A 144,179-nucleotide genomic window follows, 5' to 3' on the forward strand; every position below is an offset into this window, starting at 1 on the left:
AAGGGAGGGTCAAAAAATTTTACATAGATTTTCCAGATTTGCGGGGGCACTAATCCTAACCTGCATGATGTAGAAGAGTTAACTGTACCTAGTACAGAGTAGGCATTTAATAAGAGCTCATTGACTCGTTGATAGATTGCTATAATAGCCAGTTTCTGAGTCTCAGGCTCTAGCTCTGATTCCATTCCCCAGACTCTAATCCTGCTCTTCCCACTGAGAAGCAATATACTCATAATGGAAAAAAAAATCTATCCACAGCATCGAAAGACTTGAGTTTGGGTCGACTCAGAAACTTGCTATTTGTCTGACCTTAAGCAAGTCATTTTATTAACCTCTCTGAGCTTGCATTCCCTATGGACCTCACATGATTGTTTTGAAGAAATATCTTTGCAAACCTCATGGCACTATATAAATGAGAACTAGTATAATTATTAGATGCTAGCCCTCCACAGTTAGCAGCCTGATCTGCCCTCTGCATTGTACTCTGCTGAACCCTCAGCTTCCACATGCCCCATGAGCATTCCTTTGGGGTTTTATATGGTAGCAACAAGCTGTGTAGTTGCTAGATCAAGGTGAATGTGGCTGTATCTCTCTATTCCTTAAAATCTCAGACTGAACTAACACACTGGCAGCTTCATCTTTGCTCTTATCATGTTCAATTTCCACATTGTAGATGTTTACGTATCTTTTCCCCTCACTACATAGTATGCTCCACGAAAAAGAGACTTTGTCTTATTTATTTTTATTTCTTCCTCCATGCCTCCAAATCAGTCTCTACCTAATGGGCAGTTAATAAATGTTTGCTGAATTAAACTGACTGAATTCAACAAGCTCAATCATGCCTGTAAGATCAGTGTGATGTTGGATACTTGTTCAAATTAGGTTGGGTAGAGGTCCACCATTAGGGAAGTGTATGGGTTGGAAGTTGTGGGGCACATTTGGTGTCCAGATCTTTGAGGAGGGGAAATGAGGAATTTGGGTAATTTAATAATGATCTTCAAGAAGATGAAGGGATCATGTTGGGTTGCTAAACAGATGTTGCTCATTTCCATAGGGGGAAGCATCAGAAGGCCCAGGCTCACTTCGTAGCAGAAGCTACTTGATGAGTCTGGTCCAGTAACCTCGACCCAAATCCCAGTTTCCACACGTCTCACAGAGTTTATGGCTTCATTGATCTTCAAGTGCATTGCTTCTCACTTTTCTGTCTTTCCTGCTGGCAAGGGTGGATGAGAGGATGAGGGGCATCCAAAACTGAAGAAATGTCAAGGAGAAATCTGTAATTTTCATATGGACAATCCCAGAGCTCAGGAGAAGCTGTCGTCTGGATTCAATAAGCCAGTCACCAGCATCAATCATTCCTCATTTGGAGGTGCCAGGGACCTAATGGGCAGATTGTTCATCTCAACAGACCCTCCAGCTTAGCCCAACAGGGCACTAGGCTCTTTGTATGCTTTGTGCTCCAGCTCAGCTCCACTAGCGGACTCTATGTTCATGCATTAATAACCAGCTGTCATATTTGGGTTTTGTACTGGTTATAAATTAATCTGTTTTAATTGGCCTTATTTCTAGTCAAATGTGGAGAATGGAGCAAGGGATGGCTCCCAATAGAATTTCGAAAAAGCATTTTATTTTACTTTACCACATCATCTAGAAGAGTTACAGTAAAATAATATGCAACTACCTCCCTCCCTCTGAACCCGCCTGTGTCTCAGAGTGATAAACTTTCCATTTCAGTGGGGAATGAAGCTATTTGTCAGTTTCGATGTCAAGATTGAATGCAATCCTAACTCTCCTGCCATTTATTTCAACAATTCTCCCTTCTACAGCTGAAATAACTTAACATAAGAAATGGCTGTTCACTCAATGTAAAACTTGGAAACCCTGCTCCACAAGGCATATTTCTAAAAAATAACGAATCTGGAGAGAATGTTGGCTAAGAAGCTTCGTCTATCTTTGAGGCTGTCACAAAGCCCAAGTCCATTTGAGTGCTTACCTCTGTCCTCTGAGTTTCTGGAAGAGTCATCCCAATGGAACCATCCTCTCCATTTCTCTATTCATTATCCTCATCATAATTACTGCCATTTCCTCATAAACATTGACAATTCATCATCTTTCCTCTTTAAACCTGAGAATTCGAAGACACCCAAATGGCCTAGAATTTGGATCCTTCACTGACTGAGGCATCAAAAAAAAAAACATAGGAATGATAACCAAAAGTTTTCATTTCAGCCACTGAAAAATTCAAATCCAGGCTGGAGACAACTGAAGATGACAAATCTGTGCAGCAGCCTGAAGCTGGTTAATGGTTCTTCTTGGAGCAACAGAGCACAATAGGGGAAACTTCCCTGTAATAATAAAGGACTTTTAAGGCTCATTCACTACTTTTGTTTGTAGATTGAATATTCAACCTGTATGTTTAGCTTTTCTCTTCTTTATGGAAAAAGGCAATATTGCTCTATCCCCTGAATACAAGGAAGAGGTTCTGAATGTTGGGATCAAGCAACAGAAAAAATGACAGCAGAAAGTACTTTCCCAACAGGTCTTTTTTGCTTTGCACAAAAATGTCTGGTGGGAAGTAACTCTAGAACTGTGTTCTCTAGGAATTTTTTTGAGAACATGTTTCTAAGTAAGGCATGATCTAAGTAAAGGTCCACTTGGAAGCACAGGTCTAGACTAAATACTTTCTCAAGGCTTCTGGATTGAAGATACCAAGGCATGTAAAAAAACATTCTTTTTCACAAATATAACAGCCCTACCAGTACCCCTGATAACTTCATGTGAATTTTACTTTCCTGATTCATAGTCGGGGTAGTTAGCAAACAAAAAGAGGGAACAGAAGACAACAAGACAACAGAGGGACTTTTAAAAGGTAAATTAGAGGAAGGAGTGGCATGGCAGTAGTATTGAAGCCAACCCAGTTGTCCTCTCTGGCCATTCATTTGTGCCAGTACTTTAAAAGCTAGTAATTATCCTTTGGGGAAACTTTACTTAGCTCATGCCTTACTTAGAAACATGCATAGAGTGCTGGGCCCCTCATCTCCCTGAGTTCAAATCTGACCACATCTCTATGACTGTGGGCAAATCACTTAATCCTGTTTGCCTCAGTTTCCTCATCTGTAAAATGAGCTGAAGAAGGAAATGGTAAAGCACTTCAGTATCTTTGCCAAGAAAATGGACATGACTGAAAAGTGACAGAACTGACCTGAAGTACCCTTTGAGTATCAGTAAGATCCAGGCATTGATAATGAATGAAATGCAGAAAGATGAGCCAAGTGGTTAGTCAAAGAAAGAAAGAAAGAAATGACAGAGAAAGGGATGGATCCAGCCTAAAAGTATTTTACTTGTAGAATCACCTAGGTCCAGGGATCAAATGAACTGCATGGTCTAAGTGCTTTTCCTTTGTTGTTGCTGTGTTCAACTCTCCATGTCCCCATTTTAAGGTTTTCTTGACATAGATATTGGAGTGATTTCCTTCTTCAGCTTATTTTACTGATGAGGAAACTGAGGAAAACAGGGTTAAGTGACTTGCTCAGAGTCACATAGCTAATAAGTGTCTGAGGCCAGATTTGAACTCATGAAGATTGAATCTTCCTGCTTCCAAGCCCAGTACTCCTTCCGCTGCACCACCTAGGCAATGGACTTGCCACATTGTTCGAATGCCAACCGTATTTGAACGGCTATTTTATGAAGAACTCATACAAGGTAAGCACTGACATAGAGGTCAGAGGAAGGAAACTCTCAAGGTCCCTCTGAAGAACTTTGGAATTGATTGTGAGATGTGGAAGACACTGGTACAGGATCACCCAGCATGGTGTACCTGCATCAAAGAAGGGGCTATGCTCTATGAGCAAAGCAGAATGGTAATAGCTCAAAAGAAATGTGAGATGTGTAAATTTAGAGACTTCTCCACTCCAAATGTTCATATGGACTCTTTATGACTGACCTGCAGTAGAATCTTCCAAGCTCATATTGGTCTGATCAGCCACTGTCAGACACACTCTACCTTGACCCTGATATCATGATATCATTTTGGTCCTCTTCAAGCACAAAAGATAACCTATTAATTCTGATATATATAGAACTCTCTGTTTTAAGTCTGAAGGAAGAATGCTCATTGTTTAGATTATGTTCGATGGTAAAATGCACAACCAATAGAAGTCATCAGTCTATTGGTACATATATCTTGAACACACACTGTGGAGAGACAATAAACATAATTAAGTAGTAGAACAGATAGGATTTCCTTTGGAAATTTTACAGTGTTCTTCAGGATTTCTAAATTTCTCCCTGAAACAAACATCTTTTTAACATCAGTATTATTATGGGGTTACCATACAGCTGCTCATCATAAAATGCCATACTCTGTCCCTGAATAATCAAAGACATGAATCACTGCACCGAACATATCCAAAGTGGGACTCACTGAAAAAAGACCCCTCCTTACTTCCCTGTTTTTGTAGAGGAATCACTATCCTTCTGATCTCCAAAACTCATCTTGGAGTCACCTATATATTTCCTTACCAGTTCATCCAACTAATTGCTGGGTCTTGTCAGTTCCACCTTCAAAACCTCCCACGATTCTGTTCCCCCCTCTTCACTAACACAGCTACTACCTAGTTCATGCTCTCATCACTGCTCACCTGAGTATTAAAGTAGCCTTCTAATTGGTATCCCTGCCTCATCTCTCCCTCTTTCCAATCCATCCTTCACAAAGCTGCAAAATTAATATTCCTAAAGCACACTTATGATCATGTCATCTTCCCTCAAGAAGCTTCAGTAGCTCCCTATTTCTTCTATAATAAAAATATAGACTTCTCCATTCGTCATTTATAATCTGGCTCCAGTCTATCTTTCTAGGCTCATATCCTATTACTCCCTCACATTCAGTGCTAAAGAATGTTTTCTTCCTCTTTTTTTTTAATCTTTGAGATAATAAGAAGCATGTTTAGAATGAAGTAGAAGGCCTAGGAGGATATAAGGTTGGTGGGAAAATGCAAAGTTGGGGCCCAATTGTGAATGAAGGGCAGAGAGGAGCACAGGTATACAATTTTATTTGGTTTCATTTACCTAGATTTCTAAAAATAACCTCCCAGAAGCCCATTCCTTTCTCTCTTGAAGGCTTTTCTTCTGTTCTCAACAGTCATTTCCTATGCCCCATTGTTCCCAATCCTAAAGCCTAGGATTGCTCATCTAAAAAGTCTTCTCATAGGTAGGCTCTTCAGTTGTTCCATTTTTTTTTTGATTGTTCAGTTGTTTCAGATATGTGCTACTTTTTGCGACCCCATTTGAGGTTTTCTTGGCAGAGATATTGGAGTGGTTTGCCATTTCCTTCTCCAGGTCATTTTACAGATGAACAACTGAAGTAAATAGAGTTAAGTGACTTGCCCAGGATCACTTAGCTAGTAGATGTCTGAAGTTGGATTTGAACTCATGAAGATGAGTCTTCCTGATTCCAAGCCCAATGCTCTATCCACTTCTCCACCAGATGCTAAATTAAGCCCATATCAAAGGCTTCTGCTCTCAGGGCACCTAAAGCGATCCCATCTGTATCTCATAATTGGCCCCAGTCTCCAAGGATCCATCAAATTATGATCCCAGTACACAGCTATAGGTTTCTACTTGAAACAAAAAGGCATCTTCAATCATTTTTCTGATTAATAAACAGACCATGAATCACTCTCAGGATAACATGAGAGTTTAATTGTGCCTCTCATCAAGCTTTCTGTGCACTTTTTTTCCTTGATAACTTTTTCCTGTTTTATGGTTTATACTCTTCTACCATTTTCTTTTAAAAGGTTTTACAAATGACTTGATATTATAGACTATTATTGCTCTCAGCTACCATATTTTCCATTTATAAAGAAATCAACAATTTTCTGGTTTCTGGGTGCTTTTGGTCTCATTGTAGCAATTGATTTACATTGGTTTAAATTTTTGTATAACATGGAGATAATCTATGTGGTGTGGAAAGGTAGGAGAAAGAAGTATCACTTTGAGAGCAGTCTCCCAGTGGAAGTTGGTGGTGATTGCCAAATGTGAACGTAATTAAAGAGAGGAAGTTCAAGTGAGGAGTCCTGGCATGAGTGCTACACTAGTGGAAAGGGACATGAAGATACCAGGTTTGAGTTCTACTCATCTCTAAGCCAAATGATTAATTTTTCTTGCCCATAACCTACTTTCAACTTGATGAGTTTCATTAACATACAGATTAATTATTTGCTTATTGGCTGACCAGGATGACTCAACTTCTACCTGCTGCTGTGCTCACTTGATCTTCAGCCTCGTGTGAAGAGGGGAGATGGTTCATGACCTTCCATTTGACCACTGCCCTGAGGGAAGAGGAAAAGAAAAGTTGTCAGGGAGCTAGATATCCATCTCCTGACTGATCTCCAGGCTTCAGAGCGAAGAGGAGAACAACGAGGGCTTTCCATACTGTCCATGTCTCTTGCCTGATCTCCAGTTTAATAATCAACAGACTTATACCTGGTCAAGCCCTACATATACCAGTGATACTGAACCCCTGTAGGTCATCATATAAATTCCATTCCCCAGCCCTCACCACCCAATTGCTTATTCCTATTCCCCTCAACCCTTCCACGCCAAAGTCCCAACAAAACACTACCCATCTCTTTCACTGTGACTTCTAGAATGCCTGTTCCATAGGTAACAAACTTGCCTTTATCTTAAATCTTTTCCTCTTTTCCTTCTTCCATCTTTTGACAATCACTGAGACCTGGCTCCCCACCCTGGCCACTCTTTCCAGTGCTGGTTGTGTTTTCACTCATTCTCAGCTTACTTGTTGGGTTGGGGGAGTAGAAATGCTCTTTGTTCCCCATTGCCACTTTCAATTTCTCTCCCTATATCCATCACTCAGTACTACTCCTTTGAGGTTCATACAATCCACATCTTCCAATCAATTCAATTTCTGGTAACTATTGTCCACAAACCTCCAGGATATTCCCCCTCCTTCTTCAATGAGTTCAATATCTGATTCACAATATTTTTGTTTCCCTCAATTACATGTAAAAATATATTTTTTTTAAATTTTGAGTTCCAAATTTCCTCTCTCCTTCTTTCCCTCCTCGTTCCTTGAGAAGGCAAGCAATTTGATATAGAGTATACATGTGCTGTCACACAAAACATTTTTCCATATAAGAAAACACAGACCAAAAACCAACAACAACAAAGAGAAATAAAGAAAGTAAAGTGTGTTTCAATATGCATTCAAACTCCATCAGTTCTTTCTCTGGAGGTGGATAGCATTTTTCATCACAAATCCTTAAGGAATTGTCTTTGATCGCTGTATTGCTGAGAATAGTTATCATTAGCAATCAATCATCATGCAATATAGCTGTTACTGCATACAATGTTATTTTGGTTCTGCTTACTTTACTTTGCATCAGTTCATATGAGTCTTCCCGGGTTTTTCTGAAGCATACTACTCATCATTTCTTATAGCACAATAGTATTCCATCATAATCATATACCACAACTTGTTCAGCCATTCCCCAATTGATAAGTATGCACTCAATTTTCAATTCTATGCCACCATGAAAAAGAGCTGCTATAAGTGTTTTTGTACATATAGATTCTTTTCCCTTTTCTTTTATCTCTTTGAGACACAGACCTAGTAGTAGTATTGCTGGGTCAAAGGGTATGCACAGTTTTATAGCCCTTTGGACATATTTCCAAACTGTTCTCCAAAATGGTTAGATCAATTTACAACTCCATCAAGAATGCATTAGTGTCCCCATTTTTTCCATAATCCCTCCGACACTTGTTGTTTTCCTTTTCTGTCATACTATCCTGGCTTACAATCTTTCTCTTATCCCCAACTCCTGCCTTCATAATAAGGGACTTCAACATACATACTGATATTCTCTCAAATACTCTAACCAGCTATGCCCTGAATGCCTCAAATGCTTTGCTGCCAAGACCTGCTCTTTCATGCCACCTCAACCACTAACAGAGATGTGCATATCTTTGATCTTGCCATCACTCACAAATCTACCACCACCACATTGAAGAACTCTGAAATTCTCTTACCTGACCATAATCTATTTATACTCTCCCTCTCCCCCTGCCTTCCCATGCCAAAGCCTACTCTTTGTCCACACCATGACTTCCGATCTTTCTACCTCTCAGTTCTCTCCCAAACCATCACCCCAAACTAGTCAGTCTCTCCTCTTTTCCTCATCTTGACCCTTTGGTGAACTACATTGTCCTACATTGTCCTCTTCTCTTAAGTTCTTGGCCCACTTACATCAACAATTGCATACTACCAGGACTCAGTCTGGGATCACTCTCACCATCTATTGCCTCCACTTCTTCTTTTATTAATTTATTTATTTTTAGTTTTCAATATGCACTTCTACAAGATTTTGAGTTCCACATTTTCTCCTCATCTCTCCCCTCCCCCCACCACAAGACAGCATGCATTCAGAATACCTTTTCCCCCCCATCCCCAGATCCTCCCTTCTATCATCCGCCCCTTCTATTAATCCCCTCCCCTTCTATTTTCCTGTAGGGCAGGATAGATTTCTATACCCCATTGCCTGTATATCCTATTTCTCAATTGCATGTGAAAATAATTTTTTTAACATTTGTTTTTAAAATTTTGAATTCTAAATTCTCTCCCTTTCTCCCTCCCCACCCATCCTCATTGAGAAGGCAAGCAATTCGATATAGGTTATACATGTGCAGTCATGCAAAACATAATAGTCACATTGTGAAATACTTAACTATATTTCCCTCCATCCTATCCCGCCCCCAGTTTACTCTGTTCTCTCATTTGACCCTGTCCATCTTCAAAAGTGTTTGCTTCTGATTACCCCTCCCCCAATCTGCCCTCTCTTCTATCATCCCCCCCCCTTTTATCCTCTTCTCCCCTATTTTCCTGAGGGGTAAGATAGATTTCCATACCCAAATGAGTGTGTATGTTATTCCCTCCTTAAGCCAAATCAGATGAAAGTAAAATTCACTCATTCCCTCTCATCTTCCCCCTTTACTGTAAGTTTTTTCTTGCATCTTTTACGTGAGGTAATTTACCCCATTCTGCCTCTCCTTTCTTCTTCTCTCAGTACAATCCTCTCTCACCTCTTGATTTTATTTTTTAGATCTCCCTTCATAAGCAACTCACCTTGTGCCCTCTATCTATCTACCTATATCTATATTTATCTATCTCTATATCTGTGTGTGTGTGTGTGTATTTTCCCTCCAACTACCCTAATACTGAGAAAGGTCTCATGAGTTATAAATACCTTTCCGTGTAGTAATGTAAACAGTTCAACTTTAATAACTTATGATTTCTCTTTCCTTTTTACCTTTTCATGCTTCTCTTGAGTCTTATATTTGAAAGTCAAATTTTCTGTTCAGCTCTGGTCTTTTCATCAAGAATACTTGAAAGTCCTCAATTTCACTGAATGTCCATTTCCCTCCCCACCCCCGATTATACTCAGTTTTGCTGGGTAGGTGATTCTTGGTTTTAATCCTAGCTCCTTTGACCTCCAGAATATTATATTCCAGGCCCTCCAGGCCCTTAATGTAGAAGCTGATAAATCTTGTGCTATTCTGATTGTGTTTCCACAATACTTAAATTGTTTCTTTCTGGCTGCTTGCAATATTTTCTCCTTGACCTGAGAGCTCTGGAATTTGGCTATAATATTCCTGGGAATTTTCTTTTGGGGATCTCTTTCAGGAGGTTATAGGTAGATTCTTTCAATTTCTATTTTACCCTCTGGTTTTAGAATATCAGGGCAGTTTGCCTTGATAATTTCTTGAAAGATGATGTCTAGGCTCTTTTTTGATCATGGCTTTCAGGTAATCCAATAACTTTTAAGTTATCTCTCCTGTATCTATTTTCCAGGTCAGTTGTTTTTCCAATGAGATATTTCACATTGTTTTCTAACTTTTCATTCTTTTGGATTTGTTTTACAGCATCTTTATTTCTCATAAAGTCACTGGCTTCCAGTTGCTCCATTCTAATTTTTAAGGAAGTATTTTCTTCAGTGAGCTTTTGGACTTCCTTTTCCATTTGGCCAATTCTGCTTTTTAGGGCATTCTTCTCCTCATTGGCTTTTTGGACCTCTTTTGCCATTTGGGCTAGTCTATTTTTAAGGTGTTATTTTCTTCAGTATTTTGGGGGTCTCCTTTAGCAAGCTGTTGACTTGTTTTTCATGATTTTTTTGCATCACTCTCATTTCTTTTCCCAATTTTTCCTCTACTTCTCTAACTTGCTTTTCAAAATCCTTTTTCAGCTCCTCCATGGCCTGAGATCAATTTTATATTTTTCTTGGAGGCTTTGGATGTGGGAGTTTTGACTTTGTTGTCTTATTCTGGTCGCATATTTTTATCTTCTTTGTCACCAAAGTAAGATTCTATGGGGTGAGTTTTTTCCTCTGTTCATGTTCCCATTAATTACTTGACTTTTAACTCTTTGTTAAGGTAGGGCTCTGATTCCAGTGTGAAAGGTATGTTGTCCCAAGCTTCAGGGGTTTTGTGAAGGTGTTTTCAGAGATACTTCTAGAGACCTGTAAATTATCAGTTCTTCCAAGGTGGTATGATTAAAGGAAAAGTGTTTGCTCTTTTCCTGGACTGTGCTCTGGTCTATGAGTGACCACAAGCACCCTCTTCTGTCTTGGAACTGTGAGGAGGATTCGCTCTTTATTGCCACCACAAGTTCTGCCATGCCAGCACTCTTCCTCGCCCCAGGACCACCACCCAGGACTGGGACCCAGATCCAAACATGGGCAAAGCAAGAAAATCCTGCCTCAGTGCCAGAAAAGAGATCCCTGCAATCCCCCTCTGATCAGCCACTCAATACCCCCACCGCCTGTGGGCCGAGAGATCCAGAAGCATGCGCCACCACCGTCTTGGGGCCTGCAGCAGGGCCGGGACCAGACCATGCTCCTCTCTCACCCAGGTCCTTCAGACCTTTCCTACTGACCTTCTAAATTGTCTTTGGTGTTTGTGGGTTGAGAAGTCTGGAAACCGCCACAGCTACCAGTGATTCAGTCACCTGAGGCCTGCTCCAGGTTCTCTGAGGCCCAGTCTTTGCCTGCATGGCCCAAGCTGAACTGGGCTCCTCTCCCAACCTGGTGCAACAGACCTTTCCCATAAACCATCCAGGTTGTCTTGGGCTGGAAATGTGTTTAGCTCTGTCTTTTTGTGGGTTCTACTGCTCTAGAATTTGTTTAGAGTCATTTTTTACTGGTATTTACAGAGATTTGGGGGAGAGCTCAAGCAAGTCACTGCTTTTACTCTGCTCTGCCCCAACTGCCTCCACTTCTATACACATTCTGCTTAACAAAGGCAGTTACAAATTGGACACCTGTTCTGACTGGGTCCACTACAAATTAATGTTACACAACCTCAGCTCAGCCCTCATTGCTACCAGGCAATCCCTCTATACCTCCTTTATCAACTCATGATCCCACTCTCCACAGTATCTCTTCCAAACCTTTTTGCCCATCCTCAAACTTCCCATGGGTCCCCTTTCCCCCTCACCCTCTCAGTAAAAACTCTGCCTCATACTTTACTGGAAAAAAAATGAGACCATTCATTGAGAACTCCCTCTTTTCCTCACTTCCATATCTCCTATCACTCTGTTGCCTTCTGCCATTGTCACTTCCTTCCTCTACCATGTGCCTCCTCCAGCTCTTCAGCTTCCTTTTATGTGCTCCATTATCACTTTAGAAGATAAACTTCTTGAGGGCAGGGATGCTCTTTCTACTTGCATTTGCAATTCCAGAATTTGATACAGTATTGAGTTCTTAATAAATGCTACTTGACTGACTTTAAAGGGATTATATCCAGTTTAAAAATTGGATTATTTCTAAACAGACTGCTAATTCACAGACAATAGAGATGGAGGGGGGTGGGTCAGGTAAAGAGGAAATGAAAATGTAAAGATCTCAGAGTAATGCCAAAGTAGATAGAGCCCTAGACTTGTATGTAGTCTGGAAGACCTGAATTCAAGTTCTGCCTCAAATATTTATTTGCTAACCTGTGCAAGACACTTAAATTTCTCTATGGCATCTGCCACACAGAGTTGTTGTGAGGATCAATGGATACAATATAATAAAGCACTCTGCAAACCATGAAGTGCTATATGAAGTGCTTATTGTTATTTAATATGTTAATTTACTTTTAATAATTATTATTTAATTCTTGGTCTTATGACTATTAGTCCAATGGTCTTTCCCCTATATCATGCTGCCAAACATATATTTGAGGATTATTTGTTTAGTATTACTGGCATTAGTGAAGAAGTGCATGAATTGAAATGCAGGCAGGGGCATGATCACTTAGCCTGTTCCAGCAAGATGACAGGAATGTTTCAAAATACGTTTTCTCCCATACCTGCCGTCCCTAGTACTCACTGTAACCTCAAGGACTCTGCTCCCTCTTGAAGTTGTCTCCAGACATCTTATCCATTCCATCTGTTTGAAATTCTCCCTTTACAGGGGTCGATGCCAGTCCCAGTCCCTTAGCCAGAAGCCAACACTAGCCAAAAGGACAGGTGCACTGGCACGTCCAGCTGGGAATCCTGCCCTCACCAAACCCACTTAATGCTCATACAGGAGCTCTTGGCTACCTCCATGATCTAGCCCATCTGGTAAGGTGGCACAGTGCCCATGTACAAGGTCAATTTCTTACAGTCCTGGGCATGCCACAGAATGGTACAGAGTAGATTTTTTCTATGCACAGATCCTGGGAGGTCTTGAAACTCATTCACACCAGTATCCTTATTCCTCTAACTGGGAGGGAAATGGCAGGCTGTGTGTGGCCTCTGAGAATTAGAGATGTTTTCAGAACAGGCGAATAGAAGACAGAGAACATCTTGGGCATTTTCTGGGTGGCCTGGGGGTAACCCACTGTCCTTAAACTTTTCTAGAACAGGGAGGGAAGCAACAATGAATGGCCTCAGTCATAGGAAATACTTCTGTGAATCCTGACAACATAGCTTAGCCCGTTTAGCTAAAGCTATCTTGCAGAAAGAAGGAAGGAAGGAAGGAAGGAAGGAAGGAAGGAAGGAAGGAAGGAAGGAAGGAAGGAAGGAAGGAAGGAAGGAAGGAAGGAAGGAAGGAAGGAGGGAAGGAGGGAAGGAAGGAGGGAAGGAGGGAAGGAAGGAAGGAAGGAAGGAAGGAAGGAAGGGGGGAAGGAAGGAAGGAAGGAGGGAGGAGGGAAGGAAGGAAGGAAGGAAGGAAGGAAGGGGGGAAGGAAGGAAGGAAGGAAGGAAGGAAGGAAGGAAGGAAGGAAGGAAGGAAGGAAGGGAGGGAGGGAGGGAGGGAGGGAGGGAGGGAGGGAGGGAGGAAGGAAAGATTTGGCCATTAAATAAAAGTCTGGGGCAATCTGAGCTTAAAGGTGTGGTCAAATAGGCAAGTAGGCCCATTTAAAACACACTGGGCTGATCCTAAGCCCATTACAGAAGAAAAAATTGTCTCAACTTTTAGGAGAAAAAAATCTAGCCCCTCGAAACTATATCTTGCAAAAATAAGTGACCAAAAATCATATTCCTATGGATATAGCAGCCAAGTGTAAGTATATGGAACATGGAGGACCCCATGTATAGAGGACCCCACACATGTAGTAAGGCCTACCTGTGACAAGGTCTTCAATGTGCATGCTCAGAGGGAGTCAGAATAGACATAATAAAGATCACCACATGTAAAAAGAGGGGTCCCATGTGTGGCAAGGCCTGTTTTTCCATGGTTCAAAGGGAGGCAGAATAGATAACTCTCCTCCCCTGACCCTTCTCCAAGGAAGACTTTTATTTCTGCCAGGAAAAACCAGAAGTTGGGACCAGAGGCCACTACTCTGCTCTCCTCGGAGAGAAGTAGTACCAGGCTAGAATTAAATTTATCTCCTCTCTTAAATATTCATAGTCTAGGGGATTTGATCAGATTCCATCTAACTTTTGATTGCTTTGTCATTGACAGGAGGGTGGGTGTGAGGGGAATCCTGAGTTTCATATCCAAGGCTTAATCCCTTTCCCACCTAATGCCAGTTCCACAATGAATACACATAGCAAATAACAAAGAAGCCCACTTATCCAAATTGTAGCAAAACAGATATCAGAGAAACTATACATGGAAGAATATATACCAGAAAATACAGCATGAAGAAGTTTTCTCATTGGGTGTGAGATAACTCTAACTCTGCTCAACCAAGAGAAAGCATCCTGGATTTTACCCAAAGGGAAACTTTCTGAAGTCTCTAGTGTAGCAAGCTGGGGATAGCGACATGATGGAGACTGCCAGTCATTTCATGTCTTTCCTGAGTCTTTTCTTTCAGAAACCTGAAATGGGGCTGGCCTCTTCTATCTTCTCTCTTGAAGCAGGGAGCCAAACCTAGGCTATGCTCACTGCAGTATGCTCAAAGAAGCCTCTTACTTGGAAAATCCCAAAAGTGGACTCTCATTTCAACAGTTTCCAAAAGGGGATTGACTGAGAACTGAACCTCTCACCTTTCACCAGCTCTATGCCTGCCCTTCACCCAGGGCAGGGCTTTCACCTCTACCAATAAGGAGAGAGTTCCATATCAATGGGCTGTGGGACAGGGGGGACCTAGATTTGAATCTCAATTCTATACTTGTGTGATCCTAAGCAAGTCCCTTAACCACTCAGAGCCTCATTTTCTCATTTATGTAATGGGAATAATGCTAGAATAAATGTGAGGTTCAAATGTAAAAATGCCTATGAAGTGTCTGGCAAACTGTAAATCACTACTCTATCAATATCAGCTAATATGAATATTAATTCTGATATACACATCTCAGCATATGGACTCTGGAATATCCAAAGCTCAGCATAAGGCATTCCATGTAACTTCTTCTGCCTCCATTCCCTGAAACTCCCCCTTTGCAATGCGATCCCCCTGTTCCCTACAATGCTGACAGTATTTCCCAGATATCATCTTTCTCCCTTTTTCACTTGAAGTGTTAGGGGGAAACTGCCTGGGGGGGGGGAAGAATGACCAGAACCCACAATGGTCCTTTCTTACTAGCACACTGAATAGCTACTGATTCATTCTTTTCTGCTAGCCTCAGTGAGCCTAAATAGGAAGAGATTCTCCTGGTTTATGCCAGGGCCTCTCTGCCAAGCAAACCCCAAAATGACTGATTCCTTCTTATAGAATTTGCACCTCCAGGTGCAAAAGGCCACTCTAGATATACCCTCTGCCTTCTTGGTAAGTTCAGAATTTTTCTAAATTCTGCTGGCTCCCATACTTTTTGCTCTTCTTTGATTTCCTCACCCTCAGTAGAAGCCTGTATAGAAAAGTCTGTGTTCGTCCACAATTCTGTTGTTTAATAAATAGTCATTCTTTCAACAGGCTCTATTATTCCAGACTTGCCCCCTTAACCTTCCTTCTTCCTTTTCTGAAATCATCTGTCACTGGATATTTCTAAGCTAAAAACTTCTAATTTTCTAGATAATTGAGAAAGATTTGCCTTCCCTTCTTAAATCCCTAGACTTTTTCTGTATGTTTGAGCTTCTTTGATGTATGGAAGGATGACAGATCCAGAAGTTACAAAAGGTTGGTACTGTTGATGATGCACCATGTCCAGGGTGGACAGCTTCTCATAAAACTATCTTAGATTTCCCCTCTCTTACTTTAGCTTAAAAGCCTATCTTTTTAATCCAAAATTCTGTTGTTATGTTTGGTTGTGTGACCATTTTGGCAGTGTTAGCGGCTGCCCCAGTTTGGGCAGTGCCCTTCCCTTGTTGTTTCTGCCTTCCCTCCATGTTTCTAGACATATAGCCTTTTCTTAAATGTGCTGATGAAAGGTCTATTGCTCCCAGCATGGAACTGCTAGTCTAATTCTTCTTTACAGTCCCTTTTAATTTCTAAATGAATTGAAATCAGGTCCTACCCATTGAGAGTATTTTATTTATCTTCCATATGCAAGTCAAGTCAGAAAAAAACTTTCAAACTCTTACTATATGCAAGGCACTGTGCTAAACTCTGAGGAGACAAAGAAAGGCAAAAATAGTTCCTATTCTCAAGGAGCTCACAATCTAGCGAGAGAGAAAACATAAAAATAACTATACAAAAATAAGATCTATATAGGATAAATTGGAAAATAATCTTAGAGAGAAGGCATTGGCATTAAAGGGGATCAAAAAATGATTCTTGGGGCAGCTAGGTGGCACAATGGATAAAGCACCAGCCCTGAAGTCGGGAGGACCTGAGTTCAAATCTGGCCTCAGACCAAACAATTGACACTTACTAGCTGTGTGACCCTGGGCAAGTCATTTAACCCCAATTGCCAAATAAATAAATAGATAGATAGATAGATAGATAGATAGATAGATGAATGGATGAATGAATAAATAAATAAATAAGTAGGTAAATAAATGAATGAATAAATAAATAAATAAATAAATGAGTGAGCGGATAAATAAATAAATAAATGGATTAATGAGTGAGTGAGTGAATGAATGAATGAATGAATAAATGAATGAATGAATAAACAACCAAACAAACAAATAAATAGTGATTCTTACAGAAGGTGAAATTTTAGCTGGGACCTCACGAAAGCCAGGGAAGCCAGGAGGTGAAGATGAGGAGGGAGAGAGTTCCAGTAATGGGACAAAGGTAGTGAAAATGCCTGGAGTAGGTAGACAAAATGTCTTGTGCAAGGAACAGCAAGTAAGTCAGTGCCACCGTACATCATGTTGGGGAGACGGCATAGTGAGCAAGGCACAAGAAGACTAGATAGATAGGAGGGGATCAGTTATGAAAGGCTTTGAATGCCAAAGAAGGGGTTTTATTTGATCCTAGAGATGATATGGAACCACTGGAGTTATTGAATGGGGTAGGTGTGGATGTGGGTGTGACATGGTTATATCTGTACTTTAGAAAAATTAATTTGACACCTGAGTGGAGGACAGACCACAGTGGGAAGAAATTTGAGGCAGAGAGATCTACCAACGTGCTACTGCAATAGTATGAGGTGATAAAGGCATATACCAGTGTGGTGACAGTGCAGAGAAAAGAAAGGGGCATATGTCAGAGATGTTTTGAAGGTAGAATCGACAGACCTTGGCAACAAATTGGATATTGGGTGGGGTGGTGAGGGATGGTAGTGATACTTAGGCTGTGAAACTGGGTGATCAGGAGGATGGTGGTGCCCTCAGTTGTAATAAGGAAATTAGGAAGAGAGGAAGGTCTAGGTTTAGGGAAAAGATGATGTTCAGTTTTGGACATGTTGAGTTTAAGATGTCTACAGGATATCAGTTGCAAATGTCCAATAAGCAGTTAGGGCTGGGTAAAATGATCTGAGAGTCATCTTCTTAGAAATGATCATTGAATCCATTGGAGCTAATGCAATCACCCAAATGATACAGGATAGATGGACGAGAAGAGAACCTAAGACAGAGCCTCATGGGATACCCAATGGGATTTGCAAGCTTATCCTAGAGGATATTAAGGAGAAGAAGGGTGTAGACATTATTAAAGGCTGCAGAGAGGTCAAGAAGTATGAGGATTGAGAAAAGGACATTAGATCTGACAATTAAGAGATCATTACTAATTTTGTAGAGAGATGGTTTAGTTGATTGATTAAGTCAGAAGTCAGACGGTTAAGAAGCAAGACAGAGGAGAGGAAGTGAAGGCACTTATTGTAGAAAGCCTTCTCAAGGAGGTTAAAGACAAAAGGGAGAACAAAAATGGGACAATAATTAGCAGGGATGGATGGATCAAGTATTTTTTGAGGGCAGGGAGACATGACTATGCTTGTCAGTAGTAGGCATAACAGTAACAACAACAATAAGTAATAATGATAGCTAGCATTTTATATAGTGCTTTAAGGTTTGTAAAACACTTGAAAATATTATCTCATTTTATCCTCACAACAACCCTGGGAGAAAAGTGTTTTTTTGTTTTTTGGGGGGGCTAGACAATGGGGTTAAGTGACTTGCCCAAGGTCACACAGCTAGTAAGTGTTACGTGACTGAGGCAGGATTTGAACTCAGGTCCTCCTGAATCCAGGGCTAGTGCGTATACACTGTGCCACCTAGCTGTCTCGAGAAAAGTGTTTTTATTAAATCCACATTTTGTGAGAAAACTGAGGCAGACAAAGGTAAATGAGTTGATCAGGGTCATACAGCTGGTAATGGTATGAGACTAGATTGGTACTCAGGTACAATGGAACTATGAGAGAGATCATGGATGTACCTCTCAGCATGACATGGAGAAGGTGCATCGCCTTGGTCTCCCTGGAAGGAAGATACAGGGCAAAAAGACCTAAGTGCTGGGGGTGGAGGGTGGGGCAAGGAGGTGTACAAAATCAAAGCAAGAAGAAAAAATCAGTCTATCGACTCAGAGAACTTACATTCTAGTAGAACATAATGCATGACCAAGGCTAACATAATAAAAACATAAATGCCATTATCTCATCCTTTCTAACTTAGCTTTCCTGCCTTTCCAAGGATTCTATTTCCTTTCCTGACCTTGGGACAAACCATATTCTGGTCCAATGAGCTGGATATTTGTATCTGAGAAATATCATGGCATGCCTAGGATCAACACTGGAGAAGTCTGCAATTCTTAGCCAGCCCTTAGATGTATGAGCTTTTGCAAAACTATTAATATTCTCCATATACAAGGATGCCCATCAGATTTACCAGAGGTGTTTTGCTGAACGGTCCTGAAGTTTCCCATTTAAACCTTTTTGAAGGCATATATTAACACTGATTTTTCCTAGTCCAGACTAGCTCTCAGCAGATGGAATTTACTTGTGTATGTAAACAACATCTTCTTTCCCTGACATACATCACAGCTATGCAGCAACATCTGGTTTCATAAGCAATTCAGAATGCTTCTCATATTCCTCAAAATGCAGGAACTGTCAGAATAATACTCAGAACGTGTTAAAATGAGCAAAATGGCGGGGGGGGGAAGATGCGTTAGCTCTGTTTGGCAAAGAGAAAGGTCAACATTCAAATAGGATGAAACACCACTTGGGGTGGAGAAAAAGACCATAGTGGATGATGGAGAGAAGGCAGAACTACTCAACTCTTATTTTACTTCTTTTTTTCCTACCAAGAAAAATAATCATTGCACTGAGAAAAATAGAGCAAAAATGGTTATAAGAAAGGTACGGAGTAGCCTCCTGACCCTTTGCAAAAGCAAAGAAGCCCTAGGGAAGCTCAAAAGTTTCTAACATGAAATTTGAGTTATCCTATCAGAACAAGACCACCATTAAATGGCCTAAAGTCCCTTGCTCCACTTTTAGGAAGTTTGAATATCAATTAGCTGTCAGTTTCACAGCAGTCCTCCCTTCCCTGTCTAGTCTGACTCAGCACCAGTCCTCAGGTCCAGGCCCTTGCTCCCTTCTCCCAATATTTGGTCCTGCTAGATCTATATAAGAACCCTATAAAAACCCATCAGACTTTACTTGGTTGGGGAGAATATGGCCCATTTTCTCTAGGGTCCCAAAGAGTACCCAGTTCCTTCTTGGGCCCCAGTAGGCCTGTTTCCATCATTCTCCCTAACTGCCCTTTATTTTGTGAGCATCTCCTTTCAATAAAGCTGTCTTGCTTTACTATATTGTAAGCATGATGTTTCCTTGTACAAGACTATTGGAATTCTAATTCTCCCTGAGTCTGGGTTCAAACACTGGTTAATGGGGAACTGAAGCTAGATAAATAGGGAGATAGAAAGTGATCACCTAGCTGCCTTAAATATATTCAAGTCACCATATTAAGATTTTTTTTTTGTTCAGTCATTTTTCAGTCATGTCTGACTCTTTGTGACCCCATTTGGGGTTTTCTTGTCAAAGATACCGGAGTGGCCTGCCATTTCCTTGTCCAGCTCATTTTAAAGATGACAAAACTAAGGCAAACAGGACTAAGTGACTTTCCCAGGGTCACATAGCTAGCATCTGAGGTTGGATTTGAACTCAGGATGATGAGTCTTCCTGATTCTAGGCCCAGCATTCTATCTACTATGCCACCTAGCTACCCCATATACCAGGGTGCTAAAAAACAAACAAACCTGAAGTTATAATTACTGAGCCATTGTCATTGACCTTTGAAAGACTAAAGAATTAGAGAAAGTGCTACAGGACTGGAGAAGATAACAAATGTTTCAATTTTCAAAAAAGAGGGAAGAAAATAGAATCTGTAACCTAAAACCAAGTGAACTTGATTTCAACTCCTGACAAAATTCTAGAATATATTATTTAAAGTGATAGTTGATAAATGTCTAGAAAAGGACAGGCTGATGACAAAAAAAAAAACAGCATAGCTTCCTCAATAACAAGTCATGCATGATTAGCCTTTTTTTTTCTCTTTTTTACAATGTTAGTGATTAGACTAATAGATTAGAGGAATGTTATATACAGAATATGGTTGACTTTAGCAAAGTCTCTGATTCTATCTTTGTGCACAAATAGAGAAGCAGATATGGGCTAGTCAGGTAGATTTGCAACCAGTTGAATAATCAGTCAACTAATTGGTCGATGTCAACTTCTAGTTACTCTCCAGTGGAGTATCTCAGGGATCTGTGTTTAGCTCATGCTATTTGACATTTTTAATCAATTAGATATAGATATAGACATAGATGAAATGATTATCTAAAGTGCATGTGACACATAGCTAGGAGGGATGACAGTTCCAATCCAAAAAGATTTTGTCATGCTAGAATGATAAACCTAGCTTAATAAGATGGAATTTAATAGGGATAAATGTGAACTCTTATAGTTCAGCTAAAAAAATCAAATTTATAAGCATAAGATGAAGAAGACTACAGTTGTTATGAAACCAGTTCTAGGAGGTTTTAGCAGACTACGTACTCATTCTGTATCAACAGTGTGAATATGACAAGCAAGAATAGTTAATATAATCTTGGACTGTATCAAGAGGCCTGACGTCCTGAAGTAGATGGTGCCAGTCCTGCTGAACTCCGTCCTGGTCAGAGAACTATGTTCAGTTCTAGGCACCACATGTTAGGAAGGGCATTGTGTGTGTACTGGGGTACACTCAGAGAAGAACAAGAGGAATGAGAAGGGGCCTCAAAACCATAATGCTGGAGGCCTGTTTGAAGGAGCTGATGATGTCTGGCCTCAAGTGGAGGAGACTTAGGGGAGACAAGAGAACTGTTTTGAAGTATTTTAAGGACTGCCATGTAAAGGAGTAATAGGTAGAAATTTCAGAGAGGTAAGTTTAGAGTTCTCGTAAGAAAAAGCTTCCCAACAATTAGAGCTCTCCCAAAGCAGCAAAGAATGACTCGGGTTGTAGGGACAGCCCTCTCACTGAAGGACTTCGAGTGAAAGCTGGGTAATCATTTGCGGGAGCTGTTACAGAAGGGACTCCTGTACAGATGATAAGCACAGATGAGAGTCTCTTTCAAAGCTGAAATTCTGTGATTCTGTGACTTTCCAAGAGTGTGCTGGAACCAATTCCTACCAGAATAGAAAGACTGGGTACTAAATTAATATCTTGGAAATCATCAAACACAACAAATCAGGATTTGACTTATTGTTTTGTTGATTTTCTAGGTGTAACAAAATGATAGAGAAGATGTTGATAATGAAGATTGAACTTAAAAGTATGTCTTGAGTAAAACCCCGACCCCCCCCCAGAGGCAGTTGTTAAACATTTACCAGCACTTCCTGGCTTCTCTCCTACACGAATAAAATTGGCTAAAATAATGTAGTTCTTTCCAATTTTTCAAAAACAAATCTGCCTTGTCAATAGCAAAGGTGTAAGGTTGGATCTTGCAAATAGCCCACATCATTTGAGAAAGGCTAGTGGATCTTCCCACCACCCTTGAAAAATGCATGGAGAAACACTCAAAGGTTCCTGTTGATCCATGGCCACAGAATGCATGAATGGAATTATCAATAGAATCTGCCCTGGACTTTAGTTCTTACATACTTGCTATACCCACTACCCCATGCACCTGCACAGTCCCTACTAATACAGAGAATGGAGAGATGACCCTCTCCATCCTAGGATTGGTCTATTCATTATGTATCTGATGCCTGATGCCAAGTATGACCTTCCTCTGGGAATAGTTCAGACAGGAAGTTCTAGGATGGATATGGTCACAACCTTCAATAACATCTCTGCTAATTTTCTTGTATGTATCATGTATGTACATTGGAATAGCATGGTCAGGAGCCAGGACCTCAGGATAATATAGATGCCTGTATTAAGCCCCGTGAATCTTATCAATGACATGAGGGAAGAAGACGTAGGTTCCAACATCATAGGCATAGAAGTTATACTATGGATCCAAAGTTTGTACCTGTCTCTCTCTTGTAATCATACTACTTTATCTTGTCTCCATTCATAGTTACTGTGGGCCAGTTTGATTCCAGATACATCAGCTTCATTCCCATTATCTGATTCTCTGGAATACCCTCTTTGAAAGTGTTAATGTAGTCTGCTGACACTGACTTCAGCTGTTCGTGACAAGCCCAGCCCACTGGAAGTATTTCAGAGGAATGTCCCAAATAGGACAAGTCAAGATGGCCACCTCTACTGCCCCTATATCTCATTCCCTCTATGATATTGACACTACCAAGAAGAAAACAAATTCTCAAAAATAAACTATCAAAGAAAACATCTAGAGAGAAATAGGAAAGATTTGATCAGCTATTATTTGGAATCATCCATTCCATTGCCCTCCCCCACCCCGATAGGTAAATAGATAGATAAATGATGGAGAGAAAGAGAAGAGAGAAATGAAAGACAAATAGATAAATAGATATATACATAAATAGACAGATATAGATACAGACTGGTTCAGAGACAAGAAGAAAAAGAATAGTGGCAAAGAAACCAACAAATATATATTGAATATTCCACTATGTGTTAAGAGAGTTTAAGACATGACCCCTCTCTTCGAGGTACTTACAAAAGATTGATAAAACGTGCACAGAAATAGCCATGTAGATAAGAGGAACAAAAAATATTACAAGATTAAAGAGGAAATGTTTTCAATTAAATTTTTAAGGTAGGGAAATCAAGGAAAGTTCCCATAAGAGGTACCTAGCACATTGCCTTGCATACATTAGGTACTTACACATAGTAGATATACATTTTGTTACAAGGAAGAGCTTCTTCTTGGGCAGAAGAAGAGAGAGTGATGGGTTACTGAGTAGTGATAGATACAAACAAAAAGAAAGAGAACATCAATAAAACATTGTTTAGTGCACAGAAAACAAAATTATTTTGAAGCAAACACAAATTGAGAATTCATTAAATGTAATATATAATATTTTTAAAGCAAGTTTTTAAAAGTTCATAGCTTCTCATAAGCCTTGTTCTGGTTCTTTTTTTGTGCATTGGAATGTTTGTTGATAAGTTCACAAGAAAAAAAAAGATTTTTTAAAAAGTAAAAACATTTTAACTGCTCGTTGAATGATGGGTACACAGAGATGGGGAAATGGCATTTCACTTGCAGTCAACAGTGTGAGTTGCATAACAAAATTATGGAACTTATTTGGAAAAGATTTCAAATGCCATCTAGTGAAGCTCATGCTGGAAAAAGTCTCCCCTTTACAATATACATGACTAGTGATCTCCCAGTCTTTGTGGAAGACTTCCAATGAGAGAGAGCTCCCTACAGCCCAAGGCACCACATTCCACTGTGGATGTCCTTACTTGTTAAGAAATCTTTCTATAAATTAAATCCAAATTTGTCTCTTTGCAGAGAGGAAGAATGAGATGAGATATGTTCAAAGATCAGTAAGTAGAACAATGTGGTCAAGGCATAACAACTTTGAGGCAGGGGCATGTGTGATAGCACTGGAAAGGCAGATTGGAGTTAGATTGTGGAAGGCCTTAAATTCAGTTCAATTAAATACAATAAACATTTATCGACATTAGATTTCATGTGAGGAAGTTTGAACTTTATTAATAATCAATGGGGAGTTATTAAAAGTTTTTGATTGGTAGAATAATGTGATTAGAGCCGTGCATTAGGAAGCTTTACCTGGCAGTGAAAAGTAGGATTGATTGGCAGAGAGGAGAAACTGGAGGAGGGGAGAACACTCAGCAGCTTCTTTCAAAAGTCTAGGCAAACAGATAAAGAGACCCTGAGCTGGGGTGGTAGATGGCAGTGCGAACCGTGAGAAAGGATTGGACATTAGAGAAAAAATTAAATAGGACTTTGATTTCTTTTTCTCTCCCTTCTCTGGTCTATCATCCCAGCCCATGGTGCACTTCCCCCCTCCCATTACCATCCCCCAAATCATAAAACACTTATGTAATAATATCCATTGGCTATTTACATTATATTTGCTTGAATTGTCCATTATTGTCTTTTCTTGAATATACGTTTTTTCGCTACATAGAGATTATATAGCTCATTCCCCCACAGTGCCTAGCACGAGGAAAGTCATTAAAAATTTTGTTGATTTCACAAGCAAATGGATAGTTCCAAACAATCTTATGTTATTGGTTTATGATACATTATATTATTTTAAATGGAAGATTTACCTTCCTAATTATATTTTGCTTAAGCTAATATTCAAATTATTTTTCATTTCCTAATAAACTAGGTAAATGGAAGAAGAGGTAGTTTGGGAATTTGAGCATGGAATTAAAAATTAGTGAGGTCATAAAAAAGATAATTCACATATCATCACAAGTTGGCTATCCATATGAAGTGAAAGATATTTTAAAACTCCAATGAAATCCTCCCCTTCCTCAGATATCTCTTCCATTGACTCCTTCCCCTAGTTTCTCTGTCAGGATTATCACTTCCCACTTGGATCTTGAGGCAGCTAAGTGGCACAATGGACTGGACACAATGAACTCCAGGCCTGGAGTCAGGAAGACTCACCTTCCTGAGTTCAAATCTGACCTGAGACACTGTAAAAATCTGACACATAGGCAAGTCACTTAACCCTGTTTGCCTCAGTTTCCTCATCTGTAAAATGAGCTGGAGAAGGAAATGGTGAACCACTCCAGGATCTTTGTCAAGAAAACCCCAAGTGGGGTCAAGAAGATATGAACACATCTGAATAGCAATAAGAAGAAAAAGAATGATTTGTATCTCTACTCTGTACTTAATGAATTGTTTTGTGTTATAATTATTTCCAACCCTGTTTTCTTTCTCCTAAGGAGGTACATCCCCAGCAGCCTGTGAGAATCCTGGATAGATGTCCTGGATCAAACACTAGGTAGCTTGATGTGTGTTCTGCCACATATTAGCTCTGCAACCATGGCAAATCACTTAAACTCCCAGTGCCTCAGCAATTCTCGGAATCTGTAAGTTAAAGACAAGTTGCTCATTTGCACAGGGGAAGAAAATGTACATATCAGGAGCTTTCCTACCCAAAAGAAATTACAACCAGACAAATTCAGACCTTTTTTTAAAAAATTCTCAATATCAAACACCTCTCTGAGCGTTTTTTCTTTTTTAATTTTTTTTCAAATGAAAAATCTGCCTTCTCTCCCTCCCATTTCCCATTAGGAAAGCAAAAATAACAAAACCACCCATGCAAACATATATACTTAAAACAAATTACTGCAGTGTCCATGTCATATGAACATATATATATATATATACATATATATGTATATGTTACAGACATATAGATCTGGATATATACATGATATAGACATATAGATCTGGATATAGACATAATATATCTACATGTATATAAATATATAGATAGATCTATAGATATCTTTCTAGCTAGCTATATGTAGATAGACAGATTAGACAGACAGATAAATAGATAGATAGATAGATAGATAGATAGATAGATAGATAGATAGATAGATAGATATAGATAGATAGATATGTCTTGATCTGGATTCTGAGTCCATAAACTCTCCCTCAGGATGTGGGTAGCCTGTTTCATCATGAGTCCTCCAGAATTGTGATTGGTCATTAGCTTTTTGTCTTCCAAAGTAGATTGACTTTAAAATATTGCTGTTATTGTATAAATCAGTCTCTGGTTCTGCTCACCTCACTCTGTATCAGTTCATACAAGTCTTACCAGGTTTCTCTGAAATCATCCCCTTCATCATTTCTTGTAGCATAATAGTATTTTCCATCATATTCACATACCATAACTTGTTCAGCCATTCCACAATTGATGGGTTTCCTGGTTTCCAGTTCTTTGCTACCACAAACAAAGCAGCTATACATTTTTTTTATACATATAGGTCCTTTTCCTCTTTCTTGATCTCTTTCTTATATAAACCAAGTAATGGAATTCCTGAGTCAAAAGTTATGTGCAGATTAATAGCTTTTCGGAGCATAGTTCCAAATTGCTTTCCAGAATGACTGAAACAGTTCACAGCTCTTCTTTTTTAAAAAATTTTATTTTATTCTGAACTTAAGAAATAAAACAATCATTTCTATAACATCATAGAATAGGAAAAAAATAATTGTACATGAAACTGCAAATCTTATGTACAGCTTGCTATTCCTTTCAAATACATAATACAGTTATCATGTAACTTACTTTTTTTTCTTTTTCCACCTGTTTTTCTTCCTTCCCTCCCTAGAGATGGCTACCATTAGACACAAATATGTATATATGTAAAACCATTCTATACATACTTCTATTTATCAGATTTTCTCTGGATGCATATAGTGTCTTCCTTCATGTGTCCTTTGTAGTTAATTTAAGTATTTATAATAGCCAAAATGATTTGGTCACTCAAATTTCCTCTTGAAACAATCTTGTTGTTACTGTATATAATGTTCTTTTGGTTCTGCTCGTTCCACTCTTCATTATTTTGTGCAAGTTAATATCCCTGTTTTCCCACAGGCTATCCAACATTTGCCATTTTCCTTTTTTGTCAATTTTACCAAAATAATGGTTAGTAGGTAGGACTGTGAAGGCAGCTACTTGGCTCAGTGAATGGAGCATTGGCCTGGAGTCAGGAAGACTTGTGCTCACATCCAGCCTCAGACACTTTACTATCTGCATGATCCTGGGCAAATCACTTAACCTCTATTTGCTTTAATCCACTGGAAGAGGAAATGGCAAACCATTCCAATATCCTTGCCAAGAAAACCCCATGGGCAGTATTGGCGTGACACTATCCACAAGGTCATGAAGAATCAGACACAACTGAGTGACAGCCGTATGTGGAGCTTCAGAATTTTTTTATCTAGTTATTAGTTATTTAGAGCATTTTTCATTCATGTTCATATACTTTTTGACCATTTATCGATTGGAAATTGGCCTAAGTCTACTTTCTCATCTGTAAAATGACTACTCCCTCAGACTAATTGAAGAGCAGCTGTTAGTCTGCCATTGGTCGAGACTTTGCTCACTGAGAGTTCTCTACATCACTAAAATCACAAGCCTGACCCACTCCTGGGGGGAAAAAATGGGACTGATAATATTTGTACAAACTACCTTGCAGGACTGTTAGGAGAAAGACTTTATGTAAATCTAAAACACCCTCAAATATTGACTATTATTACTGTAAATAGTAGGTACTTAAGAAATGTTGGTTGATTGGTTGAATGAAATAAGCAATCACAAGCATTTGTCAAGGGTCTAGACTTTAGTGCCAGATACTGTGCTGGGTTCTGGGAATTCAAAGGCAAAAAAATGAAACAATCCTTGCTGTTTCAGGGAAGTTCCTGTGAAGAATGAATGACTGCAAAGTGCTTTGGTAAATAACTTCCTCTTTCCAGCCCTTGTTGTTTGAAATTGTCAAAAAGAGCAAGTTTGAGGAGATGGTCTCTTCCGGCTTGAAAATTCTGTGGTCAGCGATCCCCTCACCCCAGTGATTTAAGGCATTGCAGACCCCTGCTTTTGGAGAGACTCACATGAGTTCAGGTGGGCTGTGGGGTTTCCCAGCAGGGCCTCAGCAATTTCCCAAGCTTTTCAGCTCCCTTATGGAGCTCCTGCTTCTAGGCAGGCACGGGGCGTGTCCACAGAAGGGCCGGGGAAGCTGCGGTCACTGCTGAACGCTAGATGGCACTGGAAAGAAAGCAGCCTCTCTGCTCTGCCCTGCTCTCTGCTGTCTGCTGGCGTACCTTCCTCTCCCAGCCTGCACCTCTCGCCACCACAGCTGATGTTGTCCAGGAAGCCGGAGCCTCTCAGAGAGCGAGCTGACTCGGAAGCTGACTGCGTCAGATGTTTCTGGGAGAGAGACCCCAGGCAGAGGGCCCTGACCACTGAGCAAGCACTCTCTCTCGTGGCTATCCCCTGCCTTTCCCCTTGCCGATGCCCGAGCCCATCCTGATCAGGGGTGAGCCAGTGGGGATTTGGAGCTGGGAGGAGATGGTTGGGTCATTGCCCTGCTTTCTAGCTTCCCTGATTGGCAAGTCCTCCTGGAAATGAATAGGGCAGAGGCTTTCCCTGATGGAGTCTCACTGCCCTGGGGATCTCCTTTAAGAGACTTCTTGGGTAATGATTTCAGCAAAGGAGATGTTAAAAGCCAGCCCCCTGGCCTTTTGCATCAATCTGGACCAATTCAAGGCTGTGAGAGCTTAATTCCTCTTCCTCTTTCCCTGGTTCAGACCCTCCCCCCTAACCCTGGCCAATTAAGATCCTGAATTCACTTTCCTTCCTGAAACCCTAACTCTGCTACCTGTGGAAACATCTCCAGGGTTCATGAGCCCTTGGGAGAACCTGGTAGCTTCAGGGGAGCAGAAAGAGGGAGAAGGAGCCCCTGTGTCCTTTAAACAATAAAAACAGAAAAGATGCACTCATCCCAGGGGACCCAGGCTGGGTCAAGCCTGAATCACCTATTGGGGAACCGGAAGCTGATGGCCATGGGAGCTATGCTGGGATGGCTGCTGATGGTGCACCTACTGGTCAACGTGTGGCTGCTGTGTCTCCTCTCAGTATTGCTGGTGGCGCTGGGGGGCTGGATGGGCTCACAGGCTATGATGGGGGTGACTGGCCGACTGCATTTAGAGCGCTTCATCACACTGTCAAGCTGCCCTACCAGCCCTGAGGCCGAGAGCCAGCTGGACCAAGAGATCGACCACACCATTCAGAAGATCATCCGGGACTTTGTGTCTTCATGGTACTCTACAGTAAGCAATGAGCCAGCGTTTGAGGAGGAAGTACGGACAGCAATGTTGGGTATGGCCCAGGAGCTCAGGAGAAGGATGGGAATGGTGGACAGGCAAGCCCTAACCCAAAGGCTTCTGACACTCTGTGGCTGCCACCTGCAGAGCTACATGAAGGCAAAGGAGGCCACAGGGAGGCTAGGTGTCCAAGCTGAGCCATCTCAACTTTGGGAAGCATACTGCCAAGCCACTGCCTCTCACCCTGCTGTGCAGAGCCCCAGTGCAGAAGTGAACTACGCCAGGGGCATTGTGGACCTGATGCTCCAGGGGCTGACACCCAAGCCCCATCTGGAGACCAGGACAGGGCGCTATGTGGTGGTAGAGCTCATCACATGCAATGTGCTCCTGCCATTGATTAGCAAGATGTCTGATCCCGATTGGATCCACCTTGTACTAGTTGGCATCTTTTCCAAGGCCAAAGCAGGCACAACTGAAGAGGCTGACTCAGCCTGCCCAGCAAAGCAACCCAACCAGCCCCTGGTGCCCAGGTCCTTGCCACTTACTATTCCCGTGGAAAAGCTACCCGAGGTGAGAAGTCCTTCTCCAGCAGGAGCTTTGACACTCCCAAACTACAGCGGGCCAGAGGGGCCAGGAGGGCACTCCCCAGAGGTGGAAGAAGGCCGAGAGGCTCTAGAAGGAGACCCGAGTATGGAGTCAGAGGGCAAAAAGTCAGGAAATAGTGCATCCCACTTTCTGCAGCCAGATTCCCGGGGGCCCCTGTTCTTGTGTGAGGACTCAGAACTGGACTCACCTCTTTCTGACTTGGGCAAAGACACAGATTCTATCATGCTCATGACTCCCAGCGACTTCCTCACTGACAGGCTTCAGGATGCCCTCACTGCCCTGGAGGGTGGCACAGAGGCTCTGGAGCCAGAGGAAGGAGAGGGACCTGAAGGTACAGAAACCGAGGAAGGTCCAGAGGCAGACACAGGCTTGTTGGCCTCCATGCTCAAGCCCTGCCCAGAAATCCAGATCAACTCGGCAGAGAAAGAAGATGCAAGAAGACCTTACCTCGCTAACAGCTTTGCTGGAAGGGCCAGAGAGAACCTGTCTCCCTCGGCCTTCGTGCCTAGACAAGGATCTAACCAATGATGTTAGTCCCCTGGACCCCAGCCTGCCCCAAGTTTTGCTCTCCTCCTCCCCAACAGGTCCCCTAGGCTCAGCCACCTTCAGCTTTGAGCCCCTCAGCAGCCCCGATGGCCCGGTTGTCATTCAAAATCTGCGGATCACGGGAACCATCACAGCTCGGGAGCACAGCGGAACCAGTTTCCACCCTTATACTCTCTACACAGTAAAGGTAATGGGGTCATGGGTTGTGGCTGTGGCTTATTCACTGTGAGCTTTGTGAAATAGTAGGGAAAAGAAGACAATCTAGTTAACATTCAATTATTCATATTCAATTCAATAGCTTTACATATGTGAAGGGTTCGAAGACAAATTTTAGTCCAGGCCAAGTCTTTGACACACTTCTCATCCAGTTTTATATATCATATAATCTCATCATATATATATATAATTTCATATTAATATAAAAACAGATTTATGAAGGCAAATCTGCTTCCCCCCACCAAATTCATATAATACATTGCAAAGCAAAATTTTTTTAAAATCAGCTATTCTTTTAAAATTATATCTTCCCCTATTCTATTATTACAGATAATCAAGAATTGACTATAATTACAAAACAACATTACACTGTGCTCTAAAAACCACCCCATTCTTTGAGAAGGAAGAGGCCATTGTAATTTTGCACAGATGAAATGCTTCTCATTTTGGTCACTATACATTATGGATTTGAAAAGTGGGTACATATTTAGCACGTATGTGCTATGTCTAAATACAAATGGTCTTGACTTAGCAAATGTGGGTACCTCCTACAAGTACAGTCTACAACCCAATGCAATAGTTATGTGGTGATACTTCAGCTCCCTTGGGTTGAAATATCATGTCTATGTAATTGACTCCCGAATCTGTACATCCAGCTCTCACCTCTCTACTGAGCAGTCCTGCATCAGTCAGTCAACAAGCATTTATTAAGCCCTTAATTTTGTGCTAAGCACTAGGAATATAAAGAAAGGCAAAAACATAGTCCTTACCCTCAAGAAGCTTACATTCCAATGGGGAAGAAAACAAGCAAACAGCTGTAAAGGAGGATGCTGAAAAGAAAGTGAGGCTACCTGTAGAAAGCAGGATGTGAGCTAAGTCTTGAAGGAAGCCAGGAGGCAACGGTGAGGAGAGAGAGCATTTCAGGCACATGGGACAGCCAGGCCTCAAGTTGGGAGATGGAATTGTTTGAGGCCAACGTCCCTGCATCTTAGAGGTGGAGGAGAAGGTGGAGAGGAAGGGATGAGAAAAATGGAAAGATAGGAAGACTAGAAAGGCATCACCAACTGTATGCTGGATGCATCCACCTAGATGTTTCATTGGCAGTTCAAAGTCAGTATATCTAAAATAGAATTCATTATTTTTTTTCCCTAAACTGACCCTTCATGTAATTTTTCTATTTCAGTTGAGGACATCACCACTTTTCTAGTCACTAAGTTTCAACACCTTAGAGTCATTTCTGACTCTGCACTCTCCCTCAAACCTGTGTTAAATCACTTGCCAAGTTCCATTGATTCTATCTCCACATCTCTCCGTCTTCTCTCCCCTCTTAAAGCCGCCGCTCTAGTTCATTTTTTCCATCTTCACCTCTGACTAGATTATTGAAATTGCCTCCTAACTGATCTCCTCATTTTCAGGTTCTCTCCCTCCTCAAACCAGCCTTCACAAAGCTGCCAAAATAATCTTAAAATACAGGTCGAGCCACGTCCCTCCCCTGCTCAAACAGCTTCAATGGCTCCCTACTGCTTTTAGCATAAACTACAAACTTCCCCACCACTTAAAGAACTTCCTAATGTGACCCTAGCCTATCTTTTCAGACAGTTCCTAGTCTTTCTCCTGCACTCTGTGTTACAACCCGAGTGGCCAGTTTGGTGTTCTCTGCACACCATGTTCCATTCCCCACCTCAGTGCCTTTCTATAGGAAATGCCCATGTCTGGACTGTTCGACCTCGACTTCTAGAAACCCTAGTACCCTTCAAAGCTCAACACCTGGGCTACCTCCCACACCAGGCCTTCCCTGATTTTTCCCAGATATTAGTGTTCTTTCTCTCCCTAAAATTACTTTGTATTCACTTATCTGCATATGTGTTGTCTCTCCCAGTAGAATGCAAGCTTTTTGGAGGCCAAAACTTTTGTTTTTGTCTCTGGCTCTCCAGGACCAATGAATCAAGAGCTCACCTAGGAGCCACGAGGAGATGGGTTCAAATCTTGGCAAACCACTTGATCTGTCAGTATTCTAGGCAACATTCAGAGAAGATACTGACCTGCATTGGTAGAGGAAATGTCCTTTATCTGGGAATCCCCTCGACTAAGAAAATCACAGATCCAGCCCTTTTCCCTTTCCCCAGTACCTCATATATAGTAGGTCCTTACTAAATGTTTGTTAAATTTAATTTAATTAAAGGTCGTGGACAGAGTAAAGCAACCTGTTGCCACGCCACCCACAATCCAGGACTGTGTATCCAAGAACTAAGTAATCAATAAGGCCAAAATCACATGGCGTAGATGTTTAGGAAAGCTCGTTTCATTAATTCAAGTCATTCATTTATTCAACAGTATGAGACAGCTCTTGACAGTGAGAACAGCAGTGGCCTTCAGCAGGTGGCCTACCATACTGTGAACCGTCGTTATCGGGAGTTCCTGAACCTGCAGACCAGACTGGAGGAGAAGCCAGACTTACGGAAGTTCATCAAAAGTCAGGAGCTCCAACCCCCTTCCATATTTCCCACCCTTGTATTTCCTGTAATTTCTCCATATCCACCATGATGCCCTGGAGATAGAAAGTACCCCATCACTGATTGCTAGAGGACCTGTGAACAGCCAAGGATGTTCACGTTCCATTTCCCAGAGTCCCTGAGTGGGCTTCAGGAGATCTGAAATTTTCCCCAGAAAAGAAGGAATGACTTTTACTCTTAACTGGGTTCTCATTCCTTAACTTCCTCATCCAGAGGCCATTAAGTTTACTTTCTGATGTCATGGTCCTCTTCAAGAACGAAGGACAAACCACACACACAAGAAACTTAACTTTCAAATTTGTACCCAAGCTCAGAAAGTTAAGTAGAGCTTGGGGGAGGGGGGAGGTGTGAGGAGAGGACTACCCCAACTTTTACAAATTCAGGGACTGAGTATCTAGTCAGTATGTTATCCAGGTACCATTGGTTTCTTTGGGCACTTTGTTCGCTCTCTCTGGCCATGGGCAAATCACTTGGTCTGTCCAAGTTTCCATGTCTATAAATGCAATACCTATCTCAGGGGGCTGTACCAAGCCTCAAGTGAGATAATATCTCTAAAGCCCTCAGTAAACAGAAAAGAACTCCATTACCACCATGGTGCTGTGCAAAGAATGCTGGATTTGTGGTAAGGGCTAGAATCCTGACTCTGACTCTTAACTCACCACCTATGTGACCTTGGGCAAGTCACCTCTCCCTAGAGTGAGTTTCCTCATCTGTGAAAAAGAAAGGGTCAGATGGATGATCACCAAGGTGCTTCCTGCCTCTAAATCCATGACTCTGGATTAGTTATTAGTGTCTTCTTCCTCAACCTCCCTTTCAGCTTTTATATTGCTACTACATGGAGGGTAGGAGGGAGTAGTGAAAATAAACTGGCTATTTCTGTGACCCAGAGCCCAAAGCCCAAGGTCAGCTAAAGAAGTGGTAAGTAAGGAAGAATCCACCTGAAAGGCAGGATGATATAGTTGATAGAGAGCCAGCCTTGAAGTTAGGAAGATCATGGTTCAAGGCCAGCCTTTAACACATACTGCCTTGTGTGACTCTAGTCAAAACACTTAACTTTTGAACGGTCTATGCAACTTTCTAAGAAAAGGGTTCTTAACCTAGGGCCCGTGATTTTTTTTTATGAATATTTTTTAACTATGTTAGTATAATTGGTACCTTTTAATCTTATATATTTTATTTTATGCATTTAAAAACATTATTCTGAGAAGAGGTCCATAGGCTTCACAGGCCTTCAAAGGGGATCCATGACACAAAAAAAGGTAAAGAATTCCTGTAGTAAGACAGTAAGTAGCAGATTCACATTAATAGAGGAAGTTCCAATCCCTAGGAGTTCCTTTTACCAATGAGATCAGTTCCTAATCTCTGAGGCAAGGCTAAAATAGCACTTCAATGCGTTTTAGATTTGTCTCTAAATTTCAGTTATGTATGATTGTCTTTACCCATAAATACCAGAGGTAAGCTCTGTGCTATGCTCAGTACTGTATCCAAATTTCTTTATTCCTCTCTACTATGTGCATAAAAGTCCCAGGGGAGAAATACTCTTGTTTCTTCTGAGATTGTGGCAATATATTTGTATGTAACATTTATGAACAAAGGGAGCTCTTAATAAATATTTGTTTTAATAAATGTACAACACAAATTATTATTGTTTTCTTAGACGTGAAGGGTCCCAAGAAGCTCTTTCCCGATCTTCCATTTGGAAACATGGACAGTGACAGGGTAGAAGCCCGTAAGAGTCTTCTGGAATCATTCCTGAAGGTTGGTAACTTTTCTCCATTGACCCCAAAAGCAAGCAGATCACAGCTGTTCTCCCAAGATGGGCAATAATGAGAGGAAGAGTCTGATCCCCATCTTCTCTTGTTTTTGCAGCAACTGTGTGCCATCCCTGAGATTGCCAACAGTGAAGAAGTGCAAGAGTTCCTGGCTCTCAACACAGACGCTCGAATTGCCTTTGTCAAGAAACCTTTCATGGTCTCGAGAATAGACAAGGTACCGATGGGGAGAAGGTGCCCAGTCTCAGTCTCAGTCTGTCAATATAGAGCCTGGAGAGCCAATGGTCAAGAGAACAGTGCAGAGACCTGGGTCTTCATTGCTGTGGTATAGTAGATAGAATACTGGGCTTGGAGTGAGGAAGACCTGGGTTCAAATCCTACCTCATATACTTACTAGTGTATGCCTCTCAGCAAGTCATTTAACATCTCTGTACCTCAGTTTCCTCATCTGTTAAGTGAGAGGGTTGATTGTGATTGCCATTCTTCTTCTAGATCTAGAACTATGATCCTTTGATCTTGGTTGTATCATTCTCCTGCACTATTGTGTGAATGAGTCACCATTCTTCAAAGGATCCTAGCATTCTAGATTCAGACCTAGAAGAGATCTCAGGGTCAGCTACCCTAGAGGTGTCCAACACGTGGTCCACAACATTCCTGAGTGCTGCTCGAACTAGATTACAATGCAAATGGGAAATATCTAATAAAAATGCAATAAAACATAGATAATATTAATATAGGGACAGCTAGGTGGTGCAATGGATAGAGCACCAGGTCTAGAGTCAGGAAGGTTCATCTTCCTGAATTCAAATTTGGCCTCAGACACTTACCTGCTGTGTGACACTGAACAAGTCACTTAACCATGTTTGCCTCAGTTTCCTTTTCTGTAAAATGAGCTGAAGAAGGAAATGGCAAAACAAACCACTATCTTTGTCAAAAAAAACTTCAAATGGGGTCATGAATAGTTGGACATAACTGAACAACAATATTAATATGTAGTTTTCTGAGTCAAAAGGTGGCCCACAAGGATCTTTAAGTATGGTTTAGTGGCCTCCATTTCTATTTGAGTTTAACAACAGTCATGTTGTCCAATCCCCTCATTCTAGAAATAAAGAAACTGAAGGTCGCAGAGATTCAGCAACTCATCCAAGGTCACGCAGATGGTAAATGGCCGAGCCATGATTCAAACAAGAGCTTCCGATTTCAAGCCTAGCACGCTGTTCATTGAACCAAGGATGAGGGTCATAATTCTTGTCCCTTTACATATAGAATATGAATTGGAGTGGGGTGTTGCATTCATGCTGGTACAGGGGAAAACCTACTGATTCTTGAACCAGAAGACCTGGGATCAAATTCTGCCTTTGACACTTACCTGTGTGACCTTGGGGCAAGTCATTTAATCTTCTTTGCCTCAGTTTTTCACATCTGTAAAAGGAGGGAATTGAGCAAGAAGACTTCTAAGGTCCTTTATAGCTCTGGATCTATATTCCCATGATCCTGTATTCAAAGCGTTTTGCCTCATACAAAGAGCCATGCTATCCCATTCCAGAGACCTTCTTTGTGGCCAGAGGAATTTTAATCATTATTTAGCTCTAGGGAAAAGCAAACTGTTTCATGGAAATGAAACACAGAAATGTGGCTTTCTGACCAGAAAGACCCGATTGTGCAAATTGTGATTGTATTTCACTTTGAGAGTATTTAGAAGTATTTAGAGATATTTTCATCTCAGCTCTCTCTTCTGGACTATTCCCATATTCCTGAATCATTTCCTCTTGCCACACACTTTCACTGGCATAATTTCTAAAGTGGTCTTACCATCCTAAACTCAGCAAGGTATTTTCAAAATAAAACTTTTTTTCCATTAAAAAAAATGAAGAAGGAAAATGGAAATTTCTAGAGGGTGAGAGGCTGGACTTTCAGTCAGGAAGACCTACATTCAAATCCTGCCTTAAGCACCTGCCGTGTGACCATGGATGGACAAATCCATTCATCTCTCTGAACTTCAGTTTCCTTATCTGTAAAATGAAGGCTATAGCACCTACAATGTTTATATTACACAGCAGTTTCAAAGATCAAACAAGATAATGTAAGTGAAGTGCTTTGTAAACTTTAAAGTAATATGTATGTACACATATATATTATATATACATATGTGTGTGTGTAGATAGATAGATAGATGATAGATAGATAGATAGATAGATAGATAGATAGATAGATAGATAATCTCACAGTGGGCAAATGATAGGGAATGAAAACTGGGGAGGGTGGCCCACCAAGAAAATGTTCTCATTAATAATAAGAGTAATAACTTATATGTTTATATCTATATACATGTCACTAATGGGGCAGCTAGGTGGTACAGTAGATAGAATTCTGGGCCTGGAGTTAGGCAGACTTATCTTCCTGAGTTCAAATTTGGCCTCAGACACTTACCAGCTATGTGATCCTGGGCTAGTCACATAACCCTGTTTGGCTCAGTTTCCTCATTTGTAAAATGAGCTGGAGAAGGAAATGGCAAACCATTCCAGTATTTTTGCCAAGAAGACCCCAAATGGTGTCACAAAAAGTCAGACACAACTGAAACAACTGAACAACAACAAAATATCATTAATAATAAAAGTAATGACTGATATATATATTTATAGCTATATAATTAATAGTAATAACTGATATATATTAACATCATGTTGTGTATTAATATATCATATAAACTGATATATATATCAGTTTAGATATATAAATCACATATGTAAGTTTATATATAAATCATATATCTGTATCAGTTTATATATAAATCACATATATCAGTTTACATATAAATCATAACATATGCATATATGTATATTTGTGTTGTGTGTATGTATATGTGCATATGCATCTACATACATGCACGCATACATACATGACACAGCTTTCCTGGGAGGCCATCCTCCCCGGTTTTCATGCCTTGCCCACTGTTTGACTTTTCAGAAGCACAAGGCTCTGACATAGATCCTCTGTTCCTATTTGCATTAAGCTTTATGTGTCATGGGATGGCTGCACCTTCAAATGCTGCTCTCTGTATATCAACCGGTCAATCAACAGCAATGAATTAACAACTTTTACGTGGCAAGCATTTTGTTAGGCCTGAGTATACAAAGACAAAGACAGAGCAGTCTCTGTCCTTAAGGAGTGCATAGAGCAGAGATTCTTGACCCAGGGTTCATTGATCCCTACGGGGCCCATGGTCTGTCAACTTGGAAGGGGGAAAAAATCACACTAACTAAATCATATGCTAACTAAAATTTTCACTAACCCCTAATATTTAACCTTTTCTGTGTCATTGACTCCTTTGGCAGTCTGGTGACACCTATGCCTTCTCAAAATAATGCTTTTAAATGTTTAAGATAAAATACATAGCATCACTAAGGAAACTAATTACATTGAATTGCAGTTATCTTAAAAAAAAATTTGTGGACCTAGGTTAAGAACCCCCTGATCTAACTGAAATTTAACATTTCCTTCAAAAGTGATTAAAAAACAAAACAAAACAAAATATTATTCTCAGAAGAGATCTATAGGCTTCACTAGACTGTCAAAAGAGTCCATGACCCAGGAAAAGTTAAGAACCTCTGTGATAAAGGGAAAGTAATAATATATAGGAGAGAAAGAGACTGAGGAATTATTAAGTAACTATTAAGTGCCAGGCACTGTGCTAAGTAAGTACTTTACAAATATCTCTTTTGATCCTCACAATAACCCTGGGAGGTAGATACTATTATTATCTCCATTTTACAGTTGAAAGAACTGAGCCAGACAGAAGTTAAATGACTTGCCCAGGGCCACACAGCTAGAATTTGTATGAGGTCACATTCAAATGAGGGCTTCCTGATTTCAGGCCCAGCTATCTATCTATTACACCAGCTAGTTGCCTCCATGTACAAAACAGGTACAAGGTATTGTTTTGAGGAAGAGAAGAACTAACTCCTGGGAAGATTAGGAAACCCTTTGGGTAGGAGATACCATTACAGCTGAGTCTTCAAGGAGACTAGGGATTCTAAGAATGTATGTAAATGATGATACTAACCTCAGCTCCTTCATCCCATACAGATGGTAGTGAGTGCCATAGTAGATACCTTAAAGACTGCATTTCCTCGCTCAGAACCCCAGAGCCCTACAGAAGATCTGAGTGAAGCAGAGACAGATGGCAAGCCTCAGTCAGAGGGCAAGAAGGCCAATAAGTAAGACATCTCTTGGTTCCTTGGGACTCTGTCTCAGGACACTGGCCTCACAGTTGAGCTGCCCCCTTGATACTAACTCAGATCCTAACCATCCTTGATCCTCGAGGCCAAGAAGGGAGGAAAATTCACACATTAGTCTCTGTAGAGTTAATCTCGAAACATGCTAAGTGATGTTAGTGGTCCACCCACTGGGGCCTCAAAGAGTGGTGGGTGGGCAGCACTACTTAATGTATGTTATTGACACAGGAACCCATGGTAGTTTGGGATGCTTGGCAGGAATGAAAACGCTAAAATCTGGAGATTTTCCCCTGTCGCATTTTCCTAGGAAAGTGACATGATTCCCTTCATTTATTTGCTATCATTTCTGCAAATCTTTGGGCAGCCAGGTGGCACAGTGGATAGAGTCTAGGCCTGGAGTCAGGAAGATTTGAGTTCAAATTTGGCCCCAGACGCTTACTAGCAATGTGACCCTGGGCAAGTCACGTAACCCTATTTGCTTCAGTTTCCTCCTACTCCTGTAAAATGAGCTGGAGAAGAAAATGGCAAACCACTCCAGTATCTTTGCTAAGAAAGTCTCAAATGGGATCACGAAGAGTCAGACACAATTGAACAACTGCAAATTTTGAGGGGGCCATGTATTAGTAGTCAAGACTTCATTAGAAGGCCAAAATAAAAGTCTGCAGAGCCTATTTTAATCATTGGGTTTCAGACTGAGGACAATTCATCTTGCCAACCCAAGAGTCATCAGGCATTGCCCTAAGGTATTTGAAATCAACATCAGCAGAAACACAGGAACTTCCCATTCCCAGGACTCTTGTTTGCTTCACAGACCATGCAAGGGCTCTCTCTATAAACATGATATCTTTAATAACCTTAATGTATTTAGTCATTCATTCAACATACTCCTTTGTCACCATAAAGGGATCAATGTCCTTACCTTGTTATCACCCACACCTATATTTTATGGGTCCCTAGTGATGCCTGGACCAATGAGTATTCCATGTTTCACCGTAGCAGGATACCAGCTCCCTCCCTGGTGACTTCAGGGCAGAGCCTCTGAGCCAAGGAGGCTAATATAGTTTCAGAAATGGCACGAGCAAATAAGGACAGTTGTTTTCATGTATTTATCTTGTGTCACCTGTCCAATGTCAAATACTACTGTCAAATTCAAAGGCATAGGGAAAACCACAGCTCAGTTCAAATGTTCTATTTAGCTCCCAGAATGCACAACCTTTTCAGAGTCTTACTACATAGTGCCTAGCTATGATGGGACCAGTAGAGAGAAGTGCTGAAGTTTTTCTGTGTTGAGATCTGTGAACAAATCAGACGATGGTTGGAGACCAAGATCCATATCATTTCCTACTCTGTGATCCTTCTTCTTACAGGTCTAGGCTAAGGTTCCCATCTAGCAAAATTGCTCCTGTATTAAATGTGGCTGAATCGCATGAGAAGGTCTTATATTGCCTCCGGGAAAGTAATGTGGTAAGAACAGAACTCCCAGAGAGTTTTAAGGGTCAGTTGCCAGTGTGTTTGATCATGATATTACAAGTGATTGGGAAATTCCTAAATTCCAGGTTGGGGCTGCGTCTCTGAAGCTGAGCATATCTAACATCAGAATCTATTGTCTTGATAAAAGTTGTGGTTCTGCATATTTGGAGTGTTTCTTTTTCTTCTGTTTCTCCAAATTGGCTGGTTGGCTTTTATAAGTTGCATAGGCTTATGATAGAAGGAAAGGCATAAATAAGGAGGGAAAGCAGTCGTAAGAAGGGGCAGACTACTCTAAGATAAAATACCTGCAGCCTAAGTGTATAGTGAGTGTTAATTAAATGAGATGTCATTTCAGTTGCAAGCTAACTAGTAAATAGAAGCTTTCCTCTCCAGGATGAAGGCAGACTGTTATCAGGGTACACTATGACTTCCATGTAAGTGGACACTAAGAGAGGGATTGATATAGCTGCATTTGATCTTTGGGCCTTCTCTTGCTGCTATGATTCTCTCTACCCATCCATGCCAATTGATTTCTCCAGGAGTCAGACATCCTGTCAATCTCTGGGATGGAGTCATTCATTGAGAAACAGAGCAAGTTCCTGGAAATACAGGCAGAAGAAGCCTTGGAAAAGGATTCTGAGCAGACCCCCAGAGAATGTACAGATGACTGCAGTGAGAGCCCCTCAGCTAATGCTGCTTCACCTCTGGATGAGAGCAACAGTGACCAAAGTAAGTCACCATGCCCCTGCCTCATAGGAAAGTAGGAGCCAAATTCCTGTCTCATCTGCGGGTCACTAGAGTTGGACTTTGTGGTCTCAAGGCTTCTCCAGAGTGTCTTAAGCTCAGAGGAGAGATGCTCACCTGACTAGCATCACAGGCTTAAAAGGGAACTTAGAGGTCATCTGTGCCACCCTCCCCACCTGATTTTGCAAATGAAGTAGTCAACAGGGTGCTTACTTTTGGACCATTTGAAAGCTTGCATATTTCCTCAAGCTTCTGAGACTAGAATGGGTTCATCAAAATTCAATTTCCCTTGTACAAAGTGATCCAGGCTCATTCACATATGCCAACCTCACACCAAGTGTCCTGCTTGGTACAAGAACAGCTTTATATCTTGATGATGCTATGAGCCATGGAAAAAGCTGGTGGGAAAACAGATCTCCAAGACCCAGTCTCATCAGGGGCAGAGGCTTGCAGGGCTACCTGTGAAAATTATAGGTTATATCTTATGAAAGTCTTAGCCACTAAGGCAGCTAGGTGGGGTGGGGCATTGGTATCAAACTTAAATGAAAATGAGTCCTTGCAGCCCATGAATTGACTTAGAAAACCACAAATTGGCATTATCGGTATGTATGGCATTTTTATGTATTTCGTTAAACATTTCCCAGTTGCATTGTACTCTGCTTCAGCTTGGGCCACAAGTTTGACACCTTGGATTACAGTGGACAGTATCTTGGACTAGACCTACCTCAGACACTTGCTAGCTATGTGACACTGGCCAAATTATTTAACTTCTCTTCGCCTAGGTTTTCTCACAAATGGGGATAATGCCAGCCCCTACCTGAAAGAGTGCTGTGGGGCTCAGTTGAGATAATGTATGCAAAGTACTTTGTAAACCTTAAAACATTACAGAAATATTAGCTAGTATTATAGATACTAGCTGCACTGTGTTAGGCACTGGGGATATCAGGACAAAAGATGGTACAGTCCCTGAGTCTCCCACTCTCTTTCGGGAGAGGGAAGTGCTGACATTTACCCAGACGGTACAATGCTCATGGTGCCGGGTAAAAGAGTTCTGGATCTGCAACTTGAGAATCTCTCATCCTGGCTTTCCATCTGTGTGACTTACTTAGCCTGTCTAAGACTTAGGTTCCTCACCTTAAAATATAAGGGTCAGGGACAGCTTTGTGATACAGTGGATACAGCAGCAGCCCTGGAGTCAGGAGGACCTAAACTCAAATCCGGCCTCAGACACATAATACTCACTAGCTGTGTGACTCTGGGCAAGTCACTTAACCCCAGTTGCCTCACACAAAAAAAGTAAGGGTTGGACTCGATGAGCTCTAAAATCTCTTCCAATTTTAGATCTAGAATCCTGTGACCTTGCCTCTGACACATGCTAGCTGTGTGGCTATGAGTTAACTTCTCAGGACCTTCTCCCTGCTCCCCAAAACGCTCTGAGGTTAGAAGTTTCAAATAAGTTCTTAACATCTAACAGTGGAAGCTCTTTCCTAGGGGTTTTCTACATGGATGAAATCATAGGCCCAGACTAAAACAAACAAGCAAAAATCACAAAAAACTAAAATTTTATTGCTCACTTAGAGATACCCCTGCTCCCTGTAATCCTATAACTCCTTTGAGGATAGTTAAGTAGTTTCTGTATTTCTTTAGTTTATACAAATACACACACACATACACACACATACACATGTATGTGGGTAGATGTATATCTATATCTATCTATATGTATATGTATATCTATATCTATAACATAGAGGCAGCTAGGAGATACAGCAGATAGAGTGCCAGACCTGGAGTGAGGAAGACTCATCTTCCTGAGTTCAAATCTGACCTCAGACATTCACTAGCTATATGATCCTGGGCAATCCACTTAACCCTCTTTGCCTTGGTTTCCTCTTCTGTGAAATGAGCTGGAGAAGGAAATGGCAAACCAAGAAAACGCCAAGTAGGACCATAAGAGTCAGACACAACTGAACAACCATGACAAAAACATAAGACTTTCACAATGTATCCATGCCACCAGGAAAGCTGAGTGTGTATACCACTGTGACAGAAAAAAGGAGTCTTTGGTCCTGAGATTCTCTGAGACAGGGCATTTCTGAGCTTATCACATGAACTTTGCTCTTTCTCTAATTGGAAACAATAACAGTATAATCTTCTGAGTTTAGAAAGGGATGGGGGGGGATGGGAAGAGAGACCTGGTTCCTGGTAGTGTTTTTATCACTGACTCACTGGGACTCTAAATTTTGAGGCTTCAGTTTTCCCATCTGGAAAACGGTTTTGTAACTTCTGTGCCTTCTTACCTCACTGGGTAACAGTGACGGCAAGTAGATGCAATGTTGTGGTAGTAAAGTACCATAGAAAGAGAAGAGCCTCTCAAACGGGAACTGGATATAGTATTGAATTCTTCCCACAAATACTAGTACGTAAATGGTGGGCCTTTAGTTTCTAATGTTCATATTTTGTGTGTGAGCCCGTCATCGGGCACATCAAATGAGATATTTGTAAAGGAAGCACTTAGCATGGTGCCTGGCACACAGTAAGTGCTTATTTCCTGCCATCTCCGTCTGTGCCTTGACAGGTCTAGGGGCAGAGGGGCGTGAGATTCCCATTTTTCTTCCTAAGGTACCTTCTCCCTTTCCCCTTTTGGCTCCACTAAGCAGTAAGCAGTTTGGGCCACAAGGTGGCAGCTCCAGATATCAGCTTTAAAAACTGCCTAGATTGAATTATGTTGTAAAAGATGAATGAGGCTCAGAAAGGCACTGCCTATCTTGGAATTTAATGTCCTACCCCTGGAGAAATGACTAGATGCCAGTTATCTAATTAGTCCCACCCTTCCTTGGAATCCAGCCCAAAACCAAGAAATCTAGACTTGGGCAGGTTGGAGCAGGTTGGGGCAGGTATATCCAGGTCTAAGTTGCTACTGAACAGTAGAAGAAACACTAGACGAGAGTGGTACAGGAAAAGACCAATCCCAGCTTTGCTGCTGACTACCTTTGTGACCTGAGAATTATTGCACCTTCCTGGGCTCCAATTTCCTCATTTGTAAAGTGAGGACATTGACCTACATCAGAGCTATGAAATACGTAGCCCACCTACAACACTCCTGAGTGCCCAAGCAGACTGGATTAAAATGGATTTGAAAATCATGTAACAAAATAAAACATAGGTAACATTACATTTTAAAACAGTCAATATGTTTTCTGTGTCTGTTGTGTACCAATTGTATACCAATATCTTTATTATGGAATTATTGTTGTTTAGTCATTTTAGTAGTGTCCAACTCTTCATAACCCCGTTTGGGGTTTTCTTGGCAAAGATATTTGAGGGGTTTGCCATTTCCTTCTCTACCTCATTTTACAGGTGAGGAAACTGAGGCAAACAGGTTTAAGTGACTTGCCCAAGGTCACACAGCACTGAGGCTGGATTTAAACTCAGGTCTTCCTGACTCCAAGCCTGGCACTCTACCCACTGGGCCACCCAGCTGCCCATGTATGGGATACTACCCTCCATTTCTGTTTAAATTTGATACCACTGTCCTAAATGACCTCTAGGGTCCCTTCCAGCTATAGATCTATGATCTTGTAATCTTTTCCAGATTTAAAATTCCATGGTTCTAGTTCTAATTATGCCAAACCAATTGTGGAATCATCAATAGGCCAGGAAACCCTATAGAAATCAGACCGATTCTGGGACCAACCCATAGGAGCAAGACTTCATGATATTCAAGATACGCCCATGGAAGTTTAGACCAAAGGGGATATATACCCTCTCCCTAGAGGATATTTGAAGTCCTAGTTATTCAGACGCTCTTGCCAGGCTAATTTGAGAGGATTTGATCCCATTTTGAAGCCTGCTTACTGTTGACTGTGCAACCAGTCCACCCATGACACTGGGAGGGATCAGGAATTATAATTTCTATTTTACTGAAAGGGAAAAAAGAAAAGGTATCAGAATGAGCTGTGCCCTCCCTAATTATAGATAGTACCTTGAAATCCTACATCCCAAGATGGTGGATCCACAAACCAGTGGTTCCCCTGCTATTACATTTTCAAATCTCTCTAGTTGGGTCTTCCTCCAAAGGCACCATGGTACAATGGAAAGAGCCTTAGAGTCAGAGAGCCTGGGTTCAAATTCTCTCCCTGCCACCTACTAACTTTGGACTTGTGCAAGGGGCTCAAACCCCCAGTGGTTTTCCTTCTGTGAAATGAGGGGTTTGGACTACATGGCCTCTGAGGCCCCTTCCAGAGTTAGAGTTATGATCCTATCATGATGTTCCATGAGATGGGGTGAGGACGAGTAGGATGGGAGATGGAGGATTTCACAGGCCCTATTCAAGTTGTGGTCATTCTATAGCAAAGAGAGAACTTCTTAACAATCAGAGCTGTCCAGAGGTGGAATGGGCTTTCTTAACAAGTGGTGAGCTTCTACTCATCGGGAGTCTTCAAGTAGAGGTAGGACAACCTCTAGGGAATGCTACAGCAGGGGATTCACACGTTCAGACTCAAGTCTAAGATTCTTCAATTCCGGGACACAATTCCTTTACCCACAGAGATGTCTGGGCAGATAGAACATACACCCTAAAAATACGTCATCATAACAATAGCTAGTGTATATCAATACAAGTCTATTATGTTACATATAATATACAACATAACGTATGTTGTATTTTTGTCTAAAATTAAATATAATATATAAAAACTATATTACAAAGCACTACATATTAAAATATAATTGAGAACTATATAACAAAATAAACAAAAATTAAATAAAACATAGATAACATTACATTTTAAAACTAAGTCAATGGATAGAGCACTGGCCCTGGAGTCAGGAGGACCTGAGTTCAAACTGGGCCTCAGACACTTAGTAGCTGTGTGACCCTGGGCAAGCCACTTAACCCCAACTGCCTCAAAAAAAAATTGAGTCACTATGCAACCCACAGATAGCTTTATGTATGAAGTTGTTATTGTTTAGTCATTTCAGCTGTGTCCAACTCTGTAGGGGGGTGGGAGGGACAGAGAGGCAGAGAGAGAGAGAGAAGAGAGAGAGAGAGAGAGAGAGAAGAGAGAGAGAACATGTATTAAGGATTGCAAAGTACTTTACAAACGTTGTCTTGTTTTATCCTTATGAAGGCCCAAGGAAGTAAGTGTTATTATTGTCTCCATTTTGATAGAGGAGGAAACTGAGGCAGACAAAGGTTAAACAACTTTTCTAGGATCACACAGCTCACACAGCTAGTAAGCATCTGAGGTAGAATTTGAACTCTGGTCTTCCTTATTCCAAGTCCAATGCTCTATCCACTGCATGACCTAGCCACTTCTATTTACCAAGTGACATGGAGTATATAAAGTATAAATATACATCCCAACTTGCACAAACTAGTCACTAAGTATTTGCCAGCTTACTTTGAATTAGAGGAATTCTCTAAATATGGAGGGGTTGATTTGAAAATGGAGGAGATCCATGGTTCTGCTTTGCTTAATGAACTCCCTGAGCATAAGGCCTTTTCCTGTCTCCAGAGTCAGAACGGCGTTAGCTGACACAGCCCTGGACCTCCTCCTCTTGCTGATGATGGAGCAATGGAGATGGCTATGTACTGAGAACATGCAGAAAGCCCTTCATCTTCTCTTTGGGACCCTGATTCAGAGGTAAGATCATTGGCTTCTTCCTGACCTTTAAGAGGCCCTGATGGGACCTCTAAAGGGTCCCACTAACCCCAGAGTTAACCTCTGTTAGAAAACAAGGCTAACTTTTGGAGTCTAGGAACCATCGTGGCCAGAAAAGATGTCCCTGACACCATGACGGAGCCTACCTAAGGATCATCACTGTCATGAAAAAACTCATGGAAAGAGTGCTGGAATTTGCATCAGAATGCCTGAGTCCCATTCCTGGCTAAGGTACTTATTAGTTGGATAATCTTGGGCAAGCTCCTTAACCCTTCTGAACCAGTTGCGTCTTCTAGAAAAAGGGAATAATAATGATGGGAACAATAGTACAGGCCCTAAACAGAGCATTAGGTTTTTGTGAGGCTCAAATAAGAGAATATCTAAAATGCTATAGAAATATGAATATTCATCATCTTTATGATAGTCATTCATATAAATAATAATAATAACAATAGTAGTAATAAGAGATTGATCACCCAGGTCTCCATGGTACTGTTTCAGGTGCTGAACAAAAAGGAATAAAGACACACTTCCTCTCCCATGAGCTTATAATCTGAAACAGACAATTATGTCTAAATAAACATATTCTTAGTAATAACCTAATCATTTATTCTCAATAAACCTAAACATATTGAAATACTGCATATAGATAATAGAATAAAAGTATTGTACTGATCTTTAAGTGCTTCACCAATGTCTCACTTTTAAAAAAAAAAGCTATCCTCCAAAAAAATTATAATTTTTTCCACAGAAATTTTTTTTAATTTCTGTAAATCAAATATTTTCCTAATAATATCCCATATTTTTAAAAAGAAGCATGATCCCACTGGGGGAAAATTTTTTCCAAAAGTTTAAATCAAAAACTTTTGATGTGGGATTTGGTCAGCTCTCTGGCACTTTCAGAGTCCTGTGTGATGGCCTGTGCCTTGTACTTCGAAGCCCTTAGGAGCAGCATTCCCTTTCTTCTGAGATAGGCTTGCCACCAACCCTTCTTGGTCATTTCCTCTACTGAATCATTGGCATTTCTCTTATGTGGCAGCATGTTCTTCTCGTTCTACCCCCACACCCTGTACCCCTTTCTTGCCTGTGTAACTAGAAAACATTTCACTCAGCAAAGGCTTTCACAAAGATAAAGGCTCAGGGTTGTAGATTTTAAAAAACTCTCCTCTGAATGTGTGTGTATACTTAGCAGTGAGGAAGAACCTGCCAAGACTGATAATGAATGAAAGCGCACTTGGGTTTGCAACTTGGGACTTTGTGACCACAGCTTCCTATATCCAGCACCCCTCCAGCTTCTCAGAACCATGCCAAGAGCTATTAGGAAAAGCTTATAGAGAAAAAGAATGTTTCTAGCAGGCTGCCTTCTGAAGAGACGGAGAACCAACACACACCGTGCTGAGCTAAAGGAAGCTGGGGAGTGTAGTCTGGAGAAATACATTTACTCAACCTGAGATACACATGTGGTTTCTCATTCTGGAATTCTGTGGTTTGGCCTCATCTTCTCTTGTTCTGATCTCTGTCTTCTAAAGACACGGTTTGGCATAGACTGAGCAGAAGCAGCAGCCTGTTCTGATCCCAGAATAAGAAGGGGCCAAATCGTGACTTCATTTAAGAACATGTGTTTGACATTGAAGTCAGATGGCGTCAGGTGGTTGATGGAAAGCTCTGGTCCAGCAGTCAGAAGACCGCTCGTCCCCGTTTTGATGCCGACAAACTGTTCTGTCTATATTATCTCACTTGATCCTCATAACAACCATGGGAGTTAGATACTATCATCCCCTTAAGATGAAGAAACTGAGGCAGACAAAGATTCAGTGACTTGTTCAAGGTTACATCGCTAGTGTCTGAGGCAGGATATGAAGTCAGGCTCATAAGCCCTATACACTATCCACTATGCCATCTCATTACTCTTTTTTTTTAGCTTATTTTATTTTTAACCTATAGAATAAAGCAAGCTTTTCTCTGCAACTTGCACTCATAATTCTGCTCTCCAGGACCAAGGAAAGGAAATATAATCTCTCTTCTACATGTCAGGCTGTCAAATCCTTGAAAACAATTATCATGTTACCCCTATGTTTTCTCATTTTTCCATGCTAAACATCCCCATTTGTGTTAGCTGATTCTGATGTGGTATGGTCTCAAGCAAATCCATCCATACCTTTAACCAAATGACTGGTAAAAATGCTAAGAAGAATGGGGCCAAGAACAGATCCCTGGAGCCCTCTACTAAAGACTTCCCTCCTGGTTAACTTTGAGCTATTTTTGATTACTCTTCAGTAATTTAGACTTAGATTACTCATTTTTATTTAGATTACTCATTACTCATTTAGATTACTTTAGATTACTCATTCAGTCAGGTCCAAGACCATCTAATTATTATACTGTTTCGTACCTCACATCTGTCATCCAAGAGATGACAGACTGTCAAATGCTTTGCTAAAATCTAAATATCTATAGCATATCTATAGCATCTCTCTCATCTACCAATCTAGTAGCCCCAACAACAAAAATAAACCAATGAGGTTAGTCTAGCATGACCTATTCATAATGAGACCATTCAGGCCCTGTGTGATCATCTCTACCCTTTCAACATGCTTACCAACCATTCCTTTGGTAATAAATTCTACAATTTTCCAGGACTCAAAGCCACCAGAACTCAAAGTTCACCAGAGTATAGCTTGCACAGTCTGTTCCAGGGGTGGGAAACCTGTGGCCTCAAGGCCATGTGTGGCCCTCTAGGTCCTCAAGTGCAGCCCTGAAGTTTGGATTCCATCAAAGGGCCACACTTGGGGACCTGGAGGGTGGATTCCATCAAAGGAACCCTGCTATTTTCTTCTTTTCCTTGAAAATTGGGACATTTGCCCTTCCGTGCTGCTTTGATGCCTCTTCTCTTTTCCATGATCTTTCAGAGATTGTTGATACTGATTCAGTAATCACATCTGCCAATCCTTTCTATTCCCTCGATCAAATGTTATCCACATGCCTCTTTATACTTCTCCAGGACTTCAAAGGAATGTTAATTTCATCAATGTGGGTATTCCCATAACTAATAAAAATTGCAGCCTCCTCCATGCCTTAGTAGACATTTTTCATGAATTGCTCTGACCAAAAATAATGGCCAACCTTCTGAAGATGATCCTACCTAAGCTATATATCTCTTCATAGGCTCATAGACCACCCATTCAAGACCATTCTAGCTTGGTAGGACCTGTGAGATCTTGCACTTTCCTTACATAAAACTTTGCAATTCCAGGATCACCTCCATGCCCTACATGATAAGACACCAGGATAGAACACTAGTATATATCTATGCATTAGTCATCAGCAGAGAGTGGGATAATTTCTCTGTTGAATCACTTTATCTTCTCCAATACGGCAGAAAGAACAAATAGCAGTGTCCTTGCAGAATGGCTGCTGAACAAGATATGAATTCAAAGCACGTGCTCGATCATTCTCCCTTCTCTAGACTTTTACCATTGCTCACCTGTGTCTTCTTCATAGGAGTAGAGACATAATGGATTTCATCCACTCACTTGAGAGGTCCACCAAACCTTTGATTGAATTCTTCTGTGCCTTGCTCCTCTTTTCTATTTCTCTCTGTTGGTTCTTCCATAATGTTAGGAACAAGAGGGAGACTCAAAAGGTTCAAGAGGGCATTGTAGCTAGCCAATGATAGTTGATTGGGAAACCATTTCTTCTTCTGCTTTCTGGGACATGACAAGAAGAGCATATTTCAAAGCACAACAAGAGGAAGAGAAAGGACAGTGCAGTGGAAAGAACACCGGGTTTAGAGTCAGAGGACATTGGTTCAAGTCCCAGCCCTGCCAGTGTAACTGACCTTAGGCAAATCATGTGACCTCTGTGGGCCTCAGTTTCCACATCTGAAAAATGAAGCAATTGGTTTAGATGACCTTAAAGGTCCCTTCCAGCTCTGAATCCTTCATCTTTAGAAACATGTAGAAGGGTGAGTGGGAATTCAGAGGAGAACAGTAAACCAGTATGGAAAGTACAGAAAGGATAATTTCCGTGATTTACCTAAAACTCCATTTACCATGTCATTGTGAGACAAACCAAGTTCTTAGGGTGCATCAAGAGTTTATAGCCCCTCTGAATCTTTCCCTAATCATCTTTGGAGTATCATGTTCAGTTCTGGCAGCTATATTTTGGGAAAGATATTGATAAGTTAGAGCTAATCACCTACAGAAAGGGAGCCAGGTTGCTAAAGGGACTCAAGGTCATGCCGTATACAATAACTAACATGTATTAGCACTTCAGAATGATTTATAGACATTTTCTCATTTGAACTTCATGCCATACCAACCCTATGAGGTCACTATATAAGTAACAGTTTACAGAGAGGGAAACTGAGGCTGGTCGCACAGTTTTTATTCAGTGTCAAAGCTTAGATCTGATTACAGACATTCCTAATTTCAAGGGTAGCATTCTCTTCCCAATTCCACACTGCTTCTCATATGAGAATTATTCAGCAGAAATAAAGATGTTTATCCTGAAGAAGAGAAAACTAGGGGAGAGGGGTGGTTCATGATAGCTTTCTTCACGTATTTTAAGGGCTGTCACATGGAAAAGGGATAAGATTGAATGGGTGGAAGTTTCAGAGTGACCGATTTAGGTTTGATGAAAGAAAAAACCTCCTACCAATTACAACTATCCAAAAATGGAATAGATTGCCTCAGGAGATGGTGAGATACTGCCCCCACCCCTTATGTGAAGACTCTAACCTGGCTCCCTCAGTCAGAGATGCCATGGAGGGGATTCTCAGACAAGCTAAGAGTTGGACGAGGCCACCCGAGATTCCTTGCAAATGTGTAATTCTGAGGTTTCTTCTGAGGTCTCGGTAAGCCATAAACTCTGAAGGGTTTGAGCCATTTCCACATAAAGAGAAGAACACTTTGTGTGGGGAATTAGAAGAAAAACAGTCAAGGTCTGGGTAATGTTTCAGAGGGATCTTGGAGATGAGAGACCTGACACAGAGCTGGAGATGAAGACAAGGGAGTCACAAGTTGTGAAGCTTCCAAGTAGGACTATCATCTTAGAAGGGGCAGATTTGTTGGAAGAGAACAGAAGAAAGTCTCTAGTGACCTGAGAGCATTGGGCTTTGTTGGATTTTTACAAGCTATCCCACCCTCCTCTTAAGACACATATTTCTTCTATTCAAACTTGGACCTTCCTTCATCCCATATTCTGATGCTCAAGGCATTTCTAACCTATAAGGTGTACATTAGGGAGCATTTCCAGGGACACACACACACACACACACACACACACACACACACTCACTCCCTTTCCCCCTCTTTCCTTGCAAGGTCAGCCTACATCATAAACTCCTGGGAGGTTTGTGCCTTTCATATTTAAAAAAAAAAGAAAAAAGAAAAAAAGAAAAAAAAGGTCAACGCAACACTAGCTGACTTTCTCCCAACCAAGCTTTAAGAGGTAAGAAAACAAGCTGGAAATCTGAGCTCTCTCTGGAATCTTAGCCACCACTACCACTCCATTACTCCACCCCTACTCTCCCAGGCCCCCAGCCCCTCCCAAGAGCTGTCCCATCAGGTCCTCCCAGCTCTGTTCAATGTTGAACTCACTGAGACTCTATGTTCCCCAAGACAGCTGCATAGCACACCAGAGGCACTGTGGTCCTCTCTACCCCTGGGACTGGGGCCCTCTGTCCTGTTCTTTTGCAGAGTAATCAAATTCAGAGTTATTCCTTTGGGGTTCTAAATTTCAAGTGTCTAGGTCAGCTGGTGTTATGCAGAACTAACCAGCATCAAACCTTGCTGCCCCCATACCCTCTTCTCCCTATCTGGAACACTGTGATTTGGGTCTCTGTGGTGACACTGCCCCTGCCTACTCTGATGCCCATTTTTCTTCCTTAAGATAAAGCTCTTCCCCGGACTTCACTACTTTTCAAGCATCAGGCCTTATTAACAACCTCCCTTCCCCCCTAAAAAATAGGCTTATTTCAATTGTGCCCGGCTCCTTTCACTTTCTCTGACCCATTCTACTTGAAAGATATACACACACACACAGCTGCCTTGGGCACCAGAGATCGCTGCCAAATAGTAACTTCTTTCCCTGTTCTACAAGGCGAAAAATAAAAGGCAGAGTAAACTCAACCCTATGACCCCTCCTTCCAGACTGAGGTTGGAATGGCTCTGCGCTGAGCCAAGCTCTATAAATCTCCCTTGATTGTTGGTGGTGTAGAGGGAGTGGGGGCTGGAGCTGAAGAAGGAAAGTTCGATGCCCGAAAAAGGTATTGTTAAGTAAAAGGGCGGCTTTGCACACGTGCGCGCATGACCTCCTATGTCAGCTTCTGTGCTGGGAACATCCAATTATGTAACAAGCAGCATTCCTTCCTTGGAGCCAGAGATGAGGAGAATGAAAGGGGAGAAGGGGCGGCAGATCTAAGCCAGGGAGTTAGGCCAGCTTGGGCAGACTTTATTGGTGTCTGAGAACAGACTGGGCCAAGGTTGCTGAGAAATTCTCCTCCATCCCCACCTGAAATGAAACCCAACCTGGGGGCCTGGACAGGATGCTCAGAAACAGAATAGGTGTATAGGTTGGAGGAGAAGAGAAAACTTTCTTTTCATGTGTGTTTTTTTAAACTGTGTATCTTTGTTGATAGTATAAGGCTATGGGCAGGAAGCAGAAAGTCAGTGGGAGGTTATTATGGGTCCTGATGTAGCAAATGAAGGAATGAGAAGTAGTTGGATTGAGTCCTTTTCTAGACTTCCAGGACTACGCAACGATACAAATATGGGCCAGGCCAAGAGAATACATGTGAGCCGTCTCTTGGCTCTGCCCTCCCCATGGCCCCAAGGGTGGCATCAGGCCCTGTGTCAAAAGGGCAGCGGACACATTCCACAAGTCTGCATCAGGGTTTCTTAGAAAAAAGGGAAGGAGGGGAGTTGGGGGGTGGGGCAGGAGATGATAGAAGCAAGGAGGCTCTAGGGTTTATGTACAGAAGGGAGTAGTAGAGGAAAAACAGGGACACGTCCAGGAGGAGAGCAGATAGGGAAGAATGAGGCCGGCTTAGAGGAGCCAGCTAGACCTCAAAGCCAGGAGGAAAGGATTAAATAGCAAGCCCAGGGGCTTAAACCAGACCCGAGAGGTCTCGGAATAGTCTTCTTAGAAATGACCTCTCCCTTTGAGCCATCTCCCATGAAATCCAGGGAGAAGGTATGGGACAGGAGGGAAGGAAAAGTTTGGGGCAAATGGGGAGGGAGTCCAGCGTTAGTGAGCATATTCTCTTTCCATCGGCCTTGAGAGCAGCTCTAGCATACTGTATAGCAGGAGTTCTTAACCCAAGATCTGGGATTCATGGATAGAGTTGGGGGAGGCGGGGGGCCGGGGATCCATGAACTTGGATAGGAAAAAAATAATTAAATCTTTACTTTCACTAGCCTCTGATTGAATTTTAATATTTCCTTCCATTATGAATGAATGCTGGCAACAAACATTATTCTGAGCATGGGTCCATGGGCTTCACCAGACTACCCGTGGGGAACTTGACACAGAAAATGTAAAGAACTTCTGACCCATAGTGACGATGCTGCTTCTACTTTCTTCATCCTTTTCAGAATCGTATGTGGCCTTGGAAGTAATCCATTCACATTGTTCCTTTCTCTAGGGGTTTGTGGAAGAGACAGAAGGTTAGATGGTCAAGCAAAGCCTTTTTTTTTCTGCCTTTGATACCGCCCAGGGGTATCACAGGACACCCAGGAGGGGAGATTGCAAGAGACATCATGCAGGTCACGGCTTTCAAAAGCCATCTGGCCACCAAGAGGCAGCTAGGTGATACAGATGATACAGCATCAGGAAGACCTGAGTTCAAATCTAACCTAAGACTCTGACCAGCTGTGTAACCCTGGATAAATCATTTAACTTCTGTTTGCCTCAGTTTCCTCAACTGTACAGTGAGGATAATAACAGCACCTACCTCCCAAGACTGTTGTAAGAATCAAATGAGATATTTGCAAAACACCTAGCATAGTGCCTGGCACACAGTAGGTACCATATAAATGTTTGTTCCTTTCTTTTCCTTTCCTTTCCGAGATGCCATTAGCATGTGTCATTTATATTGGCCTTTCTTGAGCTTCCCAATCTCTGTACTCCTTTCAGAGCCACCTCCTGCTTCCTATCTCCCTGAATGTCTCCCTACAACAGACACACTTAAGACCCAAATTTCCTCAGAAAAAAAGCGAAGGGAAACTTAGGATAATCTTTTTTTTTCTTTGGTCCAAGCTTCCTGCCACCCCCCTCCGCAGTCCAATTCTCCCAGGGCCTGGACCAGTGTGGCAAAATGAAACACTAGTGTATTTGAATGAGTGTTGAGGGTGTAGATTGGAATCTTGGTAATGCAAATCCTTGCAAGTTAAATGCATCACGTCCTGACTGTGGGCCTCAGTTTTCCTCCTCTTTTAAATGGGAAGATTATATTCGCTTACCTCAAAGAACCCTATAACCTTGTCCTATGGCATGGAAAGGCCTTAGGAAGGAGAAGAACAGTAATGTTCTGTAGCCATGGGCTGCAGGGTATTTCCAAAGCCCTTGCGCACCTTGATCATTCAGACATCAGGACTGTTGTTTGATTATGGAGTCTGAGGGCCACTGAGGACCTCCAGAGCTCTGCCTACAGACAGGACTGTACCCAGACCAGGCATGAAAGTTGATTATTCATTCTCTTCTTAAAGCTCTCCTGGCTTGGGAGCCTATAGAGACAGTTTGGTTCAGCAGAAAAACTGCCGGCTCTGAGAGTGAGATAACCTAGATTCAAATCCCAGTCTTGTAATTTACTAATTGCACCAGATGGGTGGTACAGTGAATAAAGCCCTGGGCCTGAAAGTCAGGAAGCCCTGAGTTCAAATCCAGATTCAGACACTTAGTAGACACATGACCCTGGGCAAGGCACTTAGCCTATGTCCTTAAATGAAAAATGGGGATAATAACAGTACCCACTTTTCAGGGTTGTTGTGAGAATCAAATGAGATAATTTTTGCAAAAACCTTAAAGCACAATACATAGTCTAACTATGGGACCAGGGCAAATCTCTTAATTGCCACAAGTCTATTTCCTTACCTATAAAGCTAAAGGCATTGGACTAGATAGCCTATAAGATCCCTTCTGACTCTAAATCTATCATCTTATACTAATTTATAACTTTTTCAGCAGCCCTGTGTTCCAACTGTTTAACTGCTTTTAGACTTAGAAATTGTATAGAATAAGAGGTTTTTAACTTTTTGTGTGTATGGTACACCCCTTTGCCAGTCCAGGATAATGTTTGTTGCTTACATTCATAACTGAAGAAAATGATAAATTTCAGTTGGAAGTTAGTGAAAATAGATGTAATGATTTTTCCACATCCACATTTCTAGGCTTCCTGAAATCTGTTTACAAACTCTTTGGGGTTTTGGATTCCAGGTTCCAAACCATTGACATAAAGTATTTAGATCAATCTCCAACATCTCTCACCTGTTCCACTGAAAGCACGGACATGGCCATGCCCCTCTTCCTTTCACAGGATCCCCTCCCTGGTAGCTGAGGGACAGCATCAGTGGCCTGCCTGCCTCTTGCCCCAGATCTGTGCTAGTTTCAGTCCATGGTACCCTGTAACCCTGGGGCCATTTTCCTAAGGGATCTCAGGCCTAGAAGTTTCTCAAGGTACTATTTCACTTTGCCTGTCAAGTTACATTGGCTTTGGCTGCCTTTGGGAGGTACGGGTATGGTGCTTCTCGCCATCCTTGAGGTTTCACTCAGGTTGCATGTTGCTTCTTTAGGGGGAAAGGAATCCTACTTGAGACCGTGCCTGCCCTGGCTGGTCTTAGCACAGGACGGATCTTGCCTTCTATAGTCATATTCAGATTGGGTCCTACGAGCTTGCCCTAGTGTCTGAGCAGCAGCCTCGCCTGACCTCTCCCTCCCCCTTCCTGGGTGTCACATATTCTGCATTGGCTCTGGGATAAAGAGATCCTGTCTGTCTGTCTTGTCACATTCTGGCTGTCTACACTTGGATACCCGATCAGGATTCCAGCAGAAGGTTTGAAATAGGTGGGGTGGATAGTGTATATATAGAATGTGTGTGTGTGTGTGTGTGTGTGTGTGTGTGTGTGTGTGTGTGTGTGTGTGTGTGTGTACACCCACACATACAGGCAGCCTTGAATTAGAGATTCTCAAGTGCTGTAAGGTAGCCGCAAAGCTAATTCATGAGAACTATTTCTTGCTGGATCAAAATACTGATTTTATATATTTTTTTTAATTGCAGGGAAGTCTAGAACTAGGATTTCATCAGTATAGAGAAGTACCCAGACAGAAACTGTAACTTATAGTCTTAAAGAGTTTTCTGAGGTTCTGAAAATTATTGACGTGCCCAGAATCATGTAATTAGTATGTGTAAGAGGAAGGACTTTAAGCTAGGTCTTTTCTGACTTCAAGCCACTATACCATGATACTAACTACTAACATTATTGATTATAATTGTGATTATAATTACTATAACTATGATTATAATTCCTAACATGTATAACTCTTTTACTCACAATAACCCTGTGAGGTAGGCAGTACAAGTATTATTATGCCCATCTTATAGATAAGGAAACTGAGGCTCAGAGGGAAGTGACTTGTCCAGGGTCATGGAACTAATAATATCAGTGAGCAATTATATAATGCTTTTAAAACATTATCTCATTGTATTCTCACAACAATCCTGGGATGTAGATGCTATTTATTGTCCCCATTTTACAGATGGAGAAACTGAAGCAGACAGTGGGTAAATGACTTGTCAAGGGTCATAAAGCTAGTAAGTGTCTGAAGCTGGATTTGAACTCAGGTCTTCCTAACTCTATTCCCAGTGCTTCATGCACTGAGTCACCTACCTGCCTAGTATCAAGGACAGAATTAGAACCCATATCACCTGACTCCAAGTTCAATGCTCTCTCCATTAATCCTCTCTCTATCTGAATACTAGCTACTTGAAAAGTTCCTTAAATGGTCCTAGTCAATCCTCAGGATAAGAAGAGTTGGGAGAGAATTGAAATGGAAAAAATCAGTGGATTTAGTCCAAAGTTCTATGTTCAAATCCTTTCTCTACTACTGGCCTGGCTGTGTGACCTAAAGTAAATCACTTATTCTCTCAAAGCCTCAACTTACTCACCTGTAATTGGACATAATAAGTCTTACACTACTTAGCTCCAGCGCTGTGAGGTTCAAATAAAGTAGGTGAGGTAGAACAAGGTTTTCTTTGGTTCCCTACTCTCCCAGTTACCTCTTTGGTACTACTGGCCTTCCCAAAGGCACTCGGAGTCTTCTCAACTAAATAAACCTGTCCCCTCCATCAGCAGCCCATGCTTCTGACCCTTCTCATCTTCCTTCTCCCTGCTTGTCAACACTTAGGTACCCCACATCCCATTCTCTTAGGGTCCTTTTCTTTGCTAGGAAACCGATGAACTCATCTGTGTTGATGAAAAAATATGGGTTCCTTCCCAGGTTAGATTTCAGATTTTAACAGGCATTTTCTGGAGAGAGTATCCTTAATGATGGGAAATTCAGTCATTGTGGCAAATTATTGGGGGACGTATTTCGGGAGACAGGTGACCTTTCAGTGCCCTTTATATCATACCATGTAGGAGGTTGCCTATCTTGCTTACGTACAGGACTGGTCATAGCTAATAATAGTAACTGCTATTTGTACGTTTTACAAACATTATCTTACTTGGTCCCCATAACAACTCTGAGGGAGATGCTATTATTATCCCCATTTCACAGATGATGAAACAAAGGTTCATAGGGGTTAAGTGTTTTTCCCAGCATCACACAGATAATAAGTGTTTGGTGTAGTATTCAAACTTAATTGTTCCCGACTGGTTTTTCCATAGCGTGCTTGAGCAGCTCTAAAAATGGTTGGACTTGGCCAGCTTTCAGGACCCCAGGCGACTAAAAAGTGGACTTAGAGTCTCTAAATCTTCTTTCCTTGACTTTCTAGGACTTGGTTATCAGATGTTCAGGAGGGTGGTTTCAATGACTTCTCTGCAATAAATTTTCAGATGATTTCCTGTTAGTGCTTGGTCACATAAGTTGTGGAGAATTCAATCAGTTAGGGAATTAACAAATCAGCATTACTGAGCACTGCTCACCTAGGACTATGGTAGGTTGGGATGTGGGAGTGGGGTGCTTGCAAAGTGTCACTTCAGGGCGCTCACAGTCTTTGTTGGGGAGATGATAGCTCATGCTTTCATTATCATGGACAGTTAGGAGGTAGCTGGGTGTCAACAGTGGATAAAGTGGACTTGGAACAAAGAAGAACTGAATTCAAATCCTGACTGAGACACTTACTAGCTGGGCAACTTATTTAATTTCTGTCTTTCTCACTTTCCTTATCTGTAAAATGGAGATAAAATAGCACTTACCTCTCAGGACTGGTGTAAGGATAAAATGAGATAATAGTTATAAAATCCTTTGCAAATCTTAAAGCACTATATAAATGTAGCTGTTAGTATTATTGTTATTATTATAATCCTCAATTGTCAATTTATAACAACCCTGTGAGTTAAGTGGTACAAGTATTATTATCCCTACTTCATAAATGAGGAAACTAGTTAGGAGAGATAATGACTTTCCCAGAGTCACACAGCCTCGAGTGGCAAAACTAGTATTCTTACTATAAGCCCCAAGTAGTTATTACAAAACCTCATGGATAATGCATGAAACAATAAGCAATTAAGGACAAGATAAGTCAAGCACCAAGGGTTACCTTACAGAGTCTTCTAAGAACATTAGGAATTTAAGTCAGGACGGATCCCTAAGGATAAGAAGAGTTGGGAAGGGGCAGATTGAACATAATAAGAAGAATGTGGAAGGGTGGGTAGAATTTAGATAGGTAGAAAGAAGGAGAACATTCTAGGTACTAAAATATCCAAAAGAAAATACTTACTGTTGATGTTAAGATACAAAGACCTTGGTTAAAGCCTGTGAATATTTTGTAGTCATCCCTGGGTAGGAAGTACCATGGGAAGTGCATTGACTGATTCTGGAAAGAAAACATTTTCTTCAAATCCTCTCTCTGATATTTATTGCTTGACCTCAGTTTCATGATCAATAAAATGAGGCCATTGAGCTTGCTTCGCTCTGGGTCCCCTCCGTCTCTAGATCTATGATTCTATTTATCCACCTCACTATGGATGGTTGTTATGATGGTTTGCATTTCATTCACTCCTAACTGGATATTATTCAGTTGTTTTTCAGGCATTTCTAACTCTTCGTCAGACCCCATTTGGGGTTTTCTTGGCAAAGATACTTGAGTGGTTTGCCATTTCCTTCTCCAGCTCATTTTACAGATGAGGGAACTGGGGCAAACAGGGTTAAGTGACTCGCCCAGGGTCACACAGTTAATAAGGGTCTGAGGCCAGATCTGAACTCAAGAAGATGAGTCTTCCTTACTCCAGGCCCCACTATCCTCTGAAGCTAATGTGGGGAGTTAGTGTTTTATTTCTACCTATGGCCACCAGGTGGCAGTACAGGATAAGCTGCGGTTACTTAGTTTTCAGCATTCTTGATAGTTGCTGGTGAAAAGAGATAGAGCTGGTGGCTGCCCCAGTGGAAACTCACTTATTTAGTAATTAGCAAAGAGAGGTCCCATCCCAAATAATTGTTAGATGAACAAGAATTTAAACTTGGTGTTGGCAGGAAACTGCGGCCAGTACTGTTGAGTGATGCTGTTTCCTTATGACTCAGGCACCCTGTATCCTCCCCGTTTCTTGCAGCTTCAACAACTTACAGGCTAAGTAGGGTCAGCCTTCACAACACCCTCCCGGTCATGCTTCAGCCGGCATTCCCTTCAATGAGCAGAGTGTACAGCCAGCAAATGGTTGCCCCTGTGACCTCCCTCCTAGTACTCAGCTCTGCAGCTGATTCATTCTGAACTGGTTTTGACCTAAGAACTCCGAGCTGGGACAATTTGGTTAACATCCAGAAGTGAGGTGTGAGGATGTCATCCCAGCTGGACAGATTGAAGATGCTGGAACTTCCTCTGTGCTGACTGTGAATTAATTGATCCTTTTTCCAGAGACCACTTAGGCCTGTGGCTCCTTCTCAGTCCTCATGATCCTAAAGGTGATAATAGTATCCTAATAGTGATGAGAGACAGACGCTATTTGCTATTTAGTGCTGCCATCTGGGGTCCCAGAACCTATGAATTCTCTGGCTCTTACAGAGGTGATCTTGCAGAAATCTTGGTTCTACTATTCGAATGCTTACCAAAATGAGGCTGATAATTCAGAGAAACAGAGAACATTAAGCCACAAGGGCTATAGATATTACCATGTTCTTATTCTATCAATTAGTAAATCACAGTTCCAAAGAATTGGTATGCCTTACCTAAAGTTGTACAGTGAGATAATGGCAAAGCATGGTTAATGATGGTAAAAATAATAACTTCTCACTTGCATATAATACTCTAAGCCTTTTTCCAACAATCCTGTGAGGTGAGTAAGTCTGGAAGCCCATCTCATGATCCCTACACCCTCCTCTTCCTACTATGTATCACATTGCCTCAGTTGTGAGTGTAAAGGCCAAATCAAATGTTATATGGAGGGTTATATATGGCTGTTTGGTGGGGAAAAGATAGGGGAAGTGTGACTTTATTTAGAGCAGTTCACATCCTAAAAATAGAGTAGGGTTGTATATATAGAATTCTGCTTGGAGGCAGAAGGTTGGACTTAAAGGTCTTTTGAATCTCTCTACCTGGGCAAGTCACTTAACCCTGTTCGCCTCAGTTTCCTCATCTCTAAAATGAGCTGGAGAAGGAAATGGCAAACCACTCCAGGATCTTCACCGTGAAAACCCCAAATGGGGTCATGAAGCATTGGACCATCTCAATAACAACAACAATAACAACACCACCACTTCTCCTAACTATAAAACCGGGGGAGGGGCTGGACTGAATGGCCTCTCAGATGTCTTCCAAGGTCTAGATCTCCTCAGGTGTGATCTTGTTCTCTCCTTGGTGGCTATGTTTTCATACTTTATCAGCCTTTTTCAAGAACCTGCCTTGCCCTTCCTGCTTATTTACATCTAACCTCTATTTTTCCCTTCTCGGAGAATCTGTGGAAAGTTTCCCCCAGACTATGTTCATTTGTCAAAAATGGGATGAGACCATGGGATAGGGCCCACATCCATACAGATCATCCCTTCTCTTTCCTCTCCACTTCCACCCCCACCCCCAGCCTGCTTATTCCCTTCTTTCCACCCTGAGATGGTAGCTCTGTGCCCACGGCAGAGCGTGGAGGTCTCCCAGTAGGGTAAAGTCACCATGAACAATAAGGCCCCAGTTGCCAAGGCGACCACTAAATTGTTACCACAGCCCCTCCCTTGTCTCTTCCACCTCCTCCCAATGTTCCGACTCTGAGGGCTGCTCCCCCTCTCCTTGCCCTTTCCCCTAAACTGGACTCAATTTTCTGCTGACTGGGTGGCCACTTTAATTAGCTCTCTCCCCACTGCCTCCTCCACCCCCAAGGTGCTGGGAAAGGAGAGGGCCGGATGGCTACCTGGCGATTGAGAATGAGCAGAGCTGGCTGTTCACACGGAGCTGAGAGCTAGCCTGGGGGAAAGGAAAGTGATGGAGTTGGGACTTTAGACAGCCCTGGAGCCTCTGAAGGGATGGAAGTCTGGTGCTGAGTACAGGGAAGGCAGAGAAGGTTTCTGAAATATATAAAAGGTACTACCCTACTCAAGGGGCTTCCTACTCAGTCTACATAGATGTTTTAATCCCTAAATCACAACTCTCCCCACATTAATTACCTTGCTTATGCTAGGGAGGAAGAAGGGAGAAACTAAGATGGAACGAAAATCTCATTTGTATACACCAGCCTAGCATTAGTGTTTTATTTGGCTTCCTTTTGAAGACTGGGCTTAGTGAAATAGGATTGGGGGCCTGAGGAGGATATTCTTTAGCTAGGACTATTATGAAATAGTACATCCTTCAGGCTCATTTGGCTGCCTCTTTCTATCTCTTCTCTGTGCCCCACCCCCAATCCAAAGAAATATACCAATCAGTCTTCACACTCAATACTAGGATGATTTTGGGATCCTCACAGTTATTCTTATCAGTGACCTAACAGAATTATCATTTGGAAAAGAAATGTAAGGCTTATTTCAGAGACAGAGAAGGAATTGGTTGTTTCCAGTGGAAATGTCTGCTTCTTGCTCCAGAATGCATATAGGATTCTGGGATCATAGGGTTTTGAGCTGGAAGAGACCTTGGAGAAGACCAAAAATATCATTTGACTGATAAGGAAACCGAGGCCCAGAAAAATTAAGAAACTTGCCTGAATCCACTCAAGTAGCGTATGGGAGGAGCAATAGGCTTTTTTCTTCCTTAGGTAATGAGGACTTGACTATTTTCTGAACAGGATTTTTTTTTTTAATTCACTGGGTCATAGATTTAGATCTAGAAGAAAATGAGTTATCTTGCCCAACTCTCCATTTCACAGATAACAAAACTGAGGCACAAAGCAACTAAATGATTTGAGCAAGATCACACAAGTAGATTCAAGATTTAAATCCCATGCTTTTTTCATCATAAAACACAGCACCTCATTTAACTATATATTAATTGATAGATTGATTGATTTGTTCATTCAGTCATCTAATGATAAAAGTGTTTAGAGATATAAATTTTCCCCTTAGGACCATATTGGCTGCCTCCCAAAAGCTTTGGTATATTGTCTCATTTTTATCATTTTCTTTGATCACTTTTCTGTTATTTGTGTGATTTGTTCTTTGATCCTGGAATTCTTTAGGATTAAGTTATTTAATCCAATTAATTTTTAATCCTTTCTTCTAAAACCCTTTTTTTGAATATAATTTGTAGTGCTTTGTGATGAGTAAAGGACGTGTTTAATATTTCTGCTTTTGTGCACTTATTTGAGGTTTTTATGCCCTAGTACATAGTGAATTTTTATAATGATGCCATTCACAGCTAAGAAAGATATATAATGCTTTTTGTTCCTATTTAGTAATAGCCAGAGATCTATCATATCTAACTTTTCTAAAAGCTTATTCAGGTCCTTGACGTGTTTTTTGTTTTCCTTTTGGTTAGATTTGTCAGAGTCTGAAAGGTATACCCAGTCCCCTACTATTAAAATCTGACTATCTATTTCTCCCTGAAATTCAATTAACTTTTTCTCTAAGTATTTAGATACTATGCCATTCTTGGCACATATATTAAGTGTATATGTATGTATATGTATATGTATCAATATGTATAATATTTATATTAATTTATTGTCTATGGTGCTTTTAAAAACAGTGTAGTTTCTCCTTTACATCTCTAAATCAAGTCTATTTTCATTGGTCCCTTGTCTTGTATCATGATCATAGCTCACCAACGCTATCATTTTCTCCAAGTGTTATGTTACCACAAATCCCATTTATGTAAAATAGCAAGTTCTATTCCTTCCTCACCCTTTCTTCCTAGTATGTTTTCCCTCTATTTTCTTTTTTCCTCTTCAGATCAGTAAAATATTTTTCTGTTTCTTCCAAGTCCTCTATCTTATTTACTCTCTTTATGACTTTTAAAGATGTTAGGGTTTTATGGAGACAGTTGTTTTTCCTCTCTCTGTTAGAATATAAAAACCTCATCATTATAAAGTCCTTTCCAACTGCTCAAAGTATTTGCCTTTCTGTATATCTCTTTACTTCTATGTTTGCAATCCAAAGCAGAGCAAAGTATAGCTGGGATCTGATTTCTTCATTAAGAATATATGGAAATCTCCTTTTTCATTAAAGCCCCATTCCCCTACCCCCATAAGATTATATTTAGCTGTGCTGGGTAGACTATTCTTGGTTTTAAGACTTTCTCTATCATTCCAAGCTTTCCTCTCCTTTAATATGTAGTTACTATGTCTTGTGTGATCCTGACTGTGACTCCTTGGTACTTGAACTCTTTATTTCAGACTATTTGTAATATTTTGTCTTTGATATGAAAGCTCTGTATTTTAGTTATAGATTTCCTGAGTTTTCATTTTAGGGTTTCTTTCAGAAACTGACTGATGGAATCTTTCTCTTTTCATTTTGCCCTCTTTCTAATATGTCTAGACAGTTTAAATTCATTGAAATTTAAATGTGGTATCTGGATTTTCATGGTTGAAGTTTTAAGGTAGTCTGGTGATTTTTATTTTACCTTTCCTTGACTTGTTTTCCAGGTCAATTGTTTTTAATAAGAGATACCTTGTATTTTCTGATTTTTCACTCTTTTCATTTTTTTCCTTTAATATTTCTTGTCTCATGTAGCCATTGATATCTGTCTAGTCCAATTGAATTTCAAGGAATCTGTTATTTGAACAAGGTTTTGCTGCACCTTCTTAGCTAAACTGTTCATTTTCCCAAATCTTTCCTCTACAATTCTAATTTAATTTATATGATTGTTTTAAAATTCTTGCTTCATTTCTTCCAGGAATTCCAGGAAAGCTTATGGCAAATACATTATTTTATTTTCATCTTTGTTTGTATCTGTTGTGAAGTTATTCTCTTCTGGGTGTGTATCTTGGATATCTGTGGTGCCATAGTGTCATGTGTGTGTGTGTGTGTGTGTGTGTGTGTGTTTTTAATTGTGTTTATTTTTTCTAGCCTTGCTTCTTGAATTGATATGTTGTGCTGGGGTCACGCTCTTTGCATTTTTTTTGGAAGAAATGGTGAAGCCTTCTTTGATACTTTATATAAGATCTGGGTATTGAACACTGTGTTTTTCAAGGGCTTCAAGAGTGGCTCCAACCAATACAATACAAAAGGGAGATGTACCCGGAGAGGTGCAGGGGAAAAATCAAGCAGATGAAATCTGCACTGGGGTATTGTGATCAGGGTATGCCCTGTTCATTACCTTCAGGTTCCTAGATCCAGACACTGCTGACACAAATTTGGGTTTAGAAGGACATAGCTGCAGACTACGGGCATTGTTGGCTACACCCTTGGTCCAGCTTCCATCACCCTGTCCCCAGCTACAGACTTCAGCTTTCCCTGGCTTGCCCTGTATCCCTTTGTTGGAAGGCTTCCATCAGTTATGTTTCCAGGCCATACTTTTCTGGTTGGATCCCTTCCCAAAGTCCACAGCTTCTAGTTCTTTTTTTGTGCTGACTAGGGCTAACAATATAAATTTACTCTAGTTTCTCTTCAGATTTCTTGATCATTTCCTAGTCTGTTGCTTTTTAACATTGCTGGGGTTGCTGTGAGAGAACTGGGCTCCTCTGTGTTCTCTTACTTTGCCATCATTTCAGAAGCAACATGGTGAGGCAAGCAGAACACAACTTGGAATCAGGAGAAGCCTGAGTTTCAGTCCCAGCTCTGACACTTCTTGTCAAAATGACCTTGAATATGTCACTTAACCTCTGAGAATTTCAGTTTCATCATCTGTCAAAATGGCCTACTAAATACATTATCCACAGAGCTCTGATGAAAGCATTTTCTAAACCCTAAAGTGCTATATAAATGTGACCTATTTTTATTATTTATTGTGCATCTAATGTTTTTCAGTCATTATGGAAGATACTAGATGATTAGTGATGCATTGGCAGCTACATGATAAGGCTATCTGAAGGTTTTCAAAGTGTTTTGCTCATAGGGAAGTATTTTGAGGTTGTATAGTAAGGCTCCCATAATAGAATCCTGAGGGCCCCACCCCAATCTGTCTTCTGTGAAGAGCTTGAAGAACAGACATGCTTTATGTTCACCTTCCTGCTCCCTAATGATGGTAACTTGGATTTACATGATACTTTAAGGTTCACAAAGCCCTTTACAAATATTATCTCATTTCACCTTACAGCTACCTGGAGGATAGGTGCTATTATTGTCTCCATTTTACAGATGAGGAAACTGAGGCAAACAAAGGTTAAATGACCTGCTAGGGTCACATAGCTAGTAAATGGTCCATGACCAGCTTCAAACTTGGATCTTCCTGACTCCAGGTTCAGTGCTCTATCACTCCAAGCCCCCAGTTCTTCCTGCACATTCACTTGCAGGTTTGGCAGAAAGATGGTTCCAACTCCTTGCATTGTTTGTGGTTATTTCTATTACCCAACCATCCCCCTTCCCTTTGTGACTCAAGTTTTGGGGAATAGACTGGAGTTGATATGACTGTACTTCATCTGTCAGAAGCACCTCCTGAAATACGAGTATGATTCACTCATGATTCCTTTGTTATTGTTTGACTTTTGGTCTTTTCTGTGCCATGGTCTTTCTTGGGAGCTGGCAAAAACATTGGCTGCTGGCAACTACACTCTTACCCAGGATTTATAATGTGCCCCAGATATGAAGCATAGCCCAGCCACTTCTATTCTCTTCCAGAGTGTGATCCAAGCCCATAGACATGTGTGGATTGTATGTTTTGCGGATTATCCATTGTTTTTAAATTCAAGATTAGCCTCCAACACTCTGTCCTACCTCCCTGAGCTACTGGAATACCCTCAGGCTAATAATGAAAAAGATCTGTGCTAATTCCCAGTGGGGGAATTTCTTCCCAGAAGATTGAAACACACCTATGACTTAGTAGATGTGTTGTAGGGAGTTCTTGAGATTCTCAGAAGTGAAGCAACTAGGGATTATCTGAGATGGGATTTGAACCTAGTTCTTCCTGACTCCAAGGCCAGTACTCCATCCCATTATGCTACACTTTCACGGTATATATTTACATGGTTTAATTTAATATTTATTAGGCTAAACAAAATATAATTAAGAAAACAAACTTGAGACATCACATATGTGCTTCAATACATTGAAGTATCTGCAATCTCATTAAAAGATTCATCTGTAAAATTCTTATCTGCTTCCTTCTGTCAATCCTACACAAACAATCCACTCAATACACCAGAAGCCTACCTCTAAGTCCTTTAATATTTCTTAGACACTGCTGTAGAATTCAAATATTGACATCTTACCCCTCACTCTCAATATATGACATGATTAATGGGTGAGAAAGAAAAGGGGTGGGGGAGAGAGAAAGATAGATAGAGAAAGTGACACTGAGAGAGACAGAGAGAGAAAGAGAAAGGGAGGCAGATAAGCAGGCACACAGATAGGCATCCAGAAAGAGACAAAGACAGAGGCAATACCTTCACCCTACTTTGTCTTGAACTGAAATCACCGAAACTGGAACTCTATTACCACTTTGATGAAATAGTCTCACTATTTAAAGTCTCCCAGGGGCATAATTAGTTTGTTTAGCAAATCTTTGACCAATTAAAGAGCAGTTCACACCTGATTTAAAAAAAAATTACCAAGTATATATAGACAATCTTATACATTTTTAAAACCTAATCATATCTGTTGATTGTGAGATGGGAGTTGGGGGAGGGGGGTTGAATGGGAGTGGAACTTCATCTCTTACATCAGTATATCAACACATTTATTGGAATTAATCATTTCCTTAGTGGAGACAAGACTACTAGACCTAGTAGAAGTAAAAGAAATTCTGAAAAAAAATTATTTGGGTAGATAGATGTTTTACAATCTGATGAAGAATACTAGATCCCAGGGGCAGCTAGGTGGCGCAGTGGATAAAGCACCAGCCCTGAAGTCAAGAAGACCTGAGTTCAAATGTGGCCTCAGACCAAACACTTGACACTTATTAGCTGTGTGACCCTGGGCAAAACACTTAACCCCAGTTGCCTAAAAAAAAAAAATACCAGATCTCATGTGATCGCCTGGACTTCTTCTGACAGTGAATTTGGTACAGCCTTGAATGAAAAGTGGGTCTCATACATAAAAGATTTGTTTTTTTAATCTTCAGTACTTCAGCCTTTTGTTATATTACCTTACCTACCACAAACTTTTTTTTTCTTCTTCATAGCAATGATTAGCAACTTTTGTTTTAATTTTATTGGTCATCTCCTTATACATTTATCTTCAATGAGCCCATGGCAAAGTCAACAACAATTTGTCTGAAGACCATGGCTTGTTTTCTGGAGATGAATTAGGGTATTGTGAAGCAATAATGCACCATTTCTTGGAGGTGTTTTTGTTTTTGTTTTTTTCTATTTATAACTGTATTTTGCTTCACATTTCAGCACAAATGATTCTTTATTATTGTGGACTCAAGTGATCCCTGAAACATTTGACATCCCCACACTAAAAGTCATTACAATATCTCTAACAGTCATTGCAGTAGGCTGCTTATTGCCTAAACTTTTAAAGTTTTCCTTGGAATAATAATATGCATTCTCTTTTTTTGGCTAGGCAATGGGGTTAAATGACTTGCCCAGGGTCACATAGCTAGTAAGTGTTATGTATCTCAGACGGGATTTGAACTTAGGTCCTCCTGAATCTAGGGCAGGTGCTCTATCCACTGCACCACCTAGCTGCCCCAATAATATCCATTATTAAGAAATACAAAATTAGAAACAGCAAGAAGAACAATGGAACAAGTATAGCATGAAATCTAGCCTTCAACTAGCAGAAAACTAACAAAAGGTATAGAAATCTGCTCCGTCCATTTTCATTCGGTCAAGGTTAACTCTCCTACATCAGTCTAATATCGGTAGAGACACACAGGCACGACCATTGCTATCACAAAATGAAACCATAGCAAAAGTATTGCTTGTCCCAAGGAATTTGCTCAATAGTGTAGTCATTATGCAAGTAAAAATATGGCAAAGGATGGGTCTAAGGATAGAACATTATAATGAAACAACAACAATAAGTACTGGTGTTTGTAAAATGCTTTAAAGTTGGCAGGACACCTATATGCATTATGTCCTTTGAGCCCCAAAACAACCCTATGTGCTAGGTACTATTGTTTTACTATTATTGTTGTTGTTCAGTCATTTCAATCCTATCTGGCTCTTTGTGACCCCATTTGGAGTTTTCTTGGCAGAAAACCACTGGAGTGGTTTGCCATTTCCCTCTCTAGCTCATTTTACAGTTGAGAAAACTGAGGCAAACAGGGTAAAATGACTTGCCCAGGGTCACAGAGCTAGTAAATGCCTAAGGCCACATTTGCACTCAGGAAGATGACTCTGCCTGACTCCAGGCCTGGCACTCTATCTGCTGCACCACCTAGCTGCCCAAACAAGCAAAGGGAGGCTCAGAAAGATGAAGTGATTCGCCCCAAGGTTACACAGCTAGTTAAGTGTCAAAGACAAGGATCAAACCCAGGTTTTCCTGGCTCTAGGCCCAGAATTCTATTCACTATGCCAGAGACTTGTGACTTGTGTCAGACTTCTGACCTGCAGGCTTGCAGCCAGGCTGAACAGATTAAAAACTACAGTGCAACATAGATAATGTTAACTTGTGATTTTCTAAGTCAATTTACAGTCTCCAGGGATCCATTTCAATTTGAATGAGACACACTGGACCACACCGTATTTCCTCCCATATGGCATGCCTGTGCAGACACACCTTCAAGTTAACACTGATCTTTTAATATCTTGAATACAGTTATCCTACCAGCTATAAATCCCACTAACAATACTAATATCCAGCACACACTTTACCATCTTATACATGAAAGACCTTATCAAATAACTTACAAAATCAAGATATCATAATAATAGTATTGATTTAGCACTTTTCAGTTTTGCAAAGTGTATGTGATTTCCCCCTATTTATCCTATCCAAAAACATATATTTGAGACCTCTTTGTGGCTACTTGAAAGATTGGATAAGGAAAAAAAAAGAGAGATGAGGAAAGGGAGATAGATACCAAGAGAAAGGGAAAAAATAATAATAAAATGAGACACCTACATAGCAACCCAAATGGAGAAGGATGAAACATGGCCAAAATTGTTCATGGGTTAAAAGCCCCATTTTGTGAGCTTTTTAGGAGGTTACTTCTAAAATGTTTAATCTTTAATCCACAACACCCTGCTACAGGAATATCCTTCATGCTTAACCACTTTCTGTACTCCAAGCTCCTAGAATTTTGACACCCTCTTTTGGGTTGGTAATTTGCAGTGTCTGGAGGTCTGTGAAGCCTGGAAGACCCCTTGTCGGGGATGTTAGAGGTTGAGCTCATGCTCATTTGGGAGTTAGACTGATTGACCTCTGAGGTCCCCTCCAGTTTCTGAGGGCTTTTAATTCCATGGTAAAGCTGGGCTGCAATTTCACATTTTTGTCAGTCACGTATTTTTTAGCAAATGATATCCTCCATCTTGAAAATGTCCTACATTTAAGCCTCCAGGTTATATAAAACAGATTGGTTTCTTTTATTCAATAATTTCAAATTTGAGATTAATATATGGAGTTTACTTAGATTGAAGAATGCCTGTAACTGATCATTCATTTTGTAAAGAGCTCATCATTACCTGAATAGGGTAATGTCACCCCCATATTCCCCTTCTTCTGTCTTATTACCCCATCCTGAGTTTAACTACTTATCCTTTTAAATATTGCTCTCTCCGTGGTAATTAAATTGGTTCCTAATTAAGTCTTCAGGGCTAAACATAAATAGTAAGTAGTACTGAAACTTTCCAATCTTCATCTCTCCCCCACCTGCACCCTCCATTCTTTCCTTTGTGATTTTGTAAGTCACTTGATATAGGAGAGAAAAGAGATTCAGAGAGCTTTTCACTTCCCATTCATTCTGTGTGCAAGCTATTTTATGAGAGGCAAACAAAGAGTTAACACTTGGAGGGCTTTTTGAATCCTGGCTAGCACCAGTTTAGAAGGCCCTTTGATACAGAGAGATTGGCCACCATTCCACCTAGAAACCTTATTCACCGAGGGGAAGTTGATGACCATCGAAAAGACAAATGTCTTTCTTTAAGGTTTAAAATGAAAAGGGGCAAATGTTTCTGCCAGCTGCCACTACAAGTCCCTTTTTTTTTCATTTAGTCTATGACAATTTGACTAAAATGCCTTGCCAAGTATGCTAAATGCTACACTTTACTATTCCATCACCACCCACTTCTTTCACAGTGAAAGAAAACAACCCATTCTCACATTTTCAGGACAAAGAGGGGCCCAATCTGTTTCTCCTACTAAAGCCCCTAGTCTGATCCTTAAAGATCCTTTTTTGTTGTCCAGGAGTGGTATAGGACAGGTCAGGGTAGTGCCCCACCTGACCATGTTATGTCTTTGTTTCACTGTGCTCAATAAACAAGCATTTATTAAGTGCCAGGCATTGTGGTAAGCACTGGGAATATAAAGACCAAATTGAAACAATTCCTGTCCTCAAGGAGCTTACATTCAATCAGGAAATAAGAGGCAACCTACCTATGAGTCCAATGCCAAGACCCTACCCATTATGCCACATTGCCTTGGTCATGTGCTTTTTCATAGCTCAGCTTTTTTTTTTAAGTATACATTAGAGTTCTCCACCAAAGTTCCACTCTGATAAGTCATCGAAGCTTAGATATGAGAGTTCTCAAAGGCTTTGCCAGGTGAGCTCAAGCTCTGGCAGGTCTAGAAAGCTAAGAGTGTGGGCTTAATGCCCTACTCTTCTTGTCTTCCAAAATGCAATCTAATTAAATTTAGAAAGGTGTGTCACTAGAATATTGGCTTCCAGTGCTCTGAAGAAAAAAGAAGGAAAAAAAACCACCAACATCCACAAAAACTCATGAAGACCCTTTACTGAGGCAGAAGGTATTGCCATCTGCATCAGTGGAAGGAGTGTCTGTGATTATAAAATCATAAATCTTTTGGAGTATTAAGCCAAGTACATGAGATGATAGAACGAGAATTACAAAGTAAGACCAGATTGAACTCTTAGAGACTGGGGGCTATGCCCTGATTACTCCCCCAGTTCGGTCTCTATGAAATCTCTGCTACTTAATTTCATCTCTACAACCAACACCTCCCCCAGAATCTTTTCATGGCTAAAAATAACAATCTATAACTCAAATCCCCATGTCTTGGAGTCTGTGTTTGTGTGCGTGTGTGAGTTTTGTTTTTCCCTCAAGCACGTACTGTACATCAGAAAATATGGGCACATTTTAAACTGCATTCAGCATTCATTCAACAAATATTTCTTGAATGAATAATAAGAACAAGTTTGAAGAAAGAAAAAAAATTCCCAGTCTCTCCAAGGTTCCACTGCTAATCACCAGCTCTTTGCTTAAGAGTGGAGATTCTTATCCTCAGTCCTTGAAAGCTTTCTCTCACCCGGGGCAGAAAAGGATGACTTCTGCCTTAGATCTAAGCAGTGAGAGGGCAGCAAGGCTGAACTTTAGCTGTGTGACTTGGGCCTGGCTGGTCATAGCCCTCAGAAGTTAGGAGCTGGAAACTCACAGGGAGGAAATATGTATAAACATGGAGGGGAGAGAAAGATGGTACAGGGCCAGCAGGCAGGAAGGCAGAGCCCTGGGAAAGGGCCCGGGAAACAGAGATGTGTTACTTTTATCAGGTGTGGAGCTGGCAAAAACAGTTTGTTCACCGGGAAATGCCCTGTATCCCTACCAGCAATTCCCCAGGCCCCCTTTCACTTCTGTCCTGAAGGTGGGGGTTACTGATTAGATGAACAAACACTTCATAATAATGTGCTAGGTCTGGGGGGAGAGAACACAGTGTTCATGGTTTAATGCCATTGTAAAGGTTTTACAGGGTGCTGGAAAGGGGATTGTTTCCAGGAAGTTAAAGATGGAGCTTCAACATTTTTTTTCCTCCAGTCTTGGATAGGACTCCCAATTCTTCATGCTTAGATGACTACCAGGTTTTGTTTTAGTAAATCTCTAAGTGATTTAATTTGCATATTCAGGGAATCTATTTGTTTATTGGATTCCAGAAGCACTAACTATCAATGGAATAGAAAAAGTCACTTCCTGCACCCTACTGTGGTCACACTCAGCATGTCAGGAGTTTTGAGATTGAGGGTGCCACGGGACCTACAAATGCTAATACAGAGGTTTCCATCTCCAGCTACAAGGGAAGCTGTGAAGGGGAGTGGTTGATCTATAGCAGTATTTCCCATGGGGTATTCATGGATGGATACTAGGGAGTAGATAGGCTGCTGGTATGGGAGTTTGATGGATTCAGAGATGGTGATACTTGTTGGCATTGAGTAGGTGGGTTGGAGAATGTGAGGGGATCACCTGGTAAGAACTCAAGTTCTTGCAGAGAAGATTGAAAGGTGCTGAATGCAATAATTTGGTCTGGAGTCTCCTTCCTGGTGGTTATGAGGAGGGATGGAATGAGGGTGGAGGGTGGGAGGTATTCATAGGTTCTGGGTCAAGTTATGACTTGGGTGCTTTAGTAGCCTCCAGTACTCGGGAAATAGGTGATTATGATCTATCACTGCTGTCTAAGTTCAGAGAATTGCAGAATATCAGCAATGGAAAGGAATTTCAGTGCTGACCCAGTCTACTCCATTCATTTTACAAATGAGGGAAATTGAGACCCAGAGATTTGAAGCAATTTGCCCAAGAACACATTTCTAGGATTCAAAGTCAGGTCTATCGAATCTTTGCTCTTTCCACTAATGCCAAATTATGCTAGTTAAGCCCATTTCCCATCTCCTGTCCCCAGTAAAGAGTGCTCAGGGTCAGTAGGAAATGTTCATCTTTCTTACTGTTTCCATTTTTTTAACTGTCCATCCTTAAAGCATTGGTTGATCCAGGCCCTCCCACATGTAAACAGAAAAATTATAATTACATTTGCATAAAATGAACCTTGTATGGAATGTAAGCTTCTTGAGTACAGGGATTTTCCCTAACCTTCTACCCCCACCTCTCCTTCTTCTTTCTCCAACTCCTAGCATAATGTCTTATAAGAGGAGGTACTTCATAAATGCTTGTTAATTGGTTGATTGACTAACTTGATAGACCTACCAAGCAATTTTTAGATTACATTGTTTTTATTGCTTCCCTAAAGGTTGTTGCTTTGTGATTTCTCAATCCCCTCATCTTTGGCTCCCCATCAATGAGCCTTATTTCCAATAAAAACAATGCAACAGAAAGAGAGAGATGCACAGAGCCAAAGAAATGGAAGGGGGGACCCAGAATTCCTTGTAGTTGTCCTTGGGCCACAGGTTAGTGAACTTGAAGGGCAGAGAAGACAGCCATGTTCCCATTCCCCAAATCTCAAGCCTGGTAGGTTCTGAGCCTTCCCTCTCTCAGCTACAGCAGCTATCTGAGAAAAGAGGGAGATGAGGTGGAATTTTGCTAATTGGATTAGGCATGGTCTCTAAAGCTCTCTCTCCTTACTCTTAAGTTTTCTTGTTTCGGCTATTTTGATGGAAGCTGACCTTCAGCTGACCTTGAAGTGCCATCTTAAGCCCTGGTATTAAATTAGCTCCTTTTTAGCCACCACTTCATTCCTCTATCTTCAGCTATTTCAAATAGGGGCCCCTTACAGCATGGGCTAGGTATGTACCCCCAGTGTAATGGCAAGCCCCAATCACTTCTCAGTCCGTGCCTGTTCCATGCCGGGCAGCCACAGAGCTCTCAAGTATCTGAGTGTTAATCCATTGTTGCTTTTCCTCATTTTATTGGCTATTTGTGGCCCCCCTAATAAGACTGTCATGTGTACTAAATCATTCGGAGATGGTCCTACAGAGCAGGGTTTGGTTTTTTTTTTCCCTTTTCTTTGGGGGAGGGGTGGGGGGAGAGGGGTTGTTATCCTTGTATCAAATGCCTAGATTAGAATAGTAACTTGTCAGTCATCAGAAAATAAAACCAATTCCATTTGGAATTCTTTTCCAACTTTTTTTTTTAGCACGTTTACCTTGCATCTGTTCTGAGTGACCTAAATAATAATGACTGCTTTTAGCAAATGAATTATAAAATCAGTATTACTGCAAGATGCAGGTATAACTTCCTTGGAGTTTTCCATTTCCTTGTCCATCTTGTGTGGTAAGCAAATTCTATTATTTTCAATCCAAGAAAACACATGTCTATATTCCTTCGTGGCTTAGATAAGAGTAATAACAATAACAATAATAGATATTACTATAGCACTTTAAGGTTTGTAAACTTTTTTACATATATCATTTTAGATTAAGGTGGAATAATGGGAAAGTATTGACTCTGTATCCAGAGGACCTAGGATCAAATTCCAAGTCTTATGCTTACTATAAGGCCTTGGGCAGCCACTCAACCTCCTTTGGACTCCATTTTTATTTGTTTTTAAATTTTATTAATATAATTTGATTTATCAACAATCACTTCCATGTGCTTTTGAGTTTAAATTTTTTCTGGACTCCATTTTTAAAACGAAAGGGTTAGTAGGTGATGTCTGAGGTCCCTTCCAGTTACGGCTATTGTCCTAGAAGTCAATCAGCAAGCGTTTTCTGAGTGTCTATGATGTACCCGTTGCTATCCTAAGCCCTGGGACTAAAAAGACCTGAATGAAATAGCCCCTGCTCTAAAGGAGCTTATATTCTATGGGGAAATGGAAGAAGATAACACATACATATGTAGTGAAATGAGCAATGAACACCAAGGAGATAGTTTTTTTTCTTTTCCCCCTTATATCTTTCCTACCTTATTTTCATTTCAGGGCCACTGAGGGCCAGCTAAAGAAGCTGCAATGCTAGGTCAAAAAAGGAAGAATTTTAAGGCCTTTTTTTTTTTGATACATCTTAGGTATAGAGAAAATAAGCTTCTTCCACTAGGGACAGTGGATGAAGTGCTGGCTCTGGAGTCAGGAAGACTCATCTCGCTGAGTTCAAATCTAGCCTCAGACACTTACTAACCGTGTGGCACTAAGCAAGTCACTTATTTGCCCCAGTTTGCCTCAGTTTCCTCATCTGTAAAACAAGCTGGAGAAGCAAATGGCAAACCTCTCCAGCATCTTTGCCAAGAAAACTCCAAATAGGGTCGGACACAACTGAACAATAGCACGCTTATTAAGGGCGGGGACGGTTTTCATCTTTGCCTTTGTATTCCTGGTGCCTAGCACAGTGCTCTGTATGTAGTAGGTGCTTAATAAGTGTTTGTTGAATGAATTAATAAAATGAGAACTCTAGCATTATCATGGAAGCGCTATCTGCACATAATATAGCGTTAGATGCTGTGCCAAGCAAGGTAGACACTCTCTGATTGGGGAAAAATAATGGCAGCTCGCATTAATAGGGTGCTTTAAGGTTTGTTAAGTGTTTTTTCTTGAAACCATCTCTGAGGTAAGTAGAACAAGCGTGCCCATTTTACAGATGAAGATATTTGCATGCAATTGGAGGAGGAGATGCTGCTCAAGACATCCTTTATAACTCTGAGGATGGCTGCATGTGTTTGGATATCTTTTTGTGAGAGAGACAAAGAGATACAGAAGCAGAGACACAGGAGAGAGAGCCAGGGATAGAGACAGAGACAGAGATAAAGAGACTGAAAGACAGAGACAAAGACAGAGAGAGCAACTGAATTACCTCTCAAACATTCTAGAGAGCTGTTTTTCTTCTTCCAGACTGTTACTTCCCAGGGTAGATCAAACATCCATCATTGAAGACCACATACTCTACCACAGATCTCCGTAAACAGGAAAGCTTTGCAGCTCGTCATGTTCCCCCACAGGTTTCCTGGGGCTAAGAAGTGAAAACTGACTGATCCCAAATGTCCTAGTGAAATCCTTTTTAAAAAGTGTGTATTCTGGAAGAAAAGAGGGGTGGCAGTGGGGTCAGTAGGAAGGAGGAGGCCAGGGGGGAAATTCTTTAAAAAGTGGTTTTATTTGTCTTTCTCAGGTGCTTCTCATCTTTGAAATAAGGTATGAAAAATGGGAGTGTAGAAAATTTTGTCCACACCTGGAGAGCAGACTCAGCTCTGTGGATTCCATCTTTATAGTCTTTGAGCGTGTTTTATTTTTTCTCCTAGTTTGCATGTGTCTGGTACCAACTTCTACAGAAACCCTTGGTTGACCTATTCTGTGCTGAGGGGTCTGCAGAGGATGACCAAGGCTTTGTCTTTGTCAGCAGCTGGTGTTTGACTGGGAGAGCCCAGCCCTCTGTAGCCCTCCAATTGCTAGTTTCTCAACATTTTTGTTTTATCCATCTGATACAGTGGATAGAACATAGAGTGCTGGACCTGAAGTCAGGAAGACCTGAGTTCAAATTTAGCTTCAGATGCTTATTAGCTGTGTCTCAGCCTCAGTTTCCTCATCTGTAAAATGGGAATAGTAACAACACTTGTGAGGATCAAATGAAATAATATTTGTAAAGTGCTTTGCAAAATTTAAATCACTATATAAATGCTAGTTATTGTTGTTGTTGTTATTACTTTTAAATATATTTTTCTTCTATGGAATATTCCAATTTTATGTTCAAGGCAGTATGATGTAGTAAAAAAAACTGACTTTGGAGGAAAGACTAGTTTAAATTACACTTTTAACACTTATTAGCTTATGACTTATTGAATATAAGCTCCTTGAAGAGCTGTTTTATGAGGGTTTTTTGTGGGATGGCTTAGTGGGAAGAGAACTAGTTTCAGAGATGGGAAGACCTAAATTTAAGTCCTGCCTCTGACAGACTGGCTATGTGACCCTGGATAAGTCACTTACCTCTTACTACCTCCAGTCAACTTTCTAATACTCTTAAGTAGAGCAGGTGTTGCTCTGTATTGGTAGAGAAAGTTTCCTTACTAGGAGTTCCCTATTCCAATGAAATCACATTTCACAGAAGCAAACATAGTGACTCTGCACATAGTAGGTGTACAAATATCTGTTGAATCTAATTGAACTTATTTCTCTTCTCTGACCCTCAGTTTCTTTCTCTGTAAAATCACACTATTCATCGACAAGCATTTATTAAGCACCTGTTTTTGCCAGTCACTGAGGAGGGAAATGAGGCTGTCATACCTACAGCATCTTCCAAACAGGGTTGTTATGAGGGTCAATTTTTAATACTAAAATACTAATCAAATATTGGCTATTGTAATAATTAATTTTAGAGAGAGCATCCCTTAAAAACTCAGAAGTTTTCATATAAACCCTTAGTAAACTCCTTGAAGTCAAAGGCTGTTTTAATTTTGTCTTTATATCTCAAGTGTTTTATAGGCCTGGTGCTTAGTAGGTGTTTAATAGATGTGTGTTGATCAATTAATTGATATAAGGTTAGCCAGTAATATTTCACCCTTTACAAATAAAGACCTGAAGCCTAAAGAAAGCAAGTGAATTACGTGAAATCAGACACATGGTACACAAGTGACAAGCTAATTCTTGGACTTCATGAACTCCTGCTACTACCCTGTTCTGCCTTTTTGTCAGATTGAGAAGACGGGTTAATGTTCAATTAAAGTACTTGTAAATGCACATAAATGTATATAGAACATAAACAAAGTATCACATTGAAGAGAAAACCATTCATTGTTCATTCCAGGTTTGAGTTAGAATATATGCCTACTTTGGGCATAATCTGGAAAGTCTTCCTAGAGGAGGCAGGCTTTGTGTTACCTTTGAAGAGGACTAGTTATTAATATGATTAGTCCCATCAAATAGCAATAGAGGGACACAGAGAAAAATTGCCCTGCCCTTTGAATGTATGTGAAAAAGAGAATCAATATCTTTTGTTCTAAGTTTGTTCCATTTCTAGTGAAGACCCATACTTTGATTTGATAAACCTCACCATCCTCCCCTACTTAGTGAAATTGGTTCCAAATAACTCCTTTGTTCTCACAATAATTACTGATTTAGGGTCAAGATTCTTTTTTTTTTTTATTACCATGGACCTCATTGGCAGTCTGGTGAAGGCTTCTATGTATGTGAAAAAGATAATCAGTATCTTTTGTTCTAAATTTGTTCCATTTCTATTGAAGACCCATACTTTGATCTAATAAACCTCACCATCCTCCCATACTTACTAAAATTAGTTCCCAAAAACTGCTTTGTTCTTACAATAAATACTGATTTAGAGTCAAGGCTCTTACTTTTTTTAAATGCCACAGACCCCCTTGGCATTCTGGTGAAGCCTACAGACCCTTTCTCAGAGCAATTTTGTAAATAGGTAAAATAAAATACATAGGATTAAAAAGGAAACCAATTATATGGAGATACAATGATCAAGTTAAAAAAAACCACAAATTTGTGGTTAAGAACGCCTATTTTAGAAGGGAGAAGTAGAGAGGTCCTATGGCCCTAGGTTCTTCTTACATGTGGGCCCTTCAGATCTCTGGAGTGATTTGCAGGTCATTTAACCTGTCTGTCTTCAGCCACCCTTCTTCGTAAACAAGGACAGCAATATGTGCTACCAGATCCCTTTGGTAAGACATCTTAGACTCGCTGAATGAAAAGCCCTATAAAAAGATTGAGCAGCCCTAAGAATAACAGATGGGATTGTGGTGGCTATTTTGGGGAATGGATGGCTTTGGGCCTTTGATGCCGCTCTTGATCTCAATTGATGTTTGCCATTCTTGCCCTGCCATTACCTTTCAGGCTTCCTATTCTGAGTACTATTCTTGGGCTGTGGGCTTGAGAGAACGGAGGCCTCTGGACTGGAATGCCTTGCGTGAGAGGAATGTAGACTGTCTGGCATGGTGGAGGTTAAATAAAGTTTGCCTTGGCAGCTCCTCTCTGCTATTGGATGGGTGACAAGTCACTCGGGCACAAGGGTGATGGCATAAACTACCAGGGGGTATGGACCTATAAGTCACTGCCCAGGAGGCTCCTCTAGCCTGGCACATAGTAAGCCCTATATGAATGCTTCTTCACAACCCTTTCCCCCTCCTACTCATGGGTAGAAGGAACAGGATCTGCCATCATGTACACCTGAGCCAGATTCTGCCTCAGTCTATACTGGGAAGATTGGACTGATAGGAAACTGAAGTAGACTAGACAGACGAAGATTCATTCCTTTCTAATTTTCCAATTCTGTTATTTCCCCTTAGCTAGAGACTATACATCATTCTATTATAAATCTAAGCTTTGGGATCTCTGTTGTTGTCAAGTCATTTTCAGTTACGTTTGACTCTTTGTGACCCCATTTGGGGTTTTCTTGGCAAAGATACTGAAGTGGTTTGCCATTTCCTCCTCCAGCTCATTTTACAGATGAGGAAACTGAGACAAACAGGGTTAAGTGACTTGCCCAGGGTCACACAGCTGGTAAGAGTCTGGGCTGGATTTGAACTCAAGAAGATAAGTCTGCCTGACTCCACATCTGGCACTCTATCTACTGTGCCACCTACCTGCTCCAAATAAAGTTTAGAGAGCATTAGCCTATGAGGATGGAATTTCCTGGCAAACTCATACTGTCATACTGTCAGGTTTTCTTGGCAAAGATACTATGATCTCCTCCATGATTGCTAGGTGCTATTAGACTCTTAAACCCAGGTAGACTCTTACAGGATCATAGATTTTGAGATGGAAGAAACTTTAGAGGCCATTGAAATCAACTCACTCATTTTACAAACAAGGAAACTGAGGCTGAGAGGTGAAGTAATTTGCTCAAGGTCACATAGCTAGTAAGTGCCTGTGGCAAGATTTGAATCCAGGTCTTTCTGATTCCAAGTTCAGCACTCTCCCATTATCACCTCTCTTATCTGTGAAGAAGAGGATATTTAGGTTGTTTTTATGGGTGAAAGCAAAAGAAAATTGAAAAGCAATTACAATTACATCAGTACGCAGGATAGTAATGAATTTATATGTTCATGAGTCTTCTGAGACTCCTTTCTCTAAATTATCTGGCCAGGGCCAAGAGAATGAATGACCTTGGGTTATTTTTTCAAGTGAGGATCAAAGGCCCTCTAATGAAGATGCTTATGGCTCTTCCTCTTGGAATTCAATATATGCATGCTAACTCAAGAGCCTATAGGAAACATATAGAAAATACACAAAGATCCTAACATAGGACAAAAAGCCCCAGTTATTAATGGCTTAGTTGGAATGTATACATTTTCTAGAAAGCAACGTGCCTTCATTATATTTTCCAAAGGATGGCACTTGGAGTTACAAAATTGTGAGAAGCAAACATATCTTTATTTACAACATAAGATAGGTCATAGAAACTGGTCTCCCTAGTTCAAGTCTCTCCCCACTCTAATTTGGTTTGGAGTGTTCTCCATTTGTTTTTTGTTTTTTGTTTTTTGTCCATCATCCTGTTCTCGAGAATGATCAATGACATCAAGAGGGTGAAGTCTTGACTTGCATGTGAATTGGATTTCAGTGAGGCAGGGCTGTGCAAAATTGTGACTTTTCTAAAGGATAGGTCTGATCATCATATACATACAAATATACACAAACATGCAACACACACACACACACACACCCTATTTAGGGAGTTCCAGTGGCTTCTGATTTCCTTCAGGCTCCCTCTATTTGGCATTTAAAGTTCTTTATAACTTGGTCCCTTCCTTCCTTTCCCTATTCCCCCTCCACAAACTCTCTAATCCATCTACAATGACCTACTTGCAGTTCCTCAAACACGACATACCACCTCACATCTTTATGCCTTTGTAGAGTTGTCCACCATTTTTAAAATTCTCTGCCCCCTCAATTCATCTCCTAGTTTCCCTGGCTTTCTTCAAGACTCATCTTAAATCCATTGACTACTACAATTCTTTTCCAGGTCCTCCAGCTACTAATACCTTCTCCTTTCAGATTACCTTTCATCTACTTTTTATGTATGTTGTTAATTACATGTTGTTAGAATGTGAGTTCTATGAAGTCAGGGACTATTTTGTTAGTCAATCGACATGCATTTATTAAGCACTTACTATGTGCCAAGCACTAGGGACACAAAGAAACGCAAAAACAGTCCCTGGTTTCATGGAGCTTGGATTCTAACAGGTGAGAAAAAACCTAAATTACTGGGATAGGTCAGTGCAGTTAAACCAGAAAGTTTGTGGAGGGGAGTAAAGCATAAGGAGACGGGAAAGGTAGGGAGGAGCCAGAGAATGGATAGCTTAAAATGTCTGAAAGAGGAATCTACATTTGATCCTAAAGAAAATAAGAAGTACTGATGTTTACTGAGCAGGGATGGGACTGGGGGGAGGGCATTTGAGGGAGAGAGGGAGTAGCACGTAGAAGGCAACTAGGAGTCAGTGGCCTTGATTCCATGTCATATGAAGTTAGATTGAAAGATTTGGGGGTACTTAGGCAGGACCAGAGAAAACTCAAAGGGGAGATAATGGTTACCTTCAAGTATTTCAATGACTGTTAAGTGGAAATGGGTTTACAGTTGTCCTGTTTGGTTGCAGGTGACCTGGTTTTCCAGGAACAGTTGGGTAGACATTGCAAAGAGGTAAATTTAGGCTGGCTATCAGGAAAAACTTCCTAATGGTTAGAGTTATCCCAAAGTGGAATGTACTGTTTCAGTAGGTAGTAAATTCCCCTTTCTTGAAGGTCTTTAAGCTGGCTGACCATTAGTTGCCTATGTTACGGGTTGGTTTAGATGTCCATTGAAGTCTCTTCCAGCACTAAAATTCTGTGATTGTGTGAAAGGATAAAATATCAGTTACCAGGAAACCTAAATCACACATGTGATACTGCCTTACAGGGAGAAACTCACAGTGGTCATCACTAACTGCCTCCTACAAGGTGGTCCAATAGGAAATAAACATTGTATGTCTTCGCAGAGAAAACATTTCTAATAAAGCCCCTCTGATTTATATGTGAAAGAATGAAAAAGCCTTTATTAAGCACTTGATTACAGATTAGACTTTTGCTTGGTGCAGAAGTAGAACCAGTGGATGAAAGTTACATAATGGTAGATTTCTTCTCATTATACCATGGAACTTTTTTTAAAAAAAAAACACTGGATCTCCCTATTTTGTCCAAGCTGGAAATGTAGTGAACATTCACAGGCCTGGTCCCAATACTAATCAGCACAGGAGCTTTAACCTGCTCCATTTTTCAGATCTGGACCTCCTTAAGTAGCTTGGTGGACCTCCACTCCCGAGGGCTCCCATAATGATGCCACACTCAGGGCAGACAGACAATCAGCTTCAGCCCTACTTCAGCTTAGAATTCCCAAACTCAAGGGATCCACCAGCTTCCACCTTCCTAATAGCAGAGATTACAATAATTCAAGTCATCCAAAAGTCACTGGAGGTTTTTTATTGGAAGATTCAATCCACCAAGCATTTCTTAAGTGCCTCCTGTACGGTGCTAGGGACTAGAAGGATGAACGATCACTTGAGTAAGTTACGGGAAAGAGTCATGTTTCAGGGAGTAATTAAGCTTGAGGACCTCTGGGATCCTTTCCAACTCTTCAGAGTCTGATTTTGTGGTGGTAGCAGATGGGTACAAAAGATCAGCAAGGAGTTATGAGGGGCAGTGAAGAAAGAATCAACAATACTTGATGACTGATTGAACCAAAGGAAGAAGGGTGGAAAGAAGAAGGATTTAGGAAATATTAAAAATAGCTTCCTGGCTCTAAGTTTGTAAATCCATGAAACCATACCAAGAGAGGATATATATATCTCTTTTTCTGGAGATTGTTCAGATAAGACTAAATTACTCCACTGGTTATGCAGGAGCATAACGTTAACTGTCCTCTTAAGGTCTTGGGTTTAAAATTCGGTAACTTCATTTTATTTATTTATATATTGGAGGCAATTTGGGGTTAAGTGACTTGCCCAGGGTCACACAGCTAGTAAGTGTCTGAGGCTGCATTTGAACTCAAGTCCTCCTGACTCTGAGGGGAGCAGGGGAGGAAAGAACGGTGGTACTCTATCCACTGTGCCACCTAGCTGCCCCTGTAACTTCATTTTAAGGAACTGGCTTGTTTCTAAATCAGGAAAGAAAGCTGACCTCAGGAAATGAAGAATGGCTGTACCCTAGCTTTCATCTCAGTCTCCCCCTCCCTGCTTAGGTATAGGTTTTTTTTGATCCTCAGCTATCACTCAGCTCATCTATCTATGCAATAGTCTTTGCCCTATCAATCAAATTAGTGTTTATTTATTTGGTATCAGTAATGTGTATGATGTTGTGCTGGGTGAAGGCAGCATATTCCTTACCCTGATGTGCCTCACCCTATGCCCAGGGACATCTCTATTAAGAGTAACCTCACTTCCACTCCCACCATGGCTCATTCTTGAAATACCTAGATTGATTTAAATGCTGCCCCCCTCGACTGAACAGCCTTCCTCCCTACCCACCGTGATAGCAAGAATCAGAGCCCTCAGCTCAGAAAGGGCCACAAACCAGAGGTTTTTCATCCCATCCTGACGTGCTTTTTTCATCTCCTACAACACAGCCTTCATGACCATTCAGGAAGGCTTCTCTGAGGAGATTTTAACAAGCATTCTTAAGAGGCTTTTGAGGAAACTTAGGGTCACTTGGTGACCTTTTGAGTCAAGGAACCAGACATGTTTGGTTGGCTGCCCTGTTGTAGCAAGCTAAAGGGTTAGAGAGCAAATTGTTCTTTCTGCTGAGTTCAAGTTTGAGGATCCATTTCCATTTGTGTGCTCAGTGTTGGAATCACTCTAAGCCAGGGTTTCTGACCTTTTTCAGTCCCTGTAACCCTTGGCTTTCAGTAAACCTTCCTATGCTCCCTTACTCCAAATGAAAGGAAATAGAATTCTAGAGTTTGCCATGCTTATGCACACGAGACATAATGTAGACTAATTTTTCATGATGACAGCTCTGTTTGGTACATAACATTTTAGTATCTTAAAGTTATTCAATGTTTATCTGAATACAGCCAAATAAATTAGAGAAACCTTGGTTCCATTTCTTGTGTACAAATAGTTTTAATCTTAACATAGTTTTTGAAAGAGATACACATATATCATGTTCAGTCTCTAATTTGTTTCTAGGTGGCACAGAGGATAGAGTCAAGAACTCAGGACAACCTGAGTTCAAATCTGGCCTCATCACTTAACCTCTGTTTGCCTTAGTTTCCTTGTATGTAAAATGGGGGTAATAATAGTACCAACCTCCCAGGGTTGTTGTGAGGATCAAATGAGATAATAATTGGAAAGTGTTTGTATGGGCCTGCTGCTCAGTGGGCATATAATAAATGTTATTATATGTGTATATATATATGTATATAGTATATATATATATATATATATATATATATATATAAATTTTATTGTTGTTGTTGTTATTTTGGTTTTGACTGTGAGCAAGGCTGGGAATCCTGATTTCACAAAGATAAGTTCTAATAAATGGAATTTTACTATAGGATAGTTATCATGATTTACCAAATATCTCCCATATGCCCTTAACAAGCTTCTTGTAACCCTTAGGGATCTAAGTGCCCCAGGTTGGGAACTTTTTATCTAGGCTGAGGACTGTCTGTAAATACATGGTCCCTGTGCTGAAGGAGCTTACTACCTAGTTGAAGAGATTAGCTTACCCACGTGAAACAAGTAGGCATAAAAAGACAGAGCCACGTGCCAAAATGTGTGATACAGACATTAACCACTGTTGGGTTCTAAGGGAGAGATCATTATGGGCTGAACTAGTTGGGAAAAGCAGCACTGATCAACTTTGCCATTCACAAAACCCAGGAAAAGGAAAACAAAACAAAACAACAATTTGCATAATCGAGGCAGTCATGTGAAATGTCTACATATTCAAATGCATATTTTCACAAGGAAATACTTTTGGTCCATCTGGGTCATCCATCTCAGCTCTTCTCTCCCTCCCTTTCCTCCCCTACCCTGGCAGGTGGCTAGAGGTACAGGTAACTAATCTGACATGCCCCCAGCGCTGGGTCCAGTATCTCCGGCTCCTGCAGGAGTCCATCTGGCCAGGGGGCACCCTGCCAGTGCTGCCGAAGCCACTGAGAACACAGAAACAGAAGGAAGCTACAGAGGAGCAAGCTCTGCAAAGCCTGATGGGAATCCTTCCAGGTGAGCCAGCCACTGCACCATCAGCTAGCCATACAGGCGATACCGACCCCTCTCCCACAGCCTGCCCCCTTCTGAAAGCCCTAGAAGGTGCTCTGTCCCCAGACTCAAATAAAACAACATGGAGTAGGGAAGAGCCCTAGTCAAAAGACCTATGTTCAAATTCTAGCTCTGTGACTTACTACCTGTGTGACCTTGGGCAACTTAGCCTCCCTCTCTGGGTTTCAGTTTCCTCATCTATAAATTGGGGTGGGGCAGGGAGAGAAGAATTGGACTAGATGATTTTATGGTTCCTTCTAGCTCTGAATCTGTGATCTGGCTTAGATATTCAGGTCTCTGCTGGGTGACCTTAGACAAGTAACTTTTAAATTCTCTGAGCCTCAGTCTCCTGATGTGTAAAATGAGGGGGGCAGATTAGGTGAATTCTTATATTCTTTATATAACTAAATCCTATGACATATTGACCTACTGATCCTCCATTCCCTTTAACCAGTAGGGAATCAGAACCAGATTCCCATGTCTTTTTCACCAAGGCTATGCTCAGAGGATGTCCTAAGTGTAGAGCAAAAGCTGCATGTATTTAGGATACAGGGCTAAGCACCACTGGTAAAGTTTACCAATATTTCTCTGTTGTTTCCTTATCAGACTTGGTAGTGGAAATCCTTGGAGCAAGCAAGTGCCGCCTGAGCTGGGGTTTGGTCCTGGAGTCTCTGCAGCAGCCCCTCATCAACAGGTAGAGATGAAAAGTGTATCCTGAATATCTATGCAGCCAATGGCCGCAACTGCCCAAGACCTGGGAGGTCAAGGGGTCTGGGTCAGAGAGTCTGGGTGATACTTCCTCCTGATTCTAGCCCCCTAAGAGTAAGATCAGACAGTCTGCAAGAAGCCAACTGGGCAAAACCCCAAGACATTAACCTCAAGGCAGAGTGTTGCTATCCATGTCCTACCACAATCAATCTGCACTTAGGCCACCCTCAGGCACATCATCCTATAGACACTGGACAAACAGACACTTGGTGCCTGGAGGAGTCCAACCTTGGCCTGGAGCCCTAGGACTAGTGCTAGCACTAGCACTCTTCTGCTTGTTTTGGGGGGAGAATAGTGGAATCAGGGAGAATACTGATATGGAAAGAGATGCTAATCAGTTCACATTAATATGTTTCTATATGAGTAGGGTGACAAGGACCCTCTGGAGAAAAACTCTTATTGGGAAATAATAGCAGGAAAATGTCTGGACTGAAAGCCAAAACCTTTGCCTTCTAGTACTATATTTACATTTTACTGTCTAGGGAAACTTGGTAAGCTTTGTGTAAGGTTCTCAACCTGAGGTCAACAGATTCCTTAGGAATGCAATGGATAGATTTCAGGGGGTCTGTGAACTTGAGTGGGAACGAAAAAATAACATCTTTGTTTTCATTAAACTCTAATTGAAGTTTAGCATTTTTTTCAATTATTTTTTTTTAAATTGTGAAAAGCTTTTATAGGTTTCACCAGACTGCCAAAAGGTTAAGAACTACTAATACAGTGGAAAGAGCATTATATTTACAACCAGAAAGACCTGGGTAAAATCCTACTTCAGACACTCACTAGCAGAGTGACTTTGGCAAAAATCACTCAATAACTCAGGGCCTTGGTTTCCTCATTATAAAATGAAGGGACTGGAATCAATGACCTCTAAGATCCCTTTGAGATCTAACTCTATGGTCCTATAAATAATTTTCTGCTGTAGGCCTCAGTTTCTTCATCTACAAAATGATTGTTATTTGTCCTTCATTCTTGAAGAGGACCATGACATCATGGAGGTGATGCCATGACACACAAGTGAATTAGATTTAAGTGAGGGAGGGCTGTGTAAAGTCACCAGCCTCACTTTCTCCTGTGGAGTTATCTGGGTCCAGTGGCCAGATACACATCAGGATGACTGAAGATAGCCCCAGATGCAGCTGAAGACTGTAGAAACACAATGGCTGCTCCACTTGGGTGGGGTCTGGATAGAGGAGAAGGTTAGCTCAACCTTCAGAGATTGAGGTCTTGAAATGAGGCTAAAAGAAAAAGGGGGGAATCTGAATCTCCCCAAGTTGGTTATTAGTAATCATTTCTCTCACTGAAAAGGAGGTTCTTCCCCCACAATGGTCATACAATCTCAGGTCAAAAGCTTTGAGTGATGGGAAATTAATTGTAGCCCATGAATCAGGCCATCACATTTTGGGATCATTTGAATCATTGAAATTTCCCCCCCCTCACATTGAATTAAAACTTTCCTCTCTACAACTGCCATCCACTGTTTTTAGTTTTGTCCCCTAAAGGCAATCAAAATAAGTCTAATCTCTCTTCCACATGCGTGCCTTTTAGGTACTTATAATAACTCTGATTTTAATGGCATTATAAAGTTTAATGGCATTATAAAGTGTTAAATGAGTAGCACAATTATTATAACCCCATTTTACAGATGAGGAAACTGAGGTTGCAAGATGTTAATTATTTGCTGATGATCATGTAGCTAGTAAGTATCCAAAGCAGTATTCAAACCTATGTCTCCTAACTTGTAAGTCCAAATGCTACATTAAACAGTAATGGCCCTTTCTAAGTTTCTTCTTCAGGTAAAATATCTGTAGTACCTTCAACCAGTCAGTTTTCACATAGCATGGCTTTAAATCCCCTCACAATCCTCTGGGCTCATTCTTGTTTGTCAATATCCTTCCAAAATTTTGACACCCAGAACTAAACCCAATATTGCGTTTGTGCACTGAGCAGAACAGTACAGAACAGGATCATCAACTCTCATTCTGAACACTGTGCCTTTATTCGTGCAACTCACGATCACAAGTTTTGTTGGTGGTGGTGGTATTGGCCACCATATTGCACCGTTGACTCACTTATCTTGTCGTCTACTAAAACCCTATTGTTTGTCGGTTCATTTCAGGCACTTAATTTATTGCCTCTGGGATGTCATCCTGGGGTTCTTGGATCTCAGTGCCTCTGCTGAGGAGTCTGCCACGACCACCCCTGCTCCAGACACACCAAGTAATCCCAGGAAGACGGGCGTCTCCCCCTAACTACTGAGCACTCCTCACAAATATTCTGGATAGGACTAGAGAACGAGAATGAATTTCAGAGTGGTAACGTTCAACATATCTCAGCTCCCTGGGAAGCAGGACGAGAAGCCTATGCTGTCAGCAGTTATATGGTGAAAGCAATAGTGACTGAGAAAGTCTTGTGGCATAGCTGCTGTCCCCAGCAACCAATTCTATTGTTGGCAAATGATCACCCAAGTTGGCAATTAGGGATGAATGTGTCACCTGCATGCCCATCCATTTCCATGGTTCCTTAATCTCAGTTGGGTCACTAGTAGTGGGTGGAACCTGATTTCTTTAGAAAAAAACAGTAGGAGTTGAAGAAGGGGTAAAGTCATACATCCTATCACATTCCTTTCTTTGTCAATCTCTACCATGCAATGTTGACACCTGACTATCACTTGGCCCTATGCAACTCCTTTGCCACATGGGTTCTGGGCAAAGCAGAGGAAAACTACTGCCAGGTCCTCTTAGGGAAAAGACTGCCTGTCTCTGGGACTTTCCTTTCTCCTGAAAGGAAATGAAACTCAGGGCAATGCCATCAAGTAGCAGGGAAAGCGTATTCAGTTGTCCCACTTGGTTTCTTCTATCAGGAGAGGAGAGAGGGAAAGTCTTTTGATTTACTGCTATTGGCTTCTTGGCTTTGTCCTCATGCATAAGCCTTCTGAGAGAAGACACTAGATTGCCTCTTGGACAGCATCATTCTACCTGTCCTAAACTTCTGGTGAATCCCCTGAGGACTCCTCCCCTCTCCTCTCACATCTTTCCTGGTAAGACCTACCCTTCAGGGTTTTTTGGTTCATTTCTGCCTCCTCAGAATTTGGGAGGGTACTCAAGTCCCATTTCCCTGAACCAGAGTCATGGGAGAAAGGGAATCTGCAGCTTCAACTTCCTGGGCCAGCACCTAGGGAAGAGAAAGAAAAATCTTGCACAAAGTCAAGGAAATATTGGTCCTCCTTATTCTGAGACATTTAAGGAAATGGAACCAAGAGTCTATGGAGCTCTATCTTCATCCACTTCTAAAGGTTACACTTCACAGCACAAGGCATTAGGACCCATTTTATCACACCGCAAAAGCTTTTCCACTTCTTGTTCACAGATCAGAAAATAGATCTGACCTATGAGATTAAATTTATTTCCTTTGATTAAATAAAAGGCTCTATGACTGGCTATGAGTAAAAAAAAAGAGGGAAATATGGAAGAGAAAGGATGCAAAGGGAAAAGTCACAAAGCAAAGGCTTATAGATCTAGAATTTAGAAGGATATTCAGCAGTCATTTGTTCCAACCATTTGTTTCTATTGATGAGGAAATGGAAGTGACCTGTCCAAGGTCACCAAGGTAGGAAGAGGCAATGGTAAGATAAGGACTGAGCAAACAATGGAGGGAAGGGTGAGTGATAAAGCTAAAGCAGTGGGAAAACATTGCTCTGCCCCCTTAGCTTGGCTTGTGCCCACTGGCATCCCCGCATACATCAAATCAATGGAAAACAACTTTCTTCTTCATTATCTGTAAGATCATCTAACTTGGCTAAGTCTTGGGAGCTTAGACTGAGAAGAACATGAAAGGACACAAACGCATTTCAAAGTTATTAGGTAGAGGATGTATTGCACAGGGAAGTGGGAGGCTGTGGAGTCTTTTTTGGTGGAAGTTTCAAACCATTTGCTGGAACCACTTGCTGGATTTTTGAGCTGGCTGGGATTGTTTTTAGATGAAATTATGCCTGAAGTCAAGGAGGCTAGATGAGATAACTTCCGTGCCCTTCACATAGTGGACACTTAATAAAGGCTTGTTGAGTGTAATTGAATTAAGGTCCTTTCCTGATTTAAGAATATTATGACCACTAGGCTTTCTCAGTCTCCCCAAGTCCTCTCCCACCCAAAGCTATCTCATTAAGAAGCAGCTATGGCTGGTTCTTTGGTAAGTATCTGTAGGGCTATGAGATGAGCCAGGTCACTCGTCCTGACTCCCTGCAGCTTCTCCTCCTACAGCTCTTTCACCCAGAGGCCAACATTGCTGCTTTGGAAAGTTGGAGGTGTCCCCATCTTCTGCTTTTCCCTTGGACACATGCTTTTGGCCACCTGTCCTACCATGCTTCTCTGGGCAGCCAGCCACAGGTTGGGTGCATGTCAAATGACTAGTTCCAGCTTACACATGGCACAAAATCAATAAATAACTGGACAGACCATAAATTGCCTGTGGTTGTAAATTCCTAAGAATCTTAAGTTGCTTCCAGCACTGGGGAGGGCTTCCTTGGATTCCACCTTATATAAGAAAGACCTGCCTCCTTCTCCCCACCTACCCCCAAAAAGACAAACTGAACCTGGGCCACTTTCTGCCCAGGAGGCAAATGAATGATAGTGACAAAGGAATAAGTCCATGGGCCTTCTCAAACAAACCAGCCAGGTTTCAGGGAGCAAGTTCAGGCAGCATGGGAAGTCTTGTACCTAGGAGAGATGCCACAAATATGGGAAGCAGGCCAGTCCAGCTTGGAGTCTGTCTTGCCTTGTGCTTTCTTATTGTTCACTGCTGGGAACTGTGTTGCAGAAGAGCAGGCATTGGGGAAATCCCCCCTATACTAGACCATAGGATTTAGAACTAGAAGGGACCTCAATAGCCATCCAGTCCAATCTTCCAGTTTTACGGAAGAAGGAACTAAGGCCCAGAACATCAAGTGACCCAAAGTCTCATTTCCCATTTGTTAATTCATTAAAAAAAAAAAATTGAGCACTAAGGTACTCAAGGAAGCCCCCTCTGGGCCTGGAAATATGCAAAGTATTGTGGGAGATGCAAAGATGAAAAACTGCAGAGGATAATCACCACCACCACTACCATCTATTTCTATTCCTGCTCCTGCCCCTGGTTCTCGCAGTGGAATGGATCACAGCTGCTGATGAGGGTAGGGTAGAAAGAGTGATGAATTCAGAGACATGGGGCCAGAGTTCAAATCCTAGTTCAACTACTTACCACTTACAACTGAATTACTTACTACTTACAACTACTTATTTTGGACAAGTCATTAACCTCATTGGGTTTTAGTTGCCTCGTCTATAAAAGGAAGAAGGCATTGGACTAGATAACTGATAAGTTTCCTTCTAGTCCAGATCTATGATCCAATAACTTTGTTGTGGTTGTTGTTGTTCAGTCATTTTCAGTTGTGGTCAACCTTCATGACCCCATTTGGGGTTTTCTTGGCAAAGATACTGGAGTGGTTTGCCATTTCCTTCTCTGGTTCATTTTACAGATGAGAAAACTGAGGCAAATTGGTGACTTGCCCAGGGTCACACATCTGGTAAATTTCTGAAGCCAGATTTGAACTCAGGAAGATTGGTCTTCCTGATTCTAAGCTCAGTGCACTATCCACTCCCCCCCCCACCCAGCTGCCCCATCCAACGGCTAGGTTTCATTGTTTCTTCTCCAGATCCCATTTTTTCATCATAGTCCTTAGCCATGTATCCATGGTCTTTGGCCCTATTCCTAACTTCTGCCTCACTAATTCCTCCTCCAACCACCCGTTGTTTTGTCAGTAAGGAGCAAGAGATATGTTACCCTAGGGAAATAAATTTCATCTCATCTGTCATCTGAGCATTCTGAACTTCATTGGGCCCCTCAGAAACTGTGTTGTTTCCCCAAGGCTGCTATGCAAAAGAGTGCAGTGTATTTTCACCATGCAAGCAAAGGCAAGATTAGTAGCTAACCCTGTTGGATACAGAAGGAAGCAGGAGCTCACGGAGGAGAGGTATTTTGAGAGAGAGTAGGGACTAAGTTTGTAGCTCAAGATCTGACTATGTGAGTATAGCCATATCTTGTCCCCAGTGCTTTCTTTACATCTGTGGTGCCAAAGGACATGGTGCCATACTTGCCCCCACCAGCTCCGCGAAAAGGAGAAAGGAGTTATCAATAGCTGGGTCTCAGGCAGTAACTGGCAGCCATTGCTTTGGACTGATAAAGAACAGAGTGAGAAGACTGCAGGGACATTGCTACTCACTAATGACAGGGATTCCATTGGCATTGGAGTAGATCTATCCATTATCCTACAGCCCAGTCTTCCTCCTTAACACCTGAGTTCTGCATTGACCAGTAAGAAAGTACCCACATTAGCTATGTGACCTTGGGAAAGTCACTTAAATTAACCCCATTGCCTAGCCAAAAACAAAACAAAACAAAAAGAGAGAGAGAGAGAGAGAGAGAGAGAGAGAGAGAGAGAGAGAGAGAGGAGAGAGAGAGAGAGAGGGAGAGAGGGAGGGAGAGGGAGAGAGGGAGAGAGGGAGGGAGAGAGGGAGAGAGGGGGAGAGAGAGAGAGGAAGGAAGGAAGGAAGGAAGGAAGGAAGGAAGGAAGGAAGAAAGAAAGAAAGAAAGAAAGAAAGAAAGAAAGAAAGAAAGAAGAAGAAAGAAAGAAAGAAAGAAAGAAAGAAAGAAAAGAAAGAAAGAAAGAAAGAAAGAAAGAAAGAAAGAAAGAAAGAAGAAAGAAAGAAGAACGTGCCCAGGAGAATGATTTGGAATGATTCTATCCCAGTGACAGGTAGAAAAGGTCAAAGTGTATTTACTGCTGTTGCCCAGCAGATTCTGCCATCTGAGGTAGCGGCTTCACTTTGAAATACACTCCTTTTTCAGTCCTCAGTTAGTGATGCCAGCTCACTCATTTGCTCCCTGAATGGCATGATAACAAGCATGTGACAGGTTGCAGAGAAGGGAAGGAGGACATAGTATGCCCTTACCAGCACATCCAAATGGGGTCTCTCTCATTTCTTGATTCCAACATCACTCACTCGAGATTCTGTTTAAGAAATCATGTGAATGCTTCATTTCTTTTGTTGTTGTTGCTGTTAGGGCTTGACTTAGAACCAAGGAGTCCCCCAGCGTAGAAACATATTTGGTGAAGGCTCTCACTTTTCCATATAGTATCCCTGGTGGCTAATTTTGAATCCCCAGATAGTTTGTGGTTTGGGTTTTTGTTTTGTTTTTTTGAGGCAATTGGGGTTAAGTGACTTGCCCAGGGTCACACAGCTAGTAAATGGGGTCACATAGCTAGTAAGTGTCTGGGGTCACATTTGAATTCAGGTCCTCTTGACTCCAGGGCGAGTGCTTAATCCATTGTGCAACCTAGCTGCACACATACACACACACACAAACACACACACACACCTCCTTCCTCCCCACCCCCAGCTAGTTCTACTGGTTTCCATCAGTCAGTATTTGTTCATGGAATACAATGAAATACAAATGGAGTGGACTGGAACACATGGAATACAAAGCTAAACATTACAAAACATTATATAACATTACATAAACAAAACATTAGCCAAGCTATAACATGATTAACAATGCAAATCTGCAACTGAATTTTTTTAAAATGCATTTCTTTTCTGTCTCTCCTTTACAGGGTGTCCCAAAAGTCTTAACGCAGCTTTAAACTTTAATAAGTCCAGAAATTTTATTGCTACAGATTTACAAAAAAAAAAAAGTTTGAAAATGTTAGTTATGTAAATTGTTAAGTGCTTATATATTTCTTATTAAATATTCAACATAATCACTTTCTTACACTATTTATCACTCTGGTTGATTTTTGAACTTTGTCTGCTGCTCAGTGATTGAAAGGACTTAGATCAAGCAAAGAATGAGGTTTTGATGTATCCATGACCATTTTGATGTGACCTCACAAGAGAAGAGTACTGGAGATTGATCAAGTGACTACGGCAGCCAGTGCAGAGAATATCCCATACTGGTTCACAAGTCTGAAAGTGTTACACACTTAGTACATCTTCTTAAAATATTATTATTTGAAAGTCACTAAACAAAATAAGTGTAAAATAAATTTAAATAAGTAAAGTTTCAAATGACTTTTGCTAAGTTTATAGCACCTATACTTCTGAAATTATTAAAGCTTAAAACTTCACTAAGACTTCGTGTGCTAAGCATGTGTGTGTGTGTGTGTGTGTGTGTGTGTGTGTGTGTGTGTGTGTAGGGCTGTGTGTTGTACATACAAATATATTTATTCACTCTGCTCCATCATGCAGTAAGATTGCTGTGACAATGTGCACATAAGTGTGTGTATATGTGTATGTTGTACACAAATATATTTATGCATGCTCCTCCATTTTGCACTAAGATTTCTGGGACAACATGTATGTTTGTGTATTTATATGTGTTGTATATACAAATACATTTATGTATTCTCCGTTAATACACTAAGATTTCTGGGACAATGTGTACATAATTGTTTGTGTGTGTGTGTGTTTGTGTGTGTGTGTATCTGCATTGTGCATGCAGATGTTTCTATATGTTCTCCATTATGATGTATAACTAAGAGCTGCCTAAAATTAAGTGCAGGAGCAAGGACCGGGCAAGGCGAACTAAAAAGTCCCTTCCTGTAATTCTATAATATGAAGACTAATGTCCTTTATGTGAGGCCAAGCCTGCTTACCTTGGATTGAGTTGGATTTGGTGTTCTGGAGTCAATCACTCACATTTCTGATAAGCTGCCAGTCACATCACCCATTTTGCTTTGTCTGCTCTTGAAGTATCATCTCATCCCTGTAGCCATGAAGATTATTTGTGACTTAGCAAGATGGCCCCATTCTGTATGTCACCATTAGTGAAGAGAGACCCTTTTAAGAAAACAAATATTCTTTTGGAGTTTATATCCTTTACAAATCCTGCCCATCTGGAATCCCAATTAAAGCTGAAAATGTGCCAGTTCCTATCCAGCTTCATGTGGTTTGTGATGAAAGTTTGTCTTTTATTGTCTATAATTCCAGATGACTCAATAATAACTAGGGCTGCTTTACTCGGGCTTCACCTCCCTCTAAAAGACTCACGAATAGATCACTGATCTTTGTTTTAGGATATAATCTCTCTTTCAAACTACAAGACCATGTTTGGTTGGGAGGTGCATATCTCTAGCATAGTAGTCCATAGAGAGTCACGGAACCAGGTTAGGCATCTAGCTCCATACACTTATCCCAGGCTGCTAGAAAAGGGGAAATCCTCCATTTTCATCAGCTGTTGCTGAATCTACTCCAAAGGCAACCTTATTAGGGGTGTCAGAATCTTTAGGCCTCAGGCAAAGAGAGCCTGAAAAACTGAATCCCATAAAAGACACAGCTTTGCTTGAGAATAAAATATATTTTTTTCTTCAAAAAAGAAATTTAATTATAACTGCCAAGAACATGGAACTATTTTGGAAAATGTCAAACCAGTTAATACAGATACAAATCTAGTAAAAGTCAAAGTACCAAGCCCATGGATTATTAGTTCAATATATAATTCTACTATTCATTGATATAATACTTTAGCAGTGAATCTACTAATAGTGTCTGCTGTTGAATTATGTTTCTAAAATGTATATAATTCTATTAAAATGACATACGTATTACTATATTAATAATACCTAGCTTTTGCATCATATTTTAAGATTCACAAAGTGCTTTCAAATATTATTTCATTTAACCCTCACAACAACTTTGGGAGGTAGGTGTCATTATGTTACAGATAAAGAAATTGAAGCAGGAGTTAATGACTTGCCTTGGATCACATAATGGGTATCTGAAGTTAGATTGGAATTCAGTTCTTCCTGACTACAGGCCCAAGCACCCTATTCACTGAGCCACCTAGTTGCCTAATTAAAAAAAAAATAGCAAGAAGCAGCATGGGGTAGTGGATAGAGAGCTGTCAACATAGGAAAATCTAAGTTCAAGTCTTGCCTCTGAAATATACTGACTGTGTGACCCTAGGCAAGTCACTTAACCTCCCAGAGCCCTAGGCAATCATCTAACAATAGGAACTGATCTGCATGGGTAGAGGAAGAAATCCTCTGGGATCTCTCTACACAGGTCTAGTCAAAAATAAAATCTAGTGAAAATAGAACTTAATATATACACCCAAACACTAACTCTGACTAATAATGTGTAATATAATAATAATAATAATAATAATAATAATATATACACCTAGAGCACTAGCTCTGACTAGGCTTTGGTGAGGGTCTCTTCAGCTATCATCCAAGAAGGAGCCCAGTGAAGTTCTAAGAGACTTATGGATCAGGCTGGTCAGCAGATGCTGCATTTTGTTTTTGGACCTAGGATTTAACAAAGAATGTCATCTAATAGAAAGGTTGGGATCTTCAGTGGTAGACAGGTATGTCTGAGATGTACTTCTAAATGTTTAACAACTAAGCTCTCCAGGAAAAAAAAAATTATGCACAACACACTTCTAAGTTTAAAGGGCATTATTAACATTTTCCCATCATTTTCTCTCATGTCTAGATAATCATTATAATGATAAATGAAGTCCTGAAATGTTCAGTCATGTTTCAATAATGTCTGACTCTCCATGACCCCTTTTGGGATTTTCTTGGCAAAGATACTGGGGTAGTTTGCCATTTCCTCCTCCAGCTGATTTTACAGATGAGGAAACTGAAGCAAACAGGGTTAAGTGACTTGCCCAGGGTCACATAGCTAGTCAGTGTCTGAGGCCAGATTTGAACTAACAAAGATGATTCTTTCTGACTGCAGGCTAGCACTCTATCTGCTGTCCCACCTAGCTGCTCTTCCTGTTATGAAGTATTTGCCAATTTCCAAGGTATAAATGCTCACACTGAAAATTTAATAACTAGATCTAGCTCTCAAGGACAAGTATCAGCTGACTCCAGTATGTTCCTGGTTGTATCTCACATCAGGGAAACTGTGGATACTTTTAAGTATTATTATTAACAATGTTATTGTTATCAAAAAGATGCGGTATACATGAGGACATTGAGTGAAGAGCAAATTAAAAAACCATTTGTTTTTGTGTCAAAGGAGTTAGTTTGAATGACAGATTTGGGTCATACAGGGTAATTGTTGAGGGCATTGTGGTAGCTGTGGATGAGGGATGATATTAGGACCAAGAATTTAGAGCTAAGAGAAACCTTAGAAATCATCTAGTCCAGGGGTGGGGAACCTGTGGCCTTGAGGCTACATGTGGCCCTCTAGGTCCTCAGGTGCGGCCCTTTGACTGAATCCAAACAGTTCTGTGAAGTTGGGAGTCAGTCAAAGGGCTGCACCTGAGGACCTAGAGGGCCGCATATGTCCTCGAGGCCATAGGTTCCCCACCCCTGATCTAGTTCAACCCTTCATTTTTCAGATAGGAAAACTGAAAGCCACCCGTTAGAAAATAAATTCTTCATGAGTAGGGTTTGTTTCATTTTTTGTACTTGTACCTTCATCTCCAAGCAGAGAACCTGGCATGTAGCAGGCACCCAATAAATAATTGCTGGTTATTTTGCTTGAGCTATGAGACTTGACCAAAGTTGCCTAGAAAGTAGGTAGAAGAGCTAGAGTTCAAATCTTTCCCATTAACAGGGAAAGCCAGAGGAGTAGCTTTGGGGCACAGTGGATAAAGTACCAAGCTTGAAGGCAGGAAGTTCGAGTTCAAATCTGACTCCAGATACAATGAGAAGGAAAAAGAAGGAAAATAAAATACCATGAAATTCTAATCATTCTGTAAGGTGAATGCACTCCTGCTTCCAACTCTACATACATTCTACCCATCCTTCAAGACCTCGCTTCTATGAATCCTTACCTGACTATTCCAGCCCACATCAATCTCTCCTTCCTTGGACCTCTTTCCTCACATAGTATTAGTACCACTCAGTGCCTTAATCTCATCAAAATTATAAGCACCTTCAGAGAAGAGACTAAGTCTTCAACTTTTTTCCCATTGGTCCACTGACGCCACATTAAGGATTATTGACTGCTTCTTGTCCAGTTTCAAAGCACTTGGGTTAGGTTTGCAAAGAAAGAGAGCTGGCAGAGGGAGAAATGACGCTAGGCTATACAAAGACATGCGGACTTTGTTCCCTAGAGAGAAAGCTTGCATCTCTCTGATTCCCCCCTCCAGAGAACAACACGGACCCCAGAGAATGGCAGCAGTGGAACAATGAGGAATTCTTCAGCCAGGATGGCAGCTGCAGGAGGGATCAAGGGATCTCACATCTGGAATATCAGGCAAGAAAATAGCAGCCTTGGGATTTAGTACTAGATGCTTGAGGAAGGCAAAAATCCATGCTTATTCCTGTAGTTCAGTGGTGTCAAACCCAAATAGAAGTGGGGCCACTAAAATGTACATAAGGATCCCTGTGGGTTGCATATTCACCTTGTTATCAAAACATATTATCTATGTTTTTATTGTATTTTTATTAATTTTGTTAAATATTCACTAATTACAGTTTAAACTGGTTTTCTTGCACTGGGAGAGCTGTGAGCCACATGTTTGCCACATGTGCTCTAGAAGGTTGACTTTGTTGCTTGCTGCTTCTTGGGGCCAGGTCTTGGCCCTTGAACTTCTTGCAGGGTCCAAGCACTGTGTATATTCTAAGAATTCCTCATTGTGTCTAGTAGCCCTGGTCCTAGAAACCTTCTTGCTCAGGAACTCCTCCACACTTTCACTGCAGCTCCATCACTGCTGACTTAAGTTCCATCAGCTCATGGATTTCCCCAGGAGATCCTTCTTCTAGTCATTGTGGTTTCTACCACTTTTGAAACCTGGAGGTATAGGCTTCCCCTCTAGGCAACCAAAGACAGACTCCTGTCTGTCTGTTAGCTCACAGTTTAGGTCCTCTGCCTTTCCCTTTTAAAGTTCTAACCCCGGTATTCTGAAACTGGTCATGAGTCAATCAATCAGCTTTACTGTGGTGTCAATAGGCCAAAGATTACCCAAGGAATGGACAGTCCACACCCCATTAAAAAGGCATCATTAGTGACAGAATAAAGACTTATCCTTTAATATTAACCACCTTGACTAGGTTTCTCCTGGGCATAGTCTCTACATATGTTTGATGATGGGAGCTTCATGCATTTCTCATGAGCCTCATGAAATGAGGAGTGGGTAAGGCAGACTGGGAAGACAAGGAGCTTTAGAGAGCTCTGTGTCTGGATAAGTTGTTGAAGCTTCCTCTCACAGATAGACCAGATTACATGTTTTTTTTTTAAATCCATTCTGGAGTTGTGGAATCCTGTGTGCTTAAAGTCATCTTGTTATATACTTGTGTAGTTTGATGGCAAGTACACAAGAGAACTAAAAAGAAAATTTATTTTTCATTTATTATTGTTTAATTAAAATATAGTAGTCCCTGTAGTTGGGAAATCAGCACACATATTGTTCTCTCATTCAATGTACTCATGTTTTGCATTTGCAAATGCATTTGCATTTGTTAAAAAAGTTTTCTTTATGGCTATTTCAATTTTATCCAATATACATTCATTTCGTACCTACTACTGATGTGTCAGTATGCTAGGGACTGTGGGGACAAGAAGAAAAGGAGTTCACACCTCTTCAGGGAGTGCCAGTGTCAGAACAAAGGCATTATCTTTTAACTTTGTTAACCTTGACCAGACTCCTCCTCACACACTTCACACATACACAGAACCCTGCTACCCCATAGCCTGAGCCAACTCTCAGGGAATACAGTCAAAGCAAAGAGATAGGAAAGGGAAATGATGCCACCTTTCTCATAAGTCTGTTACCTGATTTCACCCTAGACCCATTCCTGACTTCCTTTAGGAAGGCCAAAGATTATTTTCATAACTTTTCCAAGAGCCATTTGCTGAGATGCCAAAAAAAAATCCTTTGAAGAGCTTCCAGGAAGCCTTTTTTTTTTTGTATGAGGAAAGGGAGTGACTATTTCTTCCTTTAAAAGATAATTATATTCTTCCCTGATTTCCCTGATGCCACAGCAGCTGCAATGGAGCAGAACAAGTAAGAACAACTACCATAAGAATGGAACTGAGGGAACCTCAGCAATCCTGAGACTCTGCAGGTGGCTGTGACTGTGACCCAAAGGAGAACACACCTGTTTCTGGGTCCATCAGTAGCTCTGTGGGGAGACCAGGAAGGCAGAGATGGGGTGATGAGCAGAGAGTTCTGAACATGAAAGGACATTAAGAATAGAGTTTAGGTCAGAAGAGACAGAGACAGAGAGAAAGAAAGAAAGAAAGAAAGAAAGAAAAGAAAGAAAGAAAAGAAAAGAAAGAAAGAAGAAAGAAGAAAGAAAGAAAAGAAAGAAAGAAAAGAAAGAAAGAAAGAAAGAAAAGAAAGAAAGAAAGAAAGAAAGAAAGGAAGGAAGGAAGGAAGGAAGGAAGGAAGGAAGGAAGGAAGGAAGGAAGGAAGGAAGGAGGAAGAAAGAAAGAAAGAAAGAAGAAAGAAAGAAAGAAAGAAAGAAAAAAGAAAGAAAGAAAGAAAGAAAAGAAAGAAAAGAAAGAAAGAAAGAGGAAGGAAGGAAGGAAGGAAGGAAGGAAGGAAGGAAGGAAGGAGAGAAAAGAAGGAAGAGAAAGAAAAAGGAAGAGTAAGAAGAAAAGAGATAAGAAGAAAAAGGAAGGAAAAAAGAAACAAAAGAAGAAAGAAGAAAAAGAAGGAAGGGAAAAAGAAGAGGAAGAAGGAAGAGAGGGAAAAAGAGAGAAATAGAAAGGAGAAAGAAAGAAAAGAAGGAAGGAAGGAAGGAAGGAAGGAAGGAAGGAAGGAAGGAAGGAAGGAAGGGAGGAAGGAAGGAAGGAAGGAAGAAGGTAGAGAGAAAGAAAAAGGAAGAGTAAGAAAAGAGAAAGAAAGCAAAGGAAGAAAAAAAACTTTACACAATTAAAGCACTTGGGTCATTTTTTTTCCCCCAGAATGTCTGCACAAGAAGGTTCCCATCTGCTGTGGGGCTTCCAGTATGAAATCCATTACTCTTGAGCCAGTGAACATTTGCACAACACATGAGGTGGAATAGCCACTGGAGCCAAGTTCTGTTCCATATACACCCCAGGGCAGATTGGTCCCTCTCCAGCATCAACCTCACTGGGATTAACCACTTACTCCAGTGTAGAATGCTGGGTAATGAATTCCAGATCCAACTGGAACTTCCAAAGAGTCACGTGCACCTTGCTTGTAGATAAACCCTAGCTGGACGCATCTCAAAACAACTATGGAAGACAGAGGACAGCCTGGCGGTAGACCAGAGCTCCAGGGCACAACCGAGCCACTGGTGAACATAGAGTGAGCGGTCATAGAATGTTAGCATAGGAAGGCACTTCTGATCCAACCCTTTTCTTTTATAGATGGCAGAGAGTGAACATTTTTGGATGAGGCAATCCAAGGTTTGTAAACAGGTTCTAATCCTGATTTGCAGGTGTGTGCTCTGTGCAAATGTATACATTTCTGGAATACATGGTATTTACAAGATAAGAGCTGGTCTGGACAGATTTCAAGGGTGACTGTGGAGCTTATGAAGAGGCATACTACATTTTTGGCAGACCCAGGTTTGTGTTCCTCCTCTTCAGCCACCACTGGAGAGGAACAAGGCAGGAACATACATTTCAACAAGTTTAAAGTTATGCCTAGTGAGTTTGTGGACATGGGAGAATGCCTATTATAAGAATGTAATTTAATTGAAATGAACAGCAAATGATGTTCTGTAACTTCTCCAAGACCAAGTATAATGTGAGAGTATCTGCCTGTTGCATACACACTCGGAGTCTGCCTGTCCCAGATACAGAGTAAGGAATTCAGTCAAGGGGAAGAGAAAGCAAAGAATGAGAGATTTAAAATTGGAAGGGCCCTTAGAAACTAATCTCCCAACTTACGGATGCAAAAAACACAATAAGAAATATTAAGTGACTTGCTATAGTCACACAGACAAGACAGCAAGTGTCCAAGGCAGTAACTGCACTTGCTTCTTCCTAACTCTAACCCCACTACTCTAACCATTGTACCACCAAGGGAACATTACTTTTTTCATTTAACTCTGTCACCTGCTTTTCTCCAGACCTGGGCCTAATAGAGTTGGAAGGGACCTCAGAAATCATCCAGATCAAACCATACCCAAGTAATAAATGCCACTTAAACCTTTAAGCCAATGTTAATTTTCATAAGCTGTTTTCTACCATTATTGCATGTAAAGTTGTAGCCTGAACTTCCCTAGGATCTACCCCCACCCACAAAATAATTTTCCTTGAACTATTGTCTCCATTTCTCACATATAGCCCAGCACAAATGTCCAATGGAGATGTGTCTGCTCTTTCTGATTCAATCTTCTCTTTTCCCTGGTTTTCCTATGTTTTGATACTTATTTCTCTGAAAAGCATCTTCTCTACTCATCAGCATTTAGGTTGGTTCTTTTATGACTCACCTACTAGTCATAATCATCATCATAATCCTTTTAGCAAGGCCTTTCCTGAGCTCCATTAACTTTATAATTAATGAAGTGAAAATAATACAAAAAGTGACTTCAGATTTAAGACAACTTCAATTGGACTGGACAGAAGATCTCAGTCTTTTAAGGGGACAGATATCTATCTGTCTGTGAGAAAAGAGATCATAGGGTACCCAGAGCACATTTATGAAACCCTCCCATTTTATAGATGAGGAAACTGAGGCAAAAGAAGTGAAATGACTTGTCTACAGTTATGCAAGTAGTAAGAGAAGCCAAATTTGAACCCAGGTTCTCTGCCAATGTGAAAACTCAATCAATCAAGTAATAAACATTTATTAAGCACCTACTAGTGCCAGGTACTGTGCTAAATAGTGGGGATACAAAGAAAGGCAAATGACAGTCCCTGCCCTCAGGGAGCTTACAATCTAACTCCCCCAACCAAAGCAGTCTAACAACCACTCTGCAATTTATGGTTTAAGAGAGTCACTCTAGGGACTCAGAAGTCAAGTGACTTGACCAGGATCAGTCATTCAATATGTTTCAGAAGTGGGACTTAAAGTCTTTCTGACTCCAAGGCTGGGCACTGTGCTGTTTCTCTTTTTCAGCAATCTGGGTAATTTGTGTGTGTAAGGGAAGGGAGGGGAAATGAGGAGGATAAGGAAGAAAGGGTAAACTGTAGCCCAGGTCATATAGTTCTCTGTTGTGGACACAATAATTAATTCATTATTGAAACATCAAATGAGAGAGGAAACAGAAGTAATGAGCCACTCTATCATTGCTGTTACTTATAGCTACTAGCATCCACCATGATGCCAAACAAAGTATATAGGCACACTTAGCAGTTAAGTAGTAATAATGATTCATTCATGTGTACATGTGAGGCTAGTGCAGGCAGGTAATGCACTTGGTGAGTTTTCCCAGGTGACTCTTGAGGTGCTACATAAGTGACAACAACCTATTTAAGGTTCAAACCCCACCAAGCCCCAAACTTGAAAGGGCTGGACAAGAGGAAACCCTCACTGGCCAAGGTACTGAAATCTCAGGCATGATATAAAAAACATCATAACATCACTTAAGTAGGAAAATCACTCATCACTGCTCTCAAACCACCACATCCCCACTTTCAGTGTCATGACCCTCTATATTTATTATTGTCAGATAGGGAATCCATCCTGTGGTTGTATATATCTCATTTTAGGACAAAAGGTGTGATAAGAAAACAGATTCCAACTTTTTCCTGAATCAGAAACTTCATCCTGCTGCCTATTCCACTTTTCCCAGCTGGTGAAAGGATTGCAGGAAGGACTTGTCTGGGGTGCCTTTCAGGGTGCAGAAGCTTATGTCAACTGGGTCCAAGGAATCATTGTGCGAAGGGAGTTTCTTTATACTCAGCTGTTGCTGAGTTCTCCAAAGCTGCTAGTCCGATTCTCCAGTATCTAGGTCCCAACTCCCACGCAGTCTGGTCACTGAAGGTAGATGATGCGGCAGCTGCTGCAACGGCCACGGCATCCAACTTATCAGCCTGAGCATGCTTTCTAGGGCCAGCATGGCTAACTGGTACACCACTCTCACCTTTTCCTCTCCTTTCTTCTTTTGCATTCTAGTCTTGTGATCAGAGGTCTCTCCATGGGCATATATCTATACATATATGACTATATTTATAGACATGAATACATGTATACACACGCATATAACTATTAGTTATGCTAATGCATGATAAAGCTCTTATTAAGCTCTTACTGTATGTCAGATACTGTGCTAAGTGCTGGGCATACAAATACAAGCAAGCAAGCAAATCTCTGCCCTCAAGGAGTTTACATTCTAATGGGAGAAGACAACACAGAAAAGGTACCTTGCAAAGATGCAGTCCAGTACATGCTCAGTAACGTGATTTGAAAATATCCAGGAAGTAAAGTAGAGGTGAAATCAGAGCACAGCAGCACAGAGGCAGAGTTCGGAGTTCTGGTGGCAAGAAAATGAAAGAGGATGAGGAAGATGTCCAGAGTAATGGTTGCATGATTTACAAATGGTTTATAAATTTCTTTCACAGAAAATCTAGGAGCAGCTAGGTGGCACAGTGGACAATGCACTGGGCCTGATGTCAGGAGGACCTGAGTTCAAATCCTGCCTCAGATATTTACTAGCTGTGTGACCCCAATTGCCTCAAAAAAAAATTAAGAGCTGAAAGATTGTTCAGAGGCTATCTAGTGCAACACATACCTTAATAATCTCCCTACACAAGATCCCTGACAAATTGTTATCCAACTGTTACTTAAAGATATCCAATGAAGGGCAGCTAGGTGGTGCAGTGGATAGAGGAGATCTGGCTTCAGACACATAACACTAGCTGTGTGACCTGGGCAAGTCGTTTAACTCCATTGCCTAGCCAAAAAAATAAATAAATAAATAAATAAAAGAAAAAAAAAGATATTCAATGAGAGGTACCCCACTATGCTTGATCTGGAATCAAAAGATTTATTTCAGATTCCAGCACTGAAATTTACTAGTGACTTTGAATAGGTCACTTAGCATCTCTTACCCTCAGTTTGCTTCTCTGCAAAATGAAGGAAACGAGCATGACACCTGTGAGATAGGTAGAATTTCAAATCCAAATCCCTTTCATGTTGTGACTAACCTTGGTTTTTGATTTGGTTTGGTTTTTTAATTTCCAGCTCTGCCTTATTTGATTCGGTTCCCTCTTATATTTTCTTCTTCTCTCTTCAGTCTAGTTAAAAGAATAGTCAAGGGCTACTGGGTTGACTTTCCTAAGAATCCCCTGTGCTTTTCCTGCCCTCAGGAACAAAGTTAATCACCACTGTTCTCAAAACCCAGAACTCACTGTAACTAACTCCCACCATCTTGGGGAAGAGAACTGGGCTGTGATCAAAAGCTTCATTCAAGGGTAAGTGAGCCTGAGCTGAAACAGGCTGACTAAATGGCATCTCTCTTCCTTTCTCCTTTTCCTCTTCAACCCTGCTTTCTGACTAAGTACAACTCAAGTGTGTGTGTTTAGTATGGAAAGTCCCTTGCTAAAGAAAAGAAAGTACTTTCATGGTGTATTTGGTGTTTGTTAAAACTAAAATCAAGTTCCGGCTTTCTACTGCTCTATCTTTGGGTTGTTAACAATTTTCTCTTCTTAAGCCATCCTTCTTTTCCCTTTCTGTAATGCATTTTAACTTTTCCTTCTCCTGGGGGCTTGTGATTATTCTTGTTTAGTTGTTTCAATTGTGGCCAACTCTTCAAGATTCCACTTGGAGTTTTCTTGGCAAGAATACTAGAGTGGTTTGCCATGTCCTTCTCCAGTTCATTTTACAGATGAGGAAACTGAGGCAAACAGGGTTAAGTAACTTGCCCAGGTCAAAGTGTTTGAGGTCAGATTTGAAGATGAGTCTTCCTGACTCCAGGCTGGCACTCTATTCACTGCCCCACCTAGTTTCCCTTTTATGATGATAGGATGGTGAGAAGAGTATTAGACTCAGAGGCGAGAGGCTTGGGTTCAAACACAGGCTCTGGTATTCTGTCAGTGTAGAACTAGAGGTCAATCACTGAATTCTCTGACCTTTAGTTTTGTTTTGTTTTGTTTTTCTTTCTTCTCTGTAAAATGGAAATAGTGAAACTTGAATGCCTGAGCTAATGGGGTCATTTTAAAGAAAGTGCATTGAATATACCCATTTGAAGCTTGTCTTTGTATAAGAGAGTGAGATGTTGGTCTAAATCTAATTTCTTTATATTGCTGTCCAGTTTCTACAGCAGTTTTTGTCAAAGATTGAGTCCTTATGCCAGTAATTCGTCTCTTTGTATTTAGATACATTTGCTTCTGTGTGTTGTATAGATAATCTGTTCCACTGATAGATCTCTCTGTTTTTAATCAGTACCAGTTTATTTTAATAATTATGGCTTTGTATATAGTTTGAGATCTGGAACTACTGGGCCCCTTCATTCCCATTTCCTTTCACTATTTCTCTTGAGTTCTTGACCTCTCCCTGCCCCCAGAGAGTTATTGCTTTCCTAGTTCTATAAAGTAATCCTTTGGTAATTTGATTGGTTTGGCATTGAATAAGTAAATTAATTTAGGTATATTGTCATTTTTATTATGTTTTATTATGTTGGCTACACATGAGCAATTAATTTTTTCCAATTATTGTCATTTCTCTCAATAGAAGTGATTAGTTCTCTCTTATATTAATAACCAATTATTGAATTAAGACTAATGCTTTTCCCCTTTCTATTTCCTCATTCAGAAATCACCCCCTGTAGGCTACTCAGCCAGCCTTTGAAGGGCAGGGCTGATGATGAGATGAAATCTTGGGAGAGACATACCCAACTGGAAATATTTAGATCTGATCAAAAGGTAAAGAGATTTTAGTCTAGGTGAAATCTGGCCCATGGTGTTCTAGTAAGAAAGATCTGAGTGGAGGTAGACCCTCTTTGTCTAGATTGCCCTAGGTGGAGGTGGTCTGGGTAGAGATAAGTCTCTTTGTCTAAGACTGAGTAATCAGAATCAGGTCCCCCAGCCCCTTATTAGAATAAGTCCACCTCTTATTATAATATTCATTCTCTCATTATTAACCAATCAGAGTTGATTGCCACCTATTGAGAATACCCACTCTTCCAAGGGCACATAAGCATCAAGTAGCCCCCAAGATTCATCTTTGATTTATGAGAGATAGACAAATGACCATCCTTTTATTACTTATTCTCTAGCCATAATTTTTAAATTATTAATTACTCAGAAATTATCTCTCTCAAACTTTTATTCATCACACTATAAACAGTTTTAGTTGTACTTTGAATCAATCAATGAACAAGTATTTATTAAGTGCCTACTAAGCCACAGGCATTGGGAATATAAGTACGATGAATAAACAAACTCTATTCTCAAAATTGCATTCTAACAGAAGAAACAACAAATTCATATGTAAGTCTATATGCAGAATAAATATAAAAAGAATAAATACAAAGTAGTTCAATACAAGGTAATTTGAGAGGGAAGGCCCTAGGTGCATTGTGAAGGAAGAAGGGTTATATGAGGGAGAGATGAGGAAAGAATACATTCCAGGCTTGGAGGATGGCCAGTGCAAAAGTGTGGAGACAGAAAGCAGAGGGTCTAACGTAAGGAAAAGAGAAGGCTAGTCTGTTTAGATCACACAGTACAAAAGAAGTGATGTACAATGAGGCTGGAGTGATAAATTGGGAATCGTTTGTGAAGGGCTTTAAACAATAAAGGAGCCAATTTAATAAAAATGACAATACTAACTAAACTAATTATTCAATGCCAAACATTCACATTATCAAAGGATTGTATTTGATCCTAGACTAGAGGTATGAAGGGAGTTTGTTGTTATTTAATCACTTTTAGTTGTATCCAACCCCATTTGAGGTTTTCTTAACAAAGATACCAGAGTAGTTTGCCATTTCCTTCTCCATCTCATTTTACAGATGAGGAAACTGAGGCAAACAGGGCTAAGTGATTTGCCCAGAGTCACACATCTAGTGTGACTAGTAAGTGTTGGAGGCTGGATTTGAACTCAGGAACAGTTTCCTGACTCCAGGCCTGGCATTCTATCCCCTGTGCTACCTAGCTGACTTAATAAGGAGCTACTAGAGTTTTTTTGAGTAAGGGTGTGGCATGGTCAGATCTGCACCTAAGAAAAGAGTGGAGGATGGACTGAAGTGGGAAGAGACTTAAGGCAAGGAGAACAATTAGGAGGTTGTTGAAATAATCAAGGCAAGAGGTGAGAGAACCTGAATGTAGTAGCTGTGTGAGTAGGAAGATGTTATAGGGGTAGAGATAGCAAGATCTGATAACTAATTGGATATGTGGGATTAGAATGAGGATAACACCACCCTTATGAAAATGAAAAACTGGGAAAAAGGTGGTACCTTTGACAGAAATAGAAAGTTTTAATTATTTAACTAGTTAAGTAATTTAAATGTACTTATTAAGCACTTACTGGGCCAGGCACCATGCTATACACTAGGAATACAAATACCAAAATAAGGAAATCACCATCCCCATGGAGCTTAAATTCTAGCAGAGGATTAAATACATTGCAGCATAGTGGCTAAGAAAAGGGGTCTTGGTCATGAGGGTTACAGGGATGTTGAATCAATCCATAGGAGAGTTCATTGACATGCTCTTTCCAAAACCAATAGTAGAATTGATTTGATTACTGTTCCCAGAGCAAAAGGTGAAATGGGAGGAGTCAGGTCCAAAGAGGGCCTTACATGTGCAGTAACAGGGCATATAGCAATATGGCCCAAGTCAATGGTAGGATGTAATAGGAAGCATGGTATCTTAAAGTAGTAGATGAATATGAGCTATAATAAAGAGCCAGAACTAGGACCCAAAACTCCCAACTCCCAGTTTGGTCCTCTTTCCACTATGCTGTCAATGTCCCTCTCAATACATAGCAATAATAACCTCTGCTACTAAGCAAAATGCAGTTAAATACATAAATCTGTGCAGCTTTCTTGGTAGTAACTATTTCTCCATTCCATCACCATCGATTGTTGTTGCTTTTTTTCTTGATGGCTTCAGGCTTCTTTTTATGAATTCTGCCCCAAACACTGCCTCCACCTGGTCTATCTCATCCCCTTATTCCAAGTTCTAGAGCCAGGGCACACAGAAACAGCCACAGAAAACCCAAGAGGAAGGGAGCAACTTTTCTAGTTCTACAAAAATCTTGGAGACATGGGTGTGTTTGTTCAGTATCCAAGCTCCTTCTCAGGCCCAACTCTAAATTAACATCTGTTACATTGGACAAGAACTCTTGCAGTTTTTTGCAATTCCTGAAAATATACAACTTACTCTTTCCTGTTCCAATCCTTCACCAGGGCCAACCTTACAAGGAAGAGATTGCCCATGTGGGGCTTATAAATATTTCCCACACCAGTCTGCCCCTAATGCCCCAAATCCCATAACTTATTTCTTGGTATGAAAAAATTGTCTCTTGCAACATTCCTTCTATTTTTTTTTTAATTTGTAAACAGATGACCATGCAGCTTAAGCAACCAGTTATGTGACATAATCAGTAAACTATAAGCACAGATATGAACAGTCTTGTGTTGGAATCAAATAAAACTTACAACAAAGTTAATCTAGCATATATTTAATGATGTGAATAGTCAGCATTGTGTCACATGGTAATTGCCCATAAATGATTTGGGAGGTGAAAGGACCCATAGACAAACTTCAACTACAGTTTTTCCCAGGCCTAATAGTAACACAAACTTCTATGGAGTGAACTACTTCCTTCTCAAGAATTCTGTCAAGTAGATAGTGCAAGTATTATGATCTCCAGCTGAGAGATGAGCAAGCCGAGGCTCAGAGAATTAAATCATGTAGCAAATAAGTAGAAGTAGGTTTTGATCCCAGGCTTCTTGACTTGAGGTCCAGTATTCTTTTTTTTTCTTTTTTGGCTAGGCAATAGGGTTAAGTGACTTGTCCAGCTAGTAAGTGTTATGTATCTGAGGCCAGATTTCAACTCAGGTCCTCCTGACTCCAGGGCTGGTGCTCTATCCACTGTGCCACCTAGCTGCCCCTGAGGTCCAGTATTCTTTCCATGATATCATTCTCCCTCAGACAGTGCTGTTACTCTGATTTAATCCCAAGTTCCAATGGGCAAAATGGCTGGTCTAGTAGGACTCACACAGGGGGAACTGGAATCTGAAATGAATTAAACAAAGTTTGGCTATTTTAAGATAGTCCTTAATAAGCTGAAGTACACCTAGCTTAGAGAGACTAGGGTGCTAAAAGAATCCAATGTTGCTAGGCTCAGGAGGACTGGGGTACTTCATCCTCTCCCTCTCCACTAAGGGCTCCCTCTCAGCTTTGGATTCAGGTCTAGCTCTAGGGAAGCCTGGCCCCAGGAGAAAAAGATCTGGATTATTTTCTTGAACACTTTACCTTTTTATTCTCTCAACCCAGAGTCTCAGAGAAAATAGCACATAGCTTGGGTTTAGGCCATGTCTACAGTCCCCCCCAAAATGAGGGAATAAAAAGGTACTCAAAGGTAATATACATCAGGCATAGGACAACCTTGTTTCCTGTACAAAAAGGAAATGGTTAATGCATCCGACACACATGTACACATCATCAGAAAAACTTAAACAAGCAACAAGAACTTCCCTCAGAGGTTGATATGTAAAACATCCAAATATAATATGGTATGTTGAACTGCTGAATTGGTGTTGCCCATTTCTTCTCAACTTTGTGCCACCCAAACAATTCCCTCCATACACATACATACATATATGTATGTATGTGTATATGTATGTATATACATGCATATATATGCATGTATATACACACACATATATACTATATATACATACATACATACACACATACATAAATATATATACATACATATATATACATACATATATATACACACATACATACATACATATATATGCATATATATATAATATATATATGCAGGCTTATCTTGTGTTGGCTTATCTTCCTGCCAATAGGTCTCCACTAAGACCATTTTAGTCAAGTAGAAAGGGGTCTTCCTGTAGTACAGCAGACACTGACTGAGGACATCTGATATTCCCATCTCACAAACTCTCAAGACTGCCTTCAAGGCTGACATATTCATTTTAGGATCACTGCTCAGTCATCTATACTTGGGGGGCCGGGAACAAAACAAAACAGAAGAAATAGCCCAGAATGCAGGCTCGGGATTTCCTGGGCAAGAACTGTGATTTAGTCCCCCTGAGCTGCCATCCACAAGATGCTGGGGTCGGGGGGGGAAACCTGCCACCCCTCCCCTCCTTCCTCATGGGATGTCTAGAGAAGGAGAGCTACTTGCCACAAGGGAAGTTGAGAGAATTGAGACAGAATCACTACCTTTTTAAGATCTCCTGAGGTGGTCAATCCTCCTGGTTTAGTAGCCAGTCCTGCCAGATGTGGCTTTCATGAAATCTTCTCCCCACTTCAGTCATCATGGGATGGAGGACCAAAAGACAACCAGGGTTTGCTGTATCATCCTAAAGTAGCAAGTACATCAGAGGTGAACAGATATTTCCCTGGAAGTGGGCAGGACAACTCAATGCGTACTCCATGGAATGCAATCTCTATTACACAATTTAGGTTATTGTTAGTTGGACAAATGGGGGTTTTAGCATAGAGAGAAAACTCAATCTTTGCATTCAAATATGATGACACAAATAGCATAATAACAAATCAAACTTAGACCAATGAATAAAAGCAACAGAACAGCAGACCTAGGCTTTCTGTAAGGAAGAATTTCCTGATTATTAGGGTTCAATTCAACAAGCACTTATCAAACACTTATGTATTTGTCCTATGTACAAGGCACTGTAATAGGTACCAGGGATAAAAGAGAAAAATAAAATTTTCCCTGCCTTCAAGGTAGCTGAGAGGTAGTAGTGGTTGCTGTTGTTGTTGGTGTGTGTCTTTTTTTTTTTAGGCAATTGGGGTTAAGTGACTTGCCCAGGATCACACAACTAGTAAGTGCCAAGTGTTTTTGGTCTGAGGCAGGATTTGACCTCAGGTCCTCCTGACTTCAGGGCCGGTGCTCTATCCATTGAGTCACCTAGCTGCCTCTGTCCTTCATTTTCAAAGAGGACCAATGATGGGTGTGATGATGTCTTGACTTGCATGTGAATTGGATTTAGCGAGGCAGAGTTGTACAAAGTTGTCAGCCTCAACTTCACTCTCTGAGTCATTGACATCCAGTGGCAAGACAAAAGTCAGGATAACTGCTGATGGCCTGGGATGCAGTGGATGACTTGGTGTCTTCAGGGTCCAGCTAAGCATTCACAGCACCTTCTTCAGCCACTTTCATGGCCAGTTGTACAAATTGTTCTCATCTGCCTGTTCTGCCAGTAAAAGTATTCACATGTTTGAAGAAGGCACCCTCCCAACTCATCAATGGGTTTGAGGACTTCTGGTAACCCTCAACCTAGTTTAGTCCACCTTTCGAGAACAGTTTACTAGGGTGTGGCCACCGCACGTGCTACAGCTTCTTGGAACCACAGGTGAGAGCTGAATGACAGGTAGACACCAACAATGGATGAGCAGCCTTGAAAAGAACTCAGCAAGCCCTCACACTAGAAATTCTAGTCCTCCTTGGACACCTCATACACCGCAATTGGGAGGTAATCTCAGAGGGAAGGTATTAGCTTTAAGGAACTCTTGTTAAAGAAACTGGGGATGTTTAGCCTGAAGACAAGAAGACAGAAAAAAAAAACATGGTAGACATCTTTAAGTAACCTAAAAGTTACCATATGGAAGGGGAATCAAATTTGTTCTACTTGGCCCCAGAGGACAGAACTTATGAGCGACAGTAGAAATTTTAAAACAAGCAAACTTAGATTTGATAATAGGAAAATCTTCCTAATAATTAAAGCTATTCAAAAGTAGAATAAGCTTATTTGGAAGCAATTGGTTTCTCTATCACTGGAGGTCTATAAAACAGAGGCTAGATGGTCACCAGTCATGGAAGTGGTAAAGGGGATTTCTGGTCCCAGCTCTACTACTTGGCTCAAATACTTCCCATTTCTTCTCAGCTTTGCACTATCCAAACAATCCCCTTCCATATTTGATCTTCATATTTAATGTGAAGAATGAAAGCAAAAAAGCTGAGGCTGATGAAGAAAGCTAAGAAAAATAAAAAGGGCTCTTTAGAAACATAGGAAGGACACCAAAGAGGAGACAGGAGACCAATTCAGGATAGATGGGGTGACAATAAATGACATTACATAGGAAGAAAGGCAGGGCTGCTCAATTATTGTTATTTTATTACTCCTCTTTTCTCAGACAAGGAAAATGATCTTTAATCTACAAAGGATATGAAAAAAATTACTATTATGGAACTGATACCTGAGATAAGGAAGACAACAGTTAGCAAGCATCTTGCTGCCCTGTATGAGTTCAAGTCAGTTGGTCTATATGTGCTATATCCCCAGATATTGAAAGAACTAGCAGATCTAGTTGGTGAGACATTGTCAGTGATTTTTGAAAGATTGTGGGGAACTAGAGGGGTCCTGCAAGATTGGAAAAGGCCAAATATTGTCACAGTTTCCAAAAGGAGAAGAAAGAATCTGAAAACTACAGGCTTGACTCAATTGCTGGTAAAATGCTGGAAGACATTATTAAAGGGAGAGGCAGGAACACACCTTGAAAAGTGAACACAAAGAACCAGCAGGAAGAGCGGGTCATGCCAGAATAGTCTCAGTTCCTTTTTTTTTTTTTGACTGGCAGAAATGGGAAATTGTGCAAATAAGATTTGCCTAAATCTTGAAATACATTTGACAAAGTCTCAGGCTATTCCTGTGGGAAATATAGAGACAAAGTACACTAGGAGCTAGTGAAATTAGGTGAATCTAGAACTGGCTGAATGACAGCACCCAAAGAACAGTCCTTAATGGTTCAATGTCAATCTAGAGGAAGCTCTCCCAGGATAAAGAGTCGGGTAAAATGCTCATGCAATTTGCAGATGATCCACAGCTTAGTGTCAAGGGAGCACAGTGGTTGATAGTGGGGATTCAAAAAGATCTTGACAAGCTAGAACATGAGGCTGAATGAGATAAGAAGCAATTTAGTTGGTGATACATATAAAGCCTTACTTTTGGGTCCAAAAAATAAGCTTTGTGAGTACAACATAGGGGAAGTATGATGGATATCAGTTCATCTGAAAAAAAAATCTGAAGGTTTTGGTGGATTGAAAACTGAGTGTGAATCAGTTGTATAAAATGGCCTTCAAGAAAATGAACTTAATCTCTATCTTCAAGAAAGGGATAGTGATAGCTCCACTGTGCTCTCTGCCTTTACTACAGTATCATGTTCAATTTTTGGCACCACATTTTACAAAAGATATTGATCAGCTAGAGAATATTCATGTTATGAAATCCCTGCTGGATGTCTCCACCTGCATACCATGTAGACATCACAAACTAGACCTGTCCAAAATGGAGTTCATTATATTTCCTTACAGCCCTCCTTCACGCTTTCCCATTTACATTGATGGCACCCATCAGTCTTCTGCTAACCCAGATTTGTAGTCTTGGAATTATCCACAACTCTTGCTGTCTTCAAAGCCCATATCCAATCAACTTCCAAATCCTGTTGATCCCACATCCATAACGTCTCTAATATCCGTCTCCTTCTGTTCCCTTACAGAGCTTCTGCCTTGATGCAGTCCCTCATCACATCTCACTGGTACTACTGCAACTACCCCTGCTTCCAATATTTCCCTTCTCCAATCCAATATCCACACAGCTGCTGAATTTATAATGCTATAACACAAATCTGACTGTGACACTTCCCACTCAAAAGTCATCAAGTGGCTCTTTATTGCTACTAAGATAACATACCACCTCCCCCAGCCTGGTATTTGAAGCTCATGTCAACCTGGTTCTCACTTACTTAGCCAGTCTTATTTTGCACTACTCTTCATGCATTTTCCATTCTAGTCAAACTATTCCTGAGGCACAGCATTCCATCTCAAGAAATAGTCCTCCATGTCTGAAATGCACTTACTCCTCACCTCCATCTTGTTAAAATCCTCAGCTCTTTCAGAGTCCAGTTCTGGTAACTCCTACTCCACAAAGCTTTTCTGGATTCCTCCAGCTATTATTCTCCCCCTCCTAAAATCATATTTTATTACTTTGTATTCATCTCCTATTTACTTTTGTGTGTGTGTATTATATTTCCCACTCACCCACCCACCCCTGCTAATAGAATGTAACCTACGTCAAGGCAACAACTATTCAAGTTTTGTCTTTGTTTTTTGAATTGATTTGAGTATAATTAAATTATATTGAATTGAATCAAGTTGCTGCAGGTCCTTGCATTCATGTCATTTAGGATCTAGTGAAAAAACTCATGTTTTGTCTGGAAAATACTTAAGGAGAACATGATGGTTTTCTTCAAGTATTTGGGAGGTTGGGAATTAGACTTTTGTTTAGCCCCACAGGACAGAACGGGGAATAGCAGGAGGAAATTGCAAAAGAGGAAATTCAGGTTTCACACAAGGGAAAATTTCCTAATAATTAGAGCTAGTCCAGGTAGTAGATTTCCTTCACTGGAAGTCTTTATGCAAAAGTTGGAAGACCGCTTGTCATGTATGTTGTAGAGAAGATTCCTATTGAGGTAAAGGTTGTATGGGATGGCCTCCCTTCCAGCTCTGAGATTCTGTGGTCCTAGGAAAATTTAAAGTGACATAAAATAGATCAATAAGCATTATTGTTTACTCCATAAATAAGCAGGAGTAAGAAAATAACATCCACAATTATAACAATGTAAATGGAAATAATAAATGCAAAAATAAATCATTGAATCCTGAAGAATTACAATGGATGGTGTTGGCCCCAAAGAAGAGATATGAAAAAGTGTCCCTGCCTCACCTGCTTCTTCACAAAGATGACGGACTATGGATATGGAATAATGCATATAATATCAGAGTTTTTCAATATATTGGTTAGTTTTGACAAACTGCCTCCCCCCACCTTTTAAAAAATTCTTCATTATAAGGAATGGCTCTCTGGGAGGGAGAGGAAAAAATTATACATTGGAAAGTAAGTGATATAAAAGCAAAGGATATCCAAAAATACTTGAAAAAAATTGACTTTATAATATCAGACAGGATAGCCAGGGATCTCAGTCTCCAGATAAGAACCTGGGAAGGGAAGAAGTGGGGCAGAATAGAGCAATGCCTAATTCCTCCAGACTTTTTGAGGGGCTAGATCACAGCATCTCAGGATCCTGGGAAAATGTTAGGCTTTTCTGCAAGAGCATAGCAGGGTGGGGAGGAGGAGAAAGGTGCCAAAAGAGTAAGAAGGAGACTCACTTTACCTGCTAAACACTTCACCAATTGTTGGCTCTCACCTCCACTGCCATATTTATTTTTACCCCTCTCCACAGATCTACGACCTCTAGCTCCTCCAAAATTCACCTTCACTATGAAGCCTTCCCTAATTAAACTCTTGAAAGGAGATACCTATCCTTCTTTCTATCTCTGTTTATTTTCTGTCTAAGCCTAAGCAGGTCACATCCAAAGTGCCTCAATGGTTCTAGAGAGGGGGCTAATAGACAAGCATGTTGTTTTTGTTGAGTCATTTCAGTAGTGTCTGACTCCTATTTGTGGTTTTCTTGGCAAAGATATTGGAATGGTTGCCACTTCCTTCTCCAGCTCATTTTATAAATGGGGAAACTGAGGCAAACAGGGTTAAGTGATTTGCCCATGGTCACCCAGCTAGTAAGTGTCTGAAGCCAGACCCAGCTCTCTATCCACTGTGCCACCAAACTGCCCCAATAGACCAACATAGAATGGTTCTAATATAATAATGGTTCTAATAATAGTTCTAATAGGAAAATCTGTAATCAGACCCAAAGATAAGAAAAACTTAAAATCAGATATTTAGAACTATGGATAAATATGGATATAGAGAGAAACTGAACTTGTAATTTCATTGGTATAGGGAAATTCCAGGTGAGTAAATGTCCTCCATCAAAGCAAGTCAGCACCTTCTTTGCATTTCAGAGTCTTAGAGAGCTACCTAGAGCAGTGAGAAGTTAAGTGACTTACCCAGAGTCACATGGATAGTACTTATCTAAGGTGGAATTTGAACCCAGGCCCTCCTGGCTTTAAATATGGCTCTCTATCCACATTTAGAACTACTGGAGGGGGGGAGAATACAAATAGAACCAGGCCTGGAAGGAACCTCAGAGGTCACTTAATTGAACCTTCAATTTTATGGAGTAGGAGACTGAAGTCCAATGAGGTAATGACTTTCCAGAGTCACATAATTAAAAAGTACCAGAGACAAGATTTGAACTCAGATCTTTTGACTACTTAGCCATTGCTTTTCTCTCCATATCATCATATTGTCAGTTTTTTTTTAAAACAGTAGAAAGCAGAGAGAGGATCTGAATTTGTGAAAATGAAGGAGAAGTTTCTTAATCCTGATCAACTTGGAGAACTAGAGCCCAGCTGAGATCCAGAACTCATTAGGTTTCGCTTCTTTGCTATTGGGTAAGACAGATATTGGGTAAGGCTCAGATTCCCTGCAGCCACAGAGAGACATTTATAAAACTTCCATTCAGCTGGCTTATGAGCTTACAAGAAGACTGCCGCCTTGCTTCAAAATATTATTATTTGTGTCATGCTGAAAACTGGGAAAAGTGTATAACCATTTGAAAGATGCCTCTGTACCTTTCAAATTATGGGCTGTTTGTTCCTATAACATTGACCCTTAATTGGTATCCCCTAGTAGGATGATATCCCTTGAGGCACAGACACAGCAAAACTTTTTTGGATGATAGTGACAGAAAAAGGTATGTTTGCAGAAGTGTTCTGGAGCCTTCTCAAACTGGCTCTAGGAGCCCATTGTTAAATTTTCAGGGTCAGCATTTATATTTTGGAAATCAGCAAATACTATAAATCAGAACTTGATTTATTGTTTTGTCAATTGTCCAGACTTAAGAAAGTGGTGGAGAAAATCTTAATAATGCACATTAAACTTAACAATGTGTAATGCATTTTTTTTGGTTGCAAATCATTTCCCAGCAAACTCCTGTGCATTTGGGGCCCCGAAGCTCCCCAATAAGCAGCCTTTACTGTTGGCTAAGAGTGAGCCCAGAGTTACGATCTGGAATTAGTCCAGTCCTCCTCTCAAAGAACAAATCACAGGCACACACACTTTAAATACAGGGCGTTCCAAAAGTTCTAGCGCAGGTTTCAGCTATTAAAGCTTAAAACTGTACTAAGACTTTTGGAATCTGGGCTGTAAGGTGGCGTAGAAGATAGAGCAACAAGCATGGAGTCAGGAAGACTCATCTTTATGAGTTCAAATCTGGTCACAGACACTGAACAGTTGTATGTCCCTGGACAAGTCACTTAACCCTGTTGGCCTCAGTTTCCTCATCTGTAAAATGAGCTGGAGAAGGAAATGGCACACCTCTCCAGTATCTCTGCCAAGAAAAATGGGTTCATGGAGAGTCAGAAGTAAAATAGTGGTACCCATGGTGGTTTTAAGAGAACCAGACTTGTATAGAGATAAAAGCTGGTCTGAGGAGCAATCATAGATACAAGGTAGCCTTTTTCAAATATGCTAATCTAAGATTATCAGCTCCCAGACACCGTGCAAATGCACCTATCACAGTAAAATCAATAAGGATACATACAGGAGTTGATAGAATTGTTTTGGGGACAAAGATGTCATGGGGCCTTGTGGATGATTTATCAGTTATCTCAGCTATTTTGGGCTACCAAAATTTTTCTCCCTTAGAGCAAAGGGCCTAATCTGGACAGATTGCATCAAATCTCAACAAATTCATTTCCTCAAGAGGATATCTAGGGAAGACCCTATTAAGATGTGTGTGTGTGTGTGTGTGTGTGTGTGTGTGTGTGTGTGTGTTGGAGATTGTTTAACAGAGTATATACCAGGAAGAAAGATGGGATTCTCTTTTGGTGGTTAGATGGAAGCAAGGTACTCTGGGGCCCTAGGAAGAAACATGCCTGGCCACTTCAGCCCCAGGAAATGTTAACTAGTTAGCAGTTAATAGAGTTTAGAAAGCTTGTATAGCTGGGTAGAATTATTGCAATGGGACCCTTCAGAGACATCTGAGTCTCACTTTCATTATCCATGTACTTTTTCTGGAAAAGACACCTGGGGGTCATCTAGTCTGACCCTCTCATTTTCCAGATAAGGAAACCGAAACCTAGGAAAATAAAATGGCTTGCCCATGACATTACAGATAGAAAGTGACAAAGCTAGAATTCTAACTTGAGCTCTTTGTCTCCAAATGCATACTTATAGTCTGGAGTGTGTTGTAAGGGACAAAAGAAGGAAAGAAGAGTTGGGAGGGGGGTAGTGCCAGGGCACCCAGTTGTGACATCAGGGGTCACTTTTGGATGGTTCAAGACCATGATCCCAATAAGATGGAATCATCAGCAGTAGTTGCTTCTCCTACAAAGAGACAGTGAGTGATTTCCCTAAGAAATACCATAAAAAAGAAGACAGAGATTACCCAATCACTTGAGGGAAAGAGATGATTCCCTTGGAAGAAGAGGGCTCCAGGGCCCACGGCCTAGAGTTGGAAACTTCCATTGACTCCATCCCTCTGTTGGCACTTAACCGATATGAATTCCTCTACCTCTCCATGATACTTAATCCACCCAGAACTTCTTGTTTTCCCATCAGCATCATTGCATGTTCCCAGAACAGTTGACAATTTTATTTGCATTGGGAGTCAAGGACAGAATGGACATAGATTCAAGGCTCTACAAAGAACCCCCTAGGAAAATATTTTCACCAGACTGGGGAGAATATCTCTAGTACTCTCACAAATGGATTTCCATAAGCTGTGAGTTACCCCTCTGCCCATGTGTTTTTCAAGCACTAGCCTCCTTTCCCTTGTATTTTATATACTTCTGCAAGAGTATGTCACAGTCTTTCTGGAGAGATTTTGTACTAATTGTTCTTACTATAGTGCCTTAGTAATGATACCTTTCTAAAACTAATTGAGTATGGCTGACTAATTTTTATCAACTGCTAATCCTGATGGAAAACACACTGGTGGGGGCTTATGAGCTATAAAACTTTAGAAATACAACCTTCTGCCCCTTAGGGATCCAAGAGTCACCACATAGTAGTCACATTCTGGGGACCTGGCTTATCATTGCAAGTGGGAGTTGGGATAGGAATTTCATGGCCTCACTTTGTTTCTGATTCTTCATCGACTATGGTATCCCATGACCTGGCCCCAAAAAACTCCATCAGTAGAATATTGGGATTAAAAAAGATGAGAGTAGTCTGAGCTTTTCAGTTTCCCAAAGGCCATCTAGCCAATCTTCCTTCTCTTCCTGATTAATTTTGGGCTGAGCTCTTCTTTTGCAGTGTCCATCTGGAGTGTGCATCCCCACAAAATGGGAGAGCAGCAATGAATCTGAGACAGGGTCTTCAGTAGGCCTGAATCCTCTACCAGGTTGCCTCTCTGCTGTGAGACTATGGCAGGGGGAGGGACATCATTAACCTTAAGCTGGGGGAAAGAAAGGGATCCACAGAGGGTGCCCCAGGCCCTGTTTCATAGCTACTGCAGCCATCCCCTCAAACTTGCAACCTTCTGAAGGGCTTGTTGCCTCAGCAACCAGTGAGACCCAGGCTCTAATGCCTTTTGAGACTCGCTGTCTAATCTGAGGTAAAAATGTCACCACAGCAGGCCCCAGACTGTCAGCTCTTAACTCTAGCCCATCTAGTAAGCACATATCCAGCATCCACCTCCTGGTTGCTGGGGTGAAAGGACTTCTTTATCTCCACAGGAAGAAGCTGATGAAACCTAGGCTCCTAAGAGGGTGTGACTTTATTGTACCCTCAACAGACATACTCCCCCAACAAACACAGCTCTACCCATGGTTAAAGGGTCCTTTCTTATTATGATGTTTTGTTTTGTTTTTAATTCCAAGCTGAAGTGGGAAGAAACAAAGCAAAGGGAATTGAAAAAGGCCTCCTCTCAGTGGAGAGAGGCCGCTGTGATCCCTGTATGAATAGGGAGGTCAGGAAGGGGATTAGAAATGTCAGCTTCATGGGAAATTGTTGATATTTAATAGCTATAATTGATTACTTCAGCTCACACACACACACACACACACACACACACACACCCCACCATCCACATTGTGCCCTGCCCAATCTACTGGGGAGATACCTCCACCTCCAGGGAAGTCCAAAGAGCTATCTAATTGTCCCTGTGAAAAGATAGTCTGCTTGTAAGATCACTGCTCTAGATGGGGGAGGGACCTTAGAATCCAACTGTTTCGTAATACTGATGAGGAGGCTGAGAGGCCAGAGAAATGAAGTGACTTATCCCAAGTCATATCAGAATTCAACAGTGTCTTCTGTTGTTAAAACCAACATGGGGTCTTAGCCAGGCTTTGTCACACTAAATTGCCATATGAACTTGGGCGTGTGACATCATGCTTTGGGTTTCAGGTTCCTTATCCATAAAATGAAATAATAGGACTAGAAGATCTCTAAGGCTCTTCTCCAGTTCTAAATTTCACCTTGAGTTTTCCTTAGATGTTTGGCAAGATTCTGTCCCCTAATTGATGTATTTTTATAGTCTTGCCCTGAACGTCCCTTGGCTGGAGAATTGCCTTTTTTTTTTCCTGCTATTCCAAGTAGCTGGAATAAAAAGTCTATAAGCATTAGAACCTGAGGTCCCTGCAAAGCTGTGGTGCTTTGTGATCTATCCCTTATTTCCTTCTTGAAATATGCTTAAGCCATAATGGCTAAGGACCCTGGACAGTTTATAGGTAAAATAGTGCCCAAAGTCTCATGGGTAATCAGAAGTAGATCTCAGGTTTCCTGGAACTGAGGTTAGTGGGTTGTTGTTGGTTTTGTTTTTTTTTTGTTTTGTTTTCTTTTGGTTTTTTTACTTCTAGCCAAACCATAAAGTTCCAAGACGCCTGGATTCTAGTCCTAACTAGCTGTGAAATTGTGGTCAATTCTTCCCCTTCTAAAATGGGGGTAATATCCACCTTACCTACTTAACAAGGATGATAAAAAAAAAAGGACAGAATAGTAAGTGGAAAACACGCTAGAAAATGGGAGTAGGGGTGAGTTAAGGGAGGAGATTAGATACAAATGCTATGAGGGTTTTTCATCTCTAGCATCACTTGGGGACACTCGATTGGAAGAGTACGATGCAACTTTGGAGGCCATTGGAAGTTAAAATATCCCTTCATCTTCCAGAGACCCTATCTGATTTGGCTTTAAAGAAGGAAACACAGAAAAAAAGTAAGAGTAGGGTCCTCAGTTTTAAGAGAGACCTAAGAAACTTTCAGCCCTGCTGAAACAAGCCTGCTAGCCAATGCTCTGGGATTCTCCCTTCCAATATCATTTCTAGCTTGAGGAGAGAAGCTGTAACCTGGTTTAGGGTGGCTGGCCTCTTCTGTAATAGGTGATCAAAGTCATTCAGAACAGCTTCCTCACAGCCTGTGTATGTCATACTTCCTATCAAGGGCCAAGCTCTGGTTCCTGCTCCTTACCGCACCTGGATGATTCTCTGTCCTTTCCTTTGTCTATCCAAATCTTGCACATCCTCGTTTCTCCATAAGGCCTTCTATAATGACCCCTGAATACCCTGACCTCTCCTTCTGTGAACTCTTATTGCACCTCACAAGTGCACACTTGGTGTCTAGTATCGCTTCATCGGTTGATCTCTCATCTTCCTCAATTAGATTATGAGCTTCCAGAGAAGAGATAATTCCATCCATGTGTGCATTTGCATTCCACAGAGCCAGGGAAAATACTAAGCACGTAGCATGTACTCAATAAACACTTGCTTGATTGATAGCTATGCATCAGGGGAGCTAATTCCATCCTTGCCACTTAGTAGAAAGTTCAAGTTGATGGATGGGTCTGCCTGGACCCTTGGATGATGTTCAACCTGATGGTCTTTAAGCATGTGCCGAGGCTGCAGGAATAGAGAGTAAGTATCTCCTTACACTGGAACCATGGTCATCTCCCAAAGAGCCTCAGAGATCTCGTTCTGTCCTTCCTTGGGTCGAACACTGTGTGCACGGTAATATATAGATATGATGCCTTGGCTCATCCTCCTCCCTAGAGCCCAGGCCTGAGTACTGTGTGCAGTCCCTTTCAATTAAAAACAAGGTTTGAGGTGAACTGAGTGTCAAGTACAAGGAGCATCTGGTGCCGAAGATCTGTGATCAGAGAACTTGTGTTTGAAGTAGAAGGAGAATGAGGGGCATGAAAATAACCTGAAGAGTATCTCTGATCAGATTCCTTTCCCTGCCGGGTCTGTGATTTTTGAGCCTAAGAATGTCCCTTCTGTCTCAGGTTTCCCTGTCATCCTGCTGGTCCCTGTACTGCAATGTGAGCACCGGCCGATGAGGTCTGATGTTACTGTGTCACCAACCCAAAGTAGAGAGACATTATCTCATAGGTGGTGGCAGCAAGGCTGGCAGGATCTCCTTCTGGCAAGCAGAGATCCCAGAGTCCAGCCTGTGGTACATTACACTTCGATGGGTGTGTGGATGGGCAGAGATGTCTAGGGCCTTCACACCCCCAGCTCCATAGTGGCTTCCTACACAGGGAGACCCAGTGAATCCTAGGGCCTGAGGACAGAGCAGGAAGACAGGCTGAGGCTCAAGGAGGCTGATTTCTTAATGGAATGGAATGCCATGGTTCACAAAATGAGCCTTAATTTGGAAACACCTGCAGGTGACATCTTTCTTTTGAGACCAGAGAGATGTTCAACTGCAGAGCAAGATGGAGCCAGAGGAGAAAATTGCCATTCACATGAAGGATCTCTTTCATAGCCAAGTCCCAGTGAGAAAGGTCACACCACCTCAAAGGAAAATTGGACATTTCATGGGACTAAGAAATGCTAGAACTAGAGCCCAGATGCATTCAACTCAATTCCACTGAATTTAGAAAAAAAAATAATAAAGTACCTCCTGTGTGTCAAGCATTGGAGTAAGTACAAGAAAAAGACAAAACCAGAGTAGACCTTGCCTTCAAGGAGCTTACAATCTACTGGGGAGAGCAGTGTATTCAACAGATAGATAAATACAACGTCCTTACAACTAGACTAGAAGGATTAGTAGAGTTCATCTAGTCCAAAACCTTCATTTGAAGGATTTATTTCTCAGATGAGAAAACTGAGGGCCAGAGAAGTGGTCACATAGAAAGTGTCAGAGCTGAGATTCCCACACAGGACATTTGACTTCAAACCCAGCTCTCTTTCCACTCCTTGCAAGCTCAGGGCTCTTTCCACACTATGCCACACTGCCTTGACTTTTGTTAGCCTGCTGGCCTCATGAGAATGTGAGCTTCTAGAGGGCAGGCAGGCATGGATTGTGTTTTTAACCTTTCTTTGTTACCCCAGAGCTTAAGACAGTGCCTTTCACATAAATAAGCACTTAATAAATGGACAGCTAGGTGGCATAGTGGATACAGTGCTGGGCCTGATATCAGGAAAACTCATTTTCCTGAGTTCAAAGTCTGGCCTCAGACATCTCCTAGCTGTGTGAGCCTGGGCAAGTCACTTAACCATGTTTGCCTCAGTTCTTCATGTGGAGAAGGAAATGGCAAACCACCCCATGTCTTTGCCAAGAAAACCCCAAATGGGGTCATAAAGAGATGGACACAACTGAAAACTACTCAGCAACAAACACGTGATCGTTGCTGTTGGTGAACTCTGGGGGCAAGCTGCCCTTTTGGTACTTTCTAGTAGGGTGGGGCAAAGCTCCAATGACATAACCCTCTTCTTGAGGAAGTAGAATAAGTCTCCCCCCTCCTTTCTGCAGCTATTTGATCCTTGTTATCTAGCAGTATGAGAACAAATCATTGTTGGCTATCCTGTTTCCACTACTTAGTCTCACATCTTTTCTCCTAAAACTTCCTAGAAGAGTCCTCTGCTCTGGTCAGAGTTGACTCTTCTCCATTCCCCAAACCTGCTTTATGTATTTTTGTTCCTTTGCTCTCTGTTCCTCCTGTCTGGCATGCTCTCTGACCTTTCTTCCTGCTTAGCTCAGTCTTAGCCTACTTTCAAGGTCCAGTTCAAGTCCTGCAGACTGTAGTCTGATCTTCTCTGACCACCCCCAACACACTGTGGTGTCTCCCTTATCTGAATACCTGTAACCCTTACTGACTGTATCCCCTTATTGGGCACTTGGCTTATGGCCTTGTGGCAGTTCTTAAATCTTCATACTTACTTCCTAACTAGATTGTAAGCCCCTGGAGGGCAAAGACCCTGGTTTATATTTCTTTTTATCCCTAGTACCCGGTACAGAGGTTTACACATGGTAGATATTCAAAAAATGGTGGTGATGATACTGCCCAGAAGTCACCATGCAAATATTCCAGTATGGTACTACAGCAAATTGGAGGGTCAGAGCTGGCAGCAACCTCAAAGGCCATGTAATTCAACCCACTTGTTCAACAGATGAGGAAGCTGAGGTGAAGAGGTGTCTAATGAGTCACCCAAGGTCACACAGATGTTCAACCACATAATAACATTATTCTTCCCATTCGGTCATGAAATGTTCCATGGTAAGCATCCAAGGAGTCAGCATCTGGGGCTTTTGCATGTTACATTTCAGCCTGCACTGGTCAGAGCTGGAGGTTCTGTGCCAAGGTAGGGAACAGCTAACTCACCTAAAGCAAAGGATGCTCAGGCGCTGCCCCTTCACCTGCACCTGCCACTCATTGGCAGCTCCCTCCCAAGTTCAGAATCAACTTCCCCAAGCAGGAGATTCTGCATGATTGGCACCTACTACTGCAGAAGGAGCTTTCCTCCTCTGGAAAATGAGGCAGTTGGGTTAGATGGCCTCTGATGGCCCTTCTAGCTCAAGAATTATGAGCCTATAACCTTTTATAAGTTGTCGGGGTTTTTGGTTTTTGGTTGTTTTTTTTTTTTTAAGAAGAAAGTTGTCTGGCATGTGACCTCTGCGAAGACAGATTTCAAAGTGTTTTGAACAACATCCCCAAAGAAATTGCAGTTGAACTGGTCTTGGGCAGCACACTAACTCTTCAGAAGAATGCCTTTGGGCACTGATTCGTTAACTCTCCCCACAAGCCTATATGCTAGGCAGGATTTGGCATGACTGTTCACCTTGGACAGAGGAGGACACTGAATCACGTAGTAGTTAACTGTCCAAGACCCTTCTTTGCTGCTGCAAGCCCAAAGCAAAGCTGGTGAGGCCTCTGGAGCCCGTGAACACAAACAGGGACACTTTTTTAGGGGGATGCTGGAGGAGGACGGAGCTATTAGGTTCACCCTTGCTAAATTGTTTTGATACACTGTGGGTGTTCCGTGCTCTTCAGACAATATTCATCCCAGATGTTCTGTTTTAGCCTCCCTAGAGGGTTCCAGGAAAGTACTGCTGAACCATCTCCCAGCTGGCCCATGAGAGTTACTACACTTTCTCAATTTCTCTCTCTCTCTCTCTCTCTCTCTCTCTCTCTCCCTTCCTCCCTCCCTCTCTCTCTCTCTCTCTCTCTCTCTCTCTCTCTCTCTGTCTCTCTCTCTCTCTCTCTCTCTCTCTCTCTCTCTCTCTGTCTCTCTCTCTCTCTCTCTCTCTCTCTCCTTTTCTCTTTCTCTCCCCTTCCTTCTCCCTCTCCCTCTCCCTCTCCCCTACTCTTTTCTCTCTCCATTCTTCTCTCTCTTTTGCTTTGGTAATATTGTGTTTGACAGGAATGAGGACCGACAGTTTAAAAACAATAATCTCTTGGCAATACAGGATGGCACGAGATTTATCCCAAAATAAAATAAGCCTTTCAGGGGAACTGTGTTTCAAGTTGCCGCTGGTGTTCCCAAGACATTGTGCTTCTTTCAGGGCTGACACAAAAGTGGGGGCTGGGGCCAGGCCAGAGACCTTTAATGACTTGCCAAGAGCAGGAAAAAGACAGGTGAAGGCCTGGAGAAATGGGTTTTCAGAGGCCTCTGCCCTGGGACTGGAAGGCCAAGCTGATGGCATCGTCCTAGAGTACTGCTCTGGCCTAATGCAAATAGGGCTAAGTGGAAATGCCCAGACCCCACCCCAGGGAAGTGATTTGTTCTGAGTACACAGCCTCTAGCAGTTAAATCATTTGCCTCTTGTTAAAGTGATTTGTATACTAATGGGGGCTGGGAGGGCTCAGAATCACATTCCTACTTAATTTTATTTTCCTCCTGTTCCTTCCACATTTTCCCCCTCTTTACCCTCAGACATTTTCTCCTGCTCCCTCACTACAACACTCTCTTCCCATGTTCTCCAACCTCCTCCATCCTGCTGCCATCTATAAGCCACTTCACGGACACGATCACATTTGTTAAATGCTACCAGGGGCTGACACAGGTATTGGTTGGGCATGTTACCATGGAATGAGCTTGTCCCCAAACCACTGTAAGGCATTGGTCGCACTCTATAAGGGCGAATTATCCCCAGACTGTTGTTGTTGTTATTGTTGTTGTTAACAATACTATTGTTACAGATAGTGCTTTAAAGTCTGTAAAAGGTTTTATGGGCTCTCACCCGAGCCTCACAACAGACCTGTGAGTGCTATGGGTATTATTTTGCAAATGAGGAAATTGAGTGCAAGAAATAGGATTTGAACTTGTGTCTTCCTGATTCTGAGTCCAGTACTCTATTCATGTCTGACTATGAATGCCTGACTCCGTAAGTAAATCATCTACTATTCCAAAATCCCCTTTTCCTGGCTGTATTTCTGAAGGTAGATGTAGGGAGTCATATTCCAAATGACCACAAGAGGGGGCGCACAGCCTCTCATTTTATCCATCCGAGGGAAGTGTTTGGGCCAGAAGGTGGTGCTATTGCCTTACGCACTGAAGAGGATGAGCTTGTACACTACTGGGTGGGGATATGAGTGTCCATGCACAGAGCAGGCAGCATCCCTACGTGCAGAGGGTGGTCCCTGGAGAAGATATTGCTTCTGCCACACCCAAACAGTCCCTACCCCACCCTGAAAAGCCAAGCCAAAGCCTGAAAGCTGGGTGTGGGAAAGAGGAGAAATAACTTGATGGAGTGGAAAGAGTATTGAGCCAGGAATCGGGGACCGGAGTTCTAATTCTGAACCAGCGTATTACCCAAGGGGATGTCATGAAACCCTATGCCTCAGTTTCTTCAAGCTCCTATCTTCCTTAGAGAGGATAACATGAGATGACTTAGGTTGGAGTTTCTTGGGGTAAAAAAAAAATTGTTAAATTAATAGACGGTATTAGTATTATTATTTTAATAGTGTACCTTTCTAGGTAGACCATTAAGCTATAGACATCCAGCTGCAGAGGAAAGGAGTACTTTGCAACCTACACCCTTGGCTTTCAGACAGCAAGTTGTAGTGGGAAGAATAATAGACCTCAAATCAGGAGACCTCATTTCAAATCCTGGCTCTGGCAGTCACGTGAAGTCAAAAAGCATTTCATTAAGTACCTCCTTGTGTGCTACTTGCAGGCAGCTAGGTGGTGCAATGGATAGAGCAGCCTAGAGTCATGAAGAACTGAGTTTAAATCCAGCCTCAGACACTTACTGGCTGGGTGACCCAGGCAAGTCACTTAACCCTATTTGACTCAGTTTCCTCATCTGTAAAATGAGCTGGAGAAGGAAATGACGAACCACTCTGGTATCTTTGCCAAGAAAACCCCAAAGGGGTGGAGGGGGCTTCAAGAAGAGTCGGACATGACTGAAAATTATTCAGCAACAATAAATGTGCTAGGCACTGTGCTAATGTCTTGGCAGCTGAATCGGTCAAGCCAGCCTGTCTACAACCAGTTAACAAGCACCTATTATGTGACAGGTACTGCACAAGGCCTAAAGATGCAAAGAAAGGCAAAAAGACAGCTCTACTCTCAAGGAGTTCACAGTCTAATGTAGCAGACAATATGGAAACAACTATGTAGAAACAAGCTATTTGACCCCTCTCAGCCTCAGTTTCTTCGTCTGTTAAGAATGGGGACAAATGTTTGAATTATCTAGCTAACAAAGTGGCAGTTAGTTAGACGTTATGTAAAATAGGAGTAATTATTACTGAAGTAGCTAGGTGGATCAGTGCATAGAGCACTGGGCCTGGAGTCTGGAAGACCAGTGTTCAAATTCAGCCTCAGATACTTGCTAGCTGTGTGACCCCAGCCAAGTCACTTACCCTTTTCGCCTTAATCTCCTTGAGAAGGAAATGGCAAACCACTCTAGTATCTTTGCCAAGGAAACCCCATGGACAGTATGGTCCACAAAGAGTAGGAAACAACCGAGCAACAACAATTATCACTGCTCTTTCCCATTCCTGCCAAGGGCACCCCCATCCCTCTAGTCACCCAGGTTCACAACTTTGGAATCATTCTTGACTCTCCGCTCTTACTTATTCTTCATAGCTAAAAAAAATGTCATTCTTGTACTATCTTGTAGAATTTACCTCTGCGCTCTCTAATATCCATGCCACATAACTACCACTCTGGCTCACGCCCTAATCACCTTTCTAACAGACCCTTCCAGCATGGATCACCCTGCCTTGTTCTCTCTCACACTGATCCATCCTCCACATGGCCATGAAAATAACCTTCCTAAGGCAGGGCTGACCGCATCACGGCCCTGCTCAAGAACCTGAATGGCTCTGCATTGCCTCTAGAATAAATTATAAAGTCTGGAGGTGAGCATTCAAAGCCCTTAAAGCCCTTCACGATTTGGCTTTGCACAATTATTTCCAATTAGCCCCTTTCGGATAGCCTGCTTTCCAGACAAACTGGCCCACTTGTTCCCTGATTTTGTGTTCCTTGTCCTACCTCCAAGCCTTTGCACGCTATCCCCTGTACCTGGAATGAGCTCCTTCCTCACTTCCACGTCTCCTCATCATCCCTAGTTTTCTTTCATCTTCAAGTGCCACTTTCTTTAGGAAGCATTCTCTCTCTCTCTCTCTCTCTCTCTCTCTCTCTCTCTCTCTCTCTCTCTCCCCCATATGCGTGTCTCTCTGTCTCTGTCTTTGTCACTGTTTCTCTGTCTCTGTCTCTTCTTTGTGTCTCTGTCTCTGTGTGTTTCTTCATTGCGCTGTTTCTCTATAACTCTCTATGTCTGTTTCTCTGTCTCTTCTTCATCTGTCTCTGTCTCTCTGTCTCTGTCTTTGTCTTTCTCTGTATGTCTGTGTGTCTCTGTGTATCGCTCTGTGACTCTGTGTGTGTGCATGTGTATCTCTCTCTGTTTCTCTCCTCTCTGTCTTTGTTACTCTGTCTCTATCTTTGTCTCTGTCTCTCTCTGTCTCTGACTCTCTGTGTCTCTGCCTCCCTCTCTGTGTGTCTGTCTCTCTCTGTGTGTCTCTCCTCTCTGTGTTGCTCTGTGTCTCTTTGTGACTGTCTCTGTCTGTCTTTTGTGTATGTCTCTGTCTCTCTCTGTCTCTGTCTCTCGCTCTGTCTTTCTCTCTCTCTCTTTCTCTTCCTCCCTCCCAAATCCAAATTATTTTATGTTATCTTGTCTGCCTAGAGGTTGTCCGGCATCCCTCAACCACCAGATAGAAAGAATGTTTTCAGTTGAAAAATGTACCAAAGTGGTATGCAAAGTTTTGGGAAGGAAGGTAGAGACTGACACTTTGGGAAGCGAGAGACCAGCAGATGGAAACTAAAGCTTGGTATTGCTCAGTTAGGAAGGAGAGTTGGAAGGCATGTGTATGCACATGTGTGCACATATGTATGTGCTTGTATGTGCATGTATGTGAGCACATGTGTGTTTAAGGTGGAAAGGGACAGAGGACTGAAAACAAGCAGGGTAGATATTGATCATTTTAATACTCATTAAATGACTTGTGCAATAAAATAATAAAGGAAATAAACATCTGCCTTTTAAGGCAAAGAACTCAGGTACTTTTTGTGCCCCAAACGACCTCTACTTACTCTCCACCTATGAAAATCCCATTCATTCTTCAAGAAAAAATTTCTTCTCTACTCAGCAGCTCCAACTGCTTCCCAATTTAGTCAGTCGTTGACCCCTGACAGTCATCTTCTGACCCCACCACTAAATTGAAACTGTGTTTCAAAGGTTACCAGTGATCTCTTTAATTATTAAATCTGTTAGCCTTCTCAGGTCTCATCCTTGACCTCTCTGCAGTCTTTGACTTATTCCTACCCCCAGGACATTCTCTCCTCTCTTGACTTATCCTGGTTCTCCTCCTACCTGTCTGACCACTCATTCTCTTTCTCCCTTGATGAGTTGACATCCATTTCCTCCTCCCTAAGAGCAGGTGCTCCTCAAGGCATAAGGATGCAATGGTAGCAGGCCCTAATATCAAAGTGGAAAGGCTTTGAATATGAATCCAGTTATGGATTGTATACTTTGTGTCTGCGGACCTAGCTAAGTTCAGAGAGGTTTGTCAACAGATTGACCATAAAATGATGATTTTTATTTTTTTGGTCATAGAAACTCTCAAAGACCACCCAGTATGATAAAAAAAGGTTGTGATCTGCTTTGGTGTGGGTGGTTATATATCCTTAGAGTACTTTTTGTTTTGTTGATGCCATTAGTGTTTACATCACAGTCATTTCAGTATATTCCCACCACCCCCATCATCTGATGAATGGTCTTTCTTATATATGTAGCCAGGTACACTCTGGCTCCCTCTCCCAAAGCGAGGCTTGCTAGTTCTCCCCTCTCAGAATTCTACCCTTAAGAGGTGAGTAATATAACTTTTCTACCATCATCTATTCAATTCCACACCGACTTTTTGTTCTTCCTATTGTTAAAGGCCAGTAACTAGCACCCCAGTTCAATTTAGCCATTTAACTTTGATTTTTACAAAGCTGTATTTATTTAAAAGATATAGCAATAACAAACATAAAAAAATTTTCCTCAGTGCCTGAGGGTTATACTCTCCCAGAAGAGAAACCACCTTAGTCTGGGGTAGGGGTGGGGAGGGTGGAAGGTAGGCTTACGTTTCAGTTTCTACAGCATTGATTCTACCAAGTGGTGGGGTAGTCTATGTAGAAATTACTTCGAAACTGGATGTGAGATATGAGTAAGAAGGAACAAGCAAAGATGACTTGTGAAGCTTTGACAGAATAACTGGGAGAGTGGTAGTACCATCACTAGAAACAGGAAAGTTTCGGAGGCACACAAAATTTTACAGGAATGAGGATGAAAAGTTAACTTTTCAATATGTCGAGGTCAAGGTATCAGCAAAATGTATGAATAGAGATATCCGTCAGACTATTGGAGATGTGAAGCTGGAAGTTAGAGTTGGAAATAGAGATTAGAAAGTCATCTGTATAGAAGTAATATCTAAGCCATGAGATTGGATAAAGTCTCTAGTGGAAAGCAGATAAAGAGAGAAGAGGGCCATGGACAGAACCTTAGAGGATACTCTCACAGTTCATGGGAGGAGGAAGATAAACCAGGGAATGAAAATGAAGATCAGTCAGTAGTAGTGAAAGAGCCAGAAGCAAGCAATGTAATCGAGGTCAAGGGAAATGAACATATAAAGGACAGGGTGTCAACAGTATCAAATGCTATAGATAATTCAAGTTTGATGAAGACTGAGATAAGACCAATGAATATGGCAACTAAGAGGTCATTAGGGTCCTTGGAGAGATAAGTCTGAGTAGTGTGTTGGTAACATGCTTACCCTGGGCTAGTATTTATGGGTTGTATCAATGCACTTTGAGTCTGGAAGTGTTTGGGGGCAAAAAAAAAAGCCTTGGGAAAATTATTCATCTGTGAGACCAAGATAATAGTGTAAAAAGGAGTAAATTTTGATGGTATCATGGAGGGGAAGGATTGGCTCAAAAGATGGGGATGATCAACCTTGGTAAGGTTCAGCAGACAAAAGGCAACAGGTAGACATTAGTTTCTAGGGAAAGAGAGAATCTCAAAATCTCAGAGTTTGAAAGAACATTTGAGGCAACTAAATTGCATGTTCTTGGAACTGAATGCAATACTGTAGACACAGTTGTGACCAAGGCAGGGTGAAATAGGATTATCACTTTCCTCTAGATTTCATGACATTATGTGGGTATCACTGTAGCAGGCAAATTGTCCATCTGCTGTTTTTCACTCTCACTACCTAATTCTCTACCTCTTTTTCTGATTGTTCATATTTTATTCCATTGCTAGTGTAATGCTTCATTAGCAATGTGCTTCAGCCAATTTATTCCTACCATCCACTTCTTTGCATTTTGGGCAGCCCACAACTCACCATTGTTGGGAACTGTGGTGCACAATGATTCATAGTCACATAGCGTCACTGGAATAATTTTGGTCTTTTTAAAATTAAACTTTATTTTTCAATTAGCAATTTTCAATTAGCAAATTAATTTTTTCTCACCCTCCTGACCACTGACAAAGAAAAAAAAAGTCTTTGTCCCAAATATACATAATCAAGCAAAACAAATCCCTACATTGGCTATGCCCACAAATATGCATCTCATTCTGCACCCTGAATCCATCACCTGTCTTTCAGGAGTTGAGCAGCATGCTTCATCATTGGTCCCCTGGAAAAATGGTTGGTCATTGTGTTTATCAGAATTTTTAAGTCTTTCTAAGTTGGTTTTTACAGTTGTTTTGTGTAAATTACTCTCTTTTTCATTTACTTCAGTCTGCATCAGTTCAAACAAGTCTTCCAGATTTTTCAGCAAATAAACTTTCTTTCTAGACAGTTTCAAGCCCAATTCATTGTTTATTTGCTGTGTCTGTCCAAGGTATATATCATATAAAATGAAACTGCTGTGTTTTCAGGTTTTAGGTAACTAACACAATGTGAATTCTACAATGATCATCCTCCATGTCAATGGAAAATCTATTTTTATTAAATTATTAGCATAAGTTTTCTTAATATTAATAATCAGAGGGTCATTGAAAAAGTTGTCTTTGAAAAAATAACTGAAATAACTAATAATTAGAGGAATGCAAATTAAAACAAAATTTACATTCTACCTCACACTCATCAGTTTGGCAAAGATGACAAAAAGGAAAGTGACAAATGTTGGAGAATGTTTCATGAAAACAGGCACACTAGGGAATGGCTGATGAATCTGGTAACTACTCTGGCCATTCTGCAAAGCAGCTTGGATTGTTTAGAAGACTGCTATTAACTAATGTAGAGTGGCATGAGCAGAAGTAAGAAAATTATATGTAGAAAGACTATAATATTATATATGGGCTATATAATAATATTATATATAGACTATATAATTATATATAGACTATATATAGACTATATAATTATATATAGACTATATATAGACCATATAATTATATATAGACTATATATAGACTATATAATTATATATAGACTATATATAGACTATATAATTATATATAGAAAGACTATAATATAAAAAAAAGTTTTGGAAGACTTTACAACTCTTATCAATGCAATGCATAATTCCTGAGGATCAAAGATGAATCTTGCCACCTTACCCCTGACAGAGATGTGATAGACTTTAAAAAAAATGAATGAGACATATTTGCACATGATCAATATGGGAATTTGTTTTGCTAAACTAGTTTTATTTATGAGAGTTTTCTTTTTCTTTTTTTCATTATGCAATTGAGGAGGGTAATGGAAGGAAGGGATAATACATGCTTGTATTAACAAATAAATTTTAAATCTGAATTTTCTTTAAAAAGAAAGAAAAATCTTCTCTGCATTATATCCTTCAAGAAACCTTATATGATTTGGACAGATGTGTAAACATAACTTTTCAGAGGAGTGCTTTTAATGTGGCATTTGGAGCTACTAAATCAGCTACACTTTTACATTTTTTTTTTATTTTTTATAATTACCAAACACTTTTATAATTACCAAACAATAAGTACGCTGGAGTCTGGGATTGTCTCTGTCTTTTAGTTAGTTGTCTAAAGATATAAAAAGACCTGGCTTTGAATATCTTCTACAAAAGTCTACAAGGCTTTATCAAGGATGCCTCAAATATATGTAAAATGTTTGCTTAAAATTTTTATAGTAATGGGAAAGTCATCATATAGCTCAATACTTCATTTTTTTTTCTTGATTGCCTTTTCCCAAATATAGTGCAAATTGATCTCTCAATGGCCTTAAAGTTGTGTCTCTGCTAGCACAGACTTATCTAATCCAGCTTCTCTTCCCATCCTCGTTGTTTTTAGCACTATTTCTATTATACAGTTGCAATTAGCCCATTACCGTCTATCCTTTAGGGGTAAGTCATTTGTTCAACTAATTCTAAATGCCCCCTGACTGTACTGTTGTCTGACCCAGATCTCTCCCTCTCCATCTAGGAGACAACATGAGCAATTTGGTTGAATGCTCTCCTGCTCTACTAGTTTAATATCCTTGACAAAAAAGCAAAAGAGGTTAGTCTGGCACAATCTGTTCTTTATGATAATGGCTCCTCTTTCTAAACATTCAAAAACCATTATTTTAAATATATTTTAAAATTTTGCCAGGAATCACAATCAAGATCACTGTCCTATTTGAATATGTCTTTGTTTCTCTTATTTGAAATATGGGATGATGTTTGCCCTTCCCCAATCCCAAGACACCTCTCTCCATAGTCGTTCAGACTTTACTTACGGTAGTTCTGCAATCCGACATCAGCTCTCCTAGCACCCTAAGGCATAGATCATCCAGGCCTGGTGACTTGAATTCATAGAGGGAATGTAGCTATCCTTTGCTATTGTCTCACTTATCTTGAGTTTCTATCCCATATTAACCATGTCTGCCGTTTGCTGTTGTCTCACTTGGCTTGAGTTAACCATTGTTAACCATTTTTTCCCCATTCTTCCCAGACTGAAAATCTGCCTGAGCTTGCCAGGGATTTCAGCCTAGAACCTCTCACACTGCAAGTAAGAACCAGACCACTAATCCTATAAGCCCCATTCAAGGGGATAAGAAGACAAAATTCAACTTAACTCAATGCAATAAACACTATTGAGTGCCTACACCAAGTGGTAAAGCACTATTCTAATTTTTACAAGTTTGTTAAGCCCAGCCCAGACATGGCATCTCAGTGCTGACTCATAAGACCCAGATCAGAGAACCACACCTCTGAACACCACTATTCCCACATGTATAAAATGAATATTGTACTTCATGACAGTGATACCCTAAATCAGTAAGGACAATACCCAGTGAACACTGGGGAGTGAGGCTGAGGCATGTGTAGTATTATGCTTTTACTCCTGGGCTTAATTTTCATCAGAAGTATCTCAGTGGTTTGAGCAGGCAGTAGCATATGGGGAATGATAGATATAAGGTAGGCTGAGAGTGGGGAGGACCCTGGCAAATGCGGATAAAGCCACTCCAAACATTGTGGTCAAACAGAATTTTTGTGGCCTGATGACTTTTAAAAACTATCTTCAAGGATGTATGTAATAACATCTTTCCCCTCCTGACCACAAAGGATTAGCTAATATGAGTAAAGCACTTGGCGTGGCTCTTGAGAAAGCACAATGTTATTATTATTATTGTTATTATACGCGCAGATATATCCCCCTTGAGATGCTAAATGGATGTGTTTAATACCTGCTTGGCTGGTGCTTTCATTGTAACAACCAAAACACAGAAACCAGGACTCAGTGATATTAGACTCTAGTTTGTCCCCAGAATTTGAGTTGGAAAAGGCCAGATTAGTATTCTTGTGCTTTGTTTTCTCCATTTTACTTCTCAGCTCAGAGAAAGGTCAACATGTCATGACTGAAAAAGGGTTTCAGGGAAGGGAGAGGAGGAGCAAAAGGGTGTGGGGGTGAGACAAGCTTGGAATTCTGTTTCCTCTCTTTAGATTATTCTTGCTACCACACAGTGGTCTCAAGAGTAAACTATGCCTTCCTGCCCACCTCACTATCTAGCAAGAGTTTCCAAGTGGGAGTATCGGGCTTAATATGTCATAATAACACAATCTTGAAACATTCTATTAAAAACATGTAATTATCCAGATGATTTGCCCATCAAGTAAAAATGAACTCGAAGAAGGAAGAAGACAATTAAAAAAGAGCACATGGTGCTGATGAGATCTAGAGGTTTGGGGTGCTGGGACCGTGAGATCACAACGTGGGCTCTCTCTGAATGAATTCAACCCAAATCTTCTTCCAGCCAGAGAAAAAGTTTATTCGAGATAAACCATACAGGCCAGACTCTTAAGGAATCTGAATATTAGTAACGCCCATAGGGACGAGTTGGGCATGAGAAAGTCTAGGCCTTTTGGGCATGAGAGAGTCTCAGTGTTTGAATGGGGGCCAGGGTGGATCTTATATACACTAAAGTAACTTTGAGTGACCAGGAAAGGGGCTGGGAAAAGGGTCTAGGTGAGAATCCCAATTGGAATGTCTAGGAGATTGAATAGACAATGGGCATAGATAATGAGAGGAACTGGAAGGAATAAGTTTGAAAGGCATCTGAATAAGATCGAAAGGTGGGGCTAGGGCTTTCAAAGGGAAATAAGGGGGCAGCTAGGTGGTGCAGTGGATAGAGTACCAGCCCTGAAGTCAGGAGGCCCTGAGTTCAAATCTGGCCTCAGACCAAACACTTGACACTTACTAGCTGTGTGACCCTGGGTAAGTCACTTAACCCCAATTGCCTAAAAATAAAAAAATTTTAAAAATAGAAAATAAAAAGGGAAATAAGGAGCTAAGGCCCATAGACAAATGGGAGCCAGATTCCCTTTGGGGCAAGGGGCGAAGATCTTGGCTTGGCCCCATACCCCATCAGTGCCATGAATTTGTGACTTCATTGGTATCCATGCTCCTTCCAATGGTGGCAGGTAGCAGCCTACCTACCCATGCCTGATCTTGTGAGAATTGTGAAGATAAGGGAATATTTTGATGAATCAGTAACGTCCTCCAACAATGTAGATTATAGTCCATACCTACTTCTCCTTCTGTGAAGCTCTAGTCCAATGGTGGGGGACCTGTGGCATTGAGGCCACATGTGGCTCTCTAAGTCCTTAAGTGCAGTCCTTTGACTGAATCCAAACTTCACAAAATAAATCCACTTAATAAAAGGATTTGTTCTGTAAAGCTTGGACTAATCCAGACTAGAGTCTAGCCCATTCCAAGGGGGTCCTTACCAATGAACCATCCTTTGTTATAAACATCTACTGTGCTAGCTGGCACAGTGCTTAGAATACATAGAGTAATCAGTCAGTCCCTTAGGAAAGACTATGCTGAAATTCAGGCATTGCCCACACCCATATCCACTCCTCACCAGGACCAAAGTTTACTCTCTAGTCCCTGGCCTCGGATCTGTCAGGATCTCTCAGAAGAAAAAAAGAAAGATGGGGTAGAAATTCTGAAATCCCTCCCTCCTCTTCTGAACACTGAACAGGGAAAACCAACCAAGTCACCTCCAAAGCTATTAACCTTATCAGCAAATTTGTCAAGAAGAATACTTTATTACATAAGTGGCAATAAAATAAAAGTCTCAAACAAAGCCTCACCTCCATTTACCTTAATCAGGTTAGTCAGTGAATTGTTCCAGTGACTGATCCACCCACCCACTCCATAGCTCTATGAGTCTACCACTCAAATGTTTTACATAATCTGGACAATAGGCACTATTCATCCACCTCTGTTAGACTCCCTACCTCAATAGGGGGTAAAATGAAAAACTGAATCATTATTTGAGAGCATTCATGAGTGAGTCAGTGTTTTACCAGGTCCACTATTTCCAGCAGCATCCAGCCATGCTTCGCTTGACTCCTATTCCCCAGCTATCACACTGGCACCCAAACCAGAGACTGGAGACTGGAGAATCCAGACTGGAGATTTTAACCTTTTCAACTCCAGATTTTGTGCCCCTAGGGCCTCCCTCCCCTGAATGGTAAGTACCTTGCCTGGTCCACTATTCAAGGCGGGCTTCAACTTTTGAGCCTTCTTTCTCTTCAATATCACCTCTCCTACCCCCTCCCCTACATTCCAGTTTTGGTATCCTGGTTAAATCACGTCTGACCTTCCTCCTAAAGAGATATGACAGTCTTTGGACCCAGTCACCATCCCCGCGCCTTTCTGGACCAAAGTGCCCTTCTCTGGCCGCCAGTCTGTGTGTTGACTACTCTTTTTAGCCTGGTAACCTCCTCAAGGGCAAGAAATATCTTTTGTTTTTTGTATTTTTATCTCTATCATTTAGCACAGTGCTTGGCACACAGTAAGTTCTTAATAAATGCTTTTTTTCCTCCTTTCTTCCTTATGGCTCTCACTTAGGAAGCTTTATAAGGTCTTGAGATAGAAAACAGGAAAGGTGTATGCTTGCCAAGTACGTGTGCCACTGTTATGGATAGTGTTCAAATCAAAGTGGGATTCTCTGTAGATAGACATTATCTAAATGTTCTCATTTGCAGGTGATATTGTGTTTATTGGGTCAAACCCTGGAAGGTAAGTTTTTATTCCTAAATGTAATAATGGTGATATTTGCAACAGTACAACGATGTTGAGATGACTGGTTTAGAAGCTGCTCAGTAATAATAATTGCTTACATTCAAAACACATTTTTATAATTTCACAGCATTTATATTCATTATTGCATTTAATCCTTACGACGACCCTGGGAAAGGGAAGTAATGGAGGTATTATTATACCTATTTTACAGATGAGGAAACCAAGGCTCAGCAGGGCTTTTGTGAGGCCCAAATGAGATAATAAATGTCAAGCCCTTCACAAATCTTAAAGTGCTACAGTACATGGCAGTTATTATTAGAATTAGGATTAATGTTGACTTTTTTGTTACCGCCGACGTTGTCATTTCTGTTATTGTTAGCTTACAGTCACCAGGCCTCCAGTCGGGTGATGACTTCATTCCCCTGACCCTTCTAATATGCCCTTGCTAAGCTGAGGCAATGTTTACATAGCCATTAACAGGGGTGTGCTGGTTAATGTTTAACAATCAGACTCGGGGGTGGGGGAAAATGAGTGAAAGCGCACTTTTAAGTTTTATCTGAATTGTTAACACTTTCTTAAGTTCAGATAATCAACAACAACAAAAACTAAATCGAGCCCTAATTTGCAGCCAATTTCAGAGGTATAAATGCTAACACTGAATATTTAACAACAGGCTCTCAGCTCCAGGGCACCCCTGCTTAAGTGATTTGTCCACCGTTGTACAGCTAGCAAAATAAGGAGCTAGGAGGACATAGAGATGTTCTATCTATGATTTCATTATCCCACTGTTATACCCTGCTGCCTTTGTAAGGGCAAAAGATTGCTTGAAATGGGATTCCGATTAAAAACGATTAGGGGACTCCAAACAGGGTCAGCTCCGCTCATACAAAAGTCAGTTAGAGCTGGCTCCAATAAGGAGTGACATTGACAAAGGGATTTCCTGACCCTAAATATTTCCTACACTAGTCTGCTTCATTGCCTTGAGTTTAGACTGTAGGTGGTTCATTCCTTGGGGTTAAACAATCTTTCAATTTCATTCAATCTATTTAATTTATAGATCACCTACCATTTACAAAGCACTGGGCTAGAGATGCTGGGGATACAAAGATTGATATGACAAAGGCCCTGCTTTCAGGGAGCATACGCTATAATAAGATCTTTACATGTACACAAATAATATTGATACAAGGGAGAGTTCAGTAAGAAAAAAGAAGCGGTCCAGGAACAATGCTATGAGAAAATAAAGGAAGGAGAAATCACTTTCACCTAAAGTGATGGGGAGGAGTAAGGAGAAGCTTTATAGAGGGGTTAACACTTGGAAGGAAAGGATGGACTTTAACCTACTCTTCCAGTTTGCTTGGGATCAACCCTAATTCTACAAATGCAGACAAATCACCACTCTCCAAATTCACACTGATCACCAAGATATTATAATCCTACACAACTTGTATAAACAAACTGACACCACGGACAGGATGACTTCATCAAGAACAGGTCAGACCATGATAACCTCACTTCCTTTTTTTTTTTTTTGACAAAGTTACCAGACTGGCCAATCAAGATAATGCTATGGGTATAATATACCTGGATTTCAGCAAAGCATTTGACAAAGTGTCTCATGATATCCTTGTGGATTAGGCAAGAGTATAAACAGATGAATTCAGAAGTGGTTGAATGACTGAACCCAAAGAATAGGGAATCATGGACAGATATCAACCTGGAAGGAGATCTATAATAGAGTGCCTTGAATCTGCTCTTGGCCTTCAATAGGATGAAGGGGGAAGAATTGATGGCACACAACTGCCTTCAAATATTTGAAAGGCCGTCATCTGGAAAAAGAATTAGACTTGTTCTTTTTAGAAACCCAGAGAGCAGAACTAGAAACAATACAAAGACATTTCAGAGAAACAGATTTTGGCTTTGTATAAGGAAAAATATTCCCCTACTTAGAGTTGTCTGAAAGCGGACTAGGCTGCCATAAGAGGTACTGAGTTCTCTATCATTTGGAGGTATTCAAGGGAAGGCTAGCTGACAACTTGCCAAAGATGTTGTTGAGGGGATCCCTAATCAGACAAAATTTGGACTAAATAACCCTTGAGGTCCCTCCCAGCTCTGAGATTTCTGCATGAGATTTTAGATTACTAATGTCCAAAAACCGTAGTGAAAGTTGTCACAAGTACTTCAAGTTGGTATACAAGCTCAGGGTTATATAGGTTGTCTCCTTCATTGATGGCTCAATCCTAAATGTGCTAAAGAAGTTGGATTTTTTTTCTTTTGTAGGTCCCAAGAACAATGGTAAGTTGGGTTTAAGTTACTATTGGGCTGAATCACGCCAGAATCATCCTCAGGCCTTTAACATCATGAGTCTCCAGCATCCAGAAAAAGGGAACGTGGAGTTAGGCTGCTTTGACACTAACATATCATCCAGATGGAGGGTGACAGTATGAGTGTTTTCCCTTATCCAGGTCAGACCACAGCTGGCATATTGTGTTCAGTTCTGGGCACCACATTTTAAGGAAGAACGTGGATAAGCTGGAGTTTTTCCACAGGAGAGAAACAATGATGGTGACAGGATTGGAACCCATATCACGTGATGATTGTTTGAAGGAACTGAAGTTATTTGGTCCAAGGCATGGGGGGGGAGCATTGGGAGAGACAGGAGAGGAATGAAAAACATTGTTCAAATACTTGAGGGGTTCTCATCGGAAGGATAAATTAGATTTCTTCTGTTTGGCCTTGGAGATCAGAACTAGGACCAATAGATGGAAATGAGTTCATAATACAATAATAGACTTCCCCATGTTAGAGAGACACTAGAGGACTCCAGCGTGAAGAAATTCGCTCTTACTAAGGCAGGTTACCACTATCACTAAAACTTAAAAGTCACAGCTGCCAAGAACATTGAGAGGTTAAGTGACTTGTCCAACATCACACACTTGGTATTTGCCAGAGATGGGACTTGAACCCAAGTGTTTATGACCAGGTCTCTATCCACTGTCTCACTGCCTTTCCTTAGAACTTGCTGCACAAAGTTTGGGCTACTTAGGAAAGTAGTGATTTCACCATCCCTAGAGGTCTTCCAGTAAAGATTTCCTGCGAATGTTGTAGAGGAGGTTAATGTTTCAGGTAGAGGTTCAGCCTGTGGGAAACTGGGGAAGTGGTACGCTTGAGAAAGGAGTGGAGGATGGGAGAACAAATCAGGTTTTTTGTTGGTTTTGTTTGTTTGTTTTTGAAGAAAGGAATTGTGGTATTAAAAGCTAAAAGGTCTTAGGTTGATATTCAAAACCTAAATTCAAAGCCACAGAGAAAAGTACATCGGACCTGCTTGTCTTTCTTATTTTATTTTTTGCTGATCCTAGCACAAAGTGGGTCTTGGGGCAATGGGGAGAGTAGCCTCAGAATGTATTTGTGGGTTTAGCCATGACATGAAATTGTATAATTGTATAATTTGGCACCTAATTTGTTTTGGAGTGTCCGGTCTGCTTGGTTTCTTTAGTTTTCAGTCCAAGACCATCTTGTGAAATACTTTGAACTTTGATTCAGGCTGAACACGTAAGACAGCTGAGTGTGAAAAACAAGAGTTGTGGTGCCATATAACTGAAAGGAAGAAAAATAATTTTAAATAATTCAATAAAGCCATAACTGGAACAATATGTGAAAGAGAAAGGGAGAAACTGATCGGCTCATCCCCTCTAGGAGTCCTGAAGTCTTCCAAGGCTGGGAGAGCCAGTGGGCA

The 144,179-nt window shown here is 41.0% G+C and overlaps 1 protein-coding gene across 1 annotated transcript; it reads left to right on the forward strand.

Moving 5' to 3' along the window:
• Positions 1–27,989: 27,989 nt before the first annotated feature.
• On the forward strand, positions 27,990–91,650 carry SNX19 (sorting nexin 19). Its single transcript, XM_020963790.2, is given in 12 exon segments — positions 27,990–30,011; positions 30,013–30,313; positions 32,677–32,815; positions 34,513–34,613; positions 34,725–34,844; positions 38,714–38,844; positions 40,230–40,326; positions 40,872–41,065; positions 46,602–46,724; positions 86,205–86,389; positions 87,032–87,119; positions 89,310–91,650. Coding segments are annotated over 12 exon segments (2,982 nt in total). The 5' UTR covers positions 27,990–28,641; the 3' UTR covers positions 89,443–91,650.
• Positions 91,651–144,179: the final 52,529 nt, after the last annotated feature.

The sequence above is a fragment of the Phascolarctos cinereus genome, unplaced genomic scaffold (genome assembly GCF_003287225.1).
Source record: "Phascolarctos cinereus isolate Bilbo 61053 unplaced genomic scaffold, phaCin_HiC Scaffold_726;HRSCAF=1367, whole genome shotgun sequence".
Lineage (NCBI taxonomy): Eukaryota > Metazoa > Chordata > Mammalia > Diprotodontia > Phascolarctidae > Phascolarctos > Phascolarctos cinereus.